Source organism: Tursiops truncatus, chromosome 11 (assembly GCF_011762595.2).
Source record: "Tursiops truncatus isolate mTurTru1 chromosome 11, mTurTru1.mat.Y, whole genome shotgun sequence".
Classification (NCBI taxonomy): Eukaryota; Metazoa; Chordata; class Mammalia; order Artiodactyla; family Delphinidae; genus Tursiops; species Tursiops truncatus.
The window spans coordinates 36,515,622-36,659,800 of NC_047044.1; the positions used below are offsets into that span (position 1 = coordinate 36,515,622).

General features: G+C 36.2%; 2 long non-coding RNA genes across 3 annotated transcripts in view; both read right to left on the minus strand.

Moving 5' to 3' along the window:
* Positions 1-24,106: 24,106 nt before the first annotated feature.
* LOC141275770 (uncharacterized) lies at positions 24,107-72,553 on the minus strand. The gene is made up of 4 exons (XR_012324060.1): positions 72,536-72,553; positions 69,190-69,289; positions 60,263-60,416; positions 24,107-24,202 (listed from the first exon to the last, which is right to left on the minus strand). It is a non-coding gene; the product is annotated as an uncharacterized lncRNA (long non-coding RNA).
* A 29,713-nt stretch (positions 72,554-102,266) lies between these two features.
* LOC141275842 (uncharacterized) overlaps positions 102,267-144,179 on the minus strand; it is a 331,184-nt gene continuing 289,271 nt past the window's right edge. The window contains exons 2-3 of one of the 2 annotated variants that reach the window (XR_012324281.1): positions 116,090-116,169; positions 102,287-102,338 (exon numbers count right to left, since the gene is read on the minus strand). This is a non-coding gene — a long non-coding RNA (uncharacterized lncRNA). Of the gene's footprint in view, positions 102,339-116,089; positions 116,170-144,179 lie in introns of both variants that reach the window. The other variant, XR_012324280.1, reaches the window with a different exon arrangement.

Here is a 144,179-nt window from a genome sequence, read left to right on the forward strand (position 1 = left end):
TAATCGGAATTCTTCATTAGCAGGTGAGAAAATACACTTGAATTGTGAATGCACGATATCAAAATAACAAGGTGATTTGTTACATTTAGTTTGCCTCTGCGTGTGAGTATATGTACATGTGTACATATGGCATTTTTTTAAGTGAGATGATGCATAGTTTACTAATTTCTCAAAGCTGTCTATACATCAAACCACACTTTTAAGAATAAGACATTGCCTTATCTAGTCACGGTCAGAAAACCAAAGAAATCCAGTAAAAGAGGGGAAAGATAAACAGAGAGAACAATTGGAAAGGGAAAACTTGAGAGTGCTGTGTATGTTACTCATCCCCTCCTAAAGGTATTTACATTACTGCCTATGAAATCTGAGGCTCAGTCTGGATTTGCTAACATTGCTATATATGGATATTGATACAGTATATTTTATTATGATGAACCAAGAAGCAATCATATACACTGAGAAAACTGGGAGGAAGTACAGCTGTGTACTGACATTTGGGTGGGGATAGAAAAATGTTCTGGACTTAGAAAAAGCTACAGGCAGAATACAAATGATGCCTTGGACATATGATGTAACTCACTGACTGCCATTTTATGATGAAAACCAAAGCTGTGCTAAAAAGTGACTACAGTGATGCAATACATTATACATGGACAAGGTTTTACATTTTAGAAAAAGTGATGGAATGGGATCATTTCACTTAATTGTATATAGCTATATTTGTAATTCCTATAAAAATATTCTAAATTCACAAAATGTGTGTGAATTTAACGGAGAATTTTATTTGTTGATATTAAACTTTTGTTCCCTTAAAGCCAGCTAACATCCAGACATTACTTAGGGTGAACGTAATCAAATATTTCCTGTTTTACATACAGACATGTTCTAAAAATAAGGTTGAAAATGTTCACTTTTGTTACTACATCATACAGGTGATTTATAGTACGGTTATTGTAAGTTTTCACACATATTTTGTTGACATTTGTCAGTTTTTTTTGATGTGAAGGTTTTATGAATTTTTTCACAAATAAGGTCCAATACACTGGTTTAGCATTAGGAAACAGTGGGAGTAGTATAAATTACAGCCCTAAGGGGATCTCAAACATGAAATTATGGCATCAATAGAAGCAAATTATATTAATAAGATAGTGACTAAGAATTTATTTAGCAATTTAAGTAAGGATGAGATGCTAGGTGGATAAAGAAAATAATCAAACTTAGTATGGTAGAACCTGGTGTGATCTTGGTGAGAACTAAGATTAAAAATGACCATATTTTGAATTATTCCTTATAGGACTAGGGTATAACTGAAGGGACTGCCTGCTATATTACATTACTGCACAATAGCCCAGAGTGTGGGCTCCAGATTTAAGATGCTTTTGTCTGGGGCAAGTAACTTGTCTTCTCTGTAACTCAATACCAAACTTACAGGGTTGCTCTGAGGATTAGATGACTTTAGTATATTTAAAGATCCTAGCACAAGCCTAGCCACATAGCAAGTTGCTCCAAAATGTTTCCCGCACTGTTACAGCTGCCGCCAGTATTAATATTTATAATCTGTGAGGAATCGTGGAGAGGATCTAGAAGGCTGAAGAAAGTTATTGATATATCGAAGAGAAGAAAGTAGAATGCATAACTATAGCCTTGAGACCTTATGACTTGATATTGATTCTTGACCAAAAGAAAAAAAAAGGAAAGAAAGCGGACATCAGGAGCCAAGATGGAGTCATTTCAAATGAATCATATCAGTCCAAATAAAATTTTTTTGACAGAAATATGACAGAAATACTAGACTGATAATCAACCTCACACCCTCCCCTCCAATATCATTAGGTATAGTGTTTCTGAACTTTAGTAAGTCAATAGACAAGCTCTTTTATCTTATACTTGTGAACAAGATAAAGGAAAAAAAAAAAAAAGACAGATGCTTGAACAGTTAATTAGAAAAATAATCGATCAGGGAGCACTATTTAAAGGGTCCAGATTAATGAAGTAGTATAAACATATAAGAGAATTTCTAACAGTGTTTCAGGGTTCAGCTTTGGCTGTCCTCTATGAAATACATTTTATCAATTAATATATTGAATAATTATAATAATAATGATAATAATGAAAAGTAAGAAAAACAAGATTATTTATTTCTACCCACAGCCAACTCCCTCCTTGTCCTTTTAATAAGACCCTGGTTTTCTTCAGCTATTAACTATCTTTATAGCAGCCATGTGCTCAAGGGTAAAAACCTCACCCCCAGCCCCAGAATCATGACTGATTTAAGACAATCATTGTGCCTCCATACCATTTTACCAATGATTGGTTTGGAAATGGGCATAAGAGAATATTTTGACCTGTAAGGAGAGGTGGGTGGGAAAGTTTCTTAGAAACATGACAAAGAGAATGTTTCTTAAGGTCTTTGGACCTTACCATGAAGAAAAGATGGCTGAAGTTGCCAATGTCATCTAGAGACCATGGTGGGAAGAAGCCAACGTACTGAACTATAGCAGGGAAGAAAGATAAAAAGACCCCAATCATTGACGATGTCCTTGAACCACTGAATAAACTGACCTTCATACATATGGGTGAAGTAAAATTTCCCTACTGTGACAGTTGAGACTGGGTTTTATCAGGTCACTTTGACTTTAGCATTTGCATTCTTAGCTATTATAACATACAGTCTTTCCGGTTAAGATATAGAAAGAATAATTATGAAGTTTTTAGAGGAATAACAAATGTGTTGAGTGGCAAATTAAGATCCCAAGAACTTTGAAAGGTAGGCTGCGCTGAAGGTGATTTTTCCCTGAGGGCTTTTCCTGGGCTAGGCTATCTTTAGTTTCAGATCTGATGACCTTGTGAGGAACTATATGTGGAGTCAAAGCTGAGGATACTATAAAACATGGTGGGGTGGGGTAGGGGCGGTGTGTGGATTAATGCAGGAATTCTGAGGCCCCAAAGGCCTACAGCTTCAGGGTAAGTGTGAACAAGGAGCTAAAGCTGCCTCTACCCACACTCTCATCCGCAGATCTTACAAAAAAAGTTTCTCTGCCACTTAGCAGAGCAGGAGAAAAGAAAAACAAGTCCTTCAGAAATTATGGTCACATGTGGAATTTTGAATTGAGTTGTAGTAAAAATTCTCATCACTTGGGGAGTAAAGACAACAACAACAAAATAATCCTCCAACCATGAATAGTTTACCATGCCGACAGTAACCAAAAGCAAACAGGTGCAGCTCTATTACTATCAGATGAAACTGACTGTGTATAACAGGATTGCTAGCAATAGAGCCAGCCACTTCATAGAGGTAAAAAATTCAATTCTCAAGGAAGTTATAAAAATTATACATATATGGGCATCAAGTACCCATATAGGCATATATACAAACTATATGAAGGAATAATTTTTAGAACTACCACAATAAATACATATATCTCCAGTCATGGTAGTAGATTTTAGCAGACATCTCTCATTAGTTGATAGAACAAACAGACCAAACAATAAGTGTGATATGAGCAATATGATTAGCATATTGTTGACCTAGTAGACTCTGAAACTCAAGAATATACATACTTTTAAAGCATATGTGAGAAAATTCTTAAAAATCGACTGTTCCCTAAGTAAAGTTTCAAAAAATTTAAAAGGACTGAAATGATGTGCAACATGTTATCTCACCAAAGTGCAGTTAAGTATTGAAAGTAATTTTTTTTAAAGTTAACAAGAAAATCTCCATAAAATGGAAAATTAGGAAACATGGTTTTAAGTAATTCACGGTTCAAAGAAAAAAATCATAAGTGGAAATTCTGATTAGAAATGAGAGGAAATGAGAGGCTATTTTAAATTTAATTAAACAATACTAAATAGAAAATCTAAGGGGACATAGCTAATGTAATAATTATAAATTTGGAGCTGTAAATATTACCTTAGCTAACAAGGCTGAGTGTTAATGTGAACTACATGTCTCCAAAAGTTAGAAAGGTACAGCAAAATAAGCCCCAAAACTATATGACAGAATATAATAAATATAAGAGCAGAGATTAATGATCTAGAAAACAAATATAAAAGAGGAGGTATCAACCAAACCAAAAGTTGGCTGTTTTGAAGAGAAAAGATCAATAAAATTGACAAACTTCTGGTAAGTTTGATCATGAAAAAAGGAGAGGAGGCATAAATAATCTCTGTAAAGAATGCAAAAAGGAACATAAGCATAGGTGCTACAGACAGTAAACAGAAAGATGGTATTATGATAAATTTATGCCAATAAATTTGAAAATATGGAAAAAATGTTCAAATTCCTAGGAAAATATAGCTTTTCAAAGTGAGTCAATGCAAGAGAAAACAGGAATTGTTCTATAAACATAAAATGAGTTGATTAACGATCTTTTGACAAAGAAAACCTCAGCCCAGATGGCTTTTATCAGATTAAATAAGAAGAAATTCTTGTCTTATGCAAACTCTCGGAGAGGCTAGAATTGGAGGAAACATTCTAGTTCATTTAATAAGGCTCATGAAATTTTATTACCAAATACCAATTTTTCATGAGATATTGAAAGCTTTCTCTTGAGATCTGCAATCTGGATGCCAAATAATACTAATTCTGTTTGACATTATACACATAAATTATGCAAATAATGAAAAGATTCAGCAAAGTTTCTGGATACAAAATTAATACCCAACAATAAATCACTATACAATGCTATATCAGCCACAAACAGAAAATATAAGTTTTGAATATAACATCACAATAGCAACAAAAATATCAAGTACTTAGGAACAAGTTTAACAAAAGTGTGCAAGCTCTCTATGGATAAAATTATGACATTTTTTGAAGGTCACTATATATTTAAATAAACCGGTATATTATGATCATGGACTGGAAAACAGTACTGTAAAGATATCAGTTCTTCCCAAATTAATCTGTGGATTTGATGCAATTCTCACTGAGGTCACTATAGATTTGTTGCTGCTGCTGTTGTTGAATTTGAGGAGTTAATTCTAATGTTTTCATGAAATGCAAAGAAGCAAGACTTTCTTGAAGAAAAAGAATATGATTGTTGGTGAACTTCCTCTAACAGATATTAAGTCTCCTTATAAAGCTATAAAATAAAGTGTTGTATTGGAAGAAGTTTAAATACATAGACCAAAGAAATAGAACAGAGTCCAGAAACAGATCCAGGCATATATATCAGAGGTGTGCCTAACTGCAGTTAGGAAAAAAAAATGATGGCCTTTTCAACTTATGGTAGTGGGGTAATTGAATGTTTGTCAAGAAATGAACAGAAATGATAACCAGTTGCTCATACCATTTTCTGCATTTGTACAAAAGTCAAATGCAGGTGACTAAAGTTAAGATTTTAGAATATCCAATGAATATATTTATGTAATACTTGATATACAGAAATATTTCTTTGTTTAGATGTGGAAACCCCTAACCATTAGTCTCACTACATTAAAATTTCTTTACATAAAAAGAATAAAGACAATTACTGAGTAGAAGTTGCAGTGTATATAACCAATAAAATACTCATATTCATAATGTATACAGATTCCTACAAACTAATGAGGAAAGCCAGACACTTCAATAGACAAATGGGTAAGAGGCTTGTACAGAGACTTCACACAACAGGAAATCTAAGCGGTCAATGGACAAATAAAAAGCTGGTCAATCTCATTTATTATTTAAAAAATACAAAGTAAAGTCATAACTAGACATCATTACTCACCAGAGGAGGACATGAAATTTAAAAAAAAATTGTGGGGCAAGAATGTGAAGTATAGGTTTTTTTGGTAAATATTTTGGGAAATAGTATGACATTATCTAGAAAAGCTGAAGATACGAAAATTAGTTATTCCTTTCCAAATATATTCCCTAGAGAATCTCCTGCATGTTTGTATCAGGAGATAACTGTAAAAATTTTTATACTGACAGGTTTTAAAAGTAACTCCAAATTGAGAGCAACACAAATGTTCATCAACAGGAAAATGAATTAAAAAAAGTGTGGTATACCCATAGAATGGGTGTCATATAGCGATGAAATTGGATGTACAGTTAGATGTAATAATGAACGAATGAATCTGACAAATATGATAAGAGAACTAATTTAATAGTATGTACAATATTATTTCAATTAAAGTAAAAAACAGAAACTAATTACACTGTTAAAAGCAAGGGTTATTTTTTTTAAAGTAAGAACATTGGATATCTCCAGGCAGGAGGGGGAAGGACATGATAGAGGAAGGCATAATTTCAGACTTCCCAGGATGTTGTCAATGTCCTATTTCTTCAACTGATTAAATTAGGTATCTGTTTTATTAATATACCTTAAACTATACAAGTATACTTTATATAATTTTAAATATATATCTCATAGAGCTATGTTCAGAAAAATAACAAACCAAAAGTTTGGCAGTGACTCAAAATGTTAAATGTAGAGTTAACACATGACCCAGAAATTCTACTCCTAGGCATATACCCAAGAGAAATGAGAATATATGTCCACAAAAAAACTTACACACCAATATTTACAGTAGCATTATTCAAAATAGCGAAAATGTAGAAACAATTCAAATATTGATCAACTGATTAAAGGATAAATGTGGTATATTCATACAATGGAATATTATTCAGCAATAGAAATAAATGAAGTACTGATATATGCTATAATTTGGATATATCTTGAGAACATTATGCTAAGGAAAATAAGCCAGTCCAAAAAAAAAAAAAGACCACAGATTGTATAATTCCATATTTATTAAATGTTCAGACTAAGTCATTTACAGAGACAGAAAATGGATTACTGGTTGCCTGGGCTCAGGATATTGGAACAGAGAGATGGGGAGTGATTGCTGAATGGTACAAGTTTTCTTTTTGTGATGATTAAAGTATTCTAAGATGTACTGTAGGGATGGCTGCACAGCTCCGTGAATATACTTGAAAGGACTGAATAGTACGCTTTAAATGGGTGAATCATATGGTATGTGAATCTCAATACAGCTGCTAGAAAAAATGGCCCCCAAATTAGGATAAAGAAGTAGAAGATACAGGAAAACAGATTTTGGCTCAATATATGAGAAAAAGCTATCTAAATAAATTCCTAGCTGAAGGAATGATCTGCCTCTGTATATGCTGAGTTTCTCCTCACTCCAGATGTTTAAACCTAGATGTAATACAATGTATTTGGATTTCATAATTATTATTGTCTGAACAACTCAATTCCTTTGTGGGATGAGATAGGGTCTAAATATATGAATAAAATAGTTAATAAAATATGGAATGACTATATAGTCTTTGTTAAATTACACTGTGAATGAACTGTCTTTTCTAAAAATTGTGGTACAAGTGACATATAACATTATTCCATTACATCCTCATGACTTATCTATTTTATAAGTTTGTATCTTTTGGCTCCCTTCACGCATTTTACTCACCCCGTCCCTTCGCCTCTGGCAACCACCAATCTGTTCTCTATATATGAACTTGGTTTTTGTTTTGTTTTGTTTTTCTGTCTTGTTTTTTAGATTCCACACATAAGTGAGATCATACAGTATTTGTCTTTCTTTGACTTATTTCACTTAGCATAACGACCTCAATGTCCATGCATGTTGTTACAAATTCCATTCTTGTTTATGGCTGAATAGTACTCCAGCGTGTGTGTGTGTGTGTGTGTGTGTGTGTGTGTGTGTGTGTTTCTGTGTGGATCACATTTTCTTTATCCATTCATCCACTGATGGATATTTACATTATTTCCATATCTTGACTACTACAAATAATGCTGCAATGAACATATGGGTGCATATATCTTTTTAAATTAGTGTGAGATAATCCATTTAAACCATTTAGCACAATACCTTAACATATGGTAAGGGCTCTATAAACATTTATGTTAAAAGCCCAAACAAAAACATATGGCTCTGTCATCAAAATGGGTAGTTTTTAAGCAAAGTTTCAGAAATGCAGTGGAGAGTTAGGAAAGAAAACTGGATTTTATCAAAAGAGCTCTTGTGGGATTTATTTCTATTTACTTTGATCTCAGCACAGTTTTCCTCCTTCCAGTTACCCAACTTGTTCTCAGCCTAGGAGGTGTAGAGGATAGATTGCCAAACAGGGATTTCTAGGCATACATAAACATGTCACCTCACATATGCCCCTCGAGGCCAAGGATGCATCTGTGTAGTGGACTGGCCGAAGACAAAAGGGAATACTCGGTTACCTATATTTATCAGAACACATTACTATCTTTCTATGGACATATGTGGAACCTCACAGGGCATTTTATAGATTAAAGTTTTGAAATAACTGATGGGATTTGTCATTTTATTCTTGATGCTTAAAGTACATCCAAGATAAATCCAACAAAATAGTGAAAATTTCAGCTTCAGTGCTGATACTAAAAATATAAAAGCATGAAAAGTCATATCTTGGATGTCTGTCTACCTTAAATTTTATTTTCAGATTCCTACAACAGTCTTGGGCTTTGGGCTGATAGGGCAGTCATAATCTGAGTTCTGAATCTATAGCTTGGGTGAAGGTACATTTCATATTCAGATGTTAGTTCAATAATGTTTTCATTAATCTTCAACTTGAAACAAACCCGAGTTTCAGAGACTAAGGTATTGCTTAAATTAGTAAATAGCTGTGATATCTAGTGATATTCTTCCATTTTCTGAAATTTTTGGTACATTCTAAAAATGTATACAGGGAATAAAATATTTTTATAATAGCAGTAGGTCTATATCTTTTTAATTGTTTTATTCTGACGTTGAAATACATTATAAAATTTAAGTATAGAGGAAACCACCAAGATTTATAAATATCTTGAGGGATTTCTCTCTTATTATATCTTGCTGTAAAGGCATTTATCTCCTCTCATCATTAAAACTGAGTTGTTCAAAAGAGGTAAACACCTATCTACAGAATTTCTGTCTTCTCAGTCTCCACATTCAGTACCCGAGTTCAGGTTTTCAGAATTGCTCATCTTCTTCCTAACCAGTTATCTAGCTTATTTTTTCTTCTCTCTACCAGCCTTTGTTTTAATATTACTTTCCCCTAAATATTCTCCACCAGCACATATATAGCCATTATCAGAGTGTAGCTGATAAAATTCTACCAATCCTTGTAAGAAAATGATGAGATATTTTTCTCATGGTTAATTTCTCTTACTACCAAAACCAGAATTAATTTATTTCTTTAGTGTTCCTTAGCACTAAAGTACTTTCCTTAAATTTAGCATGTACTACGTGATCTTTCACAGTTTAAAAAATGCATGTGTTGTTCCATGTTGTTAAATTGAGAGCTCTTTGAGAAATCAGATTGTGTCTATTTTTTTAAAAAAATATGGCCCCCAAACCTGCCATGATCCTGGTTCCTTGGAGATGAAATGAGGTAGAGGTAGTAGAAATGAAGAGAAGTAAACAATTTTGAATATATATTAAAGGCAAAACTTTGGAAATTGCTGATGGATTAGATGTAACAGATGAGAGAAATATATCAAGATAAATCCTTCGTTTTTGTCTTGGACAACTGGAACTATTTAGTAAGATGTGGAAGCATAAGGGATACTGCATTTGTGTGTGTGTATGTGTGTGTGTGTGAATCAAAAGCTCTGTTTTGTAGATATTAAGGGAGCAGTTGATCAGGGATGAAATGTACATTTGAGAGCCACTAAATTACAGTTAATATTTAAATGCCATTGGAATGGTAGAGATAAAGTACGAAGATAGTATATATATAGAAGAAAAGTTTGCCCAGAAATAATCTTAGGAATTCTTCAACATTAAACAGGAAGAGGATGAGGAACTGAAAAGAGACTAAGAGAAGGGAGTCGATGAAATGGGAGCAAAATCTGAAGAGTGTGGTATCTCAGAAACTAGTAGATGGTATCATTGTGCCTAGCTATCCACTCTCTGTCTTCTAAGAAGATTAGTCAACCCTGCCTGTCGCCATACAAGTCTTAGAGAAGGATACTTTCACACTGCACTACTTTGGACTCGGTCATATGACTTGTATGGGCAAATGAAATGTGAATAGACATGATGTACACCATGTCCGAGGAGAAGATTTAGAGGCAATGCAAGTTTCTACCAGGTCTTTTGTTCTTGACTCCTCTGCCAAGGGAAGGGTATGTCCCAGAGAGAAGCTGCCCATTTGATCTGGGTCCCAGAGTGAGAAGACACATGTAGCAGATACGAACTCAAAGTACAACTTGGAGCAGAGCTCTGGCTTGCAAAGAACAGAAGCTGGCATGTAACTAGAATCAGAAATAGTTATTCATTTTCTTAAGTCAGTATAATTCTGCAACACAATTTATATAGTATAATGCAGCCAAAAGAGACTAATACAGAAACAAAGAAAATTTTCAAGGAGGACCAATGATCAATTAAGCCGGATATTCTCAAATTGTGTAAGATAGGTATATGTTGAAAGGTGTCCTTTAAAGTTACAACATGGAAGTTTGTTGTGACCTTGCAATTTAAAGCTTGACTGAAAGGGGGTTAAGAATGAGCAGAAAGTAAGGAAGTGGAAATGGTGAATGTAAATATTTTTTCAGACTTCTTTTTACGGCAATGGATCTAAAAAGTGAGGTGGTAGCTGTAAGTGGATGTATATCAAGGAATGTTTGTTTGAAGACAGGCGATAGTACAGCATGTATGTTGAAGGCAACGATTAGTGTAGAGAGCAATAAGAAGAAGGAGAGAAGATAAGCTCAGAAGCAAATACGTGAGAACGTTAGAGGTCGTATGGTTGAAAGTCTAGGGTGAAGAATTGGCCTTTGGTAAAAGGATGGACTTTTGTAACAAAGGAAAGGAAGTCAATGTAAGTACTGCTTATGTTGTAAGTGTTGCTGCGGTAGGCTGGCGAATTGAAGAGTGGGAAGATGGGGGAGTTCTCATTTGAAGGCTATGAAAGAGGTATGAAGTGAGTCTGTTGGTTGAAAGTGGGGCAATAATGTAATGTATGAGATCTGAGGAGAGAGGGTAAAGGACACAATTGCCATTTTCAGAATGGGGAAGCAAACTTACTAGGAAAAAAGGGTAGGATGACTAGGCAGAGTTGTATGTTTATTTGAGGTTTAGGATCATGAATTTAAAGTGAAAACATTCAGCCCAGGTATGTACCTTTGTCAGCAACATTCAGCTTCTTGACTGCAGGTTTGGAGAAGGCAGATACCTGGGCTCAATCAAACTTGGAGTTTTGCCAGATGTGTATGTCAGTGGGAGGGAAGGATGAGGAGTGGAGGATGCCTTCAAGAAGAGATTATAATCATGATCAAGGAACATAAGCTTAGTAAGGAATGAAAGGGAGAATGAGGTAACAGATAATGGAATTGAAGAGGAATGAATGGACTGCAAATCTCAATGAATAATTAGTGCCTGTGGAGTATATATGCTGTTGGACATTAAATGAATAATCAGTAATGAAAATGAAGTTCCATCGCTTGTGGTTAATGGTGGTAGACAGGAAGTATCATGGGTCCAGATAATGTTTTCTTGGACACCAAGTAGGAGGTGACTCATTGTGGTAAAAACATTAAAAAAAGAAGAAAGAAAGAAAGAAAGAAGAAAAGGAAAAAAAAACCCTCTTCCTCTCCTAAAGTGTGCAGAATGCTGGTAATTGCCAGGAAACTCAGCTTCTAAAAAACATCCAGTCACAGAGTATTTCAGATTAAAGAATAAGTGGACTGCAGCTTTACAAAAGAAGCCAGATGTGGTTTTGGAGACTATTATGAAAGAAAGAAAGGACTTTCTTTGAAATCAACTGAAAAAAAGATTTAGTACAAAAAGTTTGTATCTTGAGCATGTGTGTAATCATATTCTAGGGATAAACCTACAGAAGAGATGTTTATTTTGCTACAACTTTATAAAGAGGATAAAAAGACCTTTAGAAAAGGTACTTAGCTCAAATTTCATGTTTTCTCAAAAATAAAGCAATATGAGTGAAAGCGTGGAATGTAGGGATGTTTTCTGAATAACTCAAACCACCATATATTAACTTAAGAAAAGCCAATAGTTAGAAGCCTGCTAAAGCCACAAACCCAGAAATGTACTTTGTGAATCTAGTTTATATGATTCTTGTCTCTTATAAATACTATTATAATAGCATCTGTCCTCTTTCTCTCTTAAAAATCTCGAGAACAAACATGAATGGAAAGCAACTTTCTAATATGTATTGTTACAAAGTCAAGATATTTAACATCCTATTGCTATTTTCTTAGTTTATTTTTTGTACATTTTTGTACTTTTTAAAATGTATTTTTGTACTTTTGTTTTAGTACATGTAAAATGACTTCATGTCTTTTATATGTTTACTCATAAACTTTTTCCATTTAACAATATTTTTCTATATAGATTTTGGGCTCCTCAATCCTGATATCTCCTATTATGGTTTTAAAAAATTAATATTAATGTATTTTCAAAAGTCTCATTTGGAATTTGAGCTATAGTTACTATTCACAGCTGTGTTTGGGGTAGATGGGAATAGGTTGCCAGGTCAAATATAGGACACTCAGTTTAATTTGAATTTCAGATAAAATTTGAATTTCAAATATTGCCTGGAACATACTTAGACTAAAGAATTATTTGTTGTTTATCTGAAATGCAAATGTAACTGGGTTTCCTGTATTCTTATTTGCTAAACCTGACAACCCTAAATGGGAGGGAGTGTCAACAACCTTTCTCCCTCTTGTCCCTTTCCCAGTGCTGTCTCAGATCATATGACCAATGTATCTTAGGACACCTCAAAGCTGCTAAATGTCAAGCTCTGAGCAGAGTAGCCATCTTAGGACTAGATTGCCATACAATTAAAATGCCAACCAAAAACAAATGTAAAGAGAAAACTAAACCAATGGGTTGTAACATGTGGCTCAGAGTCCAGGCCATGGGGTCAGTCAGGGCTGGGTCAGAATCATTGCTCAGAATTCCACTCTCTGTGCATCCTTAGTCATGCCCCTGTCTCTCTGAGAGATTCAGTTTCATCACCTTGTAAAATGCGGATGGTACTATTACTTTCAGTGTTTCTGCGAGGATTAATTATGTCTATAAAATACAGTGCCTGGCACACAGTGTATCATTGACTGTTACCCAATGACTACTTTCCAGTAACAGCTTTACATAAACTCTACTGTGAGACAGAAACTTAGAACAATGTATTCTGCTCAGAGTTGAAAGGTTAGCTTCGATGCTGCTTGCACACTTTGTATTTCTGCTTAGCCATCAGATTTTAAATCATATCTATGTGTAATAGTCACTGATTTAACTATTAAGTTAATATTTATCTAGTTATATGAAGTCTCATATTCATAAACAAATGAAATTCAGTAAATTAAAATTGTTTATATTAACTCCTTATTCATATTCTAATGGTTTCTCCTTTAGACTGATAACTGTTAACATGATAAGAAACTCCTAGTGTGTCTTAGTGATTCTAATTAGATGTGGAAAGGTAGTAAATTGGGCTCAATTTAGTTTTTTCCATTGGGGTTCATTATTATTGCTGTTTTAAACTATATTTGATACATACATTCTCAAAAAGGATTATGAAGGGAACCAATTCCAAAAATCCTGGGCATAGAACGAGTGTATTCAGCAAAAACGATGCAGAAACCAACGTATTTAACCAGATAAATGAGAGTTACACAAATGCATAAAATATTTTTCTCAATATTCTTTTTCTTTTTTTGAATTTTATTTTATTTTTTACACAGCAGGTTCTTATTAGTTATCCATTTTATACATATTAGTGTATACATGTCAATCCCAATCTCCCAATTCATTACACCACCACCACCCCCTGCCACTTTCCCTCCTTGGTGTCCATACATTTGTTCTCTACATCTGTGTCTCTATTTCTGCCCTGCAAACTGGTTCATCTGTACCATTTTTCTAGGTTCCACATATATGCGTTAATATACGATATTTGTTTTTCTCTTTCTGACTTACTTCACTCTGTATGAGTCTTTAGATCCATCCACGTCTCTAGAAATGACCCAATTTTGTTCCTTTTTATGGCTGAGTAATATTCCATTGTATACATGTACCATATCTTTATCCATTCATCTGTCGATGGGCATTTAGATTGCTTCCATGTCCAGGCTATTGTAAATAGTGCTGCAATGAACATTGGGGTGCATGTGTCTTTTTGAATTATGGTTTTCTCTGGGTATATGCCCAGTAGTGGAATTACTGGGTCATATGGTAATTCTATTTTTAGTTTTTGAAGGAACCTCCATACTGTTCTCCATAGTGGCCGTATCAATTTACATTCCCACCAACAGTGCAAGAGGGTTCCCTTTTCTCCACGCCCTCTCCAGCATTTGTTGTTTGTAGATTTTCTGATGATGCCCATTCTAACTGGTGTGAGGTGATACCTCATTGTAGTTTTGATTTGCATTTCTCTAATAGTTAGTGATGTTGAGCTGCTTTTCATGTGCTTCTTGGCCATCTGTATGTCTCCTTTGGAGAAATGTCTATTTAGGTCTTCTGCCCATTTTTGGATTGGGTTGTTTGTTTGTTTAATATTGAGCTGCATGAGCTGTTTATATATTTTGGAGATTAATCCTTTGTCCGTTGATTCGTTTGCAAATATTTTCTCCCATTCTGAGGGTTGTCTTTTCATCTTGTTTGTAGTTTCCTTTGCTTTGCAAAAGTTTTTAAGTTTCATTAGGTCCCATTTGTTTATTTTTGTTTTTATTTCCATTTCTCTAGGAGGTGGATCAAAAAATATCTTCTTGTGATTTATGTCAAAGAGTGTTCTTCCTATGTTTTCCTCTAAGAGTTTTATAGTGTCTGGTCTTACATTTAAGTCTTTAATCCATTTTGAGTTTATTTTTGTGTATGGTGTTAGGGAGTGTTCTAATTTCATTCTTTTACATGTAGCTGTCCAGTTTTCCCAGCACCACTTATTGTATATCCTTGCCTCCTTTGTTATAGATTAGTTGACCATAGGTGTGTGGGTTTATCTCTGGGCTTTCTAACCTGTTCCATTGATTTATATTTCTGTTTTTGTGCCAGTACCATATTGTCTTGATTACTGTAGCTTGTAGTATAGCCTGAAGTCAGGGAGTCTGATTCCTCCAGCTCCGTTTTTTCCCTCAACACTGCTTTAGCTATTCGGGGTCTTTTGTGTCTCCGTACAAATTTTAAGATTTTTTGGTCTAGTTCTGTAAAAAATGCCACTGGTAATTTGATAGGGATTGCATTGAATCTGTAGATTGCTTTGGGTAGTATAGTCACTTTCACATTGAATGACCTTCACGTTATCTTTTGTTGGGAATGCAAATGAGTGGGCTAAAATCTATTATATTTCAAACTCTTTAAATGTAATTTTTAGCACTGTGGGATTTTAGAATGATCATGCCCTGGAAGCAATATTGGTGGGGAAACTCTTTGAAAACCAGCACCTGCATTAACATTTTTAATAAAAATAATTATTCAAATTTCTAAAATAGTATGCAGTATTAGAACTACCTAATTAATAAGGAAAGAATGTCATTTCTCTACCCTATGATCTTTTGGCCAAATCCCAACTAATGCTGAGTTTTGCATTGTCATTCAAAATGCCAATTCATAGCTAATTGTTGCCATTTCACCCTTAGTTCTATTTGGCATTGTCAGAGAAATTATTTAGAAGTATTGAAATTCAAGATGCCTGGGGATTAAGTAGAGGAACGAATAATTTCAATACTCTGTAGGATTTTGAAATTTCTGGCAGATGTTATTTCTAAAAGATGCATTGTTCCAATTGTATATTTTCATTTTAACTGATTTTATAGCTGATTTTGCCCAGTACATTACAAATTCTTGAAGGAGAACAAAATAATCTGTTTTCTTAGGAAAAATATAAACCTAATTGAAGTAATGAGCTACAGGATCCATCAGGTTACTTTGTTGTTATGGTAGCTTCAGTTTTAAAAAATAAAGAAAATAAAATGTGCTGTAAGTTTTGAGTATGCTTTTATTATGAAAATTATATCTCCTACAGTGCTTAGTATGGAAAGTACTTGTCTTTAATACAACACGCTTAATTCCATAGGGCGGACACTCTCAGATTTCTATCTGCAGACAAGAAACCAGAAAAAAAAAAGAAAGAATAATTGCCTAGAGATAACTAAAACTATCAAAGCATATGAGACAAATTTTTTTTTCTTTTTATGCTTCCTAGAAAATGTAAGACTGCCCTAGACTGTTGGTTTAAGAACAGATCATTCTTTAATTTGAAAATAATCACAGAATTTTGTCTAGTGTTGAAAGGTACAAGATCTCAAAATCTGCATCTGCCTGTCAAAGATTTCCATCTAACTAATGGAGCATTGTGACAGACTATTAAAATACATTTTCTTAAGCTAACATGAATAATTAATTTTAGTGGCATCAAATTTTCATCAGGTTTAATTCTTTGCAATTGAAAATTTTACTTTTCTTTTTTCCTGAATTAACTAAAATGTCACCTCTTCATGAAGACACATCTCAGGAAACAGCTGCACAATGCCTAATGTTAATAAAGAGTTCAAAAACTCTGTACTTTATGAAAATCTCTTAACTATCCCAAACTCTCAAGATGATATATTTAGTGAGTATTAACAATGGGTCAAATCCTGATTTAAGTTTCTAGGAGCACACTGATTAATAAATCACAGCTCTTGCCCTCAAGAAGCTTATGGCTTAAGGGGGTAAAAGACAATTCAATGGGCCATTAATATACAGAATGAGGTGTGATATAGAAATTAGGGGATGTGTAGAATTCTGTGGGAGCAAGGGGCACCTGTTTCAACCTCAAGAGACAGGGGAGGTTCCCCAGAGGAGGCAATTTATAATCTGATCTCTAAAATATAATTAGGAAAAAGGCAAATGGTGTCAATGGAGGCATGTTGGAAAAGGGAAGCACTTCGTTGAAGAGCTCTAAAGGTGCATTAACAACTTTATTGCTGTATTGGAGTTAACGCCAAATTGTGCCTGTGGAGAGACAGTTCTCCACAGGTCTTTCACATTTCTGTACATCTTGTGAGCAGACATTAACTGCTATTTTTCTAGACTATCTTTTCAAGAATGTATGTATAGTAAACAGCTTTGCAAGATGGAAGTAGTGTCTTCTTCCTGGAGCAAAGGACAGGTTTGTTTATTGTCCACTATAGTAATATCTCCTTCTGAACAAAAGTCAGGCTGACTTACTGCCCATTATCAAAGAGTCAAGGTCCCTAAGCTTAGGGTTTCTCTTCTGTAGTGCAATGTACTGGATGGGTAGACATCACATGGCCCCTTTCACATCCCTCTTTGGGAACCCAGGATCAGAGAACTGGCTCAAATGCTGTTGCTTTCATTACTGCCATTTCTGTAGTAATAAAATTATTTGTCTCTGAACAGTAATCTTGTATATTATGTCAGCATCTATGAAACTGGCAGGCAAACTTGTTAGCTAGAAAATAGGGTAAATTTCAGGCCAGTAAAAGTCACAATCTCAGACTCTTTAAAATAATTAGAAAATAATTTCTCTCTATTTTCGTCCTGAAAGAGAGATGGAAAAAAAGAAAAAGATTCTATAACTCTGTTAGTAAGTGAATGGTTGCTAATTCATTATATGATGATTGTTGTGGCTAGATCATAACGTTTTTATTTAGGTAAACAAATGTTATTAGTCAGACGAAAAATGCCCCATTTGTTCAAAGTTTAATAAACATATTCTTTGTTATATTTTTTTTTACAGAATGGAGTGTTTGTGGAAGAAGTAATGGGAACTATTATGAAATAAATGGGGACAATTATTATTGTAATAGTAAATTTCTTTCTGCTCTGACACTTTTAAAAATGAATTGTCAGAAATACTGTTTATAAAAATACACAACAGAAATGAGAATTATTGTGCAAAATATGGCTTAACTGCATCATTCATCTACTCATGTTTATTGTTATCTGTTGTGTACCAAGCACAGTTCTAGATATGGGGGACACAGAAATGACCAGCAGACAAAAGCCTTGCTCTCATGGTGCCATATTCTAATGGAAGGAGAAAGCTAATAAATAAGTAGACAGACAGTTGTATAATATGTCCAGCGGTAGTTAATGCTATGAGTAAAAATAAAACATGTTTAGTATATAGAGAATAACAGCAGGGAAGTGCCATTTTTTTCATAGAATGGTTAGAGATGGCCTCTATGCTAAGGTAACATTTGAGCAGAGAACTTAAGAGTGGAGGGAGCAAACCCTGCAGGATTCTGAGGAAGAAGCTACTAGGCTGAGGCAAGGGCAACTGTAAAATCCTGTCAGGAGCTTGCTTGGGATGTTTGAGGAGCAACTAGAAGCCCAGTAAAACTGCAGGACAATGAGCAAGAGAGTTGTAAGAGAATGTGGTCAGAGAGGAGTAGAGTATGAAATCATGGAAGGCCTCTGGACTTTGAATTTCACCTTGAGTTAAAAATCATGGCTCTGCCATTTACCAGCTAAATGTCCCTAAAAAAATTCATCAAAGACACCCTAGATTAGTGAGAAGACCAGGCAGAGAGAAAAGAAAAATATTTCAATTCTACCCACAGTATAGTTTACCAAATTGCTCTTAAGTCATAACTAACTTGAGGAGAAGGGCTTCCCTATATCTGGAAAACACAGATCAAAACCAATAATATTCTAGACAAAACCCATAAAAATTATAACTATATTCACCAGTTCACTCAGTAAACAACCTTTTGTTGACTTTTAATGAAGCCATTAGGTTTTCCACTAGGATTCTTTAATTTCTTACCCAGTTCTGTGGTATGGTCTGAAATTTATCAGAGACCTGTAGCTGTCAAAAGGTCCTTGCTATGAATCTTCTTGAAGATGAAGTACTTTTACAAAAGCATCAGAGGACAACGATAACTGTCTATAAATGACAAAAGACTTTATTTTTTATTGAAATACAGGTGATTTGCAAGGTTGTTAGTTTCTGGTTTACAGCGAAGTGATTCATATATATATATATATATATATATATATATTCTTTTTCATATTCTTTTCCATTATGGTATATCACAAGATATTTAATATAGTTCCCTGTGCTATACCGTAGGTCCTTGTTGTTTATCTATTTTATATATAGTAGTTTGTATCTGCTAATCCCAAACTCCTACTTTATCCCTCTGTCTCCCTTTCCCATTGGTAACCATAGTTTGTTTTCTATGTCTGTGTGTCTATTTCTGTTTTGTAAATAAGTTCATTTGTACCATATTTTAGATTCCACATATAAGTGATATCATATGATATGTGTCTTTCTCTTTCTGGCTTACTTCACTTAGTATGATTATCTCTAGGTCCATCCATGTTGCTGCAAATGGCATTATTTCATTCTTTTTTATGGCTGTGTAATATTCCATTGTATATATGTACCACATCTTCTTTATCCATTCATCTGTTGATGGACACTTAGGTTGCTTCCATGTCTTGGCTATTGTAAATAGCACTGCTATGAACACGGGGGTGCATGTATCTTTTTTAATAAATAAATAAATAAATAAATAAACTTATTTTAACATCTTTACTGGAGTATAATTGCTTCACAATGGTGTGTTAGTTTCTGCTTTATAACAAAGTGAATCAGCTATACATATACATACATCCCCATATCTCATCCCTCTTGCATCTCCCTCCCACCCTCCCTATCCCACCCCTCTAGGTGGTCACAAAGCACAGAGCTGATCTCCCTGTGCTCTGCGGCTGCTTCCCACTAGCTATTTATTTTATATTTGATAGTGTGTATATGTCCATGTCACTCTCTCACTTCATTCCAGCTTACCCTTCTCCCTCCCTGTGTCCTCAAGTCCATTCTCTACGTCTAATTAGAGTATTCTCTGGATATATGCCCAGGAGTAGAGCTGGGTCATCATATGGTGACTCTACTTTTAGTTTTTTTAGGAACCTCTATACTGTTTTCCATAGTGGCTGCACCAATCTACATTCCCACTAACAATGTAGGAGGGTTCCCTTTCCCCCACACCCTCTCCAGCATTTACTATTTGTAGACTTTTTAATGATGGCCATTCTGACTTGTGTAAGGTGGTACCTCATTGTAGTGTTGATTTGCATTTCTCTAATAATTAGCGAAGTTGAGCATCTTTTCATACGCTTTTTGGCCATCTGTGTGTCTTCTTTGGAGAAATGTCTATTTTGGTCTTCTGCCCATTTTTTGATTGGGTTGTTTGTTTTTTTTGTTATTGAGTTGTATGAGCTGTTTGCATATTTCAGAAATTAAACCCTTGTGGGTCACATTGTTTGCAAATATTTTCTCCCAATCCATCGGTTATCTTTTTATTGTTTGTTTATGGTTTCCTTTGCTGTGGAAAAGCTTATAAGTTTGATTAGGTCCCATTTGTTTATTTTTACTTTTATTTCTCTTGCCTTGAGAGACTGACCTAAGAAAACATTGCTATGATTTATGTCAGAGAACATTTTGCCTATGTTCTCTTCTAGGAGTTTTATGGTATCATGTCTTATATTTACGTCTTTAAGCCATTTTGAGTTTATTTTTGTATAGGGTGTGAGGGAATGTTGTGACTTCATTGATCTACATGTGGCTGTCTAGCATTCCCAATACCACTTGCTGAAGAGACTGTCTTTTCTCCATTTATATTCTTGCCTCCTTTGTTGAAGATTAATTGACTACAGGCATGTGGGTTTATTTCTGGGCTCTGTATTCTGTTCCACTGATCCATATGTCTGTTTTTGTGCCAGTATTATACTGTTTTGATTACTGTAGCTTTGTAGAATTGTTTGAAGTCTGGGAGAGTTATGCCTCCAGCTTTGTTCTTTTTCCTCAGTATGGGTTTGGCAATTCTGGGTCTTTTACGGTTCCATATAAATTTGAGGATTACTTGTTCTAGTTCTGTGAAAAATGTCATGGGTAATTTGATAGGGATCCCATTAAATCTGTAGACTGCTTTGGGTAGAATGGACATTTTATCAATATTAATTCTTCCAGTCCAAGAGCATGGAATATCTTTCCATTTCTTTGAATCATCTTCCATTTCTTTTATCAATGTTTTATAGTTCTCAGCATATAGGTCTTTCACCCCCTTGGTCAGGTTTATTCCTAAGTTTTTTTTTTTTTTTTAATGCGATTTTAAAAGGGATTGTTTTTTACTTTCCCTTTCTGATATTTCATTGTTAGTGTAAAGAAATGCAACTGAGTTTTATATGTTAATCTTGTATCCTGCTACCTTGAAGAATTTGTTTACCAGTTCTAGTAATTTTTGTGCGGAGTCTTTAGGGTTTTCTATATACAGTATCATGCCATCTGCCTATTTTACCTCTTCCCTTCTAATTTGGATACCTTTTATTTCTTTTTCTTGAACGACAACAGACTTTAAAAGGCACAGTTAAATACCTGATTACAATGTAATCGATAAAGAAACTTGTTTACAATAACCAGTTTTATGACTGATTATAATATTAACCCTTAAAAACCTTAATCTCTGGCAAAAACCAAGAAGTAAGTAATTGTGAACTGTCTGTCATAACAGCATTTCCTGATTGGGACACTTATGTTTTCATCTTCCTCTCTTGAGAAGGCAAAGGTAGGTAAACTTAGACCTACCCAGCAATTAATGTTCCAATATTTTATCCTATTTGAAATGACCCAGATAGTCAATGAATTCTCTTCATTTAACTTGGTTCAGTGTCAAGTTAACAAAATCTGGAGCAACTATTATAGATAGACATTCCCAAAAGATAATTATTTGTATAGAGTTTACCCAAAAGTTCTTATTTACAGTAACTTAAAGTTTCATCATATCAAGTCACTTTACTTGCTAAAAATTTGCAACAGATATAATAAGGTCTTACTTGCCCTTAATAAACCAAGATACAACAGAATTATTATACTTAGCACTGATGACTCTAAAGAGCTCATCACAAACCAGTCTTGGCAAGCCATCTGGAGGCAGAGGCATGCCATATTTACAAGGTACACATATACGCACATATATCCATATAGACACAGAGATCTCACAGTTTTCCTGCTAGAGTTTAAAAAGGCAGCTCTCTCTTTTCTGTTTTTTCCTTCAAGCTCAGGAATTAGATGCAAGTTCCTGAGATTCCCAGATAGACCATTTACATCTCAAAGGCACAGGAAGAGAAATAACAATTCCTTCTAGAAAGCTAACTTCCTCAACAACATATACAAAAACCAGTTTTAGAATGTCACAAGAGTCCCGTCTTGGACATCTTCAGGGATTTTTTTTTTTTTCAGTTTCTAAATAGCCAATTCGGTTTAAACAAATAACAGTATTAGACAATAATACACATCATTCACTCACATTCACATGCCTCACTTTCAGAGGAACATGAATCAGCATTCAAGTTACTAGAACTCCCTAATGACGGTCAAAACCAGGGAGAGAGAATAGGATTTGAACTCAAGGTACTCTTGCACACACTCCAGATAAAAGCCAAACCAATTACAAAAGGTTCACTCTGATACAACAGTGGAGCCATTAGAGGCATTGTTCTCCAGGTCTCAAGGAGTACTGAAGCCAAATAGCCTTACAATAAAAATATCATTTTCTTTCATTTATGAGGGCATACCTGAAGGTCTCACAGTTTTGCAAAATATACCCTAGGTGAACTACAAGATAGAACAGAGCTCTGATCACCCCAGCACCGTATTTCTTCTGTTTCTCCCAAGTCTACTATGACTTATGCAGCCTGAGCAACTGAATGACCTACTAAGGGACTGAGGATAGAAACTAAAGCCCCAAACCATCCTCCAGGAGTGTACTGTAGTATCGTGTCCTTCATTCCTGCTATAAATAATTCATTGTACGTGCCCAGATACGGCTGAGTATACACAGCGTGTTTCATGCCTAGCTCTCTTCATACACCCTGTAGTTCTCCCATGGTTTACCAAGAGAGAGGAGTAGTAGGTACATCCCCTTTGTTAGGCCAGGTGACACGACAGGTGGCCATTATCCAGGAGAGCAGGGAAATCACTTCATCCTCATTGATGGCCCCATATAAGCACTGTCGCAGGGCTGGGTGGCTAGTCACAGAGGCCATCTTTAACATTTCCTGGCCAGTTAACACAATGTCATCCCAGTGCTGGGGCGCCTAACCTTCACCTCAGCTATTAGCTCAGCATCTGTGGCCTTTCTTAACATAGAAAGCAATAGCCAGCCCACAGCCATAGCCATCACCTTATTGTCTAACTTCCTTTTTCCCACTGTAATGGTGTCCAGTATCTCCGCAACAGTCTTACGGGTGTCTATGAGTTCTCTGTACTCTCTTGCAAGCCCCATTCCTCAAGGACAGCCACCACTGGGCCCTACATACTAGTGGACAGCCACAACAGGATTACCCCTATAACTTTTGGGATTACCCCTGCACCTTCCAGGCGACGGGCTAGTGCATGGCCCCCGCAATTTTCCATTCCCTGTCCTTATGAGACAGGAATTTCAAGGTGGGCTTGTACCCACCTTGGGGGGCAGGGCACAAACATTAAAAGAATGACACAGCCATTAAGAATAACAGGATATGACAAAAACTGGTTAGAACTCATTAGGCTCAAGGTGGCAGAAGATATGACTTCCAGAAGACCTTGAGCCTCCTTATAAGCTCACTGTAATATATTAGCATACTAAATGACACACCCACTAGCACCAGGACAGCTCCGAGGCCGGCCCAGTTCCTGGAAATCCCTTCCCCTTCTCCAAAATAGTTAGAATATTCCTCCTATCCATTAGCGTATAAGATTTCCCAGCCCATAAAAACTAAACTCCCAAGGCCCAGGGCCGCTCTCACCTTCTGAGACAGACTGCATTCTGCCTATGGATAATGTGTCTTTCTAAATAAACCTGCTTTCACTTTACTATGGCTCACTCTTGAATTCTTTCCTGCCCGAAGCCAAGGACCCTCACTTGGCGGGCTGTCCCAGGGACTCACCCGGGACCTTGGATGTGACCATTCTCTCACACCCCATTTTCCTGCAACACGTATTTCCCGACACCTCGGCGCTCACGGGAGTTTCCTCAGTATCCCGGCTGGCTCCGCCAATTGTTGGGCTGCACCTCGCTGCAAGCCCTGTACTTGCCCAGCTTCAAGACTGAAGAAAAAGCCCGGAGTCAGCAACAGAGACATCAATGGTTTAATGGATAGGGGCAGCTTACTTGTCTGAAGCAAGGTCCTGGAGCAACACCTCACTGTGTGTGGATGGCGAACAAGACCTGGCAGCAGTCTTCACTCCCGGGAGAGGGGCGGTTACCTGTTTTAGTGGAAATAGACATCAGGTTGGCTCATCCCTTACCAGGGAAACTAGTAGAGGGGCACGCCCCTCACCGCCCCTATGATAAGCTATCATAGTGGAGATGTGCTGATCTAAAGCTAGAACAATCATTAGCTGGGGACTGGGGCAAGTACGTAGGAAGCAAAGAGTGAAGTTATTTATTGGTTTATAGCTTTATTTTTCTCTCGGCAAAATTTCTTGGAACTAAGTCAGGTTAACAGGTGATCTACAGTCTCTTCTGTCATAGTGACACAGATGCCTTCAATTCTCAGTTCTTATTTGCTGTCATTCTTCCTCTCAGGCTGGAGGATAGATCATTGTTATCTGGGGAAACAATCAGTCTAGATCTATACCACATTTTGTAAAGTCATGATTGCATAGCAAGTTGCTGGTGGTGTTATTTCAACTGCTACACATATCAGGTTTTCTTGTTCTTTTTGTAATATGATCATTTTGGGGGATCACTTGATAGGACGGTGACTGTAGAGTAGGGTATTGTAACCAAAATTGGGGTCTGGCTGCTCATCGCTCAAAAGTCAATAAGGAGGCAAGTTTGGTGGACAGGAAAGTTTGCTTTATTTTGGTTGCTGGCAACGGGGTGGGGAGGGCGGATGCCTGTCCAAAGGCCGACTCCCCTCCTACAACCAGTGGGCAAGAGCTTTTATTGCTGAAGGGAGGGGGCTACATGCAGAAACAGCACAGTCAGCTCTGACAGTCATCTTGAAATTGGTCATGCGATGGTCTGATCAGCGTCATCTTGATTGTTTTAAGTACAGTTAATCTTCAGTTCCAGGGTCGGTTTGTTCCCATTTCCTTGAGGCCCATTCTCGGAGTTGTGGCAGCTTAAATCATGGCTACAGTCTGGCCATCATGTAGTTAACTTCTTCCACCTGCTGGGGGTTTCAGTATCTACAAGACAGCCCACAGGATATGGCTCAGAATATTATCTATAGCCCTTGAGGAGGAACTAAAGTCCTTGACTATGCTTACTGACTAAACTATTATTATTTGGTCTCCTGTGACTGTTTTCCTTTGTTTCTGCATTTTCTCACTTCTCTGATTAAACTTATTCTTTGGCTAAGGTTTTTCCTAGACAAAAAAAGGCAGGCAGAGGACATGGGGGGCGGGGGGCATAGACCTTAGGGTCCTGCTCCGTTTCAGTATAAGATGTTGGAGATCACACATTTGAACTGTGCCATTCAGACAAATATGAGGAGCATAATTATAATCAGTTTATAGACTTCTAAGCCTAAATCCGAGAGTACCTAAATTAAACAAAGAAAACAGATCCTATCTTCATTCTGAAGAGTCTACAGAACCAGATTTGGAGGTATTAGCCAAATCAATTAATTGCATAATTTCTTCATTGGTTTTTCAGATCTTCTTAGTAATTTTAAAGGTCTCATAAATTTTGTAGAGATGAAGGTACAACAATTTTTCCTCTCAAATGGCATATTGACAACCTCAAGATGCCAGTATTCTGTCGAGGGCTCCTCTGTTTCAAATCATCATATTTCCAATCTCATGCAGTTCTTAGTGAGATTGTCTAGCTCCTCTGTCCATCATTGAACCATGGCAGGTAGGAACTTCCTCACTATCTGTGTCTCCTTTAAAGCATAATATGAAAAGCCCTGAGGACAGAACAAAGCTATCTAGAATTTCCATTGAGTGACTAAGGCTTTGAACCTCAAATTGAGGCCCAGTTTTTTTCCTTCTTGTATCAAGTTATAAAGTGAGCTCTTTTTCAAAGAAGGAGAAATAGGGGGCCAAAATGGACCCTGTGTGATATCAGATATCATCCTGAAGACAGACATCACTTTACTGAGATAACTAGATCCTGTCCAGCTTTTTGAGAGTATCAGATACATTATTATCATTATTATTATTGCCATAAATTCAATACCAGGCTTTGGAGTCTATCTAATGATGTGGTCTTGGCTATAATATCCCTATGGGGTATCTCAGTTTCATTGCATGGTTTCAGCCCCATTCAGAAGTAGTTAGGTGCTAGGCAGGAGATTATAAAGTGGAGACATGATTAAACAGATAAATGGTTAGATCTGATAGGGAATCAGATGCTTACATATTAAGCCTTCTTTGTAAGGTCTGTAAATGTAACAGAGGTAAAATGCAAGCCATTTATTTCCTATTTTCTTTCTGAGAATTAACTCTGTGAAAGTTTGGTTATAGAGTCTATTTATTACAAATGGACCTTGGCTGTTGTTTCAGTGGAAGCAGAAACCTTCCATTATAGATATTTTATGATAGGGGTTTTTACATTTTTGTTTACCTGGACTATTATGTTATCTACCAGATTAAAAAGTCATGTCATGTTTGAGTCCAGTTATTGATGAGAGCAAATGTGTTTTTACAAGGAATTTATACTTAAAGAAATTGGTTGGCACTCAGAGGTAAATGTACTCAAACCAAACAGTTCAATTGTACATTCTGTTTGAATCATGAAAAGATTGCAACCAGGGATTGGACTCATACCAAGGAGTATATGAGGATTCAGAAAGCAACGTGAAGTGTAAAATTTGTAAGTATTACGGTGAAGAAAAAACATATTTTTGTAAAACTTCAAAACCTTAATCCAGCAGAGGACAGAAATCATTCAGGAAAATAAAGAACAGAGGCATGATCCTGTCCCAGGGCTTCCGGGAAGATGGCGGAAGAGTAAGACGCGGAGATCACCTTCCTCCCCACAGATACACCAGAAATACATCTACACGTGGGACAACTCCTACAGAACACCTACTGAACGCTGGCAGAAGACCTCAGAACTCCCAAAAGGCAAGAAACCCCCCACGTACCTGGGTAGGGCAAAAGAAAAAAGAATAAACAGAGACAAAAGGATAGGGACAGGACCTGCACCAGCGTGAGGGAGCTGTGAAGGAGGAAAGGTTTGCACACACTAGAAGCCCCTTCGCGGGCGGAGACTGCAGGTGGCAGAGGCGGGGAGCTTCGGAGCCGCGGAGGAGAGCACAGCAACAGGGGTGTGGAGGGCAAAGCAGAGAGATCCCCGCACAGAGGATCAGGGCCAACCAGTACTCACCAGCCGGAGAGGCTTGTCGGTTCACCCGCCGGGCTTCGGGCGGGGCTGGGAGTTGAGGCTCGGGCTTTGGTCTGAGCACAGGGAGAGGACGTGGCTTGCCGGCGTGAACACAGCCTGCAGGGGGTTAGTGCGCCACGGCTAGCCAGGAGGGAGTCTGGGGAAAAGCCTGGAGCTGCCGAAGAGGCAAGAGACTTTTTCTTCCCTCTTTGTTTCCTGGTGCGCGAGGAGAGGGGATTAAGAGCGCTGCTTAAAGGAGCTCCAGAGACGGGCGCGAGCCGCGGCTAAAAGCGCAGACCACAGAGACGGGCATGAGACGCTAAGGCTGCTGCTGCCGCCACCAAGAAGCCTGTGTGCGAGCACAAGTCACTATCCACACCTCCCTACCGGGGAGCCTGTGCAGCCCGCCACTGCCAGGGTCCCCGGATCCAGTGACAACTTCCCCGGGAGAACGCACGCGCGCCTCAGGCTGGTGCAACGTCACGTCCGCCTCTGCCGCCGTAGGCCCGCCCTGCACTCCGTGCCCCTCCCTCCCCCGGGCCTGAGTGAGACAGAGCCCCCGAATCAGCGGCTCCTTTAACCCCGTCCTGTCTGAGCGAAGAAAAGAGGCCCTCCGACGACCTGCACGCAGAGGCGGGGCCAAATCCAAAGCTGAGCCCCTGGGAGCTGTGAGAACAAAGAAGACAAAGGGAAATCTCTCCCAGCAGCCTCAGAAGCAGCGGATTAAAGGTCCGCAATCAACTTGATGTACACTGCATCAGTGGAATACATGAATAGACAACGAATCATCCCAAATTAAGGAGGTGGACTTTGAGAGCAAGATTTATGATTTTTTCCCCTTTTCCTCTTTTTTTGAGTGTGTATGTGTATGCCTCTGTGGGAGATTTTGTCTGTATAGCTTTGCTTCCACCATTTGTCCTAGGGTTCTATCCGTCTGTTTTTGTTTCTTTTTTTTCTTTTAATAATTATTTTTTACTTTAATAACTTTATTATATTTTATCTTATTTTATTTTACTTTATCTTCTTTCTTATTTTTCCTTCCTTCCCTCCTTCCTTCCTCCCTCCCTCCCTCCTTTCTTTCTTTCTTCCTTTTCTTTCCTTCTTTCTACTTCTACTAATTCTTTCTTTCTACTTTTTCTCCCTTTTCTTCTGAGCCGTGTGGATGAAAGGCTCTTGGTGCTCCAGCCAGGAGTCAGTGCTGTGCCTCTGAGGTGGGAGGGCCAACTTCAGGACACTGGTCCACAAGAGACCTCCCAGCTCCACATAATATCAAATGGCAAAAATCTCCCAGAGAACTCCATCTCAACACCAGCACCCAGCTTCACTCAACGACCAGCACGCTACAGTGTGGACACCCTATGCCAAACAACTAGCAAGACAGGAACGCAACCCCACCCATTAGCAGAGAGGCTGCCTAAAATCATAATAAGTCCACAGACACCCCAAAACACACCACAAGATGTGGAGCTGCCAGCCAGAAAGACAAGATCCAGCCTCATCCACCAGAACACAGGCACTAGTCCCCTCCACCAGGAAGCCTACACAACCCACTGAACCAATCTTAGCCACTGGGGACAGACACCGAAAACAACGGGAACTACGAACCTGCAGCCTGCAAAAAGGAGACCCCAAACGCAGTAAGATAAGCAAAATGAGAAGACAGAAAAACACACAGCAGATGAAGGAGCAAGATAAAAACCCACCAGACCTAACAAATGAAGAGGAAATAGGCAGTCTACCTGAAAAAGCATTCAGAATATTGATAGTAAAGATGATCCAAAATCTTGGAAATAGAATAGAGAAAATGCAAGAAACATTTAACAAGGACCTAGAAGAACTAAAGATGAAACAAACAACGATGAACAACACAATAAATGAAATTAAAAGTACTCTGGATGGGATCAATAGCAGAATAACTGAGGCAGAAGAACGGATAAGTGAGCTCAAGATACAATAGTGAAAATAACTACTGCAGAGCAGAATAAAGAAAAAAGAATGAAAAGAACTGAGGACAGTCTTAGAGACCTCTGGGACAACATTAAACACACCAACATTCGAATTATAGGGGTTCCAGAAGAAGAAGAGAAAAAGAAAGGGACTGAGAAAATATTTGAAGAGGTTACAGTTGAAAACTTCCCTAATATGGGAAAGGAAATAGTTAATCAAGTCCAGGAAGCCCAGAGAGTCCCATACAGGATAAATTCAAGGAGAAATACACCAATACACATATTAATCAAACTGTCAAAAATTAAATACAAAGAAAACATATTAAAAGCAGCAAGGGAAAAAAAACAAATAATGCACAAGGGAATCCCCATAAGGTTAACAGCTGATCTTTCAGCAGAAACTCTGCAAGCCAGAAGGGACTGGCAGGACATATTTAAAGTGATGAAGGAGAAAAACCTACAACAAAGACTCCTCTACCCAGCAAGGATCTCATTCAGATTTGATGGAGAAATTAAAACCTTTACAGACAAGCAAAAGCTGAGAGAGTTCAGCACCACCAAACCAGCTTTACAACAACTGCTAAAGGAACTTCTCTAGGCAAGAAACACAAGAGAAGGAAAAGACCTACAATAATGAACCCAAAACAATTAAGAAAATGGGAATAGGAACATACATATCGATAATTACCTTAAATGTAAATGGACTAAATGCTCCCACCAAAAGACACAGATTGGCTGAATGGATACAAAAACAAAACCCATATATTTGCTGTCTACAAGAGACCCACTTCAGACCTAGAGACACATACAGACTGAAAGTAAGGGCATGGAAAAAGATATTCCTTGCAAATGGAAACCAAAAGAAAGCTGGAGTAGCAATTCTCATATCAGACAAAATAGACTTTAAAATAAAGACTATTAGAAGAGACAAAGAAGGGCACTACGTAATGATCAAGGGATCGATCCACGAAGAAGATATAACAATTGTAAATATTTATGCACCCAACATAGGAGCACCTCAATACATAAGGCAAATACTAACAGCCATAAAAGGGGAAATCGACAGTAACACATTCATAGTAGGGGACTTTAACACCCCACTTTCACCAATGGACAGATCATCCAAAATGAAAATAAATAAGGAAACACAAGTTTTAAATGATACATTAAACAAGATGGACTTAATTGATATTTATAGGACATTCCATCCAAAAACAACAGAATACACATTTTTCTCAAGTGCTCATGGAATTCTTCAGGATAGATCAAATCTTGGGTCACAAATCAAGCCTTGGTAAATTTAAGAAAATTGAAATCATATCAAGTATGTTTTCTGACCACAACACTATGAGACTAGATATCAATTACAGGAAAAGATCTGTAAAAAATACAAACACATGGAGGCTAAACAATACAACATTTAATAACGAAGTGATCACTGAAGAAATCAAAGAGGAAATAAAAGAATACCTAGAAACAAATGACAATGGAGACTGGACAACCCAAACTCTATGGGATACAGCAAAAGCAGTTCTAAGAGAGAAGTTTATAGCAATACAATCCTACCTTAAGAAACAGGAAACATCTAGAATAAAGAACCTAACCTTGCACCTAAAGCAATTAGAGAAAGAAGAACAAAAAAACCCCAAAGTTAGCAGAAGGAAAGAAGTCATAAAAATCAGATCAGAAATAAATGAAAAAGAAATGAAGGAAACGATAGCAAAGATCAATAAAACTAAAAGCTGGTTCTTTAAGAACATAAACAAAATTGATAAACCATTAGCCAGACTCATCAAGAAAAAAAGGGAGAAGACTCAAATCAATAGTATTAAAAATGAAAAAGGAGAAGTAACAACTGACACTGCAGAAATACAAAAGATCATGGGAGATTACTACAAGCAACTCTATGCCCATAAAATGGACAACCTGGAAGAAATGGACAAATTCTTAGAAATGCACAACCTGCCAAGACTGAATCAGGAAGAAATAGAAAATATGAACAGACCAATCACAAGCACTGAAATTGAAACTGTGATTAAAAATCTCCAACAAACAAAAGCCCAGGACCAGATGGCTTCACAGGCGAATTCTATCAAATATTTAGAGAAGAGCTAATCCCTATCCTTCTCAAACTCTTCCAAAATATAGCAGAGGGAGGAACACTCCCAAATTCATTCTACGAGGCCACCATCACCCTGATACCAAAACCAGACAAGGATGTCACAAAAAAAGAAAATTATAGGCCAATATCACTGATGAATAGAGATGCAAACATCCTCAACAAAATACTAGCAAACAGAATCCAGCAGCACATTAAACGGATCATACACCATGATCAAGTGGGGTTTATTCCAGGAATGCAAGGATTCTTCAATATACGCAAATCAATCAACGTGATACACCATATTAACAAATTGAAGTTGAAAAACCATATGATCATCTCAATAGATGCAGAGAAAGCTTTCGACAAAATTCAACACCCAGTTATTATAAAAACTCTGCAGACAGTAGGCATAGAGGGAACTTTCCTCAACATAATAAAGGCCATATATGACAAACGCACAGCCAACATCGTCCTCAATAGTGAAAAACTGAAAGCATTTCCAACAAGATCAGGAACAAGACAAGGTTGCCCACTCTCTCCAGTCTTATTCAACATAGTTTTGGAAGTTTTAGCCACAGCAATCAGAGAAGAAAAGGAAATAAAAGGAATCCAAATTGGAAAGAAGAAGTAAAGCTGTCTCTGTTTGCAGATGACATGATACAATACATAGCGAATCCTAAAGATGCTACCAGAAAACTACTAGAGCTAAACAATGAATTTGGTAAAGTAGCAGGATACAAAATTAATGCACAGAAATCTCTGGCATTCTTATGCACTAATGATGAAAAATCTGAAAGTGAAATCAAGAAAACACTCCCATTTACCATTGCAACAAAAAGAATAAAATACCTAGGAATAAACCTACCTAAGGAGACAAAAGACCTGTATGCAGAAAATTATAAGACACTGATGAAAAAAAGTAAAGATGATACAAATAGATGGAGAGATATACCATGTTCTTCGATTGGAAGAATCAACATTGTGAAAATGACTCTACTACTCAAAGCAATCTACAGATTCAATGCAAACCCTATCAAACTACCACTGTCATTTTTCACAGAACTAGAACAAAACATTTCACAATTTGTATGGAAACACAAAAGACCCCGAATAGCTGAAGCAATCTTGAGAACGAAAAACGGAGCTGGAGCAAACAGGCTCCCTGACTTCAGACTATACTACAAAGCTACAGTAATCAAGACAGTATGGTACTGGCACAAATACAGAAATATAGATCAATGGAACAGGATAGAAAGCCCAGAGATAAACCCACGCACATATGGTCACCTTATCTTTGATAAAGGAGGCAGGAATGTACAGTGGAGAAAGGACAGCCTCTTCAATAGGTGGTGCTGGGAAAACTGGACAGGTACATGTAAAAGTATGAGATTAGATCACTCCCTAACACCATACACAAAAATAAGCTCAAAATGGATTAAAGACCTAAATGTAAGGCCAGAAACTATCAAACTCTTAGAGGAAAACATAGGCAGAACACTCTATGACATAAATCACAGCAAGATCCTTTTTGACCCACCTCCTAGAGAAATGGAAATAAAAACAAAAATAAACAAATGGGACCTAATGAAACTTCAAAGCTTTTGCACAGCAAAGGAAACCATAAACAAGACCAAAAGACAACCCTCAGAATGGGAGAATATATTTGCAAATGAAGCAACTGACAAAGGATTAATCTCCAAAGTTATAGAGCAGCTCATGCAGCTCAATAACAAAAAGCAAACAACTGAATCCAAAAATGGTCAAAGACCTAAATAGACATTTCTCCAAAGAAGATATACAGACTGCCAACAAACACATGAAAGAATGCTCAATATCATTAATCATTAGAGAAATGTAAATGAAAACTACAATGAGATATCATCTCACACCAGTCAGAATGGCCATCATCAAAAAATCTAGAAATAATAAATGTTGGAGATGGTGTGGAGAAAAGGGAACCTTCTTGCACTGTTGGTGGGAATGTAAATTGATACAGCCACTGTGGAGAACAGTATGGAGGTTCCTTAAAAAACTAAAAATAGAACTACCATACGACCCAGCAATCCCACTACTGGGCATATACCTTGAGAAAACCATAATTCAGAAAGAGTCATGTACTAAAATGCTTATTGCAGCTCTATTTACAATAGCCCGGAGATGGAAACAACCTAAGTGTCCATCATCGGATGAATGGATAAAGAAGATGTGGCACATATATACAATGGAATATTACTCAGCCATAAAAAGAAACGAAATTGAGCTATTTGTAATGAGGTGGATAGACCTAGAGTCTGTCATACATAGTGAAGTAAGTCAGAACGAGAAAGACAAATACCGTATGCTAACACATATATATGGAATCTAAGGAAAAAAAAGGTCATGAAGAACCTAGGGGTAAGACAGGAATAAAGACACAAACCTACTAGAGAATAGACTTGAGGATATGGGGAGGGGCAAGGGTAAGCTGTGACAAAGTGAGAGAGTGGCATGGACATATATACACTACCAAACATAAAATTGATAGCTAGTGTGAAGCAGCCACATAGCACAGGGAGATCGGCTCGGTGCTTTGTGACCACCTAGAGGGGTGGGATAGGGAGGGTGGGAGGGAGGGAGATGCAAGAGGGAAGAGATATGGGAACGTATGTATATGTATAACTGATTTACTTTGTTATAAAGCAGCAACTAACACACCATTGTAAAGCAATTATACTCCAATAAAGATGTAGAAGAAAAAAAAAAAGAACAGAGGCATGAAGATTAAAGCAAGACAATCTGTAGCTCTGGTGAACTAGATCTTGTCCTGCAGGTTTTGGGTGCATGCTGTGTTCATCCTACAGTTATCCTCTTGATATGAAGCCCTTGGTTGATGAAGTCTCCTTCTGATGACTATCTGCTTCTGAAGTATTCTTAAGAATCCTTTATTTTAAATCTCTCAAAAGAATGGCAGTCCAAGTGTTGAAGTATGAAGCTTTGCATCTCTTTAGCTGAGATCCATGAATCTGAGGATCTATACCACAGATTTTAACTGCTATGTTAGTGGTTAGAAGTACCTAATACAGTTGTTTCCAAAGTAATTCCAAGACATTTTCCATCTTATTTCTTTTTCAGAAGATAAAATCTCTGAGTTCTATCATGTAAAGTTTGAGAGGTTGTGAAGGAAAGGCAGCTTGTCCATGTTGGTGATAAAAATAAATTATTGCATGAGTTCTTTGAAGTAGTCTGCCATGTGCTGATGTCTGACTATGTAAGTTAGACTAGAACATCAGAGGAGAAATACCCACCCTCATATAGTGACATGTAATAACTTTATATGGTGACAGTTGATGGGTCTCAGAAAGTATGGATCTCATTGTTATGAGAACATTCTTAGTGAAATCTAAGAGTGACAGCTAATTTTGCCCACTTGAATTTAAATGTGCCATTGCCTCTCTGCTTTGTTAAGGATTGAGTGTAATCTGAACAATAAAGTTTCTAATTACACAACAAGCCTTTCAAAGTTCTATAGTAAGAGTCCCAGGAAAATGAGTACCTTTATCACTGGAGAAGTAGGTTGGAATTCCCCACACTGAAAACATGAAATTAAGTAACTTTTTGCTACTTCAGAGCCATGTCTCTTTAGCAAGGCTCATGCTGAGAATAAGCAATGTCTGGATATGCTATAAACTCATAGCATATGTGAAATCTATTTGGAAGTGTTCAATGGGACCAGGAGGCTTGGGTTCTTCTTGACCATGTCTCACGCTTATACTGGTGACAGAAATGATAGGCACTGGAGACATACTCAGAAATTTTAGTAAAATTCTCCCACCCCCAAGTGTTGGCTGAGTACAAAGCCTATTTTGTCTTCAATGTTGTGGGTTAATTTTGTGTAAAATACTTGCAAATTTACACTTGAAGACCTCTGCAACCACCAAGGGATCATCTTGGAAGCACTAGAGATTATCCTCCTGTAATGTGCGTCTAGATTTCTCTCAATAACCCTTTTGTCATTTGGCCAATGGTATATATCTATCTAACCATTTATTCTATTTGGTAAGTCATTTTTTATTTTGGAATAAATCGTATCAGTAGCAATGAGATAAAAAAGTGTATGTATAATGAAAACTTACAGTCTGATTCTCTCTTATTCAAAAGGTTGATGAGGAATATGTAAACTATACAAAGTGTTGGTCAACATTTATTATCCACTATGGAGGCCATAATGATATATTGACCAGAAACCCTAAATCTTCCAAAAAAGCGTAAATCATTACCTACTTCAAAACTTATCAGATACTTGAGACTGTGGAAGGCACATTTAGATTAAATGAAGTTAGTTTTGCTTGTTCTTAACCCCAGATTTTCTTTTTCATATACAAGAAAAATGATATGTTAGGTTTAATTAATTGGATCCATTAGCAGCAGCAGAATTTAGCAAATAGTTAAATTATACCAGTTCCACAAAAATGTCATTAGATGCTTAAAATAGGAAATAAGTTAAATTTTTATAATGGCTTGTGTTTAAACAAAATACTCATTCCATGAAATCAAAGTAAGTGTTTTGGAAGCTCATCCTGGAAAAGGAGATATATTTAGCATTATTAAATTGCTGTTGTAAATTTAGTTTAAAAGTTAAGAAATAAATTTAAAGATTTTTGGGTTGATAATGCAACTAAAAGTTTTTGGGTAGAGTACAGTGTTGTTATAAGAAGATGGCTATTAACTAAATTAAGAAACCTACAACGTGGAAATGTACTTGGGATATGTTATGGACAAGTGTCCAAATTTATGACTTTATAAATATATACATACTTAGAGTAACTGAGAAACCAATTGTCTGTGACAAAACTGATGTCAAGTAGAAGTAAATACTTCAGCATGACAGTGAGTACCTTTTTTTTAATGCCCAGTGTCATTCAGAGTTTAGAAATGTTTGAACCTTTGAAGAACTATCTGTAATTGAATGTATCTTACCATGACACTGAACTTTTAAATAAGTGATTTCTCTAAATCTTGGTTGCACTTCACTGAAAATCAATGAAGAATCTTTAAATATTCAACAAACAGAATGCCAAAAGTCTATTTTTTGAAGCTTTTGGAGACTTGCAGTTATTGAAAACAAAGTTTACAAACAGAAAGACCTAGAAATTTATCCATAAAAAGCAAATGAAGAAGAGAACAAATTAAATGATAGGGATTTAAACAGTATATAAGATTTAGTTTGAAATTATAGAATTGCATTTGGAAAAAGTTGATTTTGATAGAGATCTCATTTTTCATTGGTTAATTTAGATTCTGTACAAGAATGCCAAGAAGGTTTATAATTTTGCAAGATCTGAATTTGGCAAAACATCTAAAGCAATTATAAATAGAGATAACTTACTTGATAAGTTTTTCATGTAAATCTTTGTCAGAGATAAATTTTGTCAGAGATAAATTTTCTGACTGCAGGTAAAAATGATGTACTTATGCAAATATTTACCATGAAATATTTACTCATTTAAATAATATTAGAATTGAGAATATCCTCTTTTTAGCAGAATTTGCTTTGAGCTTATCGGTTATCCCAGTTCTGTAGAGAGAATATTTTCTTAGTGAAAAGTATTGCGATTACAGAAAAGATTCTATTGAAGATATCAACATCAAATTTATTAACCCTCTATTTGGTTTTGAAGAAGATTGCAGAGAATTTTATAAAAGTATTAAATAATGAAACAATTAAAAATGCATTTTTTAGAAAATACCAGTGATATGGTGTTGGGACAGTTACAACTAAGGACCTGATTAAAAGCATTTGCCTATGTACCAGTAGTATTTCTGCTGTTTACACTATTTTTTAGTATTCTGATAATCAAGATAGTTTCCCCCTTTATTGAGCTCTTGTGTTATCTTTACTTTCTAAATAGAATTTTAATTTTGAAAATATCTTTCAATAGAATTTTATACATCCACCAGCATAATAAAACCAAACTTTAGGCAAGCAAATAATATTTCAAATATTTATATTAGTGTAATTATTTTAGTGACCTATATTCACTCTTAAAATGCTTTCAGTTTGGACAGGAGATGATATGGTCTCTCCAGCTCATGGGGTAAATAAAAGAGAAATGGTAGGAAATAAAGTTAAAAAGGGAGGCTGGGGTCAAATTATGAAGGACACTGAAGGTGAGGGTAAGGAGTTTGGATTCCATGGGAGAGACAGACAAGGAAAGAATTATTTCTGTCACACATTTAAGGTGCAGGAAATTGAGCTAAAATTGATTTACCCTATGCCTTGAATAGTCTATTACACCGTAAGTTTCTATTTTTAACATGAAAATAATATGATAATCGTGATGTCTTCCAACTGTTAATTGGTTGTAGAATCACATAATTTTAGGAAGAATAAGTTTTTCCTGAAAGCTTATTGTATTTTATGAGTTTAGTTTATCACAACGTTGAACTGCCAACATCTTTTGGTGAAGATTAATTTTAATCTTATACAATGGCTTTGCCGTCTGGCAAAGAACTTCCATACACTTAGTCAAAATGTGGTATCCACACCTGAATTCAGTTCACCATTTTCCCTCCTTTCCCTATTTGGCTTATTGGATTTAAGGTGTTTGAAAGTTCTTTTCTTTATTCTTTGTCTGAATAATCCCTTCCTTCAGGTGTTTGCCTCTTTATTTCACTCAGGTGTATGGTCTCAACATAATGTGGTGTTCATTCTTATCCAGCAATCTCTCCACTTGTCTTTTGCTTAATGTTTTTTTCTACGTGGTTGACCCATAAGAAATTATCAATATTTGAGCTACAGAAACAACAATTTCAAGAGTTTTAACCTATTGCATCTCCTCTTGCTTCTTATCCTTCTTGTCTTGGATACCTAGATCACTTATCTCTTTTCTCTTCCTTCTTCTTCTCCAGTTAGTTCTATGGCATCATTTCATCCAAATAATTTTTATTATTTTAACATCCTGGGGTTTTCATAGTATATTAGATTGTCTTCATATTGTATTAGATTATTAGTAAGCAACATTTTTGAGCACTTTCTACATGCCAAATATTTTCTATGGGCTTTACAAGTATCAACTCCTTTACTCCTTCAAAAAACCCTATGAAGTAGATACTGTTATTATCCTCATTTTACAGATGAGAAAACAGTTACTTATGGTTTAAGCAATGTTTCCATAGCCACACGGATAATAAATATCCAAGTCAGAATTTGAACCCAGGCACTCCTTACTACTATACCATACTATGTTTTATAATTAATAAAGGTGGAGGGGGGATTGGGAATTAATACAGTATAGGACACAATAGGGCAAAAGCAGTAATTCCAGTGAAGGGGCTAAAAATAAGTTATTTGGTTTAAATAGGGACGTGTCAAATTTAGACTATTTCTGGCAAACATAACGATCACAGAGGAGTTTTAAAACGATGGAGAACTTTGGGGACTCTGCTTCTGCAGTACACTATGGAGGTTGTGGAAGCACACTACTGGAAAGAGTTCCATCCAGAGATATTTATTTTGAAAACTATTTAGGAAAGAGGGGGGGCAAGTCTAGTCCCTGAGCTAAAGGACTAAGAGGAAAAAGGAAAGAGAATATGCACCATTCAGTAATCTGATGTATCCTTCAGGGATGTCCCTGCTCAAGGTACCAGTCATCAAGGGGACAAGAGTTGAGGGAAGTTCTGAAATAACAAAAGCCCACGCAGGAGGGGCTCATATAGATGGGCCAAGTTCCTCACAGAGACATTCCAGAGGAACTGCCACTTATTACCTAGGTTCAATATTTGTTGATGCAGCAGGCAGTTTCTACATTGTTGTTGCTGATTGCATGCTCATCACAATCAGCTGGGATGAGGTTCTGATTGTGATAATTATGACATCGCTAAGAGAATCTTATCACACTTTCAAAATAATCATATCTTATTCCAAACATCTCAAATTTATGCATTATGTTGTTAATAAATGATAATGTAAAATTCTAAGAAAACAGTAATACCCCTAATAAATCATTGTGTATATTTATAGGGTATGGTAGAAAATAGATTTGATATGAATGCTGACTCTTTGAATGTGGGTAAATTGAACATGTATAACTAGTTGTGTAAAAGTTTATTTTCTGGCCTCAGAGCATATAAATCAATTGTAATTTGTTGAATATAGTTTCAGTTCATATATAACTGTAGCAAATGAAAGAAAAGTGAGATAAAGATCCTTAAAGAGACTTTTCTCATGATCCAATTAGATAAAAAGAAGTTGCTTTGCAACAAGAAAATGTTCCACTTTTAACCTGTAGGAGTTTTAAATCTTGGCAATGATAACACGGTGCACCAAATAATACTAACTTAGGAGTCTTTTCTGTTTGAGCAAGATCAAGAGAAGTTAAATCCTCAAGGTATGTAGAGTCCTAAATTCCTTGAAAATTTAGGGAACTTTTACAGGCAAAGTTTATACATTGACTTTAAATCACATGTTTTCCGATTGTCTAAGACAAGTCATATATACAGTATTTGTGTTAAAATGGGCTGCTCTGATACTTTTATATATATTATACCTATTATATAGACTATATATATAGTATATATATATATACAGCATTAGCATTATACAGCATATATATATATACAGCATATATATGTATATATATATATACAGCATTAGGTTATAAATATAATTATTATTACAGCTTATAAATTTATATCAGGATAATTTAAGGTATTTCAAAAATTGTTTTTGACTAATGATATATCCTAGCAGGGGTTGATAGCTTTAGGACACAGTATGTAGACAGTATGTGTATCTGCTTGTAGTGATCAGGGTGAATTCAAATGATAGGAAACTGAGATCATACTTCCTAGCAGCATGCTGCTGAGCTGCAGAAATTTGTAGGCTTATCCTAGTTCTTATAGAAAAAAATTGGGGGAGTTAATAACTCATGACTTGTGGTGTTTGGAGTTAAGGGTAGTGGTGAGAGGTGTTAGGATCATAGAAACCAGTCTCCTTTATGCCTGGAGAATTCTGAAATCTCAAAGTAGGCTGATGGTAGGGAAGGCTTACAATCCTTTCAAGTTATGTTTAAATGTTGAAAGTGTTAAACTAGACTTGCACTGTCCAATATGCTAGCCTGTAGTCACATGCCTTTACTGAGCATTTGAAATATGGCTGGTCCTAATGCCATATGTGCCAAAAGTGCTAAATACAAATAGGATTTTGAAGATTTAGTATTTAAAAAGAGTGCTATATATCAGTTTAAAATATTGATTACATGATTAAAGGGTAATATTTTGGAATACTGGATTAAATAAAAATACATTAATGAAATTAACTTCACTGTTTTTTAAAATTTTCTTTTTAATATTGTTACTGAAAAATTTTAAATTGTATATGTGACTAGCATTTGTGGTTCATATTGTATTTCTATTGGATACCGTTGAGCTAGCCTAAAGTCTTGCTTCTCTATTCATTACTCATTCATTTTTTTATTTGGAAAGAGGATAATTTAACTGTTAAGTCTGGGAAAAGGAGCTGACTACCCAGACTCAGTCCTTCCCTCTCTCCATTCTTTGGGAGGCAGCCTGTCCATCAGAAGCATGCCTTATCATCTGCTTTTCTGCCAAGGATTAAGGAACCTGCTCCTGGGGAGGAGAATACTGCAGTTTTCCAGCTGTGCCTATGACTGGGTAGGTAATTCCATCTCATTTGAGGTGATGTATTAGCAGGTTCTACCAGCACAGTTCTAAGCCATTTCCTATAAACAAGTTTTTAAAAATAATAACACATATCTGATCTCATCTCCATTTTTTTTTTTTTTGGATTCCTGTATCTATCATGTAGTTTGATTTTATCTCAGATAGGGAAAATTCTCCTTTATATTAGGACCTCTCAAACTCTTAACAGCTGGAAGAGAGAAGGGATTGCAGAGCAACTGTCTGTATCCTGACAATCAACATGACACAGATGCATGAGTTAACTGTGTATTAATTGATTGTCATGGAACATAACCAGGTTTGAGCCATCCCAACCTAATATCAATCAAGAGGGTAGAGTCTGGGGCCAAGAGGATTCTAGCAAAAAGAGGCTGAACAGTAGACTGTCAAGGGCAGGGGCTGGAGAGGCAGAAGAGGGGGTTTGATGGAGTGGGAAGCCACAGGAGGTCAGTCAGAGAGTGCCCGACCCCTCCCATGGAACCGTGCAAATTAGAGACGCCTGTGGAGGTCTTCCAGAAAATCTGCATTTGAATGCCTGTCTCATCAAGAATCCTAATGGCTGGATTACAACAATACTAATCATTTAAGAGATGATTTTTCCTTTTCCCCAACTATTCTCCAGGTCTTAGGTTTTCAGAGAAGAAAGAGAGATACAGAAGTAGCAGAGTGAGGTGAGAATGACAAACAAGAAAAGTGCAATAGACAATCTCCTCCTTCCCTGCGTACTAAGTCATGGTTCAGGCCTTGAATTGATTGTGAAATCAAATTTTCTGGTGAACCTCTACGAGATATTTTAACGCCTGAAAACACATAGTGAAATGGAATGATATGAGAAAGCAAGAGACCTGTCTGAGGAGTCCTCAAGGAGTAGGAATGGGAGACGTATTACAGCAGGGATTATTAGATGTTACCCTACATCAGAAGCACTTGGAGAGCTTCTTAAAATACAAATTGCAGGGCTTCCCTGGTGGCGCAGTGGTTGAGAGTCTGCCTGCCGATGCAGGGGACACGGGTTCGTCCCCCGGTCCGGGAAGATACCACATGCCACGGAGCGGCTGGGCCCGTGAGCCATGGCCGCTGAGCCTGTGCGTCCGGGGACTGTGCTCCGCAATGGGAGAGGCCACAGCAGTGAGAGGCCCGTGTACTGTAAAATAAATAAATAAAAATAAAGTACAAATTGCAGGTCCCATCTCCAGTTTTTAATTCAGTAGGTTTGGGAGGGTCTCTGGGGCCTGAGAATTTACATTTCTAAATTTCCAGGTGATAAAAGAAATTTTCCCTTATTGAGGTATGGGGAAGTCATTCTGGCTTTTATGTGAGTTAACCTGAATGTTATGCTAATTAGAACAGACTGTTTTTGGCCTATCGAACATATGTTGTACATATGCTTTAATTATTAAAGAAAAGAGCACACTGACCACAAGTAAAGATTGTCCATGTTAAAAATAAAGATTCAATGCCTCTCTTCCTGGGACGCCAATGCTGGTACTCCCTTGATGATAAGGCTCCCTTCCCTGGTGCCAAGGCCACACTGACTCGCTGTGTACGTGCTGGTCTACTGTTTTTGGAACCTTGAAGAAATGTATCCCTCACTTGTTTAACAAATTTTTTTTTTTTTTTTTTGCGGTACGCGGGCCTCTCACTGTTGTGGCCTCTCCTGCTGTGGAGCACAGGCTCCGGACGCGCAGGCTCAGCGGCCATGGCTCACGGGCCCAGCCGCTCCGCGGCACGTGGGATCTTCCCGGACCGGGGCACGAACCCGTGTCCCCTGCATCGGCAGGCAGACTCTCAACCACTGCGCCACCAGGGAAGCCCTGACTTGTTTAATATTCTTTATTCTGACAAGATATAAAACTGTGCTGAAAACCATGCATCTCCAGAGCAGTTTCTTAGAGTAATCTGGGAAATTGGCTGCCAAGCTATCGTCGTCAGTTTGGCTCAAACAAAACTCTTTTCTATTCTTATTATTGATTGTTATTGATTATTTTCATTGACACAGGTGATATTGATATTAATATTGATAGTTCAGAGACCTACTATGAGAACCACTGTTAAAGGCAGTAGTAAAACAATTCAAAACAACAATAACAAAACAATCTTTCTGTTTGTATCCATGAAGTTCAGTCTATTTCCTAAACCAGTTTATAGACAAAGATGGGTGTATAAGAAATGTTTATTGCAACTTTATTTGGAGGAGCAAAACATACCCATAAATATGGGACTGGAAAATTATGGTATATCCCTAAAATGGAATATTACATAGTCACTGTAATTACATAAAAACATATCTCAGAAGTATTTTCAAATTGTAAAAATTAAGTAGCCCAGCAATGTGCATTTTTTATAAATAACACATACTTGCATATGAATTAAAATTATATGGAAGAAAATACAATAATATGTTAACAGTGGTTATATCCTTGGCTGAAGTCAGATGGTAGAGTCTGTGGAAGGAATTTGACTTTGGAATTTAAATTCTTCCAAAACTCTTCCATCAACTGTTTGTATCAAAGAAAGAGTAATATTTTTAAAAATCTGTGCCTTTGCATATGGTAGTCCACCTAAGCTTAATGCTCTTCTACCTCTTCTTTGCCTGAGAAATAGCAGCCTGCTCAAGTATCTAATGTTCGTTATGAAAATTTCTCCAAGTTTTTCCTCACTCAGTAACCCCACTATTGTGGGCTGAACTGTGTCCCTCCCAAATTCCTATGTGGAAGTCTTAACCCTTAGAATGTGACACTATTTGGAGATGGGACCTTTAAAGAGGTAATTAAGGTAAAATGAGGTTATATGGGTGGACCCTAATCTAACATGACTGGGTTCCTTAGTTTAGGACAGACATGTGTGCACATAGGGGAAATACCATGTGAGGGCACAGTGAGAAGGCAGCCACCCACAAGTCAAGGAGAGAGGCTTCAGGGGAAACTACATGTGCCACCACCTTGATCTTAGACTTCTAGCCTCTAGAACTAAGTAATAAATTCCTATTGTTTAGGCTACCCAGTCTGTGGCACTTTGCTATGGCAGAGTCCCAGGAAATAAGACACCATGGTGCTTTGTTCATACCACCCCGAAACATTTGCCACATCACATTTTAATGTGCTTGTATTTCTTGTTATCCAGTAGATTATAACATCTCTGTATTAGTTTTCTATTGTTATAACAAAGTGCCACAAAGTTAGTGCCTTAAAACAACACTAATTTATTATTTTAGAGGGCCAGTACCAATCTCACAGAGCTAAATTCAAGGGATCAGGATATTTCTGAAGGCTCTAGGGGATGTTCCATTTCCTTGCTCATTCAGAATTCATTTCCATGTAGTTGTAGGACTGAGATCTCTTTTCTTTGCTGTCTGTTAGCTGGAGACTACCCTTGGTTCCTAAACACTCCCTGCATCGCAGAACTAGAAACAGAGTGGTGAATCCTTCTCACTGCCATTTCTTTGATGTCATCACATTTCTAACTGTAGCCAAAAGTTTCTCTGCTTTTGAAAACTCATGTGATTAGATTGGGTCCACCCAAATAATCCAAGGTAGTCTCCTCATCTCAAGGTTTATAATGTTAATTGTATTTGCAAAGTTTTATTTTTTTTTTCTTTTGCCATGTTAGGTACCATATTCACAGGTCACAGGGATTCAGCCATGGACACCTCAAAATTTACGTTTATTTGCATCCTTTACCAAAGCTTGACAAATAGATTTTAAACCAAATTTCTTACCTTGAATGTTTAAATGAAAGCCAGAAAGAAAGAGAGAATGGGAGTGAGGGAGGGAGGGGAAAAGGAAGAAAAGAAGGAAAAACAGAAGAAATAATATATCCCCAACAGAATTTCACCTTATCAGGTAGAAGTCCTAGCATAATGTTCAATACATAATGTTTAGTTCAGTTTAGTTAACCATCTACTATATTAGAGCAGGCATAAAAAAGGCATTTAATAAATGTTTTGAACAGATCTGAATCATAATGGTTATGAATTTAGCTGTTAATCAACTCATCAATGACTAATATACAGAGGTAATAACAATCAATTTCAGTAAATTGTATCATCTATCATGGTTGGAAATGAAATGCTTTTGCTAGTCAAGTATTCTGGTTACGTTATAAATCATATGATCCTCCGTAATTTTAAAGTACTAAAATAAAATAAAATACTCTTTTTTTAAAAAAATAACTTTGTTTTACAATAAAGAAAACCCTGAAATTCTTGAAGTGAGTCATATTATAAATATCTTTCAGAGCAATGTCACCAACTAGAGAGACTACTTTTAACCAAATTCCAGAGAAACCAAAATCTTTATCCTTTCCTGGAAAAACTGACTTATTCTACAAATGCTATTTGACCTTGGAGATGCCACAGTAATTTCTAGATTTAGGTATAATCTCCCTAGAAAAAAAACTTAGTGTGTAAGTGGAATTTGTTATGTATTACTTTCAAAGCATACTGATGAGAAGATAATCTGTTTTAGCCATCTTGGTTGAGTTTTAAGGGGACATCCTTGAATAAAATGCAAAGGCCTTACTCAGCAGCAGATAATTACCAGAGTGTGATGGTTCATAGACCATCTGAGAAAACATGATGTCCTTGATGAAAGCATTGCAGGATTTCTCAGCAAGACAGGGACTATAGTCATAAAGTTGCTTTCTTGACAGTTTTAGATTTTCTTCAACTAACTAAATTCTTATAGATCTCTTAGTATGGGTGTTGTCAGTGCATAGGTTTTCCTGTCAATTGTTTTCATGGCAGTCAATCTAAACACTCTCACTTTAAGCTAAGCCCCTGGCAGCTATATATCTACTGGCAAGCTTTTTTTAAAAAAAATAAATCTGAGAAAAACAGTATTAGGTTCTTTAGGTTAATATTCCAATTCCAGACACATTACATCAGTACACCTGAAGTGCGTTGCTACTATGGTAACCCATAATTCTGAAGTGCACAGATGATATTTATCATGCTCTATTTCTCACTTTGTGTACAGGAGGAAGCTCTGTGCAGCCTACGAAGAGCAAAGGTGGTGGCGCTGGGCCAGAGAAGGAAATGGGAGGACTGGAGATGGATTGCCTGACTTTCAGTTTCCTCAGTTTTCTCCCTCCTCCAAGTGACTATCCAATGACAAGCATTTTTTCTTAATGCCATAAAGATGGATCTCAATTATCCATGATAATTAAGTTCAGAGTCAGAAAAAATGAAATCCACTGGTAATCAAAAACACTAATTTAATTACGAGTTTCAGTTTCCCCTCCTAACAATATTTAACAAATTTGCTGCAAAGAAACTAAGTGGAATTATTTCCTTTTCCCACTGTCATTCCTTTCCTTTTTCAGTTTCTACTAGAAGTGCCAAAGAATACAAGGAGGGAGTTTTCTGGATAATTCCCAAATTGGATAATCAACTTCTGAATGGCCTAGATTGAGAATAAGTTAAATTTTCTACACCAAAAGATATGTGCACCACACAGTATTTTATTGTAATTATATATTTTCTCATCATGAACTGTGTTTTTTATGTTACACATTTCATGCTCATCAATTTGGTGTGCGTGTGTGTGTGCGTGTGCATGTGTGTGAGGAGTTGACAGTGATTAGTATGACATGGTAATGCTACAATTTAATGACCTAACACTCATAACATTTTTTTGCTCTTAAATTTTTATCTGGATGAAACATCCTTAATGTTCTTATATTATCAAAGAACAAATAGAATTGTGACTTTATATTGCAGTTTGGTTACTAAGTTCATGTGTCATGTTTTGTTATGGTTCCAATAGTTATACCTGGCTTCTCTGTGGGTTGAGGGTCCAACATTGAGATATTTCCTCTTGCATCTTTTTGATTTTATATTTAATACTAGATATAACAAACAGGTAATAAGCCCAGTCTCATACACATAATGGCTGAGGAAAATTCTTATTTTATTCTTTTTCCAATTCTTTAGAAACAGAGACTTATTATCACTCCTGAAGGTGTCATTTCTATGATTGCAAAATAAAAGCAAACATATAAACTCTATAGTTCTTAGAAAAGTCTTGATAATATGTTTATCAAAGCATCTCTGGAGGGTTAAATTGTTGCTTTAGAACTTATTTGTCCTTAGGAAGTAGAATTTTATTTTTAAAACTTTCTTTTGTAACAGTGATTTTTTTGTAATCTGAAAAGAGTGCAACATGGGTGGAAAATTCTCCTTATTACCATGTTTCCATCATGCACCAGTATTTAAAAACAAAAACTTGATTTGCTTACATTTTCCAGATACTCATTCTTTTCAAAACTATTTATTAACTGATTAGTGTAAGTGAAAATTAATCATACATAAACCCTGTTTGAAAGAAATCATAATGTGAGGAACACAGGGCATGCACATAAATATCTAACATTAATACATAGAAGGCAGAAAAAAACGGAAGAGGGTATTGATGAAACACTGTGGAAATTTAGAGGAATAAGAAAGCATTACAGATTGGAAGAGATTTTGGAGGAGGAGATTAATTAATAATTAATCAAATATTTACTATGCACTTACTCTATGCTAGGGAAAGCAGATATCATTCTTTCCCCTTACAATTAGATGGGAGTTAGCAGTTGAGTTGGGCTTTGAAAATCAAGTAGGACTTAGAAGCATAAAGATAAATGAAAAGATGGTTACTTGAACTATCGTTCACTTTTTCTTTATATATCTATCATCTATCTACTATTTCCAAAGTTGGACTGTCTGGATTTGGAACTTCAATTTGATTTTATGAATATTAAAAAAAATACTGGCTTGAAATGACAAATAGACAAGCCTCTCTTCTCTCTCCTCAAATGTATGGGTGTTTCAGTAGAATCACAGTGCTATCAGGAAAGCCTTTTTACTCCAAGAATTTGTTGCTTAATTTATAAATTCTGGGGGCATGAGTGACCTATAAGGTTCCCTTCGTCCCGCATATTCTGAGAGGTAAGATGTTGTGGAGTCCAGGACCACCTGCTTGCTACCTTATCCTCCCTGACCTTAGCTGCCACCAGTATTTTAGTAGGGGGAGACATATTTCTGTCACCTGAATTTTAACCTGAAATATATACTTACATGACAAAAATATGAACCAGAGCTTCACAGAGTTGAATCAATGCTATTAGTATTTGTTTTAGCCACATTGTGGTGAAACTGACTTTTTTCAGGTGGAGACAAACATTAGTTCTCTAGGGAAACAAAGTTCCAAATAGGCAGGTTATAAGCAAACTTTTGGAAAATACTTGTACTCACAAATGGTGGGCTGCATATATTTGTCAAGAAAATATTAAATTTTGATAAACTTACTTGTTTGGTATCTTTCTCAGAATAAAGAATGTATCTTGAACAACAGTGAAATGTCTAAATATAAACCATGAGCATCTTCTTTCAGCCTTGTCAGACACTTTTATTCAGTAAGTAAAGAAGACAATGACATTTATTTATTGTGATAGTTGTTTTAGCAGCCTCAAGGTTGATATAGCCCTGGAGGTATTTTTTTTTCATTCCTTTATGTATGACTCAATGTATTTCTCTTTCTTGAGGCTCACACAGAACTATAAAGAATGAATAATACATGTAGGAGGTGTTTATAATTTCTTCCTTTGGGACAATTACTTTCATCAATTATTAAGGGCTGATAATCAATGTTGATTATCTGAAAATGGGCTAAGAAAATTAGAAACTTGGTAGAAACATATGCAATTTCTGTACTAAGGGAGATTAATATAAATTAAGGAGGCAGTTAAAAGATTTAAAAAGGGCTTTGAGGCTTATTTATCATTTCAGTTAGCCTTTGATGTTTGAGATGGGGATGCTGTCAGAGCAGCCTGTGGGACAGATAAGCATAGATTGAGCTAGATGGTTAGTGAGCAGCAAGTTAAGCTAGTACAGCCAGAGTTGTTAGCAAGACCAGAAAGGATGAAATGATCGATAACATCATGAACCATGTGGGGATGTGGCCAGGCCTGAGTTTCTAGAGGATCGAGAGGATTTAGACTAATGTTCGGGGGGCAGACAGCCCAAAGAGAAAGCATTTAGCCTTGAGACTGCTTGCAGAACGAAACAGAAAGGTGGGAGTTTGAGGGAAACTACATCCAACATAAGGTAGTGTCAGGTAATAATAGAGTGTTGCAAGAGCAACACAGAAGCAGCAGAAATAGTAGCAATAATAAGACCTGGAATGTCAAAAAATTACTAGTAAGGACTAATAATGAAAAAAATTAGCCCCTTAAAGATAAACATATATGTAAAGGTAGTAAGCACAGTGTAGGATATATGGTAAGCATTCAATAAATAATATTTGAAGTTGAATCTGAAATTCAGAAGGATTCCAGCAATCTGTAGCAGCCAACTTATAGAGACTACTGTCATATTAAATGAGGACAGTGAGAAAATATGTGATAATCCTAAAGGATCAGGAAAGAGACTTCGTTTCCAGTCACAACTACCTAGACGAAGACTTAGAATATCCTGAGAATGTTTTGATATTAAATTTCATTTGGGGAATCCCCTTAAAAAATTAAGTTTATTTGTGACAAATTATTGTGTGATATCGCATATGTAAACATTTCCCCTTATATCGCTGTTTTTTTCCCCCTTAAACTAATCCCTTTTACAATTTCGAAAGTCTATATTATAGAACTCTGTATGTGTTGAAAATTGGATCATCCTAAAATAGATACACTGAACCATTCATTCATTTACTCAGCAATTATTTATTAAGTGTCTTTTTAAGGGTCAGACATTATAAAACTTGTTGGCAAAGAGGGGGATTAAAACTTAGAAACATAACAGTATACACTAAGAGCTCTGGAAGCATCAAAGAAGCAACTAACCTACTTTGGAGGAGATATTTTCACATATGAGTTGCAATTGGCAAGGTAAAGATGGTGGGGGAAGGACCTTCCACCAGGAAGATTAGTTTGCAAGAGACATGGAGATATAAAAGGGTCTAATGTGGTTGAGGAAATGGTGAGAAAAAAGTCATGTGGCCAGAGTCTAGCAATCACCAAAATGAGGTTCACTGGCATGGACCGTGAAGCCCCTCAGATGTAGAGCTAAGAAGTACTGGTCTCATTCTTTACTCTGTCAAACCAACAGATATTCTGAACTACAGAAGTGACTTGATCTGAATTATGTTCTAGAATGTTAACTCCAGCAGTAGTCGAAAGATAGACTGGTGGGAAGAAAAACTAGGTCTAGGAGGGAGGAAACAGAGATAGTTATCACAATTCTCCAAGGAGGAAATAAGTGCTTAAATATAAAGGTAGTGAGGATGAAAAATAGAAACCAGATTCAACTGTATTTCTTAAATAAAATTCATGGGATTTGTGTCTAGTTGGATATGGGAGGTGAGGGAGAAGAAGTAACTGAGACTGGCTTGGAAGTATTCATTCTGAGAAATGGATTCAATGATGATATAAATGAAGATTAATAATTCCAGGTGGGTGGCAGAGAACATTCTGGATTAGCTGTGCTAGATCACTGCTTCTATAGGAAAACATTTTTATCCAACTGGCATCCAAACAGGGATTAACACTGTCAGGGTACTGCTTGGTAAGCCAGACTTAAACGTAAAATAGAAATCACACATAAGAGATATGTTCAACTACTTATGCTTTGGCACGAGTGGCAAGCAAATTTCTTATGCAGTGGTATGAGCAATGGCAGCATCTCTTGTTTCCATATTTTTCCTCTAATGTTTTCCCATGCATGGCAAGTTTTCCATATGCTCTGCTGGGTAGATTCTTGTTGCCATATGGCAGCATGTAATATGAGAAAAAATCATAAAGAATATCCTTCTAAATGTCTAAAGGGATTGCTCCTGGAAAATCATAATTCCATGCTGGGTTGCAGAACTATTCTTATTAAGCAGAATGTCTAGGTTAAGAGGTTAGGCCGATGCAGGAGCCATTCATGTATGGATGCTGAAGATCTAGTAAGTTTCCTATAGCTGTTACCAAAAGAATAGACAAACTGAACACAAAATCAAAACAAAATTGGTCACAGCTTGATACTCTCAGGGATAATTTTACTCTTGCATAGGGGAAAGTTAGACAAAGAGATACAGTGGCTGCTTTTGCTGAATTATCCCTTGTAGAACTGAATATCTATTTCTTCTCAGTTCAACTCAGCAAACATTTTTATGAGTATCTAAGTATCTGGAGTATTAAAAGATGAAGACACTGTGTGAGTAGCACTGTGGTTATGGTATCAGACAAATCTTTTGTCTGAAGCCTGCTTTAGTGGCTGTGTGCTCTCAGGCAGATCGCTTCACTTCCTTGAGCTTCAGTATCCTCATCTCTAAGATGGAGGTAATAGTGCCTACCCTGCAGAGGTATCAAGAACATTAGAAATAATATCTGTACATGTTTTATGATACTACCTGTCACAGTAAATGGAAGTCATTGTTAGTTTGGCTTTCACCTCTATACATACACCAAGCCTGGTAATTACCTTCAATGATAAACAACTTCCAACTATATTTGGATTTTATTCTTTTGTTTTGTATGTATTGACCAAATACATTTAATGTGAGTTTAGAAAGATTCAAACTGCTGTTTACACTAAATTTGGGGCTCTATGTGACGCTTTACTCACTGGTGATAAAACTAAGTAGTTTAAAAGATGGACATTGTGTGATCATTCAAAATGTTTCTTATTCTTCAAAATGATATGGTTTTGAATAATTGTACTGTGGAGAGGAAGTTTATTAACAGGGAGATAGTGACTTGCTTTTAAAAATGAATGTGCAGATTCTTAAAAATTTAATTCACTGAGATTAAAGATAAATGTTCAGCTATTTAACATTTCAGGTAGCACTGAAAGGATGCATGGATGTTTTACTTATTACTAATAATTTTGAAACACAAATTGGCATTACTCCGTTTTGTATTGTTTTGCTTTGTTTTCACTGAGGTAATGCTGGTAACAAGCAACCACAAGGATCTCAACAGGTTCCAACAATAAACATTGATTTTTCTCTCTCATGGGTCTCCGGGTCAACTGCTGTTTGGCTGATCTTGGCTGGGGTCCTCTGCTTGAGCTAGTGTAGGCTAAACTCCCAGCTTTGGTTTGGATTCAATTCTACTCCACGTGCTCTATTCCAGGATTCAGGGGGGAAAGGGCTACATTGGGCACATTTTTCTGGCAGAGTCTGAAAATTCTAGGAGGCCAAGTCAAGTGACACAATCACCTTTACCACCCTCCATGGTATGCGGTGTGTATATCTTCACTTATACCCCATCTGCAAAGGCAGGCAAAATACCTAGACCAAATGTTATTGGGGTGGGGACATATGTACCATGTCAAAGGAAGGTACCACAAAATCAAATGCCAAAGGGTATGGATGTGACTCTGCTGGAGGGCAGTAATGAAGAATTGGGAACAAAGACCCAATATACCACATTACACAATAAAAGCTATGTTGACTCAACCACACAATGAATCAAATAAGCTTTATGTTATTCTTTTTTAAAAAAAGCGAACATGAATACATTTAATAATTTCTTTCCATTTGTACAATGACTATATAGTTTTTATTTCACGTAATAGATATTTACTGAAAACCTACTTCCAGGACTGCTTCATAATGTAGGGCCAGCTGTGCTCTAAGGCTGCTATGTGAATGGAGCCCCCTGAGACTATGCCACACAGTTGCCCTGCCTCATGATGTTAGAGTACAAAGAACTGAGGAAAGACAGTTCTAGAATCCTATGGATGCAACTCCTGGTCCACACTGTGCTGACTTTAGCATCTAGGGGTCACAGATCAAATGTCTGTAAGAGGACACCAGACGGTAACATAAATGGGAAAGCAGATTGGTTATTGTGCAACAGGTATAATAAACTGCTTGTATTATGATTAAGAATAACATTTATATTTGCCTAGTACATGCCTTTTAAAACATTGACTTGAACAAAACTTTATCATCAAGGACGAGTTTGTCAAACTAGGAAGATAGGCAGACATTAATCAAAGTAATTATGCAAACTGAGATGTAATTAACTATAATGTGTACTACCAAAATAAATTGTGAAAAGTGAAAGTGAATAATGGATTCTTCTCTAGCCTGGAAAAACTTATCCATGTGGAAGCAAAACATAAGCAAACCCTCTGGGTCAGAGAGGAACTTGGAGCTGAAGTAAGATGGAACTGAAGTAGGAACAGTGGCAAGGGTCATTTTGGTTTCCTTATAGTGAACCATGTTTTCAGTTTAAAAGCAGCACCTATAATTGGTACTAATTGTCATTACATATTTTAATGTATGGATAGTATATAAAACATTCCGTACATATATTGCCTATAGGGAAAGGAATTAGGTGGCAGGGGCATGAATGGGAGGAAAACTATGAGACTTTATTTTTTAGAGAAGTTTTAGGTTTACAGAAAAAATTGAGCAGAAAGTATACAGAGTCCCCATATGGCATGTCTCCCCTTTCCCATCAACAGTTTCCCTTATTATTAACAACTGGCATTAGTGTGGTACAGTTGTTACAATTGATGAGCCAATATTTATACATGACTACTAACTAAAGTCCATAGTTTACATTAGGGTTCACCCTTTGCATTGTACATTCTATGGGTTTTGAGAAATGTATGACATGTATCTACCATTCAGTTTCCTACAAGTAGTTTCACTGCCCTAGAAATCCTCTCTGCTCCACCTGTTCATCCCTCCTGTCTCTGAATGGAATGTTACTTTTTACAGTGTATGTTTTTGGTCCATTTTAACCTTTGTGGCCTGGGTATATATAACTTAATTAACAATAATAATTAAAAATTTTAATTCCTAAGGCTTATAACAATAATTGCATGGAAACTTCACAAACTGGTACCAGAGAATTGCGCCACAGATCAAGACTGTGTTGGCAGAGGCAAGCATGCTCTCAAACAACAAGCACAAGCAGGCCATTGGTCAGACTCAGAGATAGTGGGTGAGAAGTCATAAGTCACAGGGAGGGCATCAATTTTAAACAAGGGTGGATGATAGAGGGTTAAAAACGTGGGCCCAGAGTACACACATATGAATCATGCAGTGCAATGATTAAGGCTGTCGAACCCATGAGTGTTGGAAAAGCTGCATCGTAACTGCTAGGACCCATGATTTCTGCACTAGAGGTAGACCGCGTTAACCCAGCCCTGTCATGGCCTATGCAAATGTGTGTTAGAGTTTTGCTTGGAGTTCTGTGGGAACACAGAGGAGGGCACAGAGTTAAATCAAAAAAAAAAAAAAAAAAAAAGTGTCCCAGCGACAGAAAGTGATGAAGCACTGGACTCCATTACAGTCACAAATACCTACTGAACAGAGATGCTGAGCTCTGCAGCATTATCACTAGAAGACAATGAAGGGATTTTCAACTATTAGAATATTTTGCTTATTTTTACTAGATAGTATGAATAAGTAATTTCTGTCTTCTTTCATTACTAATAATTGGATTTTATTGTTTAGCGACACATCAAGTATCAAGCAAACTAAATCTCAACACTTCTATTTATCTAGCTTCTGAATTTCTTTTCTACATTTCTAGAACAAATTTATGCTTTCATTCCCTTTCAAAATGCAAGAAAAAAGATGAAGTTGATATTGAAGAGATGACAATGTTATAAACTACCGAAGAACATGAAATGCAGAAGAACTGAATTTAATCATTTTAGGTTAAGAGAATGGGGAAAGAAATCTCAGCCAGTGTGTTAACTATGTGCTTCCACTCACTATATTTGGTTTAGTAGGACATATGCAAATCAGCCCAGCCAGAGAATGCACATATGTTGGAATTACTCCATGTGTTATCTGCTTTTGTTGAACAAGTAACAGGTTGTTGTGCAAGTGAAATGTTCCACTCTTACACATCTGACCTCTTGCCAAAGCCTATTTATTTTACTTCATAGAATTTCAAAAATCCAACTTCTTGTCTGCATTTCCACAGCCGTAGTCTTTATCTAGCTGCAATAATTTCTGGCATAAAGTCTCTGATCACTGAGTGACCTTTAAAAATGCAAATTTTATCATGTCTCCTGCCTGCTTAAAGCTCTTTACTGATTCTCATTGCTCTTAGAATAAAGTAAAGAATCCCTCTCATGGCCTCAGTGCCCTGTGTCAGCGGTTGCTGTCCACTGCACTAGCCTTCTCTGCCACATCCTCCCTCCCAGCAACTCAGACGGTTCACATTCACTCTCGCCTCCACCAGGGAGCTCTTTTTCATTCTCTCCCACTCCTTTGCTTGGTTGTAACCCAAAAAACCCAACTCTGACTAATTTAAGAAGGGAAAACGATATTAAAAGATGTTTGGAGGCTCACAGAATTATTGGGAGGGCTCTAGAGAACAAAGCTTGTGGCCATGCTGCCAGAACCACATCCCAGATCACTCCAGACCTGGTGCAGTGCAGACATCACGGTCCTCAACGCCAAGCCCCATATGTGGCTATTTACTCTGCCAAGTCTGTTGCCCAAGCAACTCATTATTGCTGCATCAGCTGATACCTACAGAAAACATCCCTTCCATTTCCCATTCATCTTGTGTCACTCGTTCTCAATTCAGTCTTTCATATATGTATGTGAATGTGGCTGCACTTTAACCGCAAAGGATGCTGCAAAAATGAGTGTCTGGCATTTTTAACTTCTTTTCACTGGCATGGACTCTGCCCTACAAAAACTCATTAAATGATAAATTTTCAAATAAAGGGATTTAGATGCTGTCTGGCCAAATAACAATATTAGTTAATTCCTACTCATTCTTCAGCACTCAGCTGAAGTATAACTCTCTTGAGGATGTTCCTAGGGGTCACCCCCTCCTCCCATTCCAGGTCAGGTCTCTTAGTAGTTACACTTTCACAAAACCCTCTACTTATTTTCCATAGCATTAACACTATTGTTATTAAATGATTAATTGCATAATTCTTTGCTTAATTCCTATCTCTCCCTGCTAGAATATAAGATCCATGAAGATAATCACTATGTCTATCTTAGTCAAACCTTTATATCTATATATAGATATATAGTGGGTGCCTAATAAATATGTTTTCAATGAATGAATGATGCAATGAATGACATAGTCCTCTTTACAATGCTTTCCAAACAATACTGTCTACAGTTTAAGGGATTCCCTACTTGATGGCAGCTTATAAACTACCCATTTCTTTTCTTGAAAAACTAGAGATGGGAGGTGTACGGTTGGGAAAAAAAAAACTTTTGCTCTGCCTTCTTAGGTAGCTGGAGTCTGCAAATTAAAATGGCAACTGACAGATTAACAGAAAAAAGTTTATTATGCATTCACATGGGGCCTCCAAAAAGAAAACAAAAACAGTGAAAAGATGTGGTTAGGCTTGAGAGCTTATATATCAGTTTAACAAAGTCAATAAATTGTGGAGAGGTGACAAGATAGAGAGAAAGGGGTTTGGGCTTCTAAGGGCAGCAAACTGTGGGAAGGTAAATATATGAAGAAAGCCAATGGAAGATGTGTTGTTTAGTAAGGTCTGTTACACAGACTAGAGTTGGTGCCATCTCTGGTTGATGAGTTGAGTTGTCTTCAGTGTTTAAGGGTCATCGTCCTCTTCCTTGTATGGAAGAGGGGAGGGGGAACACCTTTACTAAGATAAATTCACTTCCTACTTTTAGGCAGAAAGGCAGAGTGCAGAGATTTGCTCTTGTGTCTGTTGTTTCTTAACTGTCCTCAGCTCAAAGTAATTCTTATGCTAAAGTGACATATTTTGGGGTAGCATGTTTGATCCATTTCAGAGGATAAGCCTTACATGTATTAAACAAATTTGCACTAGTGATTTAGGTTAAGAAGATGAGAATTCAGCATGCATATAAAAGAACTTAATACTTCCTTTGGATTAGTTTCTTAGTTTTATTTTTCTAAAGTTTTTACACTTAAACTCATTTATAGAACTTTCTCAAAAAACTTTCATGTTTTTGAGCTATGTTACCCAAGTCTCACACCTCTCCCTTAATTTCCAAAATTATCTTTTCTACCTATCTTTTCCCTAGTTTAGGCTTCTGAAGGACTTTGCACTGTCTTATAGTGATCATCTGCATTTTTTCCAATAGGCAAGTTCTTGCTGTTCTTTTCAGAGTATACATGGATGCCACATTTTCATATAGATCACAGTTATGAAGATCACAGATCATGCTTTTCAGAGAAGCAATGTCATAATTTGGGGTTCTATTTTTAACTAAAGGCTAAACAACACATATAACAAGTAAACCCATTAACATACGGCAACTATAAACTTTATAATCATGCAAAGTAGGGAAATTATGTTCCAAGCCCTATAAATGAACTTAAGTAAATAAGCAAATAGGTAAAGGGACTCACTATTAAAATTTGCTAGATTTAAAACCAGTGTACTAGCTATTGAATGGACAGTTTTACATGTATGAGTGGGTGAATAAATCTGGTTTTCTTGTACATCTGTTTTAATTGTTCTTATCTCTTCTCCACACTTCCACTCTTCTCTCTACTTGAGAATTATTCTTGGAAAGGGCTCAATTATTCAATAAGTATTTATTGATCCACTCTGTGCAAGGTGCTAGATTACACTGTTGAGCAAAACATACCCTTCATTGTCCCTCATGGAATTTACAGTCAATGAAAACTCAGAAATTTTGTATGGAGGGTCTTCAAAAACTAAAATTAGAACTGTCATATGATCCAGCAACCCTACTCCTGGGCATATATCCAGACAAAACTATAATTGGGAAATATACATGCACTTTTATGTTCATAGCAGCACTATTTACAATAGCCAAAACATGGAAGCAATTTAAATGTCCATCGAGAGATGAATGGATAAAGAATGAAATAGTGCCATTTTCAGCAATATGGATGGACCTATCATATAGGTCCTATCATATCTCAGTAGTAGAGATTATCATACTAAGTGAAGTAAGTCAGACAGAGAAAGACAAATACCATATAGCACTTAATATGTGGAATCTAAAATATGACATAAATGAACTTATCCAAGAAACAGAAACAGACTCACAGACATAGAGAACAGACTTGTGGTTGCCAAGGGGGGAAAAGGTAGGGGAGGGATGGACTGGGAGTTTGGGATTAGCAGATACAAACTTATATATAAAATGGATAAAAAACAAGGCCCTATTATTTAGCACAGGGAACTATATTCAATATCCTCTAATAAACCATAATGAAAAAGAATATGAAAAAGTATATATATGTCTATAACTGAATCCCTTTATCGTTCAGCAGAAACTAGCATGACATTGTAAATCAACTATACTTCAATTACTTAAATAAAATAAATTTTAAAAAACTCAGGAATTTTATTGAACTATGGCAGATATCTATTAAAGAATCACATTGACACACAATTACTATCTATTATTGCACAATTACATAATGACTATCTGCTGTGAGAGACAAATATGGGATGAAGAAAGCTTTGAGAAGGGTTTGTTATCTAGTCTGGAATGGTCAGGAAAAGCTCCCTTGAACAATCTTAAAACAGGCAAAAGTACATACAGGTATAGCAGTGGGATGGGGGATAGTGAACGTGACAAGATGGAGGCACTAGCACTTGATGACACTGGAAGGTGTCTGTGGACCGAATGAATAGAGGCTGTGTGTGTATGTGTGTTGACAAAGATTCTCTTCTTGACCAAACTCTAGTCAGGCTCCTCTGAACTCTCTTCTCAACTAGGCCCTGATTTTTTGAGCTTCTGTGTTCATATCTGCATTGTCCAGTTTTAGCAAGAACTTGCTAAGTCAGTTTAGCCAGAATCTCCTACCCTCAATATCTGATCGAGTTCCTCATCCTCTACCATTCCCCAGGTGATGCCTGATCACCCTGACTTGCCTTCAGCAAGAGTCTAGTTGGGTTGTTATAGCCAGAATCCTCCCCAATCCTTCATATTTCCTTTTAGTAATTTTCCATCCACTGATACGCACCTCCTGCTTTTTGGTTATAAATTGCCATTTTCCCTTGTTCTGTTCAGAGTTAAGCCCAATATCTCTCCCTTACTGCAAAACCCAAACGTGGTGGTCCATATGCCTATCGTGATAGTCCCCCTGAATAAAGTCCGCCTTACTATCTTTAACAAGTGTCATGAATAATTCTTCTTTAACAGTTTAAATATTGCTTTTTGTGCTAGTTCCTCAGCTCTCTACCTTATGCGTGGCTCATCACCAATAGCTTAGAACCATGAGGTAGAAATAACTAAGTATATGGGTAAAGTTGGCCTTGAGTAGAGGGTAGGCATGGCATAGACCAATGAATGAAGGAAAAAGTGAAATGCCAAGCAGCTCACTGTACTCTAGAGCTGCACATCCGAGAATAATGGTATCTCCTATTTGCCTGGTCATTATTTCTGTTTCTTTTAACAAGAGGGGTGCAGCTTCTGAGTAAGCTAAACTCCTTGATTCATTAATCTCACATCTGCCTCTGTTCCATCTCCCACACCATGCTTTCTGCCTGGAATGCCCTTCTGGCCCAATTATCAATCTTTTACCTTGATATCAAATTTAAAATCTTTCAAATTCAAGTGGTTCTTTTTCTTTCTTTCTTTTAACTTCAAAGATCATGATTTTTCAGCTATAGCAAGAGGTTGACTCTCCTGGTTATTGTCCTTTGTACCATATGCTCTAAACTTCTTGGTCCCTTTATATAAATAAATAAATAACCACTTGTATTTTTATTTAAATTGTTTGGGGTCCACGATCCCTTTGTTATTCATACTGTTAAGTGCTTAGGATAAATTATAAGGATTTAATTTCCTTGTTATGAATTTGCTTGCCTCAGGCTGCTGCCAAACGTATCCAGGAACATTAGCAATTTGCAGCTGTTCCAAACCACCATCATTTATAAAACAAAAACCAAACTGCACTATGATTATATAGAAATTAGAGCAATCAATAGACATAGTGTTTCCCTTCACAATACATATAACCCGGTAGATTATAAAATAGGCTGTTAGTGCACAGCTATATACTTGTATTATTCATTATTTTTTGTGCACAAATGTATGAGCTATGGCAGGCATAATGAGAACGGAACTCAGTAGCGAATCCAGTCCTCTTTCTATATAAGGGCAGTCTTATGACTGAGCAAGATACCCACCTCCTTTAAATATAAGCTTTTCTATATGTAAAACTGGAATGATCAACCCTTCCCTGACAGGGTTGTTAAGCAGATGTGAAAACTCTTTGGAAATGCAAAATTTAAGGTGTGATCATGGTTATTGAACCCAATAAAATAACCATAGACTTGCATAGTAAAGTATGTTTAAAATGGTACTGATGTTACATACATTTCCTGCAATTGGATGAAATCATCTTTACAAGAGGGAAAAACTGAAGCTGGCTGTGTTGTTTTCTCCTTCGCAGATGTTGCTATGTGATACGCTTTGTTCCTTTGGGAAAGCCTCAGAAAACTGCACATTCGTTTTAGCACTAGCTGTATGCCTGTGTGAGATACCAGAAAAAAGATTAGCCTTCTGCAAGAAATATGCTCAACAGCGCATCAAACCCGTTAATGCACTGAATCTATCAGACCTAATTTCTGGACTGCTTGATTTGTAGTTGCTAAAATTTACATGTTATTGTAATAAAAATTAAAATAGGCATTTAAGTAAATTTGTTGTTTGTAGAAATTAGCATTGATTTAATCAAGCTGCATTCAAGATCTTCCTACAGAAGTTTTGTTTATCAATGAAAAAACAAATTTTAAAATATTATACAACCATTTGAAAAACAACAACTGATTATCAAAGATGAGAAGGCTGGTTCTTGGCAGAATTTCAAAAAGACTTTTACAAAATGTATTTAATATGTATGAATAAATTAATTAATCCTCTCACCATTGTAGTGATGCACTCAAAGTAATAAAATATATGATACCAGTTTTCTGCAAAAGGATACTAAAGTAGAAAGGTTATTACATGCTGTAGGCCATTCTGAGAATCAATGTCTGAGCAGGAAAAAAAAAAAAAACTTTGGTATGTGCTCTGGCTCCTAAGAAGGAAGTAATGTCATTTGGACTTTGTTTTTCTATTTGGGGCTTTTAGTGGTCTACCTCAGATTTACTACACTCGCATGTTATTTGTTTTGCTTTTTTTACGCACTTTTAAAATTTTTTAATTTTAAAAATTTTTACTTTTTTATTGATGTATAATTGATTTATAATATTATGAGTTTCAGGTATACAACATAGTGATTCAGTATTTTTATAGATTATACTCCATTTAAAATTATTACAAAATAATGGCTATATTTCCATTGTGTTGTACAATATATTCTCATTGCTTATTTTATACACAGTAGTTGTATCTCTTAATGCACATGTTATTTGTATTCTCCTCTCCTCAAGCCACTTAATTTTCTCTCAAATAATATCTAACAAGGAAAGCGAATCTCCATATGTGGCATGATGTACATAGGTTGCTCAATCCATAGTATTTGATCGAATTGCTTAGAGTATAATGAGAAGAGAAGAGGCGGCTACTTTAGTGAAACCAAAAAGAGGAAAATGTTCAGTTTGCTACATCTTTTTATTTGGTAGGCCTCTGGAAGACTGACTTCCTAAAGGGTACCTGATGGTCATTTCTATTTTGCTTGTTTAATAGTATTCTCTTCACCCAGGCTGCTATTTCATTTGGTTTTAAGTGATGCTGTCTGTGTTTCAGCATGGTGAGGGAGTCCTGCTGCATCTGTTTGATTATTGCCTGGTATGCCTGGTCCCAGAGTGGGCTTCATTCCCAAAAGGCAGGTGGGGAGTTGATCACACAGCTGCTCTACATGGATAACAGTAGAGGCTGCTACATTATTTTTATGCCATCTCACCCAGCTTTCTCAGGAATATTACATTTTTATATGATGTTGTATGTATCTATCAGAAAATAAGCTTCAGTGAATTGTGAAAATACATCTGTTATGTTTTTATATGACACTTGGTTCTTAATTGAACATAATTCATAGTAGTGTTACCCACACCTACCTGAGTTATATACATATTTCTATCATTCAAACACTTAATTTTATCAATTAAGCAATAATACATAACATTAGGTAAATGTTTCCTACTGCTTTAATTATCTAAAAACATCTGTTAAGAGATGGAATAGATTAACAGGATGTGATACACCAGCTAGTCATAACCAGATTTGTATTATTACAAGCCAAAAAAAAAAAAAGCAATAGAAATAAGTAAAAGCTGAAAATGAAAGCTTACTTGTAGAGCAAATGAGGTGAGGAGAAAACTTTTTATTATGTTTTGGTCCATTAGTGTACGGTGAACTGAGTTTGGGCCATCAAAAATAGCTTTAGAAAGAAACAGATTGATTCATACAGGAAGGATATAAGGGAATTTCATGACCATACTAACCAGTTCACTTATGCCCCAAGAGATGGCAGTTTCATATATGAGAAGAGATGTGGAGAGAATAAGGAAGAGCAGGAAAAAGAAACCAAACTACTAAAAGGACTGAAATGAAACCGAAAAAGAAAGCTTAGAGCAAATGGATTTAGACTTGAAGGAGAAAATGGAATATGAACAGGGAATGCCTCTGGGTATTTCAAGGTCTGTTGGGACAAATATTGTCCATAGCTATTTGTGACCTCTGAGTCTAGATAACACATATGGTTGTAAACTTCACAGGTGATTTTGATCACATAAGAGTTAAATTCAGCATTGGACACCTCAGCATTCCTTAACAAGAATCATTAAAATGAGCTTAGTCCTTGGACTTAGTTGAGTACGTTATTTTAGTATCTTGAGTATGTAACTTGTCACATGTGGTTTTTTCAAACATTTTACTATGTTTATTATACAAGTTATATTTAATGTAAAAAATTATAATAAGCAGAGAAGCAAAGCGAAAAATTTTAACTTTCATTGTGAGATATGTAATGTTTCTGTTTTGTATTATATACTCCCCAAATTTCATATACATACACACACACACCACACAATATTTTATATGATTTCATAACATTTTTTTCAGTTTTCTTAAATATCTTTCCATATCTGAACATATTTCTGTTTTAAATATTCATCTTAAGTAGGTATTTAACCTCTCTCCAGACTGATTTTGTCAACCTTATTCATTTTTCGTGCAAAATTTACTTAGCACCTACTATGTTCCAGGTAATGAATAACACAAAGTCTCTGTTTTCATGAAGCTTACATTGTAGACAGATAAGAAACAAGTAAAAGACATCTCCAATGAAAAGATGATATCAACTCATAGAGTTGAAATTGCGACGAAGACAATAAAAGGAGACAAGTGTGGTAAAGGGTCACTAGTGGGAGAGGGGAGTTGTGAGGCAGTGGTCCCCAACCTTTTTGGCACCAAGGACCAGCTGCATGGAGGGGTTGAGGAGGGGTGGTTCAGGCGGTAATGCGAGCGATGGGGAGCGGCAGATGGAGCTTTGCTGGCTCGCCCGCCGCTCACCTCCTGCTGTGTGGCCCGGTTCCTAACAGGCCTCGGACCGGTACCTGTCCATGGCCCAGGGGTTGGGGACCCCTGTTGTAAGGTATCTTGTAAGGTATCTTGTCTCGGGCTACTGTGGGAATTCTGTATGTAAAAGGTTTTGTATGATGCCTGGTGTACGGTAAGTACTCAAATAGAAAAAATGATAATACTGATAATGACAGAGTAATGCATTATGGTAGCGCCTATTGTTAAAAGATAAACTGAGGCATATTAAAATTTTTAAGAGTTTATTTGAATAAAAATTGATTTGAATCTGGCAGTGCCAAACTACAGGTGGTTAGGAGCACTCCACCCACAGTAGACAGAGGAAGGACTTTTATACAGAAGAAGCATTAGAAAGCCTAGGAAATTATTTGATTGACTACAGCTTAGCTGGCTGTATTGATTGGTAAGGTCTAGTCTCCTATTTGTGATTGGTCGTCCTTAGGTTTCAATTTCTTAACCTTGAGGCATTTCAGGCTTAGATTTTGGTTTGCTTACATAGGCATTAGGCCATGTCAGTGTAATGGCTTTCTTGTTTAATTAATTTAACACTACATTTGAATATTATGTAATTGTTGTATTCATTCTTTGGCCTCTTGTTGCCCCTGCCCCCAGTTAGCCATCTTCCAAATGATGCTTTCCCATTCCTGATAAACTCTTATTACGAAGCATTTAGTATCTTCTGTTTACAATTTTAAATTTCTTGAGGGTCAAAAATAATCTTGGAAGTAAGAAAAAATTAAGGCAACATTAAATACACCACTCATTTGTAAAGGCCTTAAAAATTTTTTTAAGTGAATAAAAAAAATTGGACTTACCTGTTATAAAAAGTAAAATTAGTCTTCATAGAAGCCTACAGATTTGCAAACTTTTTTTTTTTTTTCAAATAAAGGAGGTACTTAGTTGAATTAAGCAATTCTCAGAGGTTTTTAGGGGAAAATTATGTCCTGTATCGCTTCTTATCACTCAATTTTGCTTCCCGGACACAGACACTTACAACTCTTTTATGTGTTTTTGTTTCCCTAGGTATTCACTTTTTGCTCTCTCCAAAGATTCTTATACTGCTCTAAATCAATTTTACATATTTATTAACACCCTCTGGTTACACAAAAATCAGCTCTCTGTTGCATAACTCTTCTCCATACACTTATCTCCTTTCTCATCTTCTTAATATGGCTATATCAGTTTTGGTTACATCATTCATTACTGTTTACATTTAAAAACAAAGTAAGGACTTTCATGCAGAGTCAAGAAGTGGTTATATATACTTTCTCATGCAACTTTTTGATTTTCTTAGAATTAATACTTTTCTTATTTGCCTGGTTTTCTATGTATTTAAGTTTTGTCTCTGTGCTTCACTGGAGCCGTTATAAACATATTGACAGTATTTTCCAAAATGTCAACATATCAAATCACTATCAGCTTGCTGTTTTCATGGTGGCCATCTTCCCAGAGAACTCAGTCCTTCACTCCCAACTGGACTGGTTAATCAGGAGGTTAGATGCACAGCTGCCTTTGGGAACCTCTTTGACCTCATCATGGAAATTCTCTCTTCCTCTTTCCCTTGTTAATTTCTCTCTTTCCTGGAGGGCACATCCTCTAGCAAGTTCCTAAGAAGGGGTAATGATGGAGAAATCATTCCTTTACACTTGATTGATAATTAGAGGCATCTGGATTTCTATATTAAAAATTATTTTCTCTCAGCGTACTGAAAGCTGTGCTACAATATCTTTCTAGTGTCATTCAAGTCCAATGAAAAACTTATTTTTATGCCTTCTTGAGTACCTGTCTTAACTTTTAAAGAGTTTTTAGTGTCTTTTTTTAATCCCTGATATTCTGAAATGTTATAATGTTGCATTTTGGCATAGATAATTTTTATTATTTCTCTCCCTCTCTATCTCTCTCTTTTTTCTGCAGGATATTCTGTGAGTTCATTTAGTTAGAAGATTCAGGTAGTTCTGGGTAAATTTATGTTAGTACTTTGGGTTTTTTTTATAAGTTACTCTTAAGTTTTTCTTTCTGTTCTTCTTTTCTGATGTATCTTTTTTTTTGTTTGTTTGTTGCGGTACGCGGGCCTTTCACTATTGTGGCCTCTCCCGTTTTGGAGCACAGGCTCCGGATGCGCAGCCCCAGTGGCCATGGCCCACGGGCCCAGCCACTCCGCGGCATGTGGGATCTTTCCGGACCGGGGCACGAACCCGTGTCCCCTGCATTGGCAGGCAGACTCTCAACCACTGCGCCACCAGGGAAGCCCTCTGATGTATCTTTTATCTAATGTTGAACCACTATGATCCTTTAATTTTCTCATCTTTTCTTCTTCTATTTTCCTTCACTTTGCTTTTTGGGAAATATTCTTAGCATGATTTTCAAGCCATTGTCTTGATATTTTGAAATCTCAGGTAGACATATATACAAATACATATATAATTGGAGTTTTTTCCCATAATTTGTTTCTTCGTCTACCATCCTGCTGTTTCTTTAAGGATACTCTATTTTCTGTTATCTCTCTGAGAATATTAGGTTTTGTTTGGTAAATCGTCTTCTGTTTTTTATATTGTCTCTACTCTTTCATGTTTTTCCTTGTGTTTATTTTGATTTTTTTCTTTCAGACAACTGCTATTGAGACCCACATAACAACTCAGTTTGTATAAAGCAAGGAGAAGCACCTATTTTGAGCAGTTTGACATCACCTTTCGTTGTATATTCAGCAGGTCAACTCTCTGGCAGAGACTTTTCTCCAGAAGACAGAAGCTCCACATATACCAGGCTCACTGATACTTAGTTTCTATTTTAAACCCAGAAACTAGCCTGTAGTACTGAAGGCAAGACATACTGGCAAGGGGTTGCTAGACTTATAGAAGCACTATGATCAGACACACTGTCTGTCCACTAGAGGGTAGAAGGGTCAAAGGAGAGATAACAGAAATTTGCCTCCTTCTTGTGGAATGTGCTAGGATGCATTGATTCTTTTTTTTTACAAAGACAAACCTAATCTCTTACCGTCCAAGAAAGAGGGAAACCTGCCATTTTGGTCATAGTTATAGGAACTAAGCACTTCCAGAAAAGCCAAACCATGCAATTGATCAGTGAAGGCATAATTTTCTACACGTGCCGCAATAGAGTCAAGCTCTAGACTGATATATTCTTTGCCTGCATGGTCATCGTGTTGTAGAAAAAAGGAAACAGATCCGTTTATCCTAAGAAATGAGAGGCAGTTTAGTGTAATCTAGCATGAGACTACATGGATACTAAGCCACTGGTCAATACCTGTAATAATTCTAAAACCCTCAGTTATTTCCATCTGTAAGATGAAGATAACAATATCTAGTTTATAGGATTGTCATGAAGGTTAAATGAGAGAATCTATTTAAAGTCTCTTACATAATGCTTGGTTCATAGCAAAAGTGCAACAATGACTGAGTATTATTATATGTACTAGAGGCTAAGAATGAAGGAGAAGAATGATTGTTAAGTAGAGAATCTGCCACTTAACTTGTACTTCAGTTCAGTCCCAAAGGATTGAGGCTATTGTAAAGGTGGCTCTAGGTCAAGGAAGTGGTGCTTGGAGGTTATGGAGCTATAGGAGACTGACCTAGGGTTTCCCTCAGTGATTAGCAATGCTTTGAATAAGACAAGATTTAGAGTTATTAGTTCTCTAGACATGGGGCATTGAGAGCCACTGTAGAGGCATCAGCAGGCAGCAGCAGTAGAGGTTTCTGCAGTCTTGACAGTGACAGGAGATGTCACCACAGTGGGTCAGAGTAGAAAGGAAGAAGAATATAAAATGCTTCAGGCTTGCTAAGAGGACTAGTCCATGGAACACAGAAGAGCTATCCTGTGGGGATTACGAGAATACATGGGAGGCATGTTAATGCCAGTGGCAGTGGTGGTGATGGTGGTAGTAGTGGGGGAGTTATTAACAGTCCAGAAGGATAGGTATGGATGCAGGCAGGAAAACACTGTGTTTCTTTGTGACTATTATTGTGATCCTGTATTTGTTGTGTTGTTGTTTTTTACTCCCATGATGAGGTGGTTTGGCTTATGAGGATTACAATTAAAATAGATTATTGCTGCTACCTGAAGGCAGTTTGGAGGAACTCAGTTGAGTTTCTTTCTTTCTCTCAAGTACTCCACAGTCTCTGTAAGGCATTTCTGAAGTCCTCCTTGTTTCTTTAGTGTGAATTGCCTTATTTTCAAGGACCTCAGATCCCCACATCTTCATGCATTATTTCCATAGACCTTTGGAATTTGTCATGAGGTTAATATGGAGATTTGAAGGTCAAATATTATGTATGTTTAACCCAGGATTTGAAGAATATTTTTCATTTTGGTGTTCAACAATACCATGGGTTACAATGGCTTTTAGAGGCCTAACCACTAGGAGGAGAAACCTTATAATTTAGTTGGCATTTCACTTGGATAATTTCTTTACAGCATTGTTAATACTTGAAGCCTCTTGGGGTGGGATTTCTTTCTCTCATGTGCTTGATTATGATTTGATAATAACTCCATGGTATAAAGTTGCAGGAAGGTGTAACTTTGACTAAGGGGTCCAGGACCTTGGTTTCTGGCCCAATGGTTTGATAAGCTAAGCTTGAAATTACACATATCCTGCCTTCCTGTAATTTTGCTCAACTTGTACCTCCTTACTGGCCAAGAAATTGTTGCATGTTCAGCAACCATTTTCTTTTCTTCTTTAGTGAAATGAAAAATAACTATTTCGCTGGAAAGGGTGTGGAGAAAAAGGAACCCTCGTACATTGTTGGTGGGAATGTAAATTGGTGCAGCTACTATGGAGAACAGGATGGAAGTTCCTTAAAAATCTAAAAATAGAGCTACCATATGATCCTGCAGTCTCACTCCTGGGCATACATCTGAAGAAAACTCTAATTAGAAAAGATGAATGCACCCCAATGTTCATTGCAGCACTGTTTACAATAGCTAAGACATGGAATCAACCTAAATGTCCATCGACAGAGCAATGGATAAACAAAATGTGTTACATATATACAATGGAATATTACTCAGCCGTAAAGATGAATGAAACAATGTCATTTGCAGCAACATGGATGGACCTAGAGATTATCATACTAAGTGAAGTCAGACAGAGAAAGAAAAATATCATATGATATCATTTATATGTGGAATCTAAAATATGGTACAAATGAACTTATTTAAAAACAGAAACTCACAGGCATAGAAAACAGACTTATGGTTACCAAAGGGGAAGGTGGGGGGAGGGATAAATTAGGAGTTTGGGATTAACACATACACGTTGCTATATATAAAATAGATAACCAATCAGGACCTACTGTATAGCACAGGGAACTATACTCAATATTATGTAATAACCTATAAGGGAAAAAGATCTGAAAAAGAATATATATATATATATATATATATAATTATATATATGTATGTTTAACAGAATCATCTTGCTGTATACCTGAAACTAACACAACATTGTAAATCAACTATATTTCAATAAAAAACGATTTCTCAAGAGAATTCTGACAATATAATGATGTCAGAAAAATGTGAGTCATCCTAAAATTTCACTTTTTTAATTTTTATTTTTTGTCGAAGCATAGTTGATTTACAATGTTGTGTTAGTTTCTGATGTCACTTTTGTATTTCCTTCCTAACCAGTTATTACCACTCACTACCAGTTAGTTGTCTATTACTACCAATTCTAATTTTTCAATAGAGTTCAATTTTTTTCCTGCTACCACAATCTTTGCTGTAGTTCAAACTCTTTTTACCTCTTGTTTGTGTTTCTGCAGCAAACTCCTCAGGTATCTCCCTGCACCCAATGTCTCCCTTCTTCAGTCTCTAACACACAGTCATCGAGTGGTATTCCTACTAAAGATAACCAATGTTTAACATTTATAATTTCATACAGAAGAGTCCAAATACCTCAGTGTCATTTAAAACCCTTAACAATTTGAACTCGATTGGACTTTTTAATATTGTTTCTCACCCTCACCTCTCCATTTCTTGTCCCCCCAATGACTAACAGTTTTTCTGGTTACCTTGCAGAACAGTGAAAATAATTTAGCTCTCTTGGACTACAGGACCTTTGCTACACTTGTTAAAAATCTATGTATCTTTCAACAATGAGCTCAAATGATCTGCCTCATGAGAACTGCTCTCTCCTGTAGCTATGCTTTATCTCTTATACCACAGGATGCCATGTTTTAGATGCTCAAGGTTAGAATTGTGTAGGCTGGCTCTCTTATCTATCTCCCAGGACAGTGAATCCCGCGAGGGCAGGGACAGTATTTTTTGTATATGGTATACCCCCACCATGTCTAGCAGAATACTTTAAATAGTTTCTAAGCAAATGCTTATTGAGTTAAATTAATTGTATTGATTCGAGTCACTTTTCCATTTTAGGTTTCTCCAAAGACATGGTAATATTTTTAAGTTCATAAGTAATGCAATCTATGAAGGTATGTCTCATCACCCTTGCTTAAATTTCCACCGATGAAGCTCTGCAAAGCAAGCTACAATTCAAAAGTCACATAATGATCACTAAACAGAATTCATTCAGAAATTTTATAATCCAAAATTTGAAATAGCATAGACTTCATTATGCAACAAAAAATGTGTTGAGAGCCTAGTATGTTTCAGGCATTGAGACAAGTGCCAGAGACTCAAGAATGAATAATCCAGTTCCTTTGTACAATATTTCCCAATGCAGTAGAACATTTATTTTAGTCTAATAAAAATGTGTTGAACACTTACTGCTAGGTGACACGAAGATAAGAAGGTCTCTGTCCTTAAGCAACCTATACCCTATAAGGGCCAAGACGAATGCATAAAGAAATGGCTATAGTACAGAATGTGTTATAATAGAAAAAATCCATAAGGGGGTTTTGACAGATGGAAGAGAGTAGATTGCCTAACGGATCTGGAATGTTAATGACAGCTTCCTATATAGATGTGTAAACTCGTAAAGAATTTAAAAATTATGAGATAAGTGTTATATGGTAGATTTATGAACAGTATGCATAAAGTCAGACAGGAGACAAGACAGAAGTTAAGCTGGGCCCTAAAAATGAGTAGTATTCATCAAGAGAAGGGAAAATGGCATCTAAGAAGAGGGAACAGAAAGTACAAGTGCAAGGGGGTGTGCATTATTTTAGGGACTGGTACCTAGAAGCCTGTGATTGTAGGATGGGGGAAAATGGCAGGCAACGAGGCTGGGAAAACAGAATGGAGAGCGGTGAGATTGAGAACGGCCTTGTGTGCCAACCTAAACAATTTAGACAATGTTTTTGGGGCAGGGAACTCTTGAAAAATATTTTTTCAATTTTAACATTTAATTAAAGTACAATATACTATAGTAAAGATCATATACAATAAGTGCATGGCTTGATGAATTTTTACAAGCTCAACACAACTATCAAAATCAAAAGACAGAGCATTCAAGCACCCCATAAGCCCCTGCTTGCCCCCATTCCAATCAGTACTCCAAGGGTAACTACTATCATGACATCTAACATCATTGATTAATTTGATTATATCTTTTAGATATGAAATCACCATATGTACTTTTTGCATGTCTGCCTTCTCTTGCTAATGTTTGAAAGACTCATTCACATTGCTATAGATGGTTGTAGATTATTTCCATCTCTGTAGGTTATTCTATTGTATACATATACCATATTTTATCAACTCTACTGTTATTGGACATTTAGCTTGTTTTCAGTTTGGGGCTGTTTTGAAGTATTTCTCTGAGCATTCTAGTACCTGTCGTCTGGTGAATATATATGCATTTCTGTTGAGTGTGTATCTATGAATGGAATGGCTGATGTTTGTATCAATTTAGATTCCATAAGAACTCCTGTTGCTTTACACCCTCAATAATACACACTAAAGATGTTTAAGGAAGGGGAAATGCATTTATTAAATAATTATTATGATATTTTATGCCATTATTGGGGTAGTGGGGTAGGTATCAGTACATTGTTATTCTCATGTTACTAATAAGGAAACTCATCAAAACTAAGAGGGTAGTACAAAGTCTTATAATGTGGATAATAATTAACATTTCTTGGAATTAATTATGAGCTAGGGTCTATAGTTGGCAGAATAATGCCCCTTAAGATGTACATGTCCGAATCCCTGAAACCTGTAAATGTTATCACATATGGCAAAGACTTTGCAGATGCAATTAATTTAAGGATCTTGAGATGGGGAGATTATCTTGCATAATATGATGGTGGCCCCTAAATGCATTCAATCACAAGTGCCCTTGTAACAAAGAGGCAGAGGGATATTTCGGACAGAAGAGAACATAATGTGACCCAGGAGGTAGAGATTGGAATGCTGCAGCCACAAGCCAAGAAATAGTAGCCACCAGTATCTGGAAGGGGGAAGGAACATATTCTCCCATACAGCCTCCAGAGGGAACACAGTCCTGCTGAAACATTGATTTCGGCCCAGTGAAACTGACTTTGGACTTCTGGTCTCCAGATCTGTGAGAGAATAAATTTCTGTTGTTTTAAGCTATTAATTCTGTGGTAGTTTGTTATAGCAGCAATAGGAAATACAGATGCTAAGCAACGAGCTAAGACTTTTAACGCATTACGTCCGTTAACACTATGAGGTATGTGTGATTAGCCCCATTTTACAAAGAAGGGAAGTGAGAGTTAGAGTGACTGAATAACTTCCCCAAGGGCACAGAGCTAGCAAGAATCAGAGACAGGATTTGAAAAACAGAGATTATATAACTCCAAAGATAATACTCATGACCAATATAGTAAGTAGAAGAATCAGGCTCCAATCCAGGTTTCTCGGACCCCCAAGGTCATAATATCCCTATAACATGCCATGTAATGGATTTGTGTTTCTAGAAGCTTTAAGAAACATAATGAATGATAGATTAGAATGAAAGGAGATAGGGAGACCAATTAGGAAATTAATTGAATTATTTAGGCCAGAAATGTGGAGATCCTGGACCAAATATAAATGGGACCCTAGAGTAGTAATAGAATGGATGATTCTTTCAGTCACAGAGTCATTACATTACAGACTGAAGGTGCATTATTTTACATCCATAAATGAATGATTGAATGAGTGAGTAAATGACTGAATGAATACCTTCTCAGGATGATTGCTCTTTAATTGCTTCAGATCACAGGGGAGATTTCTTGCTTAATGGTAGAACCATACAAAGAATGCCTTCAATCTATAAGAATCTTTGTTTTTGGTATCAGTTCAGAACCTTGGATAGGAAAAAAAAAAAGCAGGATTGGAAAGAGGTTGCTTATTTTATTCTATATAAACTAGTGGTTTCCAGTTCCCTATGCAGAAAATGACTGGAAATTATGTAGGATGAAAGAACCCAAAATAATAATATGAGACTCTAAGGTCAAGGCATACGTTTCTTATGAGGGAATCTCCTTGTCACTCACATGTCTTTAGAAATTCTGGTTATAAAAGTAATGCATGCTCATTTTCAAAATTTTGGAAAGCAAAGAAAAAGTATAAAAGAGGCAATATAAAACACTCATTAGCCCACCACTCAGAAATATTTGCAGCTAACATTTTGAATTTCTTTGCTATGTATGTGTGTTAACCCATTTGGGATCAGAGAGTATCTGAATCCTGACTTTTTTCACCTATTATTTTACTAAAAGGAATTTTCTATTTCTTCCAATATTTTTCCAAATTAAAAAAATAATTACTTGATTTATTCAACAAACATGGATTAAGCATCTATTATATGCCAGGTATTATATGTTTGATGCTGAAGGTCCACTGGTGAAAAGTACCTGAGGTCCCTGCTTTCAGAGGTATGTTCATCTAATGGAAGAGACAGGAATTTAACTGGCAATTAATTGAGAAATCTTTAGATCTTTTGTCACAGGACCTCCTAAATAGCTCTTTTTGAGAGGTGACCTCAGGTGCTTATAAAAATGTAGCTGTCACTGTTAATTCACTGGCAGTCTCTTAGCTTCTTTGCCTTTTATTCACAGTAAGCCTCTCATAGTTTTCCTAGAGTAGACACCTGAATCATGGCCTAGCTGAATTTTACAGACTAAAACATCTGGAAGCCATTTTACAGTTCTCTCTATAGCTCGTTCTTGGGTGTTTTCTTTGAGTTGCTGAGGGGGCCATGCCACAGGAATTACTCCCTTTGTTCCTTAAAACAGTGTCTTGTATTTAAGTTCTGAGAGAGAGAGAGAGAGAATCTTCCCCTGCTTTACCATTATTTACCATCTAGTTATAAAAAAATTTACTCTACCTAGACCTGGCATGTAGTTGATCTCCCATAGATGTGACTTCTTCAAATACAAAAATGTTACTGCATTACTGTGGCATGCACCAATAATAGACACGACTGCATTTCACTTTCTCTGCATAATCTTTAACTCACTGGGTATATGTATGGCTATAGGCCAGTCACATGCTATTTCTCTTATTTTTAATCTTTTGAGGAGTCATTAAATTTGTGCCATGTGTACCTCTACCTCTGTACTTTGAATTGGCACATAAGTACCTACATGCTTTGAATTAGTATTTGTCTAAGGCCCAAAGGATGTATACTCAAAAATTATACAAAGTCAAATATCTACCCCTATATGGAAAATTAAAATGTCCAAAAGAGACCCTAGTTCTCCATGTTTAACTGAACTGAAAGAAAAATATCTCTTCCATTCTTTTACTACTGAAACCACTTTCCACCATCATAGTCTAATTTCCTGACATACTCTGCCATTATCTCCCATAATGGGATCCCAAAAGAAGGGAGTATGGCTTCTCAAGTTGCTTGGCTTTGGCTCTCCTGCTTGTTCTTAAATGTGTAACAATCCAACAAGGGCCTTCATAAAAATTGCAAGTTTTTCCTTCTGTGGCCTTGACTGTGTAGGCATTTTGAAGACCAGGGAGAGGAACATGTGAAGACTCTGGTCTTTACCGTATTTCTTTTGGGGGGCACTCATGTTTTTCATTCCAGACTGAGCTCTCCCCCAGGCTTCCTTTAGCATTATATAAGGTTTTCTTGTTTCAGTACTTCTCATTGGTGTATAGTTTCCTATTGCTGCTACAACAAATTACCACAAATTTAGTGGCTTAAACAACACAGATTTAATGTCTTATAGTTCTACAGGATAGAAGTTCAATACTGATCTCACTGGGTGAAAATCAAGGTGTTTGCAGAGCTGTGTTCCTTTCCAGAGGCTCTAGGGGAATATCTGTTTCCTGGTCCTTTCCAGCTTCTAAAGGCCACTCAATTTTTTTGGATTGAGGCTTTCTTCTCCATCTTTGAATCTCTCCCTATCTTTCTTCTGTAGTCACTCTTTATGATTGGCTCTCTTTTTTGCCTTCCTCTCCCACTTTCAAGGTGCCTTGTGAATACATTGGACCCATCTGGGTAATTCAGGATGATCTCCCTACTTGAAGGTCAGTTTATTAATTAGCAATCTTAATTCATTTGCAACCTTAATTCCTCTTTGCCATGTGACAATATATTCACAGGTTCTGGGATTAGGACATGGATGGCTTTGGGGAGCCATTATTCTGTTACCACAATTGGGTATTATAATCATATATTTACTTGTCTGTATGTTTTATGAGAACATGAAGTCTTTGGAAGCATGGTGTGGATTCTACTCATCTTCTCATCTCAGTCCCAAGCAAAATACCTGGCCATAGTATTTGTCAATAAGTTGTTGTTGAGTAACCATTTGAAGTGTTATCTTGTAAAGAAAAACAAAAGGTGTAAAATAAGTAAATGGCACTGTAAGACTTGCCAACGGAGGTGTTAGATATATGTAGTCTTGTAACAAGTGTGACTTTATTCTAGTTTCATTTCAAATGTCTTTTTAAAAAGTTTTTTTTTAAGCTCAAATTTATAGAATAGATGAGTGGAAATTAAATGTTGCAAACTCTGGGAAGCATTCCATAACATCATTTTAGAAAGAAAATCAATATATGCTTAGGTTATTATAACTACTAAATAGGTAATCCAACAAAAGTAATTTCCTAACCTTTAAAGAGGGGAAAAAATGATTAAGGAAATAGATTTTATATTTAAAAGTTACTTGTTGTGGTCTTTAAGGATCTTTTCCTCTGTCACTCTGCCAGGTTCAACACACTTACCCCTGTAGACCTTAGGGAAAGGGAAAAGATTTCTTTGTGTTTATTCGGGGATCTCAAAATGTATGTGCTGAAGGAATTACAGTGGTGACTTTAGCGCTTAGATTAATTAAATCTTGAGTTTTTCAAATGTGCCTATACTTTGGAAGATTCAAAGAGGAAAGATGAAAAAGAAGCAAACTCTAGGAATATCTAAACAATGTAAACCTGATAAAGCTCAAAATTATTTACAAGAAAAAGGAGGGATTCATATGTCAATGTTTGCTTCTTCCTCAATAAAAGTTTCATAGAATCCATAATTTCAACATTTTTACCATTATAAATGGAGGAGTCAGCCATATTAGGATATCAAATATGAGTTTCACCAATTACTAATCTCTGGGTTAGACCTCATTTGCTCAGGCAGAGGGGTTGAAAATGTGGTTCTGGAAAGAGACTGCCTGTCATCTACTTTTAATTCTGCCATTTCTTCTTTGTGTGACTTTGGGAAAACCTATTTTTATTTATTTGTTTCAATTTTCTTATCTATAAAATTAAGACACTAGCAACTTCCTGATAGGTTATTTGGAGGATTAAATGTACTAATACATATAAAGTATAGAATAGTGTCTCTTCAAGACATGCTATCTGTTACTACCTGAAAAACTAGCTATAGAGTTAAGGGAGAGGTATGAATGTGTCAGCTCTGTACCCTGCATGCAGACAAAATGTTACAATACCTCAACGTTATAGTTTAGGTTGCTGGCTAACAGTCCATAATGTAATAATATAGCACAGTAGGATCACTCAATAACTTACCTTCACCATGTAAAGGGGTTTTACAGCACAGTAAAACAGTCTTTTATTTGACCTAAAATATTCATTTTTATGATACAATAGATTGGCACCAAATAATTCTGTGCACACACAGACTAAACTCACCAACGCCAAATATGAACCTCAATTAAAATTTAATATGTTTGCCTTATTTGAAAATTTTCCTTAGATTTAAAACAGATGAAAAAGACTTGCTAGTTATATGACATTTGAAATGGTATCTGGCTAGAAGCCCCCAGTGCAACTTCTCCCCACCTCTCTATAAAAACTTATAAAGACAGAAATGAAAAATTAAAATTTTCAATAATACTGAAAAGAAAGACCATAGCCAAATGACAATCCCTAGATATTCTGAGGTAGATGACGTAAGTTTAGCAAAAACTATTAGTTTCACTTCTTGGCACACCTGGAAAAAATGGGAAAAAGGATAACATGTACAAGTATTACATGTACATATTTACTTGTAAAATGTACAAATATACACATATTATAACAGATGCATACAACAGGTGGTTTTTAAAGAGCATTTTGGAAAGCCAGAACAATTTGTTTTGCTCAATCCCAAATAACATTTGAAAAATTCAATAGTGCATTTGCCATTCATAGTTTTGCATCTGAGAATGTTTAGCTGCAATTTCTAAATAGTTGCTTCCAATTATTCAGTGAGGGTGTTTAAATGTTTAACAATTAGCTTTCTAATCAACCAATCAAGCAATCCATTTGTGACCCTATAGCTTAGCATAGAGCTTGCCACAGTGTAGGTATTTAATGTTTCTTAATATCATTGCAAAGAAAAAGTTTTCACAATTTAAAAAAAAGGTAAATACAAGGAGTTTTATAATCTTATTCAAGAATTCCACGATAACTGAATTTTAAAATATAGAAAAATAAATAAATACATATAGAAAAATATTTCAGAACCAACTTTCTTAATCATTATGTCATTATTGTTAATTAATTACCAGAGTCATATTGTTAGATTTGTGAAAACCACACTTTAACTTTTTGAATTGATATCAAAACGAGACAATTTATACAAATTTAGTAAAATTTCTAAAAAACATCCAATGTAAAATTTAGGTTTTAATTAGTCCTATAATTTAGGACGAATTTAAGAAAGCACAATTGCCATGACTAACTAATTTGAACTCTGACAATCTTGGGCTCCTCATTCTTTCCTGCTCTTTTTTTGGTTAATCCGTTATGTCTTATTCACCTTTTTGTTGTTTCCTGCCTTAATTCCACCACTCCAATCCAGGCTCCTCAAACCTGAATTATAATATCATTTGATCAACACTTCAAGATCACAATATTCCATTTCTTCCTATTTATAGCTGACAAATTAATCCTTGTTATTCTGTTTCTTCATTTTATTCTTATATTTGAAAATCTTCCAGGGTTTCCTTTGTTTACAGGATAAATAAAGTCCAAAGTCCTTGGTCACCTTTAAGACTCACGTGATTTGGAACCAATGGATCTTTAAAACTAACTCTCACCAATCCTCCAGTACATTAGGTTTGGTTTTCTCTTTGGTTTCCCAAATATGCCTCGCTTGTTCTGTCTCTTGCTTTCCTCTTCTTTTGTCGATTTGAATCCTATTCATTTTTCAGCTGCATCGAGTTAAATAGCTAATTTACACTGTTACTTTTAACTCCTCTATTTTGTTAACATTTTTAGTATACACTGTTGGTACCCCACTCATGTCTCCTTTGCACTCATTATTTCAATGCATCCCTACTGCATTCTAGTGCAAGAACCATTGGTTCTCTCTCTCTCAGTTCACACAGGGTAGAAATCACATCCTGGAGGAGGTGGTGGTTAATATTCCCAGCACCCACCCTTAGCCAAGGTTGGATGGCAGTTAGAGGATAAACACTCCATTTTTCTCCCCTCTCAGGAGGAATAATTCTGAGTTATAGTCTAGCGTCTCTTAGAGTTCCCCAGTTGATCACAGTGGGAACTGGCTATGGGAACCCACTAGATAACATACCCCTTCTTGGCTTCCCTCTCTTCCCCATCTCATGTTTCTTCCTCCTTACCAGTGTTTCTTGTGATTACCTCCCCAAGGCACTCTTTACTCTCAAATCCTTGTCTATGTGGGGGGACTCTAACCTAAGATGACACTCCAGGATAGTAGAATCCTCTTTTCTTCCAGACTGCTGCATTGTTTACTCTTTGTATCACTCATTTAGCATGTAATTCTTTTCATCAACAGCATTTATCAACTATGTGTCTTTCACTGTTCTAAGCATTAGGGATACTATGCTGAGCAAGACTGGGGAAAGTTCTTCCCTCCTTATCTAGTGGGGGGGAGACAGTGATGCAAACTAATAAATGACAATAAAATGTTAGCATATACTGTCATACACAGGCATATTGCATTATATGCTGCCTTGTATTGAGCTGATTTGTTATAACCCTGATCAAAGCACTGTATGGTAGAATAAACACTGGTCCATCTGGATTCTCCCTCATTGAGAGTCAATGACTCATATCATGCTTTCCTCAGTTTGAGAGGCCACTTGCCAATCAATTTGGTTTGTTTATTCTGCTAGGGTCTTTCTTTTTACAACTAATATCTTACTTTCTTTCAGCCAAGCTTTTAATTCAAGCTGGGTTAATAAGGCTAGTACTCTAGGTCTAACGGGCTCTATCGTTAGAACAACTCTAAAATATACTGATAAGATAAAACCATAAGCCAGTAAAGGTGTAATTTGTTGATTGGAGGATAAATTCCAGTGTCAGGTATACATCTCCCTGGGGACTAGGAAATAATGACCCCATATAGATCTGATTGAATTACTGAGCTCATTTCCTGGAACATGTTGGACCTTTGGCTGATAGTTATATGCCTTTGGTGTTACTTAAATTTTAGAGTGCCATCTCTCTGACTAGATTTTTAGTTTAAGGGATTGAATAGTACCTTTATAATTTTCCCACCACAGTATTTGGCACAATCTTCTTTAAATAGGCCTGTTGTAGGTACTCATTATTTTTGAAAGAATGGATTGATGAATAATATTAATATAAAGATCTCAGATGTATAACTGAATTACATTAGGAAAATTTTAACTGATAGGTCACATTCCATCTGTATTTTATGTTAACGGAAGACATAATGGCTAATACAGCTCTTTAAAATGTATATTATTTGCTTTCTTATCTGAACCTCACCTACCTTCAAATGATTTAGACATGAAATATACAGTTTTAAATTATGTCAAATTCAATAACAGAATAAAAAAAGAAGAGAGACAAGCTTAGAGAAGCATAAGGGGTTTATGTCACCAGATTTCTCAGATGACCTCATTACTACTGCTGGGCACAAAATCTGGCTTAGTTTCCTGGCAGCTAAGGCAAAAAAGGAAACATACTGGGCTAAGTAATATTCATGTCTGATAACAAAGGCATAAAAATTCCTCTGCAGGGGCAACTTATTTCTTGGAAATAAATTTAGTGAGACGTACATCATGGAGGTTTATGCACAATGGGCAGCCTGTAGATTTGATAATATCTTCGTTTTTGGTCGTATCAAAGGAATAAAAACAGTGTCAGATAAAGAGTTTTTGTTTGACCTCTTATAAAGGTTTAGAGCAGAGTATTAAGTCAGAGGAAGGAATAGCAAATAACTCAGGCAAGGCATTTCTATGGGGCACTAAGCTATTTTGGTTCAGGTACTTCATGTGACCCATGTCTAATTTACTACAGAGACAGGATTGACCAAGTCCAGATGAATGGTGACTTACCATCTTATGAAACTGTCATTCTCATATATCTATATTTTAAGATCGTCTTTAACAAGTGCTCTTGACAACTTTACATCAGATGTGAAGGGGCAAAGTTCTCATTCTTCTATGATTCTAAAACCTGAATTAATATTCTTACCTGAACAAAGAGCTCACTTACTTTGTTATGGATGTGGGTAGGAGGCACGTCTACAGAGGCCTATTTTCCTCTGCAAAAGAACTGCATAGTCTCACTAACTCTCAAGAGTTCCTAATCTTATAACGTGGAAGAAAATTTGGATGGGAAATGTTGAGGGAGTGTATGTTGACCGACTTCATAGTTCCAAGAATTTAAGGGTGGCCTCTTTAGAACAATCTGATTTCAAAAGATTTGCCTCTTGACTCAAATCTGCCAACTTTCTAGCTGGCATAATCTACTGTTGGGTTATTGAATGAATTTTTACCTTTACTTATTTAATTCTGTACTCCTATGTTCCATTTCATTTTTTTGTATAGAGATATCTTACCAATAAAGTAAGTTCAATTTATTGTCAATTCAGACATTCATTCATCAAACATTTACTGAGCATCCAGTGTTGAGGACATATCAGTCAACTAGACAGTCCCAGCTGCTATATTCACAGAGATACATCAAACAGGGAAAATATATACTGAACAGTAACTATACTTCATTTTCCAGTAACATAATACATCAGAAGCCTAGAGAAATCCTTTTCATATGCAACCTAAAATTTATAAATAAAATATTTTAAAAATATAAGCCACAGCGATATTTACCATGAAGTTTATTGAAGCTTAAGTTTCAGGGCCCCTTCTAAGGTCCTAGCAAATTTGTATTTATTCTTCGGTATCCTTTATCTTAACAAGTCTCCTCCAAATTATACAATGCTCAGGTCCTACCAAAGTGATTCTTGCCTGTATCTATTCATCGATAAGTGAATGAGAACATAAGAAAAATATCTCAGAGGTAACATACATGGACAAGGTGTGAATTCAGAAAGGTGAATATCATTAAAAAAGAACTCATCCTGGAAACATCTATGCAACCTCTGTGGCCCTGGTGGGAGAGACACAGCACACTTTGGATGGAAGTTAGATAGGAAAATCCCTTCACAAAATCAGGATCCCTAAAGGCGATATCTTCATTGGGTAAACCCAAAACAAACAAATAAACATACAAACAAATAAAACTCCCCAAACCAAAAACACACTACAAAAAGGTACACTGATGATAGTTGTCTGTTTGGGATTTGTTCTGGTGGAGTGCAAAAAAGTACTTCTTAAGAATTCCTAACCTCAAGCCTGACCTCAGGAGGATTTGGGGCCAGAATTAAATGCATTCGTTTCACCCCATGCTTAAAATTTAGTTAAAATGGCACACCAAATTCTGTTCACACACTAAGCAGTTATTTCTTGGGGCTCTTCTTCTCTTCCTTTATCATATGTTGCTAAAAGAAGCTAATGGACAATTCCAACATTCAGCTTGGAAACTGGTCAGCCTAAACCCTCAAGTTCACTAGGAATATTTTATATTTTAAAGTTACTGTGGATAACAAAATTTACCAATTGTTTTGCTACTACAAAAGTACAGCTCACCATGCTTTCAGTCTCTAGCATTGGATTTCTTATGACTCATTCAACTATACCATTTCTTTGCTGCCTTTGCAGCCTCTGCCCACTGCCCAGTCTCAAAAGTAATGTCACACGTTCCAAGTTTCGTTCCCCAATTCTAGTACCAAATTCTGTATCAGTAATGTATTGCTGCAAACTACCAAATTCTGTATTAGTAATGTATTGCTGCAAACAAATAACTCCATAACTTAGTGACTTAATATAGTAATTTAATCATTCTTCATGATTCTGTGGTTTGGGTGGGTTGTTCTTCAGCTGGTTTCTTGTGGTTCACTCATGTAGATGTACTCACCTCAAGGACTGACTGGAGGCTGGTCTCTGTCTCACATGGTAGAGGTAGAATTCCAAGACGGGAAGCTCCATGCATAAGTACTTAAACCTCTGCTTGTGTCACATTTGCTGATATCCATTGGCCAAAGCAAGTCCGATGGCTAAACCCAGAGTCAATGTGGGGACCACACAAGATTATGAATATTGGAAAGTGTGATTCACTGGGAGTGGTTAGTGTTAACAATCTACCACAATGAGACAGAAGCTGAGCTGCTGCTTTTATATAACTACATAGCCAACTAGTTTCAATTTCTTAAAATTATTCCTAGTTGGAGGATATAAGGTTAATCAAAATAAGAGAGCTGGTGAATAGTTGGATCCATCATATCTGATAAATTGTAAACAGTTTAGTAGCAATGAATCTTCTTTGGAGAATTTTATCAATACTAAGTGACTCTGGTAAAATATTCTACAGTGGCTCACTCCCAAAACACAAGCTCTTGAATTTAAGAAACATTATTTTATAGTGGAAGGAGTAGAATTTTGAGGCACTTATTTGAGTTTCGTTCCACTTAGTATATTGTAAAATGAGAATGCAAAGCTTCTGTTATTATCTCCTCTGCAGTGGTCATGCTAGAAAGTGTCTTCTGCAAATGGAGTACATTTTCCCAACAACAGATCCACAATATCTCATAATATATTCTGACACTAGTGAGTCATTGGTATCCTTAACTGGTTTTCCTCATTTCTTTCTTTCCTTCTTCGTTTTTCTTCATTTTTCTCTTTTTCTTTACACAGTAGCACAGATACACATATGGGAACAAAATTATTTATAATAGCAATAATTATCAGATTGGCTAATTTTCTTATTTCCCAGGCAAAAAAAAAGTTGTTAGTGATTTCAAATTTTCTACTGTAAATAATATGTACATAAAGAAAAACAGTTCAAAAATAAGCTATGAAAAAAGTGATCTCAAATTGCCTTGGCATTTTTAACTCTTTTCCCAGAAATTTCACCACCACTCAATTATATTTGTGATGGCAATGAGAATGAATAATGCTGATAATTAAAATAAGATAAAGGTCAAAATGCTTAATTTCAGCATGGTTAAATATATTAATTTCCAAGATGAATAATCATAAAAGACAATAATTGAGAGCTTACCATGTGCCAGATACTATGTTTAGTTCTTTATATACATTATTTTATTTGATTCTTAAAAACAGGCCTATGAGTTATCATTTACAGTTTTTATTGTTTGTTTTACTTAAAAAAATTGAATATAGTGATTTACAACGTCATTAGTTTCAGGTGTACAACATAGTGATTTGATGTTTTTATAGATTATACTCCATTTAAAGTTATTATAAATAATTGGTTATATTCCCTGTGCTGTACATTACATTCTTGTATCTTATTGATTTTATACCTAGTAGTTTGTATCTCTTAATCTCTTTCCCCTATCTTGCTCCTCCCCCGATTCCTCTCCCTACTGGTAACCATTAGTTTGTTCTCTGTATCTAGGAGTCTGTTTCTGTTTTGTTATATTCATTCATTTTATTTTTTAGATTCCACATATAAATAAAAATATATGGTATTTGTCTTTCTCTGTTTGAGTTACTTCACTAAGCGTAATAGCCTCCAGGTTCATTCATGTTGTTGCAAATGGCAAAATCTCATTCTTTGTTAGGGCTGAGTAATATCCTTGCTGAATTCACTTATTAGCACTAATAGATTTTTAGTAGAAACTTTAGGGTTTTCTATATATAGTATCATGCCATCTGCAAACAGGGACAGTTCTACCTTTTCCTTTCCAATTTTAATGCCATTTATTATTATTATTTTTGCTGACTGCTATTGCTAGGACTATGGCCAATACTATGTCAAATAGAAATGGCGAGAGGGGGCGTCCTTGTCATTTTCCTGATTTTAGAGGAAAAGCTTTCAGTTTTTCACCATTGAGTATAATGTTAGCTATGAGTTTGTCATAAATGACCTTTATTATGTTGAGATGTGTTCCTTCTACACCAGCTTTGTCAAGAGTTTTTATCATGAACTGGTGTCGAATTTTGTCAAATGCTTTTTCTGCATCTATTAAGATGATAACGTGATATTTATCTTTTTAAAAGACTATACAAACTCAGGTTTAGCTAGCTTAAATAAAATACTGAAGGTCACAGCTGGTAATTGGTAGTGACCAAAATGTACTCAATTCTAATTTTAAGCTAACTGCCTTAACTCCTAAGCTCTATTATCATAAGGACTAATTAGTAAACAGTAAATAAATTTTGGCTTCTCTTTTAGAAAAGTATCCTTGAGACTTATCTTACTTAACATTATTAAATTGTATCTCATTGTATAAGTTACATGGTGATAAGTTACAGATTTCTTTGTACGCAAACAAAAGATGATTCCTATGAACAAACATTTCCTGAGTAATCTGTGCCACTATCTCTAACCCCCCCTTCCACACCTTTTCCTTGTTAGAGCAAAGGTGCTAGAAAAGTAGTGAAAAAAACAATTATAGTCCCTATCCTCATGGAGCTTACAGTCCAGTGGGGATACAAACAATATGTAAGCAAAAACTAATACATGTACAATCATAAAAATATAGTACATGCTCTGAAGCCAACACTCTGACCTGGAAATGTTCTTATCAATCTAGGTGAATCTGTTTCAGGTGGTCTGGGGACTTCACAGGGAAGATCCTGGGAGGCCTAAACCAAGGGTTACCAGACATGACTATTTAGCAAGGTCAATTGGCCAGCTTCCAGAAAAGGAAGATATTAGGGTTCCATCCCAATCAGCTAAAGCAGTGTGCTCCCAGAATCTGTATTTGTATTTACAGCAAGAACTGTTGAAAGAGTAAGGTTTAGGAAATGCTAGCATAAACAATCTCCTATGAAATACTTGTATAGCTACTTCCTGTTTAGTATGAAGGTTTTAAGTAAGTACAATAAAGAAAACATACAAGAGTACACTGAGTACTCACTGAAGGCTAAATGTTACTCCAAATAAAGATTGAAAGGAGGTATAAAGTTGTTAAGGTATTTACCTGGAGATTTTAAAGGCTAGAGCTAGATTTCTAGGAGATACTAGAAAACAAAAAATTTGATGAAGTAAGAATGCTTGAGGTCCTGAGCTCTGACAGAGATAAGGGAACAGGAAAAACATGCCCAGCTTCTAGTAAGAAAAACTACTCATCTGTACCAGGGCCCAATAATAGTAGTTCTTTCTAATAATAACCCTTAAAGTACCAGTGAATTAGCTATTGTTTGTTACAGCTCTGTACAACGTTAAGCATTTTGAAGGCACTGACTTTTTGATCTGTAAAGTTTTTTGAAGCAGTTTACTCTTATTATCCTCATTTTTTTAAGATGAACAAACTGAGGCTTGGAGAGATCAAATAACTTTCCAGAGGTCATACAACTTATATGTGGCAGAGTCACAATTTCAATTTGTCCGATTTACTACAAGGACAGGTTGGAAGGCTTGAAGGAATTGTATTCTTTCACTGATTTTAAGTTGCACATTGTTTCCATATTTTAATACCTAAAAAAATTAGACGATGTTTTATAATTACAATCGATAGCATTTTTGTCTTTTTTGGTGGAACATAAAATTGATAGTGCTGTTGCAATCACTGGCATTTTCAATTCAATAAATTGAGGTAGCAGGTCACCTTATGCAAATATTACCACACTAATAGTGAATAATCTGCCTCTCTCCATGCCTAGCTTGCTATTCTTTATTTTCTAATCACAATCTATTTTATTCAGAATTTTACTTACTTTCACGTTATTTTCATAAACATTTTGATACAAGCTTAATGTATCTTCTTGCAGACCTCAGCTGCAACTGTGAGGGATTGTTGATTACCATCAATCTACAGACAGTATTTAAACTGATTCCATTATATAAGGAGCTCAGTTTTTTTTTTATAAGCCTACTACCCACCTACTCACTTTCCAGATAAACTGAAAATCAGAGAAAGTAAATTATATGCCCAAAGTCAGGTAGCTAATAAGTGACAAAACTAGATCTTAATCTTTAGTTGACTAGCTCTTTGTTAAAGCGCTTTCTAATGTACAACACTACTTTCTACATCAAGATGTTGAAACTCATGTATATTATACTCCCTCTTCATTATTTAAGGAAAAGTCTTAAAAAATGTCACTATTTGTAGATAAAGACAAACTTATTTTAAAATTTTATGGAGTTCAAAGGAATTAAAATAGCTGGAACCATTTTGAAAAACAAGAATAAAGTTGGAGGAATCCTATTACTCAATTTTTTTTTTTCCAGTATGCGGGCCTGTCACTGTTGTGGCCTCTCCCGTTGCGGAGCACAGGCTCTGGACGCGCAGGCTCGGCGGCCATGGTTCACGGGCGCAGCCGCTCCGCGGCATGTGGGATCCTCCCGGACCGGGGCACAAACCCGTGTCCCCTGCATCGGCAGGCGGACTCTCAACCACTGCGCCACCAGGGAAGCCCCCTATTACTCAATTTTAAGACTTACCATGTAGCTACAGTAATTAAGACTGTGTAGTATTAGAGGAGGAATAAACTCATGTACTAATAGAATAGAATAGAAAACATAAATATACCCACAAAAACATGACCAATTTCACTCTGACAAAGGAGCAAAAGTATTTAAGGAAGAATAACCTTTTCAACAAATGCCACTGGAACAATTGGACACTGATTGGCAAAAAAATTAACCTTGACCTAGACCTTACACTGTACAAAAATTAACTCAAAATGAATCATAAATCTAAATGTAAAATGTAAAACTGTAAAACCTGTAGAAGAGAACATATCTAAAAAGTCATCATATACTTTTCCATTAAACAGATAACTTTTAGTGTTCTATTTTAGTTCGCTTATTTCTGTTACTATATATTTTTAAAGTTATTTTCTTAGTAGTTGCCCTGGGGATTATAATTAGCATCTTAATCTGCTTCACATTAATAACAACTTAATTTTAATACTATACTAAAACTTTGCTCCTAAATAGTGCCTTTCCCAACCTTTTTTGTGCTATTCTTGTCATGCAAAATACTTCTTATATATTATAAGCCTATTAACAAAATTTTATAATTATGGCTTTATGTTATCTTTTAAATCAGATAGCAGGAGTAAAGAGTGCAAACAAAAATACATATATACTGTTTTTTTTGTTTGTTTGTTTTTTTGCAGTAGGCGGGCCTCTCACTGTTGTGGCCTCTCACTGTTGTGGCCTCTCACTGTTGTGGCCTCTCCCGTTGCGGAGCACAGGCTCCGGACGTGGAGGCTCAGCGGCCATGGCTCACGGGCCCAGCCGCTCCGCGGCACGTGGGATCTTCCCGGACTGGGGCATGAACCCGTGTCTCCTGCATTGGCGGGCGGACTCTCAACCACTGCGCCACCAGGGAAGTCCTATACTGTATTTTATATTACCTATGTAGTTACCTTTAGTGGCGTTCTTTATTTCTTCACGTGGATTTGAGTTACTATCTATTGTCATTCGATTGTTTTTAACAAACGCCCTGAGGATAGGGCTCTTTCCACTGAGCAAGCTTAGGTAAAATACAGATGAGTCCTGTGAATGGGGCTTTTCCAAAGAGATGATAGACATGTCAAATAGTGACAATTCTCTGGGAATTAGACTTTTGAGGAAGCTTCAAAACAATTCTTCCCCCTTCAGTGTCTGCTAGTCTTTTGGCTTGCATACCTACCATGGTGTGAGTCTGCTAGTTTCAAGGCTATGGTGGAACTAAAAAGAGGGTCATGGGAATAAAGCAAGTTAAGAGGCTGTGAAACTCACTGTTCTTACTGAGATTCAGCCCTTTTTCTTGAATACACGCTCCTTGGATTATTATAAGCCTTCTGTTTAATTTCAGAAGTTCTGAAATTTAGATTCTGACAATTTCTGATAGTGTTCTCATTGCCTTTATGGAGTAATGAATTTTGAAAGGTTTTTTTTCTCTGACATTCTGAAAGAGCTTCTCCTGTGTTCATTTTTAAAATGCAACAATTAGAAACTAATATACTTCCCCAAAAGCAATTAGTAGCTTTTGAGAATGTGGAATGGAAGAATGGATGCTGGGAAGTCAGTTGGCAAATATTCACTACAGCAAGTGGTTCCCGAGGGTTTTGGAACCTCTCTATTAAAACTTTCATTTTATTGGATATTGTTCCATCCCTATAGGGTGAGAACAAAGAATCTAACTAATATGCTTGTTGTCACGATATTTGTTTAATACAATGATTTATACATTACAATCAGACAGAACTAGGTAGCAATCACAATCCCTTTACTTATTAAGTATGTGTTCTTGGGCAAGTTATTTAACCTTTATTAATTTTACTTCCTTCATCTGAAAATTGGAGATTATCTGAGAAAATCATGATATATGACAGGCACTGTAAAAATGTTGGCAATTTTAAGCAATCATTCAAGTTAAGAACATCTTTTGCTAACAGGTAATGTTAGCAAATGTTGTGATGTCTTTTTATAGAACTTGGCAAGTATATTAAAATAATTTCAGGTAATAATTGTTTCTGATTCAAAATAGGGATCATGACTTGATAAAAGATGTGTTTTTTCTAAATGGTGAATTTATCTATAAAAATATTTTTAAAGTATCAAAACATTTGGTAGCTAAATATCCTTTGTTTGAAAGAAACATAATTTAATGGAGGATTAAATTGGATTGTCTTGGACACCCTAGGACATAAAATATTTATTCTGAAATATAGGTCATGGTTTAGTGTCAAAAACTGATTAAAGAAACATAATAGCTAGGATGTTATTACTAACTCCTGGTCAATTTACTTATTCAAAACTGAACTTCCAAAAAGACGCTCTTTTTGAATTCCAAAAAATACCCCCAAACTTTACTTGACATTTCATATTATGCTTCCTCTTTTTTTATTTATTGGTTTTTTTTTACATCTTTACTGGAGTATAATTGCTTTACAACTGTGTGTTAGTTTCTGCTTTATAACAAAGTGAATCAGTTATACATATACATATGTTCCCATATCTCTTCCCTCTTGCATCTCCCTCCCTCCCACCCTCCATATCCCACCCCTCTAGGTGGTCACAAAGCACCGAGCTGATCTCCCTGTGCTATGTGGCTGCTTCCCACTAGCTATCTATTTTACATTTGGTAGTGTATATATGTCCATGCCACTCTCTCACTTGGTCACAGCTTACCCTTCCCCCTCCCCATATCCTTAAGTCCATTCTCTAGTAGGTCTGTGTCTTTATTCCTGTCTTACCCCTAGGTTCTTCATGACATTTTTTTTTTCTAAATTTCCATATATATGTGTTAGCATACGGTATTTGTCTTTCTCTTTCTGACTTACTTCACTCTGTACGACAGACTCTAAGTCCATTCACCTCAATACAAATAGCTCAATTTCGTTTCTTTTTATGGGTGAGTAATATTCCATTGTATATATGTGCAACATCTTCTTTATCCATTCATCCGATGATGGACACTTAGGTTGTTTCCATATACTGGCTATTGTAAACAGAGCTGCAGTGAACATTTTGGTACATGACTCTTTTTGAATTATGGTTTTCTCAGGGTATATGCCCAGTAGTGGGATTCCTGGGTCATATGGTAGTTCTATTTGTAGTTTTTTAAGGAACCTCCAAACTGTTCTCCATAATAGCTGTACCAATTCACATTCCCACCAGCAGTGCAAGAGGGTTCCCTTTTCTCCACACCCTCTCCAGCATTTATTGTTTCTAGATTTTTTGATGATGGCCATTCTGACTGGTGTGAGATGATATCTCATTGTAGTTTTGATTTACATTTCTCTAATGATTAGTGATGTTGAGCATTCTTTCATGTGTTTGTTGGCAGTCTGTATATCTTCTTTGGAGAAATGTCTATTTAGGTCTTCTGACCATTTTTGGAGTGGGTTGTTTGTTTTTTTGTTATTGAGCTGCATGAGCTGCTCTATAACTTTGGAGATTAACCCTTTGTCAGTTGCTTCATTTGCAAATATTTTCTCCCATTCTGAGGGTTGTCTTTTGGTCTTGTTTATGGTTTCCTTTGCTGTGCAAAAGCTTTTAAGTTTCATTAGGTCCCATTTGTTTATTTTTATTTCCATTTCTCTAGGAGGTGGGTCAAAAAGGATCTTGCTGTGATTTATGTCATAGAGTGTTCTGCCTATGTTTTCCTCTAAGAGTTTGATAGTTTCTGGCCTTACATTTAGGTCTTTAATCCATTTTGAGCTTATTCTTGTGTATGGTGTTAGGGAGTGATCTAATCTCATACTTTTACATGTACCTGTCCAATTTTCCCAGCACCACTTATTGAAGAGGCTGTCCTTTCTCCACTGTACATTCCTGCCTCCTTTATCAAAGATAAGGTGACCGTATGTGTGTGGGTTTATCTCTGAGCTTTCTATCCTGTTCCATTGATCTATATTTCTGTTTTTGTGCCAGTACCATACTGTCTTGATTACTGTAGCTTTGTAGTATCGTCTGAAGTCAGGGAGCCTGATTCCTCCACCTCCATTTTTCGTTCTCAAGATTGCTTTGGCTACTCGGGGTCTTTTGTGTTTCCATACAAATTGTGATATTTTTTGTTCTAGTTCTGTGAAAAATGCCAGTGGTAGTTTGATAGGGATTGCATTGAATCAGTAGATTGCTTTGGGTAGTAATTTTCACAATGTTGATTCTTCCAACCCAAGAACATGGTATATCTCTCCATCTATTTGTACCATCTTTACTTTCTTTCATCAGTGTCTTATAATTTTCTGCACACAGGACTCTTGTCTCCTTAGGAAGGTTTATTCCTAGATATTTTATTCTTTTTGCTGCAATGGTAAATGGGAGTGTTTTCTTGATTTCACTTTCAGATTTTTCATCATTAGTGTATAAGAATGCCAGAGATTTCTGTGCATTAATTTTGTATCCTGTTATTTTACCAAATTCATCAATTAGCTCTAGTAGTTTTCTGGTAGCATCTTTAGGATTCTCTATGTATACTATCATGTCATCTGCAAACAGTGACAGCTTTACTTATTCTTTTCCGATTTGGATTCCTTTTATTTCCTTTTCTTCTCTGATTGCTATGGCTAAAACTTCCAAAACGGTTGAATAAGAGTGGTGAGAGTGGGCAACCTTGTCTTGTTCCTGATCTTAGAGGAAATACTTTCAGTTTTTCACCATTGAGGACGATGTTGGCTGTGGGTTTGTCATATATGGCCTTTATTATGTTGAGGAAGGTTCCCTCTATGCCTACTTTCTACAGGGTTTTTATCATAAATGGGTGTTGAATTTTGTTGAAAGCTTTCTCTGCATGTATTGAGATGACCATATGGTTTTTCTCCTTCCATTTGTTAATATGGTGTATCACATTGATTGATTTGCGTATATTAAAGAATCCTTGCATTCCTGGGATAAACTCCACTTGATCATGGTGTATGATCCTTTTAATATGCTGTTGGATTCTGCTTGCTAGTATTTTGTTGAGGATTTTTGCATCTATGTTCATCAGTGATATTGGCCTGTAGTTTTCTTTTTTTGTGACATCCTTGTCTGGTTTTGGTTCAGGGTGATGGTGGCCTCGTAGAATGAGTTTGGGAGTGGCCCTCCCTCTGGTATATTTTGGAAGAGTTTGAGAAGGATAGGTGTTAGCTCTTCTCTAAATGTTTGATAGAATTTGCCTGTGAAGCCATCTGGTCCTGGGCTTTTGTTTGTTGGAAGATTTTTAATCACAGTTTCAATTTCAGTGCTTTTGATTGGTCTGTTTATCTTTTCTATTTCTTCCTGATTCTGTCTTGGCAGGTTGTGCATTTCTAACAATTTGTCCATTTCTTACAGGTTGTCCATTTTATGGGCATAGAGTTGCTTGTAGTAATCTCTCATGATCTTCTGTATTTCTGCAGTGTCAATTGTTACTTCTCCTTTTTCATTTCTAATTCTATTGATTTGAGTCTTCTCCCTTTTTTTCTTGATGAATCTGGCTAATGGTTTATCAATTTTGTTTATGTTCTCAAATAACCAGTTTTTAGTTTTGTTGATCTTTGCTATCATTTCCTTCATTTCTTTTTCATTTATTTCTGATCTGATCTTGATGATTTCTTTCCTTCTGCTAACTTTGGGGTTTTTTTGTTCTTCTTTCTCTAATTGCTTTAGGTGCAAGGTTAGGTTGTTTATTCTAGATGTTTCCTGTTTCTTAAGGTAGGATTGTATTGCTAGAAACTTCCCTCTCAGAGCTGCTTTTGCTGCATCCCATAGGTTTTGGGTCGTCGTTTCTCCATTGTCATTTGTTTCCAGGTATTTTTTGATTTCCTCTTCGATTTCTTCAGTGATCACTTTGTTATTAAGTAGTGTATTGTTTAGCCTCCATGTGTTCATATTTTTAACAGATCTTTTTCTGTAATTGATATCCAGTCTTCATAAGCGTTGTGGTCGGAAAAGTTACTTGATACAATTTCAATTTTCTTAAATTTACCAAGGCTTGATTTGTGACCAAAGATATGATCTATCCTGGATAATGTTCCATGAGCACTTGAGAAAAATGTGTATTCTGTTGTTTTTGGATGGAATGTCCTATAAATATCAATTAAGTCCATCTCGTTTAATGTATCATTTAAAGCTTGTGTTTCCTAATTTATTTTCATTTTGGATGATCTGTCCATTGGTGAAAGTGGGGTGTTAAAGTCCCCTACTATGAATGTGTTACTGTCGATTTCCCCTCTTATGGCTGTAAGTATTTGCCTTAGGTATTGAGGTACTCCTATGTTGGGTGCATAAATATTTACAATTGTTATATCTTCTTCTTCTTGGATCAATCCCTTGATCATTATGCAGTGTCCTTCTTTGTCTCTTCTAATAGTCTTTATTTTAAAGTCTATTTTGTCTGATATGAGAATTGCTACTCCAGCCTTCTTTTGGTTTCCATTTGCATGGAATATCTTTTAACATCCCCTCACTTTCATTCTGTATCTGTCTCTAGGTCTGAAGTGGGTCTCTTGTAGACAGCATATATATGGGTCTTGTTTTTGTATCCATTCAGCCAGTCTGTGTCTTTTGATGGGAGCATTTAATCCATTTACATTTAAGGTAATTATCAATATGTATGTTTCTATTCCCATTTTCTTAATTGTTTTGGGTTTGTTATTATAGGTCTTTTCCTTCTCTTGTGTTTCTTGCTTAGAGAAGATCCTTTAGCATTTGTTGTAAAGGTGCTTTGGTGGTGCTGAACTCTCTCAGCTTTTGCTTGTCTGTATAGGTTTTAATTTCTCCATCAAATCTTAATGAGATCCTTGATGGGTAGAGTAATCTTGGTTGTACGTTTTTTCCGTCATCACTTTAAATATGTCCTGCCAGTCCCTTCTGGCTTGCAGAGTTTCTGCTGAAAGATCAGCTGTTAACCTTATGGGGATTCCCTTGTGTGTTATTTGTTGTCTTTCCGTTGCTGATTTTAATATGTTTTCTTTGTATTTAATTTTTGACAGTTTGATTAATATGTGTCTTGGTGTGTTTCTCCTTGGATTTATCCTGTATGAGACTCTCTGTGCTTCCTGGACTTGATTAACTATTTCCTTCCCCATATTAGGGAAGTTTTCAACTGTATTCTCTTCAAATATTTTCTCCATCACTTTCTCTTTCTCTTCTTCTTCTGGAACCCCTATAATTCGAATGTTATTGCATTTAATGTTGTCCCAGAGGTCTCTGAGACTGTCCTCAGTTCTTTTCATTCTTTTTTCTTTATTCTGCTCTGCAGTAGTTATTTCCACTATTTTATCTTCCAGGTCACTTATCCGTTCTTCTGCCTCAGTTATTCTGCTATTGACCCCTTCTAGAGTATTTTTAATTTCATTTATTGTGTTGTTCATCATTGCTTGATTCATCTTTAGTTCTTCTAGGTCCCTGTTAAATGTTTCTTGCATTTTGTCTATTCTATTCCAAGATTTTGGATCATCTTTACTATAATTATTCTGAATTCTTTTTCAGGTAGACTGCCTGTTTCCTCTTCATTTGTTAGGTCTTGTGGGTTTTTATCCTGCTCCTTCATCTGCTGTGTGTTTTTCTGTCTTCTCATTTTCCTTATCTCATTGTGTTTGGGGTCTCCATTTTGCAGGCTGCAGGTTTGTAGCTCCCGTTGTTTTTCGTGTCTGTCCCCAGTCGCTAAAGTTGGTTCAGTGGGTTGTGTAGGCTTCCTGGTGGAAGGGACTAGTGCCTGTGTCTGGTGGATGAAGCTGGATCTTGTCTTTCTGGTGGGCAGGTCCACGCCTGGTGGTGTGTTTTGGTGTGTCTGTGGCCTTATTATGATTTTAGGCAGCCTCTCTGCTAATGGGTGGGGTTGTGTTCCTGTCTTGCTAGTTGTTTGGCATAGGGTGTGCAGCACTGTAGCTTGCTGGTCATTGAGTGAAGCTGGGTGTTGGTGTTGAGATGGAGAACTCTGGGAGATTTTTGCCATTTGATATTACGTGGAGCTGGGAGGTCTCTTGTGGACCAGTGTCCTGAAGTTGGCCTTCCCACCTCAGAGGCACAGTAGTGACTCCTGGCTGGAGCACCAAGAGCCTTTCATCCACACGGCTTGTAAAATATCTTCATGACACATTCATGTTATGTTTATAATATCCTATCTTCTTTCAAGTGGCCAATCTTTGCAGCAAGATTTTCTTAGTGAATCTTGATGAATTTCATTAATAATTTTTGAGATTTATTTTCCAAAGGCCTGATATGCTTCTTCTTTTAAAAACAAAGAACTCAATAATTACTATCTATCAAACTTTTTTTTTTTTTTTTTTATGGTACACGGGCCTCTCACTGTTGTGGCCTCTCTCGTTGCAGAGCACAGGCTCTGGACACGCAGGCACAGCGTCCATGGCTCACAGGCCCAGCCGCTCCACAGCATGTGGGATCTTCCCGGACCGGTGCACGAACCCATGTCCCCTGCATCGGCAGGCAGACTCTCAACCCTTGCACCACCAGGGAAGCCCTTGTAGGCTATTTTTGAGGCCAACAACATGAGGTCTGATTTAGCTAATGAATGTCCAAATTTACAGCAGCAGAGACCATTCTTGAGCCTCTGATATGATACCATTCTACATGAGGCTTCTTCTAGGAAAGGCCAGCAATTTGATCTGGCAGGAAAAATACCTTTTCTGAGTATGATTTGCCTTTCTTACCTGCAGATCCTCAACCAATCCAATATCACTATCTGAGGGTTTATGGAGTATTTAATTTCTGTCCTAGGATCTCACATAACATTGCATCAGACCAGGGGACCCAGTTTATTGCAAATGAGGACTGTGATCATGGGATCCACTAGCTGTATCACATACTGCACCATGCAGCACCTTTCTGAGAACTAGAATGTCCTGTTGGAGGCATACCTGAGGCACCAGCTTGGAGTTGATATCTTACAATGATGGGACACCATACTCCATGGCACAGTGCATGTCATGAATCAAAGACCTTTCTATGGCACCAGCCATGCTTACTCTAACTCCCAATGGCCCACTTGGGGATGTGTGCTGCCTGTACCAACAACTATGAGCTCTGCATGTTAGGGAACACTTTCACCAGGGGACACATGAGAGAAGCATTGAACTCTAAGCTATGACTGCCACGGCACTTCAGGATGTTTGTGTCCAGGGACCAGTAGGCAAGAGGAGGAGTTACCATCTTGCAGGGGTTATTTGCCCCAATTATCAGGAAGAGTTAGGGCTGCTGTTACTCAGTGGAAGTGGGGAGAACATGTTTGGCACCCAGGCAATCTGCTTAGGTGCCTCTTTTTACTCTCCTGTCTGTTGTGAGGGTAAATAGCTAAGTTCAGCATCTCCAACCTGAGAAGATCTTGGTGACTAGGGGCTCAGCCCTCTTAGGATGAAGGTAAGGTCTGGGTTGTGCCACCATATAAACCAGCAAAGGTAGTAAGGGGAATCTAGAATGGATGGTGATGAGAGATAAGTTTCAGTTACTGTGTGAGACCAGCTGCAGTACAATTTGAATTCCAAATAAACAGCAAACCTTTTTTTTTAGTATTATTACAAGCATGCTTTATGCAATACTTATACAAAAATTATTAGGTATTCTGTTTTTCACTTGCTGAAAATGGTAATCCTACCTCTGATGGACATGGGGTATGCCTGTGTGCCTCCCAGATGTCTCATCAAAAGACTTGTCCCCGGTGCTGGGAATGCTGTCAGCAGATGCCTTCAGCTGTTGGCCCTTTTAGAGATTGCCTCAGATACAGAGACTTCAGCTCAACTGAGCTCACACCCGTCCAGGAATGTCTCACATCCCATCACTCACCGGAGCAGATAGATAAAAGTCTGGCCACTTTTACCCAATGGGCACAACTCTGATAGGACACTTCAGCTTGAGAGGTCCTGGTGGGGTCAGCTGGTGCTGTTGGGCCTCTGCTACATTCAAATAGTTCTGCTGCTGAATCCTGCTTCCCCCTTCTCCTTTCCACAGGTGTCGATCCCAAAGGAACTCCCAAATAAACATCCTTCACACACAAAACTCTGTCTCAGAATCTGCTTTCTGCTGGAAGTGAACTGCTACATTCTATTCCCCTGGACTTCCTTGTATAAGAGACAGAAAAAATACCTGTCTTTCCTTAAGTAATTTTTTATTGAGATATAATTTATTTGCATTAAAATTCAGAGATTGTAGGTGTAAAGTTCAATTAGTTTTGACAAACATACACTCATGTAACCCACACCGCCATCAAGATACAGAACATTTCCATCAACCAAGAAAGTTTCCTTTTGTATCTTCCCGATCATTTCCCTGACCTCCACAAGAAGCAACCACTGGTTTGATTTCTATCACTGTAGATCAGCTTCATTGATTCTCAAATTTAATATAAATAGTCATGAACTATGTATTATTTTGTATCTGGCTTCTTTTATTCAGATTAAGGCTTTTGAGATCCGTCCATGTTATTAACAGTATCAATATTAGACTTGTTATTGCTGAGTTATTATTCCATTGAATCACAGCTAGTTAATCATTCTCCTCTTAATGGATGTTTCCCACTTGGGGCTCTCATGAGTAAAATTACTAGGAATACTTTTATCCATAGACTTATGTAGGTGCATGTTTTCATTCCCATTGGACAAATATGTAGTAATGGAAAAGTGCTGGCCCATAGGTTAAATATGTTTTATTTTTTAAAGAAACTGTTAGTTTTCCAAAGTAGTTGTACTATTTTGTATTCCCATCAGCAAGGTTGGAGGTTCTGGTGGCTATACGTCCTCTCCAACATTTGGTACTGTCAATATTTTTCATTTTAACTACACTGGTGGAAATATACTGATGTCTTGTTGTGGTTTTAATTTGTATATCCCTGATATCTAATAATGTTGAACACTTTTCATGTACTTATTGACCATTTGTATATGTTTTTTTGTGAAGTGTTTGCTCAAATCTTCTGCTTATTTTTGAAACAGGCAAAAGATAAACATACATATGATGTATATAAGATATACATTATAAATATACGATATGTCATTTGTCATATACATGTGTTGTGTATATTTTCTCCCAATCTGTAATTCACCTGTACATTTTCTTAATGATGGATTTTGATGAAGAGAAGTTTAAAAATTTTGTTGGTGTCAAAATTATCAATTTTTCCTTTTATAATTGGTGCTTTCTGTGTCTTTTTAAAAGCCATATATATTTTGAGTTCTCTTCATAAGAAGCTAAAATTTGTCCTAGCTGATATGCTTTTTCATAGTAACAAAATAAAATTTAAATATTTCAATTTTTAGTTTAAAACAAATATATATGTTCCTTAAGTGTGAATTTCTTTAATTTTTCTTAACCATTTTAGGTCTCAGTTGATAACTGGTAGATGTGAATTCATATTTAAGCATATTTCATCATATCAGAAAAGAAAAACAGATTTTTAAACCTCATAAAATTTATATAGCATATTTAATTAACTAAACAATGTATTCTACTATTAGTGTAAATATTTGAGGACTGAGTATATAGTCAATATTTTAGAAATGTTTATGTTTGACATACTTATTATATTATTAGTCTTTCCCTATATTATAAATGCTAAATAAATTTTCAACATTATAAATTTTCTGATAATGGTGTGTGTGTGTGTGTGAGTGTGTGTGTGTATTTGAAATGTGTGCATTTGAAGTGGAAAAATCCACTAAAGATTTTAAAATGAGTACTATATTTTTATACAATGGAAAAAAAAAACTCAGTCTAAGAATATGTTCATTAGATAAGAAAAGCAAATGATAAGAAAGTTGTGCTCAGTAACATTATGCAGAAGAAATCTGCTTATATGCTAAAAATAGAAGACATGATATTGAGCAGGATAATATTTTCCATTGATTTACATACAACACTTGCATTTGTGCTGAAATGGGAGGCACTTACTTATAAAAGCACTAAGATGCCTTTAAGTAAAGCACTGAAGGAGGTTGGTAGTAAGTTAATAAAATACATTTCAAAAGGAAACACTTAAAATTCTATCCTTTAAAAATTTATCTAACCACCAGTTTTTAATTTATAAGGTGACACCTATGGCTGATTTAAAAAATATACATAAAATATCTTTTCTCTATGTCTAAATTTCCACAATGCCTTTCTTTCAGTTTTAAAAAAAATATATTTTATGGTGAAGTTTATTTACACCCATTTTTTCCTGCTTTCTTCTTTTTTGCTATTATTAGTTTATCTTGAAATTATTTATTTATCTTGTACAAGTTCAAATCCTGGTTCCACTGAGCATCAGCTATGTGAATGTGAACAATTGATTAACATATGACACTGATATAATAATAATGCATAACTCACAAAATTGTGGTGGAAAGCAAATGAAATTATTCACGTAACTAGCTTAAAATAGCACCTGGGCATTAAATAAATGTCAATCATTGTTACCAGTATTATATATGCATACATATATCTTAGTCTGCTTGAGCTGACATAACAAAATATTATTATAGACTGTTTATTTTATAGACTAGTTAATTATAGACTGAGTGGTTTGAAAAATAGAAATTTATTTCTCACTCTTCTAGAGGCTAAGAAGTCCAAGATCAAGGTGCAACTGATTTGGTTTCTGGTGAAAGAGGTCTTCTTGGCTTACAGTTGGCTGACTCCTCACTGTGTCCTCACATAGTAGAGACAAAGAGAACTCTCTCTCTCTCTTCCTCTTCCTTTAAGGCCACAGTCTTGTCTGATCAGGGCCCCACCCTTATGACTTCATTTAACCTTAATTACCTCCTAGAGACCTTGCTGCCAGATTCAGTTACATTGGGGGTTAGGGCTATGACATGTGAATTTTGGGGGAATACAGTTTAGTCCATATGAACATATTTATAAAATATCTATCAATTATATTTATTTTATGGAAGGAGTCATATGCATATAATATGAATATATGTATATATATACAAAATATATAAATATTCCTTATAGAAATAAATATATAATATACATTTGTATATAGTTTTGTTTATATTTGTATTTAATATATAAAGTAATAAATATTTCTTATAGAAATATAATTATTTCTACAATGAAAACTAGATTTTTTGCATCTATTTATCTACAATGATATATATACATATAGTTGATTCACTTTGTTGCACAGCAGAAACTAACACAACATTGTAAAGCAATTATACTCCACGATATAAAAGAAAAAACTACAATGACTGATTTTGAAAGGATGCCATAAAAGATGCTATTGGAATGCCTATAATGTTTATACAAGGCTAGATGATTCACACACCATTTCCTCTTCTTATTTTTTTCTCTTTTTTCCCCCACTTTTTTCACCAACATAGCAGGTTGCTATAAATGACAACACAATGGTGAAGAATTGTTCTATATGCTACTAATTTTTTCATAAAAAACCATATGCTCATATACTTCCAACTTCAAAAATAATCTCAAAAATAGATGGTCATTCTCTTCCTGGTGAATGCTGAGAAAGAAAATAAAAGCAGTTTGTGGTGGATGATGAAAGCAAATAATCACCCAGCATGTGTATTTGGGGTCAAATAAAGTAGTTTTTTCAAAATGATTTCAAAACTGTCCTAACACCTCTGTTTTATATCTGATAGGACTCCAAAGGGGTGCCAGTCGAGCTGAGCTGCTTGATGTGTTTAGAACATTTCTGCGTATGGATGCTGTTAACCCAACAGTGAATGTGTCATAAAATTAACTTCCATTCCTAAATTTTTTTAAATAATATTTCTTATTCTTTGGGGTACTGGATTTTTCTCCATGTGGTTTTTATGGTTAAAATCAGGAGATTAATATAAAGTATTTCCTCCCATGGGCACAGTGGAAAAGTATGAAGTAAAGTATGCCATACATTAGAGAGAAGAAATATGGGTGATAGCTGGAGGTCTAAAGTCTAGAGTTTTTTATTTTTAAAATGTTTATTGAAATATAGTTGATTTACAATGTTGTGTTAGTTTCAGATCTCTCTCTCTCTTTCTCTATCTATCTATCTATATAGATATTCTTTTTTTGATTCTTTTCCAATACAGGTTATTACAAGATGTTGAGTTCCCTGTACTATACAGTAGGTCCTTGTTGTTTATTTTATATATAGTAGTGTGTATATTTTAATCCCAAACTCCTCATTTATCCCTTTCTCTCACTTGCCTTTGGTACCCATAAGTTAGTTTTCTATGTCTGTGAATCTATTTCTGATTTGTAAATAAATTCATTTGTATCATCTTTTTAGATTCCACATATAAGTGGTATCATGTGATATTTGTCTTTCTCTGTCCGACTCACTTCCCTTAGTATGATAATCTCTAGGACCATCCATGTTGCTGCAAGTGGCATCATTTCATTCTTTTTTTATGGCTGAGTAATATTTCACTGTATATATGTACCACATCTTCTTTATTCATTCATCTGTTGATGGACCCTTAGGTTGCTTCCATGTCTTGGCTATTGTAAATATTGCTGCTATGAACATTGGGGTGCATGTATCTTTTCAAATTATAGTTTTCTCTGGATATATGCCCGGAAGTGGGATTGCTAGATCATGTGGTAACTCTATTTTTAGTTTTTTAAGGAACCTCCATACTGTTCTCCACAGTAACTGCACCAACATTCCCACCAACAGTGTAGGAGGATTCCTTTTTCTCCACACCCTTTCCAGCATTTATTATTCGTAGACATTTTGTTGATGGCCATTTTGACTGGTGTGAAGTGATTCAGACAAAATGAGGTGGCAGAGGAATATGTTTCAGATGAGGGAACAAGATAAAATCCCAGAAGAACTAAGTGATGTGGAGATAGGCAATCTACTTGAGAAAGAGTTCGAGTAATGATCATAAAGATGATCCAAGAACTTGGTAGAAGAATGGATGCACAGAGAGAGAAATTAGAAGTTATTACAAAGAGTTAGAAAATATAAAGAACAACCAAACATATCCAATGTACCATTGAAGACTACAATAAGTGAAATGAAAAACACACTAGAAGAAATCAATAGTAAAATAAATGAAGCAGAAGAATGGATCAGTGGGCTGGAAGACAGACTGGTGGAAATCACTACTGCAGAGCAGACCTCTGGAACAACATCAAGCACAATAACATTTGCATTGTAGGGGTCCCAGAAGGAGGAGAGAGAGAGAAAGTGCCTGAGAAAATGTTTGAAGAGATAATAGCTGAAAATTTCCCTAACCTGGGAAAGGAAAGTGTCACCCAAGTACAGGAAGTGCAGAGTCCCATACAGGATTAACCCACAGAGGAATATATCATGACACATTTTAGTCAAATGACAAAAATTAAAGATGAAGAGAAAATATTAAAAGCAACAAGGGAAAAGCAACAAATAACATACAGTGGAACTCCAGTATGGTTATCAGCTGATTTTTCAGCAGAATCTCTGCAGGCCAGAAAGCAGAGGCACAATGTACTTAAAGTGATGAAAGGGAAAAACCTACAACCAAGAATACTCTACCCAGCAAGGCTGTTGTCCAGATTTGACAGAGAAATCAAAAGTTTCACAGACAAGCAAAAGCTAAAAGAATTCAGCACCACCAAACCAGCTCTACAACAAATGCTAAAGGAATTTCCCTAGGCAGAAAAGAAAAGGCCACATTTAGAAACAAGAAAATTACAAAATGGAAAATCTCACCAGTAAAGATGAACATACAGTAAAGGCAGAGTTTTAGATTTTTCCAGAATCATTATTTTTGGACAAAGCTGTTTGTAGAAGGATCTAAATGTATATATATTTATCTGTCGACCATGTATATTTAATGATTGTACTGTAAGGTCAGACTACCTGAGTTGTGTCTTGAATTTGCTCCTCATTGCTCTGTCACTTTCTCAGTCCTTCTGCCCTTGGTGTCCTCACCTGTAAAAGAGGAATAACAGTAGTACTTCTGTGTTAGGCTTATTATATTAATCAGTCCTTGAGATTATACCAAGCAGCCTGCCTGATGCTAAATAAAACAGTAGTGTTACATATTATTGTTAGCTTATTAACCATGTTTTCTTTACTGACTTCTCTGTTAAATCTGGTAACAGAGGTAGGTCGGTAATTCCGACCCTGGACAATCAGAATATTCCATTCTTCTTGTTGCACTCATGGGTTTGTTTGAAAATATGATCTGAAATGGACCAATCAGAGTCTCCTGTGGACTTATTTTATTTCTCAACTTTATTTTTCTTAAACTGAGATTCAAGCTTAGGGATTGTACCACTAGTATCCATCTTCCAAGGAGAGCAAGGAGAGAGGGTCTCGGTGGGGAAAGAGACAATCTGATAATATTTGAATATCTAAATCCATTTATACCAGAAGGGAGGACAATTTACTCCTAGACCACTTAGTTAGTGGGCCATTACTTTTCTACCCTCCTGTCTTCCCTCCTTCCTTCCCTCCCTCTCTTTCTACCTCTCTTTCTCCCTTCTTCCTTTTACTTTTCTTTTTCCTCTCTTCTTTTATTTATGCTGGTTTAAATTGGTTTTCTTTCACTTGCCATTTGACCAATATATAATGAAGAAATTATAATAATAATAATTTTAATATAGATTTAAAAGATTTGAATGGGGACTAATGCAGTGCAGACACAGCACTGGAATATGAGGTAATTGGGTTTTTTTACATAATATTGAATCAGTCTTGTGAAACAGTAGGGCATATTGCTTAATAAATATTATTTATAGGACAAAAATCACCCTAAACATTGCCTGCTTATATAATGAAATTTATCTTGCTTCTTCAACTTATTTCTGCTTATTATGAAGGAAATCATTATGTGATAAACATTTATTCAAAGAATTCACTCTTGTGTATTATACATATTGAAGTTTAATGTCATTAATTGAATTTCAGTAAATTGTAGCCTCTTGTTTAGATGAGAATCAATCACTGAAGAAAAAGTCATTGATTTTCCCCCATAAGCATCAGATTAATATTTACAAAGGTAAAGTATACCAAGTTTGGAATCTTGTAGGCTTGGACTTACGATTAAAAATACATGACATACTTATAGACTCACAACAGCCAGATGGAGTGAGGTAATTATCTGATAACAGTTTTCAAAGAAGATGTCTTGGCATTTACCAAGATTCGTGGAAAACCTACTAGGATGATTACTATGGCAGTGAATGCAGAACATGACATTCAAAGTAACTGACAAAGTTCACTTTTCTTTGTGCGCTTGCAAGAAAAAGGAGTTAGAAGAAGAAGGCTTACAATGGATCAGATTGAGTATCTTAAAATGTTGCTAGCACATAATGCCATATTGGATCTCACTCAAGGTCTCTTCACTGCCACATTGTTTAATGGAATATGTCTGTATGTGCATGGATCTGGCATATGTTCAACACATCCTTGTTAAGCCATCAAGAAAAATAATGGTTTCGTATTACAGGGAAGCAAGGAACATTACATTTCAGGACTTAACATTTCTAGACTGTCAAAACCTCTCGGTTAGCTCATTGACTTTTCCATATCTTTTTTGTCTTTATTTTATTAAGAAGATACAGTTTCAGAAAATTTTTTGCTGATTTTACTTAGAAGAGATACTAAAAATGTTTATAACTCTAAGTCTCATTTATCTTTCAAATCTGAGGTTAAGTTCTACCTACTTCCCAAATCTTTGTCTGATTTACAGTAATCTTTCTTTGTTGAGATCCTCAGATAATTGTAAAGGTCAATTATCTTTACTAATTGTTTAGTACTCATTGTTGAGGCCACTGGAGGTGGCAATAGAAATCACATCTCTACCCCACCCAAATTCTGAAGCAATTAAAAAACAAGACAAATGGGGCAGACAGGGGATAAAAAATATCATCTTCATTACTGATAGACTTGATATAGGTAAATGTGTCTTATATCTTAGAGGCAAACAAGCTTACTGACAGTGCTCACCAGAATATTATAAATCTACTGTAGCAGAGATATCAGCTGCTTACCAAATCTGCACATGCTTTCAATATTCCCCTAGCTCCCTTGCAGTTAAACTGAATAATGTGATGAGTTCTAGACAATGCCCTATGACATATATGGTATGTCACTTCCAGGTTAAAGCATCTAAAAGCTGCTGTGCAATGTTTTGTCTTCACCTTAGCAACATTACCAGAAATTCATATGCTCAAGTGGTACAATGGCAAGACATAAGCTGACTGGATTTCTGACTCATTGCTTGGAAGTGAATAGCTCTTGGAGAGCTGCTGAAGTCACTGAGATTTTGTTACCTCAGCATTGCCTATTTCAACAAAACAAAAACTCATTCCCAGCTAGTTCTGTATACAACTTGTAGAATGGGGCAGCAGAGTGGAACACATTTTTTCTGTAGGGAGAAAGGACAGCAAATGGCTGGGCTAAACATGCCCAATTTCTTTTCACCCACTCATGGATCATTGGTGGGGTGGAATGAGTGAAGAGATGCAATGATAGTGGAGCTCCTGCTACACATAAATAAATATCAAGAGTGTGAAAAAGAGTTCAATTCCCCTAACATCCAGCTACTCTTGTTCTATTAGTCTACTGGGTTTATCTAATAAGCCTGTGGATTACCAGTGTTCCCTTTGGAGGGAAAACATATTTCCTTTGGAGGCCACAATAGAGGCCCACGTACTGCAAAAAAATAATAATAATAATAAAATAAATAACAAAACGAAACAAAACAAGATGGCTCAATTTGAGGCTTTAATTCATTTGGATTTTGATGTCTTTAATTTTTATCTCTTAATTTCTTCTTTGGAATATAAAATTGAGAGAAAATTTATTTCACATTTGGGAATATCTACTGGCTACTATTATTGGAATATCCTAATTTGATTCTATTTGTAGAATCTTAGATAGTTTATGTTGGACAATACGAGTGGGTTTAATTTGAGATGGGAAATAGAAATGAGAGGGTCCTGTTGGATTTAAGTACAAAATGGCCTTGGAGTTAATTCCTAGTGGAACAGGAAATGAGCAATCCTCCACTGCAATTAGTTGTACACAAGGAGAAAATCATCAAGTTCAACTTGTGATGGTACTGTGCCTTCAGTTTGGACATTGTGCAGTTTTATACAGTTATATAATTTTACTTATCACAGGAATGATTGGACTACTAAAAGTATTTTGCACCATAGATCATTTCTCTGATTAAATAAAAAAGAGTAGTTGCCTGGCTAAGTGGGTCATTAGCTGAAATTTTGCGAGTAGTTTCTTCAAGTTTGATTTGCAAGTTCGGCTGTAAGACTTCTAGATAAATCTGAGTTAAGTTTTTAAAAATTTCTGGGCCTAAGAATAAAGATTTTTCTTTCTCGTCATCAAAAGTAGTCTGTAAATATCCCTATTTCATAATAATTAGATTAGCCTTAAACTTTTCATTTTGGAGGGATTAGTCATAATTCTAAAATTTTTCTCAACCTATTTAATTAATTGGTATTTGAAATCATTTCAGAAATCTTGAGGAGCAAAATCTACACTGTCCACCAATGATTCCAGGAAGGTACTAAAAGAAGTAAAGTTTGGTAAAGGGAGAAGTCGCCTCATGAAATAGGAAAACTGTCAGGATCCTCCTGTAATCTCCGTCAAAGGGGACAGGTAAATCCCCATTTAATCATAAGCTTAAGGTTTAAACTCAATAGGTTAGGAGAATTAATGGCTAAAGAAGATTAGTAGGGGGATGCTTCTTCCCTACCCCTGATATTTCCTTCTATCTGGAGGGAGTTCCAAAAGTGTAACCTTCCTAGCCTCTCTCCTAATCCCCCTCACTCACTTCTTCCCACAAACGTGGAGTGAGTTATTTTACTGGAGAGCTTGGAAAAAGGTAGTGTGCATGTGTATTTTAGTTCCCTTCTCTCTCTCTCTCTCTAATTCAGGTGATTTTAAAATTACTTAAAGATGCTCTTTAAAAATTTCTGGTCCCCCTTTCCAGAGATTTAATTCAGTAGGTCTAAGGTGGGCCCATGATTTTGCATTTTTAACAAATTCCCAGGTGGTGCTGATGCTGCCAGTCCAGGAACACCACTTTGAGAACCACTGCTGAAATACAACTCTGCCCAAAGAAAGTGCACGTTCTGCTCTGCTCCTCCACCACTAACAGTTATGCAAAGGCAGCTTCTGTCCCTGTGGTAGGCTCAGCACTAGGATTACCTCCAACAAGGTTGGTGTCTGGCCAATCCTGGGTCAATATACGAATGCCTCCTTTGTCCCAAATGGAAGTGCTCTCCCTGATTTTGATTTTCTAGCTGTCTTAACATTTTGTCTATATTTTAACTTGATCAGAATTTGAGTAGGAAAGAAGGGTGCTATTGCTGCCTCTCCTCAAAATCTCAAAATTAATATCTATGCCCTCATGTAGTCTACCTGCCTGTATTTTAGGAAATGTAGAAAGATGATAGTTCTCTATCTTTGTAAAGTCAGTATGCAATCCAGTAATGCCCTTTGTGCACTTGAACCCAATGCTGATTAAAGAAAATCTTACAGATAAATATTATTGTCACCTCCCAGACAATGAAATATTTCATTGTTAGCTAGAATTTTAGAAGTTATCTCAAACACATGAAACTCTTTTTCTGTAGAGTGAACTATTAGCAACCTGTTCTGAAGAGCTAATGCTGCTGAAATCATTAGGATGGGACTTTCGGGAATGATGTCTAGTGCTCAGTGAGTAAGCCTTCTTGATATATGCTATCCCGGGAAGTTAATTTTTCAAGTTTGATTAATCATCGACTTTATTCCTTCAAGGTTTTCTATCTCATGCTGGGTGGATTACAGTCCAGTGACTACTCCTAGCAGCTAGCCAGCTGGTGATAATTGCTGTTAATTTCCTGGTATTTGGCAACCAATTGCTCCTTGACAACTGGAGGAAGATAACATAAGAAAGTGTCAGACGGGAACTGCAAAATAACATTTATTGTTTTTGCTTGATTATAAAAAGTGATACATTCTTACAGTTGAAAGTTTTAAAAACATGGAAAATAAAAGGAAAAAGTAAGAATTTAAACACAATCCTTTTATTCAGAGAAAAGCATAATTTTTGCATAATTTTAGTGAATTTCTCATCTCTCCATCATCTTTCCTTACACAACCTGATATGTACGTACATACCACCACCATCACTACTACCACTTCTACTAAAAATTTAGTATCGTTCTGTTTTTCCAGCTCTGAATTCTACTTTTTTTCTATTTAAAAATCAATCCTCAGCATTTTCCATCTTTAGTTTTCAGAAGAATTATTTTTCATGGCACTACAATATTCTATTATATGGTTGTGGAGTATAAACCAGGAGCAAAAAGGTAATCAAACTGGCAATTTATCCTGAAATTCTTTGTAGAATCCAGGAGGAGTGATTCTCAAAGCAGTCAGATAATGTTATTTCACTTGATATACTTTAGCCTAAGGAGGGCCTATGCAGCCAAAGAAACAAGTCTAGTGTTGTGGGACATACGTTACATTTTTACTGTATATATTAATCAGTCAAAAACACAGACTTGAGGAAATGAGAATTTATTTTTTAGTAACTAAATCTGAGTCTCACCTAGATCTATCTTTCTGAGTTATAAATAAATTCAGTCATTATTAGGAATTCCCTTTCTCCAGGTATACAGTGTTTCCATAGTCCAATGCAATATCAAGATATTTTCTACGTGTAAGTGCTGATTGAGGTATAATGCTCGCTTGTCCAGCCTACAGGAGCTCCTCCGATGCTTAAAAATTACTCTGAAAGATTGGTACTTGTATTAGTCAGGGCTCCTCAGAGAAGTAGAACTAATAGAATCCATAGAGATAAATGTGAGGAGATTTATTATAGGAATTGGCTCATGTGGTTATGAAAGCTGAGAAGTCCCACAATATGTCATCTGCAAGCTGGAGAACCCAAAAAGCTGTGGAATAATTCAGTCCTATCTAACGCCCGAGAGCCAGGAACTTTGATACCTGAGGGCAGGAGAAGATGGATGTCCCAGCTCAATAAGAGCGTCAATTTGCCCTTCCTTTGTCTGTTTTCCATTAGGGTTCCCAGTGGATTGAACGACGACACCCACATTGGTGAGGGGGGATCTTCTTTACCCAGTTTACTGAATTAAATTCTAATCTCCCCCGGAAATACCCTCACAGAAACACCTGGAAATAATGTTTTACCAGCTATCTGGGCATCCCTTAGGCCTGTCAAGTCCACACATAAAATTAACCATTACTGCACTCATTGGTGCTCCTGGGTGCCTATTCTTTGGGTGCATATCACAAGTATTTCTTTAGAGTCTTACCAACCTCCCCAGCTACTGCCCTAAAGTACCTAGGGGTGGAACGTACCTTCTGCCCTCCAAATTTATTTTAGTCTGTGGGAAATATCTCCTTTTATTTTCATGCTCTTTGAAGATATAATATTTTTAATGAAATACGTTGTTAATTAAAATAGGAAAAAGCACTGTTTTCCAATAGTTCCTGTTTTGGTGATCAAAAATCTCTAAGACAAGGAAGTATCAAGGACTTGGACCGAAGTGAAAAGGACGTTATATAAAGTTTGATATATATTTTTGAATACAAGAATGGATGAATGAATGGTTACCAAACTATGAATAACAAGGATTTCTATAATGTGTTATTATTTAAAAAATCACATGTATTGTCTTATTTTACTTCACAATGACTCTGAGGTACAGAGATCATTATTCCCATTTTTTAGAGAAATTGGTGCTCAAAATAGTTTTGACCTGCCCAGGGCCATATCTGTAGAAAACATCAGGTCTGTGGAGTTTTGATCCTAGGATAAATGTTCATTTTGCCAAACATGACTCATACAATGGAGTAACCACTAGAGAAAGAAGAAATAGTACAAAAGTCTAAGGAAATTGAGTATATAAAAATCCATAGCAAGCATTCAGAGAATGGAGACTGATGACTCAGGAATGAAGAGAACAACTGTGTACATTTCTAACTAGTACCTATGCTACTTGTTGCATCAAGGGAGACACCCAGGAGAAAATGTGCTTTGTAAAATAGGATGAGAAAATATTTGGAAATCAAAACAAAGCCACACAGATAAAGAATTTTAAAAAGTGATGTAAGTAGGAGAGTAGAGAAACAAACTGTTCTACTGGAGCTCTAAAAATCAATAAGCATGTTCTATTATAGGAAATCTAGATTTCTGGGAAAAACAATGTAACAATGTAATAAATCCCCTGAGTGCCATTGATTCCAAGAATTCAGTATAGTTCCTGGAAGGTACCTATGGTTGATTATTGACTCTCGACTGAGGGTTGTAGACCTAACATGAGCCACTGGGAGTTGTGCTCGTTGACAATAGGATGTAACAGACACCCTGCCCCTCCTTAATCTAATCTGCTGGATGCTAGTTGTCCCTGCTAATTTACAAGGAGGTGAATGATATTTCCAGAGAAGGGCTCCCAAAATCTTAAAGAACTGTGCAAAGTGACTTTGAACAGAAAACTGAAGTACTTCAAAGAACAGTGATGTTTTTAAGTGAATTCAGGTATTACAAGAGGTACTGAAAAAGGGCATTTGGAGTCTAAATCATAATGTCAGAATCCTTGGCGTAGAAATTAGCTCACCTCACAGGAGTCAGAGAATGTGTTTGTTTTTTGCCTGCAGACTGCGTGGCTTGTCCAAGAATGCACTGAGCTGAATAGGGAGGAGAGATTCAAATTCTAAGATAAAGGAACAAAACTGTGCAGAATAGAAATACTGGCTATTAATAAACATAAATAATTATTTAGAAGAGGCTAAAAAATAAACTTTATGGTCTCAAATGTCTATAATATACCAATTTTTAGCATATGGATAATAAAAAAACTAAACATGAGATTATTGCTTAAGGTGTAATGTTTAACCTCAGTGATGTCATAAGAGTTGTTGGAGTGGATTCACAAAGGAAATAAGTAACTGGAGCTAGTTAAAAAGAAAATACAAATCAGGAGAGGAGAACCAGCAGTAACTAACATCAGGAAGACATATGCTAATGTGTTGGATTGTAGAGTGGATTAGGGCTGTTACTGATACATAGATGTGAGTACATTCTCTTCCTAATGGCAGTATATATACTTTTACATCCATTCATCTTCATGGGGTTAGGACCTTCTTGGAGAAAACAATATCAACTATAGAAAAATGAAACAAATTAAAAACCAAACAAGGCTTGACTTTTTCAGTACTTAGAGTGTCAGCTAGGTAAGCACTACTGGTGAATTGAGGCATCAGGAGGCATCAGAAGACAAACTGTAAAGGAGTAGGGGGCTGGGAGTGGAATGTTTGGCACCTGAGAAAGAATTCTTTTAAAGGAAAGAAAATTTCTGATCATCAAAGGACAGCAGTGGCTTAAACTATAATTGGGAACTGGAAGAAAAGTGAATCTGTAACTCACTTCCTCCCATTTCCCCCAAGGCAGGCAATTTTGACTGGACCAGATCTCCTTGTGAATATTCTGGTGAAATTTGCCAGCTGGAAGATAAATGAAGGTCTTCCAGGAGCTGCTGTGTACTGACCAGGTATCCTTTTAGCAGACGATTTCTGTTTTTTTAGGGCTGTTTATTATAAATAAACCTACAATGGATTTATGAGACATGACTGTATTGGAGAACAGAAGTTAGTCACATAATCTTTGCAGTTGCATGATTAATAGTATATAAAGCCTGAGAGAACCCCAAGCTAAGTACCTTCTCTGTAAAATTTGTAACAGTCTTTGTCAGTGCTGGTTACTCTAACCTAAAACACACTTCAGAGTGAAAGCGATTTTAGGAAGGTGAATCTGATGGGGTTAGTGCATCCCAAATTTTGATTTGGCGTTGATTGTGGCTCCTCTCTTGTGACCTTTGTGGACTAGGAGTAAAGCTCAGTGCTGGATAAGACTTATTCTGTGTGAGTCTGATTGAGAATTGTGCCCTTTGGAGGAGGGCAGTGCTATTACTTGAACTAAAGATGAACTGAGGCCCCATAGCCAGGTATGTGGGATAAATGGGCTAGCAAAATCTAAGTCTCTATGATTTAGTGTTAAAGTGACTTCAAACTAGGGAGCATTTGTGAGAAGGTAAAAGGAGAGAAGTGCTGAAGAAATATCATTATCATTTCAGAGCCAAGTACATAAATGCTGCTTCTCTACAATCCTTACATTTGAAGGTGACAGACTAACAGATGGAAGGAATGCATGATGCATTCCTGACACAAACTACAGAACTGGCACAGAGGCAAACTGAGGGACTTACTGAACATCTGCTGGAAGTCTCAGTTGGCTAAAATCAGAGTATCTGACAAGTTCTTGACCTGCTTTGCTGGTGACTTCATCTCCCAAAGGGTAAAGAGAGCAAGAACAGAAACTGCTATTCCAATTTTGACCCTCTCTTCAAAAGAATTGGTGGAATAGAAGAGATGGAAAGCCTTGAGGAAAAGAAACAATATTATTTTGTAAGTTACTGTGCCATGAAGGGAAGACTGGGCCTAAACTGACCTATAATCTAGATATTGTGAAGGCCAGCTCCATAAAAGTCAGGGGAAAATAGGCTCACTTCCATGAGATAGAGCTCTACAAGGGAAGAGAGTTGTGAGTGTATTGGTTTTCTATTGCCGCTATAACAAAATTATTGCATAATTGATGGCTTAAAGCAATGTCCATTTATTACCTCACAGGTTTGTGGGTTAGAAGTCTGGGCACAGTGTGGCTAAACAGGATTCTCTGCTCAAGTCATTGGAAGGTCAAAATTAACATGTTGTTTGGGCTGAAGTCTTACCTGAAAGCTCTGGTGAAAATTTCACTTCCCAGCTCATTCAGGTTGTTGACCAAATTCATTTCTTTGAGGTTATAGGACTAACGTTGCTATTTCCTTGCTGGCTGTCAGCCAAGGGCTAGCTTTTGCTTTTAGAGGTTGCCTGTGTTCCTTCTCCTGCTTTTTATGTGGCTCCTTTCAGTAACATCAGATTGAGTCCTCTGACTTCTGCTGCATCTTTCTGACTCCATCTGGAGAAAATTCTCTGCTTTTAAGGGCTCATGTGATTAGATTGGGTACACATGGATCACCCAGAGTAATCACCCTTTCTTCAGGTCTGTAACTTTAATTATGTCTGCAAAGTCCCTTTTTCATGTAAAAGGGGAGGGATTAGTGCATGGATATCTTCAGGGCAGCCATTCTGCACATTAAATGAGAATTTTCTTGATAAGATCTAAACAATACATAGGATCAAAGTAAGGCATGGAAAGTGCAGATAAAATTTCCCTTGAGCTAAAAATTTTAAAGAATATGTGTACAAAGTTTTTAGAAACTTACATTTTAAGAACAGTGTCAGGAAGACTAATACCCTAAATGAGCTATGCATCTGAAAATGTTTAATAAATACCAAAAGGACAATTACATTTATATTTTCATTAAGAAGGTAGAGAATTTTAGGCTTGGAGCCAGCTGAAAGAAAAGTATTAATGAATATCCAAGAGATGAGGGAATTTTCCTTTAAAATAAATTGTCTTCACACTGGAAAACAATTCATTCAGGAAGTATATGAAATAATTGTTTTAGCTGTTCAAAGGAGTTGCATCTCGATCTACTCTAGCTGAATTATATGCTAGGGCAGTGAGAGGATTTAAGAAAAAAAACACCAAACATAATCTTTGAGAAATCATATTGAATGGGAGAGATTCAAGAAATACAAAGCATGAAAACACTGACTCTGTCTTGTTCTGTTTAGTATGTTAGACAAGGACTTACACAAGAATACAGAAAGGTTTGCTTAGAATTATCTTGTTCTTTAGTTAGGAAGGGGAAAGTTAACACACATTAAACCTTCCCAAAACTCTGATTTGAATGTTTATTATTGGAAACTAACAATGAATACTCATTCAGATGTTATAAACTGATGTGGACACAAATGGTGGCCAGATAATATTCTTAAAAAGATAAGGGAGGATTGACAGTGCCTGCAGACTCGTTTTTTATGTGTGTGAAACAGAAATATAAAGATGATATATAACAAGTTCTCATATCAATCACTAGTTTTTCCACATTAAGGAACCAAAAACTTTTAACCAGAATGGAGAAAATCAATTTTCTCTGGTCTGACCTGTAGTTCTTTTTTCCAGAATTTGGTAATTAAAAAAAGATTGTGTCATGCTCCTCTTGTCCTGAACAATTTGTATTTAGTAACCATTTTTTATTTCAAATTGAAAATTAAAATAATGTGTTCATTTTTTAGCAAGTGATTTTTGAATACCTGTTATAGATCAGAGTTGGCTCCAGGCAGAGTTGTACTCTTTCTTGAATCTCTGCTTGTTTGTGGGATCAGTTTTCTTATTCCTGAAATGCATTACTAGGATAATTTCCCCCAGTGAAGGTCTGTTGAAGGTAAACTTCCTCAATTCTTATATGTCTGAAAACACCTCTATTTCACAAGCACACTTAGATGATAGTTTAGCTGGGTATAAAACAATATAATTTTATTATAAATAAAATTCTCTTAATTTAGTTCAGATATTGAAAGGTATAATTCCTTTGTCATGAATTTTTTTGTTCCTGTTGAGAGTTCTGTCATCTATTAATTGTTATTGTTTTCTTGATAATCTGTTTTCTCTCTTTGGTTGCTTCTCCTTGTCTTTAGCATTCTGCAATTTCATTTTGAAGTATCAAAGTATGGATTTGGTTTTGTTTCATTTTTCCTAAATTGTTTTTATACTTCTTGATTGCTGATTTTTGATATCCTTTATCAATTCTGTATATTTGTTAGCTATTTTTTCCTTGAAAATTTGCCTATCCCCCACTCTCTCTACTTTTTACATTGTATACCTTTACAATTTGTCTTTTAGAGTCCTTAATCTTTTTATAGAAAACTTTTCTCTTCATCTCTGCCTACTACATTTCAGATAATTTCTCCAGTTCTAACTTCCATTTTACTAATTATCTCTTTTATTTCTTCCAGTTTTATTGAGATATAGTTGACACACAACACTGTATAAGTTTAAGGTATACAGCATAATGTTTTGATTTACATACATCATGAAGTGATTATCACAATAAGTTTAGTGAACATCGATTCTCTCATATAGATACAAAATTAAAGAAATGGAAAAAATGTTTCTTTCTCGTGATGAGAACTCAGGATTTACTCTCTTAACAACTATCATATATAACATAGAGCAGTGTTAATTATATTTATCATGTTGTACATTACATCCTTAGTACTTATTTATCTTATAACTGGAAGTTTATACTTTTTAACTACCTTCATCCGATTCTCCTTCTTTCCCATCCCTCACCTCTGGTGATGAAAAATCTGATCTCTTTTTCTATGAGTTTGTTTGCTTGTTTGTTTTTGAATTACAATTGACCTGCAACACTATGTTAGCTCCTGTTACACAACATAGTGATTCGTTATTTCTATACAACTAATTATCTCTTGAGCAATTGGTCTACTATTTGACCAAGTCATTAAAGTTTATTTTTATTTCAATGACTACATTTTCAATTTTTATAAGTCCTTTGGCTTCTCTTCCAAAGTTGCCTGGTTTTGTTTTCTATAGATTTCTTTCTCATATTTTCAATTTTATCTGTATAATTATTTAAAACATCCATTTGATAATATTTAAACTAATAATTACATAATCTGAAATTCATGAGAGTAATTACCATATGTGTTGCTTCCACTGACTCTCACTAACAATGTTTGTTTCCTCCTATGTTATGGAAATTTGCATATTTATGTTTATTTTCATGAGAGCTTTATCTATGGAAATCCTACGGGACTCAATTGAATATTTGCTTCTGTTAGGCACCTATGGAATTTTATATATATATGAAATTCATACCCTGAAATTATATGATGGCAGGACTGGGAATTTTTAGGGGGAAACTTATTTGTTACTACCAGGATTCTAGACTGGACAATGTTTTATTTGTTAGGAATTAGTGATTTTTTGGATATGAATGTAAGAACCCAAGCTGGCTTATGCAGGAAAGTGGGGTTTAGTGGGGACAGATGAGTTAACAGAAAATCCATAGAGTTAGTTACTGGTAGATAGATAAAACCCAGCTCACCTGTCTGTCTGTCTGTCTCCTTCTTTTCTCTCATTATGAATTATTGAAAAAGGGCATATTGGGTCAATTCATATGGTCTGAAAGCATGTTCACATCATATGAAATGGATTTTAGAGGACCTGCTCTTTAGGTAGGTAGAAAATTAAGGAAGGAATAATAATAATTTTGAGAGACTGGAAACTATTTTTTGGTGTAATGTAAGTTGACTATTAGCTCTCAGTTCCCAAATACTAGGCTTATTTAGCAAATCATATTGGACAATTGATGGTATCAGCACATGAACAGATATACCCAGTGAACATAAAAATTAGAGAGCAGAAACATCATGAAAAATCTAAATTATTATACCTAAGAAAAGAATGGAGATGGATGAAGTGTGACTATCCCAGAGGACTCCCTCATACATGGCATAGAGCCTATGGAGGGGGTAGTGATTCTCTGGGTGCCAGTAGTGAGCAACATACAGAGGAAAGTGTGCCTGTCATCACCCTCAGATGCTGTAGCACAGTGGCCAGAACACAGATGTATGAGATATGACACATGATTCAAACATAAATCCAACACATGAGCTCAAGCCAAAGGGTTGGTCAGCAGTATACTGTTGGTAGCTCAAAGCCCTGAACTCACCATGTGCCCCATGTCAGTGAGCATCACACACAATCAGCTTGTCAAGGCCATTCTGGAAGCTTAATCTTATATAAATAATCCTGTGAAAGAAATAATACACTGGTTTGCAGGGAGCAATTGTCTTTTTAGGCCACCCTCTAGGAAATAAGCCCCAGCCCAGTGGGCCCTGAAATGACTTCATAGGCATGAGGCCTGGAGCTCCTTGGGGCCTCTGGTTGAACCCATGCATAGGATTGAAATTTGGAAAGTGCCTGGAAAGGAGACATGGGGACCAGGGGCTATATAGGTCCTAATCTAGGCCTGAGACTTTCTATCTGTATATCACTGCAGACTTCAGCTGGCACAGGCACAGGAGGAGGACTTTGACAATTTTGAGAAAGATTCTTTAATATCTAGGGCCCCTTGAAGAGCAGAGCCTGAGGCAGGGTCCCCACTTGCCTGGAGCTAAAGGAGTTACTGGTCTCCATTATGAACTCCAAGAGGGCAGGAAAGAGAATGTTTTCTTCACTGTTTCCTCAGTACCAAACACTTGATAAATATTCAGAGAAGGAATGGACTGGAACTTGATTGCCACACACATGAAAGATTAATTAATCATGACAAAATTTTAACTTAGGGTCCTAGCCCTTAAATGTAAAGTATATATCATAATACCTTTCTCATAAGATTTAAAAAATATTACTGTGATAATTCATGTAAAGTACTTAGAAGAGTTACTGGCAGAAATGTATAATTAATACATATTAATTGAACATATAAATTATTTAATCCATGAATGAAAACGAAAGTTTTTTAGATTTTCTGCTTGTAGAGATTTAATTCGTCATTTAATTCATGACTTCTGACTCTAATGTGACTTAAAAAATTAATTTCAGAAAGGTAGGTCCTGGCCCTGATTTACCCTGCTTGGGTAAAGGCCCAGCCTTTACCTGGAGAGAATGTAGACTTTGCTGGAGAATACGTAGACTTCGTCTCCTGTCCTTTTTAATTTTTTCTTTATCAAAGAAAGGAACCTCTGGGGTGCCAGGCACCAGTATTTAGCTTAGTGTTTATATACAGTAGGGGCTTAATAAGTTTTTGTAGAACTTAGTTGATTTTACTGAAATAAAATTGATTGGTTATATTGATGTTGCTCTGGTCTTAGAATCTGCCAGGCTCTGTATAGAAGTTCCTAGGATTTTCTTATCTGCCCTATTTGTGTAGAGGCCTTGAAGATTCTGAGAAAAGTCTGGGTTTAGGTTTAGAGACTTCCCACTAGAAAAGCTAGAAGTGAACTTAGAGGGGTTAATTTCCTTGGAGTATTTCCATTTTTTTCATATTAAAAATAGCACTCTCAAAGGCTCAAAGATTACAGGAAACATAACTTAAATATTTGAAGCATGTAGAATAATGCTAATTTTTCTTTTATTCTTAAGTTATGTACATTGTATAACAAACAGATAAATGTTGGATATTTAATTTATCTGTAGGACTCTAACTCATATTAATAAAAAATATGCTGAGAGTTGTTCATATCATACCTTTCCTTGGAAAGTCCTTGAGGGCTAAGATTATTCTTTTATACATACATAAAACCCTCATTCTCTAGTGTATTTTATCTTAAAATAACAACCACTGTCTGAAAAAAATGTATAATTCCTTTGTAGCTAAAAGCTAGATATATCTCTGCAGAGGTCTGGCATATTCCGGAGAAGAATAAAAGAAAGTCTGTAATTTTATTTGAATTTGAGATTAAAATAACCAAAATATGTACTCCTTTAAATTAAAAAATCTTTTTACTGTTTTTGTATTTAAAGTGTCATTAGTATATAATGACACACAACCAGTATCTTAAAACTTTGGTTACATGTTTCTCACCTTACATTGGACTGCATTAGGATAACAGCTGTCAGTATGATCTGACATAAATTGAGGAGTCTGCTCTTTTCCACTGTAGTCCCAGCTACCCATAAAGTCCCAGATACCCATGAAGATGGTGTCAACTTCAATAATAAGTACAAAACTGTCTTCCCCAGAGCATGTCATGATCCTCTTTATCACAAAGATTCAACCTGAACATTAATATCATGCTAACTGGCAACGTGAAGTTGATATTAGAGAGTTTACTTTGTTTCCTTTTCTAAGGAATAAAGGAAAATAAACAGATGAGTTGCACCATGAAGAATGCATAGCTGGACAACAGCTATTGTTCCCTTGATTGCTGATGACTAATAGGCATAGGAGTTTCCCATCAACTAATTTAAAATCACTGTTTGAACAGTATAGCTTAAAATGATTCCCTAAATACTTTCTTATTTAGAAATCCTGAAACAGTGGCAATGGTCTCTATGCTTTTGATTGTTATAATGATCATCACTTTTAGGCTTAATTAATCTGAAATGGAGAGCACTTTTTGGCAAATGGGATTCGTTTCTATTGAGTCTCACCATCAGACCCGTGAAATATATCAGTACACCATGCATTGAATCACCTATTAAGGTGGAATATGCTCAAAAATTGAGGGAGGGTGTCTTTTAGCTGCTTTTCTTGTTGTAATTGAATTTTGATAACTGAAAGCCTCTACATTCAAAATGTCTTCAAATGCCAATTGCTCCACACTGTATGCTTTTTATTCTTTCTTGAAATTGTAACTGGTTATAACATCAATAACTGACTTTTAGTTCACTTGTGTTCATTTGAGCTATTCCGATGTTGTGTGCACGCAATACGAATTATAAATGAAGAATTCAAAGCAATGATCTCACTAACTAACTAATTAGATCTTGCTTTTTAAATTCTATTGCTATTAAATGCAGTAGGTGTGTGTATGTGTGGGGTCAAATAGGAAAGAAAGCTACTATTATTGATACCATTCTTCTGGAACAATGTCATCAATTCAACCCAATGCATATTACCCACATCTAGACATGCCTAACGTTAAAGATATATGGATATTTACAAAAAAGTAATAACATCTAAGTGGACAGCAGAAAAATTAGTGTCTATTTAAAGCAGATTAATAGATGAAAAGGAAGTTCTAAGCAGGTATTTGCTCCCTACATGTCTTACAGATTTCTGGATCTTATTTTTAGAAAAATGTCACCATTATTCCAGGCCATTCATCACTGAAATAAGCAAGATTACAGACAAAATGCAGCTGTAGTAACCTACTTTAGGCTTAACATATATTGGAAATTTAGGCTTAAAATTAATTTGGAAAAATTTAGAATTAAGTTTGCTCCATCCCCAAGCTCCTTCAATATTCTTAGCAGAGGATATTCAAGAAGCTTTAAAGCAGCAGCTTGGCATCTAACTACTTTTGCTATTAGTCATGCTCTAATCTTTGCCTCAAAGCCTACATACATCTGAGCTCTTGCCTGAAGTCCATCTCTCCTAGGTGGGTCCCTGCCACAGTTTTGTGCCAATCTCTTTCATGTTGAACTTAACACTGACCTTTTACTATATTTTCTGGTTATCTTGTATTTCCCACCTTTTGGTCCCTGTATTAGCTTGCTGGGGCTGCCATAACAAAGCACCACAGACTGGGTGGCCTGAATAACTGAAATTTATTTTCTCACAGTTCTGGAGGCTGTAAGTCTAAGATTAAAGTGTCAGCAGGGTTGGTTTCTTCTGAGGCCTCTCTCCTTCACTTATAGATGGCTGTCACTTCCCTGTGTCTTCACATGGTCCTTCCTCTATATTGCGTTCTGTACATGTCTGTGTTGAAATTTTCCCCTCTTATAAGGATACCAGTTATATTGGATTAGAGATCACCCTAGTGACTTCATTTTAACTTAATTACCTCTTTAAAGACCCTATCTCCAGATACAGTTACATTCTGAGGTACTGGGGTTAGGATTTCAACATATAAATTTGGAGGAGGGCTATAATTCAGCCTATAAAAGTTCCCATCCTTTCTTCTCCTTTTACAACAGCAACAACAGTTATTATGATTTTCATAGCTAACATTCATTGAGTGCTTATTAGAGACCAGACGCTATTCTAACTGCTTCACTTCTACTGTGCCATAAAGACTAGAGCTCTGATCCCACACTTTAGATTGCCAACCTTGTGACATGAGTCTTGTTACCCTCTGCCAGAGTCTCTGATGTTAGCTGGTTGATACCTGACTTTGTAGAGACAGGATTGCCTAGTAGTTATAAGTGTGGACTTTAGAGCTGGACAGCATGGATTTTAATTATAGATCTGCCCTTTATTGGCTGATTGATCTTGGGAAAATTACTAACCTCATTGTATTTCAGTTTTCTCATCTGTGTGAAAGAGGAAATAATATTAGCTATAGAGTTGTTGTTGATGGTTAAACGCGTTAGTACAAGTAAAGTTCTTAGTTTTTCTGGGTGTGTGGTAGGCACAGAGAAACAATGAGATTAGTGCATCCTACAGTAATGCAATTTTGGATAAAATGTGATTGGCAATCTGTTCCCATCCTCTGCAGCAGCCTTAGACCAGTCATTTCATTAACTTCAAATATTTTAACTTCACATTGTACAGGTTATATTTTTTGGATCTCACATATGGTATTATGATGGAGTTTCACTGTACTTGCTATATTTTAACTCTTATTACGGTTTCATTTTTTCCTGACACTGGGATTCCTGCTTCTGTTTCTATACTTGCCTTGATAACATCTGTTATTACCTTTTATGTAGGTATCACCTTCCTGAATTGCCACCTAACTGTTACTCTGTGAACACTATACCAGCCTGCTTTTGCTTCTGACTACTGCCTGTAATAGGTTTGCCCTACTCCATTGAATATGTCTAATTCCTCACCTGGTTTGGTCATTCTAGTGCTGACATCCCATACTGGAATAAGGCATGAGCCCTTAAGATTCACCATCTGCTGCAAAGAATTTTGCTATCTCTGTGTAAACACAAATAACCAGTAGGTGATCATGTTCACTCGACTGATAAAATTAGTTTACTCCAATTACTCAGCAATGTATGTCTTCAAGGCTCTACTGTCTCTCAGTGTCTCATCCAATAGTTAGCTGTCAATAAAACTCTTTGTTGCCCTGTGCTCGAAGTTGTGGGCATGGTAATAATATGTTTAGAAGGTGTTACAGTACATGAGTTAAGTCTATCACCTCTGGCGTCATATTGATGGGTCTGAGGATCAGCTCCACCACTTACTAGCCTAATGATTTTAGCCTCGGTTTCCTCATCTGTAAAACTGGCATATTTGGACCTATGGAGAAGATGCAGTGAAATAATTTACTAATCAATTACATGTGCCAAGTGCTCTACAAACATTATCTTATTTGATAACCATAACAACTCTCTGTGTTAGTTATTATTAATCTTGTTTCATTTACAGAAGTGTTGTGATCCAACCAGAGTAGACCCTGCCATTATTTCTACACTTTGCTACTTACTGTTCTCTTGTAAAATATCTCCTATTATTTGGATGTTCAGATATTATTTATGAGCTTCCTGGACAATGAAAATATGTTATGTTTTGCATCATGCTAAAACCAGCTCTTACTCCTGATAATTACATACTATATATTTTTTGAATAAGTAAATTAATAAATTTCCTGAAAGTGATTTTATAACAAAGTTTTATCTCATGGGGATCTGTCATGGCAAATAAAGAGAATTGTATTTTTTCACTTTTCTAACAGAATAGTCATATTTGAGAAGGTGTAGAAAGCCCATGAATAAGAAGGATGAAAGCAAAAGACACTGACCAGAAAAGATCATTGTTTTCAGTAGAGGTCATATTGGGACTATCTTTTTTTCTGGAAAAAAGTTGCATAGCTTTTAAAAAAAGGTCATTCATGGGATGGCACACACCTCAAATTTAATTTTGTCTTATTTTAAAAAATGACAGTAGAAATCTTTTAAGAAAAACAACTATAGTAGAAATGTCACATATTAGAAAAAGGTGATACTATAATTGGCATCAGAACCATAGTCTATTTGGGCTGAGAATGGACTTGAGTGATGATCCAATCAAAGCTCTCAAGATAAAATGAGGAAACTGAGCTCTGACTATGCCATGTGCCTTGCTCAAAATCACACATATAGCGTCAGAGCTAGGTTTAGGAACTTGGTTCTATGTCCTTAAAAAATATAATATTAATGGATGTTGAGAAAAATGGTCCTTAAAACTTTGTGTACTTTGTACAGATTTATTCTACTATAACAAGTATGTTAGACTTGCCTCATTTAGGCTCACTTGCCATTAATGTAATTAATTCACCTACTGGTATGTGTATTTGTATCACAGTCACTCTCAGTTCTGCACTGTAGCTTCTTTGTCAAAACACTCATTTATGCTATGTGCAGTCAGTTTGCTCTTGATTGTACTTTCTTTTTTTTGTTCTATAAAGGTTACCTTCCTTTTATTTATTTATTTTAAACATCTTCATTGGAGTATAATTGCTTTACAGTGTTCTGTTAGTTTCTGCTTTATAACAAAGTGAATCATCTATATGTACACATATATTCCCATATCCCCTTCCTCTTGCGTCTCCCTCCCACCCTCCCTATCCCACCTCTCTAGGTGGTCACAAAGCACTGAGCTGATCTCCCTGTGCTATGCGGCTTCTTCCCACTAGCTATCTATTTTGCATTTGGTAGTGTATATATGTCAATGCCACTATCTCATTTCGTCCCAGCTTATCCTTCCCCCTCCCCGTGTCCTCAAATCCATTGATTGTATTTTTGAATACATGAATGATGTTATGTAAACATAATTTCAATTTGAATTCCTTTAGAATAAAACCTAAAGCTAATCGAAGGGAAACTGCCATGACATATGGAACCTGGAACACCTGTCTTTCTTCTTGAGAAGATGGTGATCATCTATCCAGGAATCGGTAGAAGGGGTCATTGTTAGGTTGACCACATTTCCTGCTATTGTTCCTGTTCTTATTCTCCTCAGTATCACCACATATGGACATTTCAGTGTATTAGGCTTTTCTGAAGATGTAGGATTTAATACTATACCAATGAAAATAGCTTATAATTGAATATTAAATACGCTTTGTTCTAAAACATTCCTTTAGCCACAAGAAAGTTCTCCTCTGGTTACTCTGTTGCATTCTCATTCTCTCTCACTCTCATCTCTTCCCTCCCCTCTCTGCACCATTCCCCCCACCAATCCCCCGTCTCATTCTCCTCCTCCCCCACCTTCTTATCTTCCTCCTCCTTCTCACCCTGGTCCTCCCCCTTTCTTCTTTCTTCTCTGCTCTTTTACCTTGAAATTCTCATCGATTTATTACGAAGTTCAGTTTAGCTATGCCTTTTGTCTACTTCATTATTGTATAACCTAGATTCAGCTTCCTCCCTAATGAGGTTACATCCCTCTACCAAATTTGGAAACAAGGAGTTTTGCTTCACATCTGCTGCTGAATCAGTTCCATGCTGCAGCTGCTAATCTTACTGCCTAGCCCTCTTCCTCCAAGTGATGTTTCAGGTAGATATTGACCTACACAAAGATGCCCCCCTTTTTTTAACAAGCATCTAGGGCATCCATGTTGCAATAATAATGTTTTTCCATCTTGAATTTTAAAAATCTTCCTTTACTTTCTCTTTGTATGTGTCATTACTTGACCTTGATATTATCTAATCCACTGCTTGCTCCTCTGTTTACTGAATCAGGATATTTCTAATTCTTATTCTACTTGATTTCCACACCATTACAGCAGGTGGTATTTGATAGGCATTTATGTTTCTTGTTAGAGGAAAACACAGAAGACTTATTATATGCTTCTGGTCTCTTAATTTTATCTCCTAACCTTTGGCTTTGGCAAATAGCATCAAGATTTAGTAATTATGGAGCAAGAACTTAAATACAAAAAGGAAATGGGTCCTTTGCTAATAATTAGTAAATGTTATATCTAATTTTATAGTTTTATGTCTATTATAGAATTACATAACATCTTTAACATCTTCTGAAAATGGCAAGACCCTGAGAACTCAAACAACTTCAAGGTTATAACCTGTAGACATGTCAAACTCATATCCAAAAACCAACTCATCATTCCTACTACAAGTTGCTTTTCCTCCTTGGTTTCTATGGTACTACCATACATGTTCCCTTGACCAACTGTAACACATGGGTTCATCCTTGACTTTGGTTTCTCCTTCACTTCTTAAATCCAAATCTTCTCCAGTGTCTGCCTATTCTAACTGTTGAATATCTCTTGAACCTTTTATTGTCAGTCTATCCCTACTGATAACACCTTGCAACAACCTGCTAACTGGCTTCCCTGTTTCTAGTCTTGATTTTGTTCATTCTATTCTTCACATTGAAAGAGGAATATTTTTAACATGAAAATCTAAGTGGCTTCTTCCTTTACTCAATTCAATGGTTCTTAGTTGCTTTTATGATACAATCTAATGTTACATGGTGAATACAACAGCTTAGCTGCTCATGCATTCAATTTTCCTTTTCCCATATCCCAAAACCCTTGGTTCTATTGGTTCCCTATGGTTTTAGTGATATTGATTCCAACCAGGCTCCAAGCATTGAGCAGGAGACATGGGTGAGACAAATCAGTCCCTTCTAATACCTAGCTTTCATATGACCTAAATTGACCCAACCAAAGTGAATTTCAGGATTTTTCTGTAAATAGGACTCACCTTCCGCTTTTTTTTTTTTTTTTTTTTAATGCTGGCCGTGAAGAGGAAGCAAGTAGATTTGCAGAGCTGCTTACAGTTACTTTAAGACTATCAGTACCGGTACTGGGTTGCCAAAAGTGAATCAGTGGCAAAGTACTGGATCTGAGGAGAGGAAAGAATAAAATGGGTCCTACTTTAATTGTCTGCCCACCCAGCTGATGATTTAGAGGTGATTTTTCTGTTACTTGGTGCTGAAAGCATCTTAACTGATACCTCTTACCCTTAATTTAATCTCTACAATAGAATTGTATAGAATTTCATTCAGGTCACTCCTTCTCTCCTTTCTGGGTCATTGCACATATAGCTCGCCGCTGTTGAAGAGTTTTCTCTCTTTTATGTTCACCTTTTAAAAACTTGGCTAATCTCCGAACATTTTTAGGTCTGAGTTTTGATTTCAGAAAGCCTTCCTCCAATATCAGAGTTGGTACCGCTGTTTTGTTCTCCTCTCCCACAATATTTGTGATATTGGTTCCTGTAATTATAGACTTGTCTGTACCTTCAGTAAAATTAAGTGCTTTCATGATAGGGATCATGTCTCTATGGTTCATTACTGCATCTTTGGCACCTGGTTCAGTGCATGGCACGTGATAAACATTTATTCATTCACTCAGTAAATATTTATAAAGTACCTAATATAAACCTGGGACTCTTCTAAGATCTGGATTTAGAACTGTGTATATTACAGATCTTATATTAAGATCTGGGTTTAGAAGTTAGTGAGTTAGTGAGGTTAATGACTCCTCTTCTCATACAGTTTATATTCTAGTGGGTCGATATGAAAAATACCCCAACAAAACAATAAATATATAATAGGTTAGGTGGTGATAATTGCTGTGCAAATGAATAAATCAGAGCAAATGAATGAATAAACTTCAAGAAGTTGGGTTTTTGTTTTATGTTTATTATGGTATATGTTTATTATGCTAATTTAAGAAACTTAATTGTTCTGGCCACTGTTGACCTAAAATAGATGGCCAGATATTTCTCCAGCAAAGATGGGTTCATTTGGGATCAGCAGAAAATTGCAGTTTATGGTATGCAACCATGGCCAGCTATGTGTAAGTAACCCCATGGCAAAGGGAGGAGAACACTTTTATAGAGGGGAAAAGGAAGTTGGGAGGGCTGTAGCAAACAGAATCCATGGCTTTTCATTGGCTGGAAAGAAGAGTCTTTCTTCTTGCTGTTGGGCTCTGCTATTGTTAAAGGGAGTGAGAGCTCCCCCTTCTGGTCTCCTGACTATTTGAGGTTTCTGATTATTAATTTTTTACACATTTAAACTGTCCCTGACAATTATTTTCTAAAGAAAATGCTTTACTTTTAAAAATAAATGTTCAGTAGTTGGAAGAGCATTGTTTAATCATCACCTCCCAACATTTCTCTTAAACCTCCCTCCAAGTCTACATTTTTAAAGCAATAACATTGTGAAGTAATATTTCTAAGAATCTGTTAGTCATCTTCTTAGCCTTTTATTCATTGTGTTTAAATAGTTCAGATTATTATTAAAGTATAGGTTATTATAACTTAAAATAATAAATCCTAGAGATTATTTATGAATATTTAAATTCCTCAATCATATCTTTGAACAAGTTGTCACTTTAAAATTGCCTTTAAAATGATATCTCAAAGTGAATTTTTCATTTTCTTTCCAGAATCATGAATTATAAATTATAGTATAGAAGTATCTATGAGACAAGACTGAAAAAGAGGTAGTTCATAACATCTTTGAAGTGGTTTTAAATTACCGTAATTTCAGCTTTTGAGTCCTGATATAATTTTCATTGAAACTAGATACATATGCTATCATAAAGGAAAGAGGTTTTTGTTGTTATTTTTATGAATGCTGACCTTTCAAAAAGATACAAAAAAACTTCCATTTCTTTAAATTATAGGTATTTGGAAATATAAGTTTTTAGTTTGACAGCAATATTTGCTTCTTGTGTATGTGTTTCTTTTAAAATTTATGTACATATTTATTGATGTATAGTTTTTTTTAGAAAGTCCACTTTCCTTTGCAATATTAACAAAAATATCTAACATATCACCATATTTTATTTTGTTATTTTATATAAAAAGGAGTAGAAGGGTGCATTTATTTAATCAATAAATATTTAGAATGCCTAATGTGTGCCAATTACTGTGTGCTCTTTACTCTCAATTATTAAAATCAGAATATAACTATAACATTATTAAAAAATATCAGCTAGAGTCTCATCAAGCTATCTCATTGAAAAAAAATTCTAACATTGTTTGGAAATCCTTCTGTACAACTTAGATGGATTCTGTAGCTCAGAGATTTAAAGAGCAGAGAGGCAAAGGATGTTTCTTCCAGAGGATAAATATGACTAAACTGGAGAACCCCCAAGAGTATCTAGAATTAAATGGACATGAGACAGTATAAAAAGTTTGCTTTAATATTTATTTACTTGGTAACAACTGAGAGGTGTAGTGCTAAACTGACATTTTGTGCTATTCTACTCTTTCAACTTTGCAACAGTGAAGCTTTCAGATATCTCTGCTGGTTTTGCATTATACTCTTAGGTTAGAATAAAACCTATGCCTCTGTCTGTCTTACAGCAGCACAGCGCAGGGAGATCAGCTCGGTGCTTTGCCATGACCTAGAGGGGTGGAATAGGGAAGATGGGAGGGAGGCTCACGAGGGAGGGGATGTGGGGACATGTGTATACATATGGCTGATTCACTTTGTTGTACAACACAAAGTAACACAGTATTGTGAAGCAATTATACCCCAATAAAGATCTATTTAAAAAACCAAAAGCTATGCCTCTAAAGTTTCCTGCTTGCTCAGCACACCTTGTCTGGGCCATTGGGACAAGTAGGGCTCAGCTTACAAGGTGCATCATAGCAGTTTGGTAGCCAGCCTCTAAGATGGTGCCCAATGATTTCTGCCTCTTTGTATCTATACCTTTATGATTGCACCAGGGTTGTCTCTGTGATCAATAGCAATTAGAAGAAATGATGGTATGTCACAAGGTTAGGTGTAAAAGACTGGAGCTTCTGTCTTTTTCTCTCAATCACCACTTGCTTTAGGGAAAGTCATAATGTTGTGTGAGCAGGAGAGGCCTCTGCAGAGAGGTCCATGTGGTAAAGAATTGAAACCTCCATCAGAGGTCACATGAGTGAACTTGGAAATGGATTTTCAGCCCCTTAAGAGGATAGCAGCTTTGGTTGACTTGACTACAATCTCATAAGAGATTCTGAGCCAGAATCATGCAGCTAATCCTTGCCTGAATTCCTGACCCTCTTAAATAGAGTTGAGATAATACATGTTTGTCAACGTAAGCTGATAATTTGGGGGGTATTTTGTTACACAGTAATAGATAACTAAAACATCTGTAAATTATTTTTGTCTTTTGGTTTTATAAACTAGGCTATGGGTTCAGCACAATGAATTTTCAATAATTGAAATCTATTCTTAGGAAAACTCAGGAAAATTTATAGAGACTTGCCATTTTTTCCGTGAAGTAGAAATGCTTGTCATTTTATTTTTTCAGGCTTCCTTTTCTTAAACCCATGGACATGTCTTTAAGGAAGGAAAAGAAGGAGAGAGGACATGAAAGAGGGACAGTGGGGCAGCATCTTGAGTGCTTGCTATACTTCAGGACTCTGCTAGGCAACCTATCTAATCTTGTCAACAATGTCAACAAATCTTGCCAACACCCTTTTTACTTAGAAAAGTTAGATGACATCATGCAGCTAAAACAACTCACAACCAGAATTCAAACATGACTATGCTTGAGTCCAATGACTGATTTTACATTATACAAAGCTACTAAATAAAAACATCAAAGACTTAAGTCCATAATGTGTGAATGCTATTCTGTCCAGTTCAGTTAAAATATTTGGGGAATCCACTCTAAGTATCTGTATCGAGAAAAATATCTGTCTTGACAGATTTGTTGTAAGGATAAAATGATAACGCAAGTGCAAACAAAGCTTTCACCACTGCAAAGCACAAGGCAATATAAGACCTGGTATGATTTTTATAGGTCTTGTGATGGATGATCTGTTCATAGATAAAGTTGTGAACAGAAGTAGATTTTATCATTTTGTATGTAAAATGAGTTTTTAATACACATTAGCTTGATAATCTGCATGTTTCTACATGACTGCATAGATTTAAATTTTTTCCTATACATGTACCCAATATATATTTATTTCTTGCATTGAGAATCTATTTTTGAAATATTTCTATGTATATAAAATTTGTGAGAGAAAAATAATTTTCGAGTGTATAGAATGTTACCACTCTACACTGTCTGAAGTGCAAGAGTGTAGATGGAATAGTTTTAAATTGCTAAAAATATATGTGTTAATGTCAGTTTTGGTTACTTTATCTTATATTTGCCAATTGGTTTTAGATATGTATATCATTTTGTGACTGCTTAATGTTAGCTGAGGCATTACCAATGTGCATTTCTAGGAGTGATCTGTTTCGATTAATACCAAAATAGATTTGCAATTGTTCCTTTCAACTTAATTTGTTGGTGGCATGTTTATACTTTTGTTTTACTGCTTTACTAATGTCAATTTTAAAAGCAGCCATATTTACTAACAAAGATTACTAACTTATGGTTATAGCTAGTTAAATAAGGGAACAACTGGATAATTCTATGTGCAAGCTATTGGTTTCTCAAAGGGAAATGAAGAATTAAGTGAAAAAAAACCTGAAAATGGAGGTTTGGCTGACCCTCAATGATTGCTTTGTAATACTGATGAGCCACAGATTAGATCTCAGTATCCTTATATGTTACAGAAATGTTTGTTAAATTCTTTTTGAAATTATTTTGAGTTCTATGACATAGAAGACCAGAAATTTATTTTGTATCTACACATAATGAGTTAAGACTAGAGCCCACGCAGCTGACTGGTTAAGGCTTCTAACATGGGATCTGGGGCAAGGTACATACTTTGGGCCAAAGAATGGGAAATTGTGATTAAAAAGGAAACTACATGGTGATAGGCTTGTGTTGGCCCCTTATTTATTAGATCCTTAAAAATATATATATATATGATAAATTTAAAGTAATATAAAATTTTTTAGATTTTTTATTTTAAAATAAAATAATTAATAAAAAATAAATGAATTAATGAAACTGGAGAAGCAATCATGTGCCAGTCTTTCAGGTTATGACAAGGTTTTGAATTTTATCCTAATAGAACTGGGGAACCACTGAAGGGTCTTAAAGAGGAGGTGAACAGATTTTAGATTATAGAAAGATCATCTGATGGCAAATGGATTAAACTAGAGGCAATAAGTCTGATCATATGGCTGATCCGGGCAAGAGATGCCGGTTTGTTAATAAGAATCGTTAGAGTGAGATGCAATTCTGAACAGTTGGTATATTAACTAGAAAGTAATATAAATAAAGTAATATGCCAATGTTTGGCTGCAAGTAGTAGAAAACCTATCTTGCAGTGGTAAATATCTAGTTTATTTTTTAACAGACTCCTAAAAGTAGATGGTGGCTAACGTTGGCTCAGGATCTCAGTGATCTCAGTGATATAAGGACCAGTGTCTTTGTAGTTCTTTGGAAAATCTCATGTTTGTTTTCTCTTGAATACAAAAGTGATGTGGGATAATGGCTGAAGAGAACAGTGTTCTGCTAGGTACATATATCCCTTTTTCTCATGAAAGGAAAAGCTTTCCCAGAAACTCCTTCAGCAGACTTCCTTTTAAGTCTTTTTGGCCAGAGCTAGATCCCATAGCCATCCTAGCTTGACGGGAGGTTGGGAAATCAGGGAAAAATATGGTCATGATTTATTATCATGATCCATCACTAGGGGGACATATTGCTTCCCTAATTAAAATCATGATGTTAGTAAAGAAGAAGGGAGAATTAACAGTGTCTTCCACAGTTAGCCATTTTGACCACAGTGGCACAGTGAAATAGGTTTCTGTGAGTCTGTATTTAGGTGTAAATGTGCTGCTTCATTGGCTGATTCATGCCCATGATTGTTTGTGATAGCCTAAATTAGTGAATATATAATCTAAATGGATGTGAAAATTCAATTAAAAAATAAAGTTTCTCAAGCAATTTAATCTTCCTTATCTCCCATTTTTATTTATATCATCCATACCCACAACCTGTACCAACTAAAGCATCTCTCTCTTTAGCCAGACTGTCATAGACATTTTTGGTTCCATGACGATAAAATGTATGATTTTCATTTCAATGAGAAGGAATTGAAATACAGGCTTCAGAACTAGAATGTCAAAGGATACAATACTACTGACCTGCATTTAAAATTTTTCATTATTCAGAATTCTATTATTTTAAACTTTTTTCATCAAGGCAGTTGATTTTTCTCGTGTCAGTAGTTCCTCAATAGGAGAAAAATCATATGATTATGCAGCCTTCACAATCTGCTTCAGTTCTTTGGCAACAACGGCTGAAAGGATATTAACTCCAGGGAGCCTTCATCAGGCTTGAAGAACTGTGGCATCTGGCGTGTTAATCAGGGATTTTTGTAAAGTCAGTAAAAACAAAATATCTCCCATGTATTTTTAATTCATTTAAAAAAATTAAATGCCTTGGACCTTTAAATGTTATCAATTTAGTAACTGAATAACAGTAATCAAGCTCTTTGTCTGTTGAAGTGAAGGTATTATGTGATTCCCTAAGAGGTAGTGAAAAGAGCTTGCTTCTCAATTTATCTTTAAGGGAGAATTGAATACCTTAAGCAGTTTTGTTACAGAGTAATTTTTTGGATAGAAACTAAAAACTATGCGACTAAAATATATAATCAGAAAAAAAGAAAAGCTAATAATCTTAGCCAACGAAATTAAATGTATGTCATGTACTATTTTCTATTATGTTTTCTATTTTATATTTACATATGATATATTTTTATTGTTATGTACTATAAATAAAAACTAAGATGCAAATAAATATGTCCTATTCCACAAATGTGCTTACATGTTAGAATATAGGCAAAATAAAAATATCTTACTCATCAGAAAAACAAAACAATTGACAATGTAATTCTTAGAGTCATTGAATTTTAGATTACAGAGATGGTTTGAGAGATCAATTGCTTAAACCTATTCATTTCTCAGATAAAGAAATACATTGCTCAGGTCATTGAGTTACCTGTTCAAGATCTCACAGCTTATTAGGAACAGTCAGTACTAGGGTCACAGGCTCCCAATATTCAGTGTTTTCTCATGATCCCAAATGCATATTCCTAAATGTACAGATATAGTCATTGCTCAAAACAGGAAATCCTTCAACTGTACACTAACATCAGACAGATGGTGTTGGTCTATTATGCACCAAAGAGCCCCTTACGTAGTTACTCTTTGAACCTCAATTTGTAGAAGGGTGGAATCTGTGGCAGGGTGGGAGATAGTTGACTGGAAATCATTTGAGGTTTGCCTCATTCATTCATTCATAAAACAGATATACATGAGTACTTGTCAAGTGCCATGTATTGAGGCGCTGGGGTTATAATAATGTACAAGACATAAAATTCTTCTCTTAGCATTTGCATGTAGAGAAGATAAGTAAGGATTAAGCAGACAAAAGAATAAACAAGAAATGTATTTACCTGGATATGTTCATTCTTAAAACCTTTAATTTTCCAACTCTGAGAGATCTTACTCATTCTTTGAAGTACATGCAAAATCCCCTATTCTTCAATATTTTTAAAGTTTGCAGAAATTTCTTTAGTAAGGGAATTATCTAGCCTTCTTCCGGCATTGCACATTAGAAAACTGTGGGCTTTGGAATAAAAAACACCTGGGTTCCTATCTACACTCAAGCACATATCATATTTGTGACTTAACTTTCATAAGCTTATCTCCTCACCTGCAATACAGACCTAACACTATGCCCAGCACATATTATTAAATAGGTACTCAATAGATGCTATTTCCATTTACTCCCATTATTCTTAGGGTTCGCTCTACACTGAGAAATATAGATTCAGTGTCTGAGTTAAGCCTGAATAAATCTCCTATCTAAGGAACTTCTATCCAGAATCTAATTCTGTTAGAAGTATAGAGTGAGTAATTACTAAGAGTTGGTGGACAGCAATGTCTTGATATTATGTCCTCTAGCTGAGGACATAATCAAGTCTTCACTAGGCCTTTCTACTATTTTACGGGTGATAAGACCAATAAATCCCATGGATATTAGCCCTTTGTCTATGTCTTTTGTCATTTGTCTGGTGATTAGAAGTAGTGTTGTGTGGGACAAAATGTTGATGCATTAGTAAGTCCACAGATGGTGGCTCAGATAGAAGCATGATGGGTAAGGAAAGCAAATTCAAAAGCATAATGTGTCTATTTCCACAAAGATTATTTACTGCTTCCTTCATGATGGAAGAGATCCAGTGTAGTCAATCTGTCGTATTCTAGCTGGCTGATTTTATTAAGGTTTGATAGCATGATGAGGTTCTAGATTTAGTCACCACATCTAAAAAACTAGGTGACAGTGGTGGAAGAGAGATAAGTCTTCATGAAGAGAACTCCATGGTGCTATGTCCACGTGTGTTCTATATCCATGCCAGCCTGGCCACCCACCTTGTTATGAGTCCACTGAGAAAGTTCTAGTTTGCTGGGAAGGAGGCTAACCTACTTCCAGAGTAGTTGAACAGGTGCATCAGATTATTAATGGTCTGCTTCACTGTGAAAGTGTTTTGTTGAGTATTTCTTCCCTAATGTTCTAGTCACAAGTCTTTAATCTTGTTTCTTACAAGTCCCTAATCATTAGCCACAGCCCAATAATAATTGGTACAGCTCCTTCCCTCAAGCCATCTATCTTTGCAGACAAAGTGGACAATGAGATATATGGCTAATATTCCACCGGCTGAAAGAATTTTCTTTAGTCTCTGACCTTCAGTCTTTCAGAATGTGGCTAAAATAGTCCACTTTTGGATCTGTGTCTGGGCTTTAGACATCTTCTATCTATTGGTCTATGTCATGTGGTTTTGATTATATTTACTTCATGGCAATTTTAATAAATATTAGTATATACTTCCTTTCAGCATTTTTCTTTAAAAATATTACTGCCAATACTTGCATATTTCTTCTTCTACGTGATCTTTTATATTAATTTAGTAAAACTAGGTAGTTCTACTGTTTAACTCAGTTACTCAGGGCCTATTTTAAGACTTTTATTAGAACTGAGTATATATTTTGCCTGGTTTTGAAGGTCCTCCATAATAGAACCTCACTCAAACTATTTAACTTTGCCTCAGTGATCAATCAGACTCTTTTCCTTAGAGTAACTCACACAGCTATTTAAATTAATAACAGCAATAAAATATTTTGAACGTACTATATGCTAGTTGCCAGGAAGTTCACAGAGTTGGTCAAATATGCTCCCTTTTCTCTAATAATTTGCAATGTAGTAGAGAATATTTGTTATTCATGAGTAACAATGGCACAAGCTAATCTGTAATATATGTTCCATAGTAAAAGTGTGAATGAATTATGGACCCAGCCTGCCCATACTCTCTCCATCACTTTCTCAGTGTTACCCATCTTCAAAGCCAAGATGAAAATAATTTCTACATGAGGTCTTCTATCATGACTATACTTCACAGTGATCTCATTCATTCCACTATATTTCATAATATTAACTATATAACTAACACTGAATGCATTTCCACTTTGTGCTAGATATTGTAGTAGTTCTTTAGAAAAGTTTATTCTCCAAATCTTATATGGGAGGATGCATTACAATCATTCTCATTTTATTTATGAAAGAATTGAGGCTTGAAGAATTTTCATACTCCAAAGTCATTCAATTAAAAACTGGTAGAGTTAGAATTTGATCCTATATTTGTTTGGCTTCAAGGTTCAGACATTTGCCAACTTATTTTCTCTTTACTCAGATTAACACTAATTTAATAGTCATATGTTTGTCATTTTTTTTTACCTTCCCATTGAGCCATGTATATTATTTTATTCCCTCAAGGGCCATTTGTCACTAAAATTCTATCAACATGTTGGCTAAGCTTATTATAAACATTATATAAACATTATAAGCATTGTAAACAATTATTTTATACATTCAACAAATTTTGAGGTCCATTTCTCCCTTTAATAAACTCCTTTTTTCCTCATTTATTTATTTATTAACATTTTTGTTGGAGTATAATTGCTTTACAATGTTGTGTTACTTTCGGCTGTATAACAAAGTGAATCAGCTATACGTATACATATATCCCCATATCCCCTCCCTCTTGCATCTAGCTCCCATCCATCCTATCCCACCCATCTAAGATGTCATAAAGCACCGAGCTGATCTCCCTGTGCGATGCAGCCACTTCTCACTAGCTATCTATTTTACATTTGGTAGCGTATATACATCAGTGCTACTCTCTAACTTCGTCCTACCTTACCCTTCCCCATCCCTGTGTCCTCAAGTCCATACTCTACGTCTGCATCTTTATTCCTGTCATGCCCCTAGGTTCATCAGAACCTTTTTTTTTTTTAGATTCCATATATATGTGTTGGCATACGGTATTTGTTTTTCTCTTTCTGACTTACTTCACTCTGTATGACAGACTCTAGGTCCAACCACCGCACTACAAATAACTCAATTTTGTTTCTTTTTATGGCTGAGTAATATTCCATTGTATATATGTGTCACATCTTCTTTATCCATTCATCTGTCAATGGACGCTTAGGTTGCTTCCATGTCCAGGCTATTTTAAATAGAGCTGCAATGAACATTGTGGTACAGTACTCTTTTTGAATTCTGGTTTTCTCAGGGTATATGCCCAGTAGTGGGATTGCTGGGTCATATGGCAGTTCTACTTTTAGTTTTTTAAGGAACCTCCATACTGTTCTCCATAGTGGTTGTATCACTTTACATTCCCACCAACTGTGCAAGGGGTTCCTTTTTCTCCACAACCACTCCAGCATTTATTGTTTGTAGATTTTTTTTTTTTTTTTTTTTTTTTTTTTTGGTGGTACGCGGGCTTCTCACTGTTGTGGCCTCTCCCCTTGCGGAGCACAGGCTCCGCACGCGCAGGCTCAGCGGCCGTGGCTCACGGGCCCAGCCGCTCCCGCGGCATGTAGGATCCTCCCGGACCGGGGCACGAACCCGTGTCCGCTGCACCGGCAGGCGGACTCTCAACCACTGCGCCACCAGGGAGGCCCCTGTTTGTAGATTTTTTGATGATGTCCATTCTGACTGGTTTGAGGTGATACTTCACGGTAGTTTTGATTTGCATTTCTCTAGTGATTAGTGATGTTGAGCATCCTTTCGTGTGTTTGTTGACAATCTGTATATTTTCTTTGGAGAAATGTCTATTTAGGTCTTCTGCCCATTTTTGGATTGGGTTGTTTGTTTTTTTGTTATTGAGCTTCATGAGCTGCTTGTAAATTTTGGAGATTAATCCTTTGTCAGTTGCTTCATTTGCAAATATTTTCTCCCATTCTGAGGGCTGTCTTTTGGTCTTGTTTATGGTTTCCTTTGCTGTGCAAAAGCTTTTAAGTTTCATTAGGTCCCATTTGTTTATTTTTGTTTTTATTTCCATTTCTCTAGGAGGTGGGTCAAAAAGGATCTTGCTGTGATTTATGTCATAGAGTGTACTGCCTATCATTTCCTCTAAGAGTTTTATAGTGTCCAGCCTTACATTAAGGTCTTTAATCCATTTTGAGTTTATTTTTGTATACGGTGTTAGGGAGTGTTCTAATTTCATTCTTTTACATGTAGCTATCCAGTTTTCCCAGCATCACTTATTGAAGAGACTGTCTTTTCCCCATTGTATATTCTTGGCTCCTTTATCAAAGATAAGGTGACATATATGGATGGGTTTATCTCTGGGCTGTCTATCCTGTTCCATTTATCTATATTTCTATTTTTGTGCCAGTACCATACTGTCTTAATTACTATTATTTTGTAGTATAGTCTGAAGTCAGGGAGCCTGAATCCTCCAGCTCCATTTTTCTTTCTCAAGATTGCTTTGGCTATTTGGGGCCTTTTGTGTTTACATACAAATTGTGGAAGTTTTTTTATAGTTCTGTGAAAAATGCCATTGGTAGTATCATAGGGACTGCATTGAAACTGTAGATTGCTTTGGGTAGTATAGTCATTTTCACAATGTTCATTCTTCCAATCCAAGAAAATGGTATATCTCTCCATCTGTTTGTATCATCTTTAATTTCTTTCATCAGTGTCCTATAGTTTTCTACATACAGGTCTTTTTTCTCCTTAGGTAGATTTATTCCTAGGTATTTTATTCTTTTTGTTGCAATGGTAAATGAGAGTGTTTCCTTAATTTCTCTTTCAGATTTTTCATCATTAGTGTATAGAAATACAAGAGATTTCTAGGCATTAATTTTGTATCCTGCTGCTTTACCAGATTCACTGATTAGGTCTAGTAGTTTTCTGGTAGCATCTTTAGGATTCTCTATGTATACTATCATGTCATCTGCAAACAGTGATATGTTTACTTCTTTTCCAACTTAGATTCCTTTTATTTGTTTTTCTTCTCTGATTGCTGTGGCTAAAACTTTCAAAACTATGTTGAATAATAGCGGTGAGAGTGAGCAACCTTGTCTTCTTCCTGATCTTAGTGGAAATAGTTTCAGTTTTTCACCACTGAGAATGATGTTGGCTGTGGGTTTGTCATATAAGGCCTTTATTATGTTGACGTAGGTTCCCTCTGTGCCCACTTTCTGGAGAGTTTTTATCATAAATTGGTGTTGAGGTTTGTTGAAAGCTTTTTCTGCATTTATTGAGATGATCATATGGTTTTCACCCTTCAATTTGTTAATATGGTGTATCGCATTGATTGATTTGTGAATATTGAAGAATCATTGCATTCCTGGGATAAACCCCACTTGATCATGGTGTATGATCCTTTTAATATGCTGTTGGATATGTTTGTTCAGTCACAGAAGGTTCTGCTTTTCTAAGAATTTGTCCATTTCTTCCAGGTTGTCCATCTTATTGGCATATACTTGCTTGTAGTAATCTCTCATGATCCTTTGTATTTCTGCAGTGTCAGTTGTTACTTCTCCTTTTTCATTTCCAATTCTATTGATTTGAGTCTTCTCCCTTTTTTTCTTGATGAGTCTGGTTAATGGTTTTTAAATTTTGTTTATCTTCTCAAAGAACCAGCTTTTAGTTTTATTGATCTTTGCTACTATTTCCTTCATTTATTTTACATTTATTTCTGTTCTCATCTTTATGATTTCTTTCCTTCTGCTAACTATGGGTTTTCTTTGTTCTTCTTTCTCTGTTTGCTTTAGGTGTAAAGTTAGGTTGTTTATTTGAGATGTTTCTTATTTCTTGAGGTAGGACTGTATTGCTATAAACCTCTCAGAACTGCTTTTGCTGCATCCCATATGCTTTGGGTCATTGTGTTTTCATTGTCATTTGTTTCTAGGTATTGTTTGATTTCCTCTTTGATTTCTTCAGTGATCTCTTGGTTATTTAGTAGTGTATTGTTTAGCCTCCATGTGTTTGTATTTTTTACAGTTTTTTTCCTGTAATGGATATCTAGTCTCATAGCATTGTGGTTGGAAAAGATATTTGATACGATTTTAATTTTCTTAAATTTACCAAGCCTTGCTTTGTGACCCAAGATATGATCTATCCTGGAGAATGTTCCACGAGCACTTGAGAAGAAAGTGTATTCTGTTGTTTTCGGATGGAATGTCCTATAAATATCAATTAAGTCTATCTGGTCTAATGTGTCTTTTAAAGCTTGTGTTTCCTTATTTATTTTCATTTTGGATGATCTGTCCATTGGTGAAAGTGGGGTGTTAAATTCCCCTACTATGACTGTGTTACTGTCGATTTCCCCTTTTATGGCTCTTAGCATTTGCCTTATGTACTGAGGTACTCCTATGTTGGGTGCATAAATATTTACAATTGTTATATCTTCTTCTTGGATTGATCCCTTGATCATTATGTAGTGTCCTTCTTTGTCTCTTGTAATAGTCTTTATTTTAAAGTCTACTTTGTCTGATATGAGAATTGCTACTCCAGCTTTCTTTTGATATCCATTTGCATGGAATATCATTTTCCATCCCCTCACTTTCAGTCTGTATGTGTCCCTATGTCTGAAGTGGGTCTCTTGTAGACAGCATAAATATGGGTCTTGTTTTTGTATCCATTCAGCCAATCTGTGTCTTTTGGTTGGAGCTTTTAATCCATTTACATTTAAAGATACGTAGGTTCCTATTACCATTTTCTTAATTGTTTTGGGTTTGTTGTAGGTCTTTTCCTTCTCTTGTGTTTCCTGCCTAGAGAAGTTCCTTTAGCATTTGTTGTAAAGGTGGTTTGGTGGTGCTGAATTGTCTTAACTTTTGCTTGTCTGTAAAGGTTTTAATTTCTCCATTAAATCTGAATAAGATCCTTGCTGGGTAGAGTAATCTTAGTTGTAGGTTTTTCCCTTACATCACTTTAAATATGTTCCGCCAGTCCCTTCTGGCTTGCAGAGTTTCTGCTTAAAGATCAGCTGTTAACCTTATGGGGAATCCCTTGTATGCTATTTGTTGCTTTTCCTTTGCTGCTTTTAATATTTTTTCTTTGTATTTAATTTTTGATAGTTTGATTAATATGTGTCTTGGCATGTTTTTCCTTGGATTTATCCTGTATGGGACTCTCTGTGCTTCCTAGATTTGATTGACTACTTCCTTTCCCATGTTAGGGAAGTTTTCAACTATAATCAGTTCAAATATTTTCTCAGACCCTTTCTTTTTTTTCTTCTTCTGGGACCCCTATAATTCGAATGTTGGTGTGTTTAATGTTGTCCCAGAGGTGTCTGAAACTGTTCTCAATTCTCTTCATTCTATTTTCTTTATTCTGCTCTGCGGTAGTTATTTCTACTATTTTATCTTCCAGGTCACTTATCCGTTCTTCTTCCTCAGTTATTCTGCTATTGAGTACTTGTAGAGAATTTGTAATTTTATTAATTGTGTTTTTCATCATTGTTTGTTTGCTCTTTAGTTCTTCTAGGTCCTTGTTAAATGTTTCTTGTATTTTCTCCATTCTACTTCCAAGATTTTGTATCCTCTTTACTATCATTACTCTGAATTCTTTTCCAGGTAGACTGCCTATTTTCTCTTCTTTTGTTTGGTCTGGTGGGTCTTTATCTTGTTCCTTCATCTGCTGCATAGTTCTCTGTCTTCTCATTTTGTTTAACATACTGTGTTTGAGGTCTCCTTTTGCAGGCTGCAGGTTCATATTTCCTTTTGTTTTTGGTGTCTGCCCCCCGTGGGTGAGGTTGGTTCATTGGCTTGTGTAGGCTTCCTGGTGGAGGGGACTGGTGCCTGTGTTCTGGTGGGTGGGGCTGGATCTTGTCTTCCTGGTGGGCAGGGCCACATCTGGTGGCATGTTTTGGGGTGTCTATGAACTTAGTGATGTTAGGCACCCTCTCTGCTAATGGATGTGGTTGTGTTCCTGTCTTCCTTGTTGTTTGGCATGGGGCATCCAGCACTGGAGTTTTCTGGCCATTGGGTGGAGCTGGGTCTTAGCGTTGAGAAAGAGAGCTCTGGGAGAGCTCTCACCAACTGACATTACATGGGGCTGGGCAGTCTCTGGTGGTCCAATGTCCTGAACCTGGCTCTCCCACCTTGGAGTCTTAGGCCTGACACCAGGACGGACCAGCAAGACCCTGTCAGCCACATGGCTCAGAAGAAAAGTGAGAAAAAAAAAGAAAGAAAAAAATAATAATAAATAAAAACATTATTAAAATAAAAAAATAATAATTAAAAAAAGAAGAGAGAAACGAAACCAATAAAAAAATCCAGCAATACAAGCACTAAAAACTATACTAAGATAAACATAAAAATCAAAAACAAATCAGTGGTAGACAGCAAACCCCAAGTCTACAGTTGCTCCTAAAGTCTACTGCCTCAATTTGGAGATAATTCATTGTCTATTCAGGTATTCCACAGATGCAGGGTACATCAAGTTGACTGTGGGGATTTAATCCACTGCTCCTGAGCCTGCACTGAGATACTTCCCTTTCTCTTCTTTGTTCGCACAGGTTTTGATGTTCAGCTTTGGTTTTGGCCGCACCTCTGTGTGTAGGTCACCCTCAGGCTTCTGTTCCCACCCAGACAGAATGGGGTTAAAGCAGCGGTTGATTAGCAGGCTCTTGCTCACTCAGGCCGGGGGGAGGCAGGTGTATGGTATTTATAATTGGAATGCGGGGTGAGTCTGCGGCGGCAGAAGCCGGCGTGATGTTGCAACAGCCTGAGGTGCACCGTGTATTCTCCTGGGGAACTTTTCCCTGGATCATGGGACCCTGGCAGTGGCGGGCTTCACAGGCTCCTGGGGGAAGTTGTGGGTGTAGATAGTGACCTGTGTTTGTACACAGGAGTTTTGGTGGCTGTAGCAGCAGCGTTAGCATTTCATGCCCATCTCTGGAGTCCAAGCTGATAGCTGCGGCTTGTCTGATCTCTGGAGCTCTTTTAGGCCGTGCTCTGCCTTCTGTGGGCAGAAGGGGGAAGGAATCCCCTCTCCTCGCGCAACCCAAACAATGGTCTCTTGCCTCTTTGGTAGTTCCAGACTTTTTCCCAGACTCCCTCGCAGCTAGCTGTGGCACAGTAGCCCCCTTCAGGCTATGTTCACGCAGCCAACCCCAGTCCTCTCCCTGGGATCTGACCTCCGAAGCCCTAGCCTCAGCTCTCAGCACCCACCTGCCCCGTTGGGTGAGCAGACAAGCCTCTCAGGCTGGTGAGAGCTGGTCGGCAGTGATCCTCTGTGCGGGAATCTCTCCACTTTGCCCTCTGCACCCCTGATGCTGCACTCTCCTTCGTGGCTCTGAAGCTTCCCCCCGCCCACCCCCTGTCTCCACCAGTGAAGGGTTGTCCTAGTGTGTGGAAACTTTTCCTCCTTCACAGCTCCCTCCCAGGGGTGCAGGTCCCATCCCTATTCTTCTGTCTCTGTTTTTTCTTTTTTCTTTTGCCCTACCCAGGTATGTGAGGATTTTCTTGCCTTTTGGGAAGTCTGAGGTCTTCTGCCACTGTTCAGTAGGTGTTCTTTAGGAGTTATTCCATATGTAGACATATTTTTTATGTATTTGTGGAGAGGAAGGTGATCTCCACTTCTTACACCTCTGCCATCTTGAAGGTGCCCCCTAAAAATCTCTGCTTTAACCTTGAGAATTTTTCAGTACACACCTTTCTATTTTATCACTAAGTGATCCTATAAAATAGTGAGTTTAGAAAGTGATTCATAAATATTCTAGTTTAAAATGTAATGAGAGTCACATTTTGATTGACTATACATGACAATTTTGTCTGAAATATTCATTTCCTTCATTGTTCATTTTTTTCAGTGTCTTTTTGTTTAATGCCTAATTTATTATCTTTTTTCTAGACTGGGGATATGGTGGCAACTAAGTGAGGGTAAGATGAGGGCACACAGGCAGGAAACCCATTCTAGTTTGCAGTATTCCCAGAGAATGTGACATCTAACCTGAGATCTGATGGATGAGGATTAGCTAGACAAAATAGAGGAAGAGCACTTTAAACAATGGAAAAAGTATGTGTAGAATTTCAGTGGTCTAGGAGAGCATGGAGAATTATTGAAGCAGAATACATGCATTGGTATGGAGTGGGACGTGGGAGTGTGTGATAGGAAATGGGTAGAGAAAAGACCTGAGTTGTGTGGAGGGGAATGGTTATCCAGCTTTTGAAAAGACTGGACTCAGTTGCGAAGTCAGTGAAATGCTAGGATACTTCAAGAGGAGTATGATACGCAGAGCATGGTAGGAGAAAGATTATTTTACTCTGGCTGAACTTTGGAGGATGCATTAGGTTGCAGAAGGTGTTAAGATTAAAAGCAGATAGCCCAGTCAAGTGAACAAGTTAAAAAGATACTGGAGGTGGAACCGGCAGGACTTTGTGATTGAATGAATGCAGAGATTCAGGAGTACCGCACACTAGAAACAGTAGACCAGCCATATGCAACCTGAAGCTACAATTTTTGAAGAAAATATTAAAGCATAATAAATGCAAACATGATTATAATTATGTGTTATTTCCTGATAAGTTACACAGTGGAAATGAAATATTTTATAAACAGTATTTAAAAATAATTTCTAGGCAACACATCAAATGTTAAAATGGCCTTCAGATGTGATCAACATGTAAAGGCTGTTTGAGATTTTTGAAGTGCCATTTGCTCCATTCCTGGTTTTATTTACAAACAATATTTACTTAGCCGAAGATACTCAGGAAGACAGTGATTCTTTCTTACACACAGTGGATTTGGCTAGTTCAAACCTAACTAACTGCTATCTTAACATTTTTCTGACAATGTAGAATGTGATATGGTGTTTTTAGATATATGTATTTCATTGCTATTACATGTTCTTGTTGCTATGAGACATTAGTACTACCCAGAAATCCTTCTTTCTTATTTGCTATTCATTTCCTCATTGCTATCAAACCTCAAATCTTTACAAATTATTGCATTAACATTTTGGTTTTTTTCCCTCAGATTATTCCATTATCCCTATAGGTGAAATGTACAAGATGAAAATTAAACTAAAATTAAACATAATCAAACATGATTTCATCAAACCTCAGCACATATTCTTTAATGAACGGAAATATTTTGTCTCGTTATACACTAATGTCCTAAGAATGAAAGTAAATTACATAGAAAAAATGCCAATAAAGAAAAGGGGAAATGAATAAACTAATTGCAATGAGAGGACAAATGATTATGAATATTGTTATGTTATTTAATTTCGGTGTACTCTTTTGGTGCCAGTATTACTCAGTTATTTAATCCAAGTTACTGTCATTTGAAGTAATGCTTATTCCAGGGTAGAATAGAAGGCAAACACCAGTGGTATAGTAACACTAATTAGAATTTTTTCATCATATTGGTGAGTTAAGTTTGTTTTTGATGTTTTATTTATATTCTATCTACCTTTGAGAGTATTTGGATATCTCATTTGATAAACACTTTCATATTCTTTACCTTTTTTGATCCTACTAATAATACTGTTAGAAAATTATTTTTATCATCATGTTATGTAAGAGAAAAATTGAGACTTGGTGAGGTTTAGTGACTTTTCTGACAACATCAAGCTGGTAACTATCAGAGCTGGCACTTGAGCTTAGATGTTCTGACTCTAAATCCTATTTTTTTTTCCTATATCATCATTATGCTTAAAAAAATGATGAAATGTAGCGGCTCATTTTCAATTCCACTGACATTCATTAAATGCCTAATTAGGTGCTGAATGTTAGTTACGTGCTATACCACTCCAGTTGCGGAGGCTAACAGCAGATCTAGTCTCAGATACAGGTAACTTCAATACATTTTGATATATGCCTTTTAATTTACATTTTTGTTGAGTTAGTATATTCTTTGAAAATGCCATCCACTGTGAAAAATGTGAAGAATCGAATTACAATTCAGATGGTTTTCATTAGATTCCGGTGGTAAGATAGGAGGTAACAGTCTATATTGGCAACTCAACTGTGAACAAAGGTTTCCCTACCC